Raw genomic sequence first — 119,000 nt, forward strand, 5'->3', positions numbered from 1 at the left:
CTGCTGGAGTTGGACGCTTGGATAAAGGTTTGCATGGGGGAAAGGAAGTTTGGGGGAGAACAATGATCCATTGACAATGGGGGCAGAGAGGAAGGGGAGGCCACAGCATATGGTCTGCTACAGAACCAGGGATGAGACTAGGGAATTGGATTTAGAGGAGAAGAAAGGAAGGTGAAGATCTGTAGTTAGCTTACCTGCTTCTCTGGCTGGAATGGCCTTCGGGTTCCCAGGGTTTCTTAGGGTTACTATGGCTCTGAAGAGACACCATGACCAAGGCAACTCTTATAAAGAAAACATTTCATTGGATGCAGCATTCAAGCAGGTGCCAGAATAGTAGCGGAGAGCTACATTCTTATCCATAGGAAGAGAAAGGGAGACTCTGGGCTTGGCATGGGCTTTTGAAACCTCAAAGCCCACCCCAGTGACATTTTTCCTCCAATAAGCCACAACTATTAATCCTTTCAAATAGTGCCACTCCCTGATGACTAAGTTTTCAATATATGAGACTATAGGGGCCATTTTTATTCAAACTACAACACAAAGAATGTCACTGTCTTTTCAAAATGAGGCATGAAGTCCAAGGTTTCCATCCTTAGGTTTATAGGTTTAGTATCTTAAAAAATATTCCCCAAAATATTTAAATGTAAAATACTATGTAAGGGTATCTCTTTAGATACCTTCTTTTAAGTTTTATTGTTCACATGACCTCTGAGTAACCAAATCATGGCCAAAGGAGGTCAAAGAGCCTCACACCTGTCTTCTTTGCCTAAAGCTCAGTGAGAGGTTATCTGTTGCCAGTTCCATGTCTCATGATTAGAGGACTTTCTCACAAAGATCAGTGAATGGGTGACCAGACAGTGCTGTGTGCAGATTCCAAGATTCTAAGAGTGGGACAGGCAGGAGGCACCGCCTCCTAGAGGCACCAACTCTTAGAATCTTCTGTCTTTAAGGATGGTGAAGAGATAATAGTAGTCAAGAGATAGGGTCAGTTTCCATTTACTTCTGGTCCTACTCATGCCACATGTAGATCCATTCCTCACTCATGAGAATATATTTTCTCTTCTTCCTGTTCAGAAATTATCTTAGTTTACCAAGTAGGTACAAGCTGGTATGCTTCTACCTGGTATCCTCTTTGATTAATGCATTATTAATATCCTCTTAACATGTGCATGGCTGAAAAGTCTTAGTGTTAACTACACTTGAACTTCATTCACATTTCAGGTTTCCAATTTTTCTGTTCTGAGATCTGGTCTAGAACCACATGGCTTCACTTGCCAGCTCCTTGGTCACCTCTGCTCTGTGGCTTCTTGTGGTCCTTGTTTCATATGACTTTCACAGAGATGGGAGTTTGCAGAATTGTCCTCATTATGCACTTGTCATAGTTTTATTTTGATTAGGTTGGAGTGACTAAGTTGTTTAGTTGGTTTTGCTTTTGAGACAGTTTCCCTGTTTGGGTGAATAGATTATTTAGTTGGTTTTGCTTTTAAGACAATCTCACTGTTTGGTTCAGTTTCATTTCAGAGTCTCCCTGGCTTTAAACTGGCCATCTTCCTGTCTCAGCCTCTCTAGAACTAGATTAGATACACCACCATGCCTGGCTGGGATGGTGTTTAGATAGAATTCCTTCAGGGTCAGGTACCATCCTTGGCATGTATCAGAGGTCACAGGATACCAGTGAGACATTACCAACGACATGGGCTTTCAGCATTGGTTGAGGTCATGTTTGTCATGTTTCTTCACCTTAAAGTTACTATGTTGTTCTTTCCAGTGTCTGAAAGAATCCAGAGCCTACACTTGAGATTACAGCTGCTAAGGAAGAAGCGTTACAACTTCATTTCCCAAAGATCATCTCCATAAATCATTATTCTACAAGGAATGCATATTCCTTTATCTTGTTCATTTATGCATGCATGCATGCATGCATGTATGTGTCATGCATGCATGTATGTGTCATGCATGTGTATCACATGGATGTATACACATTGCACAAGCACATATGTTCTTTTTGCCTGGTATGTATGTATGTATGTATGTATGTATGTATGGACACAACCACTTAATCATTGGTTCATGTCAGTGAGAACTCAGGGGTATCTTTCTGCACTGATTTTCATTTTCTTCCTTCTTGTGATTCTTTTTGATGGGATGTAATCCATCCTATGTCAGATTTGCCATTCCAAGATGCTCAGTGCAATGGTTTACATTATAGTCACAAAGCTGTGACCTCATCACCCTCTAACTCCAAGACATATCCATTGTCCAGAAAGAAGCTTTAGAAGTACTAGAAACCACTTCTAGTTCCTTGCCACACCCCTTGCCTACTTTCTCTCCCAGTGACATTGCGTATTCTATACGTTTCATATACGTGGAATCATTGATACATGACTAACGTGACTGACTTCTTTCACTTAGTGTAATTGTAGGCTTCATCCATGCTGTGGCATGTATCAGTACACTGTTCTCTTTATGACTGAATAGTACCCCATCATAATGGACATACCACACTTTGTGTCCATTCATCCCAAAATGTTTGCATCACTTTATATCCTGGCAATGCCTAAGGCTCTGATTTCTGCATGTCCTCGCCAGTACCTCTTATTTTTTGTTTTGTTTTTAAAATAATGTTCATCCTATTAAGTATGAAGTGGTATCTATGGTTTTGACTTTCATTTCTCTAACAACTAATGGTATAATGGTATTGTGACTTCTCTATGTGGTTCCTGGGCATTGTATGATCTTTGGGGTAATGTTTTTTCAAATCTTTAGAGTTTATCCAAAAAGGAAAAAGGAAACAGTCTTGCTATATAGCCCTAGATGGACTGGGGCTCACTGGATAGAACAGTCTTGCTTCAATCTCCTGGGTGCTGGGATTGCAGGCAGGAGCCACCATCATCAGCTCCTCACTTCTCCTTAAACTGGGCTATCTGTCTTTGTGCTTCTGGCCTGAAGACTTTGTTAAATGTACTAGACACTAGGTCTTTAGCAGATATATGATGTGCATTTGTGATTTTCTTCTGTTCTATGGAGCTTGCTACTTTTTGACGGCATCCTAAGAGGTTGTACATTTTCATGAAGTCTGAATTTATTAATTGTTTTACCACTTGTTCTGGTGTGATATTTAAGAACCTAAGAAATGATTACAGAGGCCAACCAAGATCATAGAGGCTTATGCCAATGAGTCCTTGTGAATGTTTTTAAGTTTTGCTTTTGCTTAGGTCTCTGACTCATCTTGAATTGATTTGTGTGTATTATGAGTAAGGTCTACATACTTGCTCTTTTACACACAGATACCAAGTTGTCCTAGCATTGTCTGAAAACCTTTTCCCATTGAGCAGTGTTAGCATCCATGTTGAAAATAAGTTAAATCACAGAGTGAGTCTATTTCTGTTCATTTGTTTGTTTTGAGACAGAGTCTTACTATGTAGGCCTTGCTAGTCTCCAGTTCAAAAAGATCTGCTTGCTTCTGCCTTTCTATGATTAAAAGCATGGGCTACCACACCTGGCTGTGGATTTATTTTTGGACTTGAGTCCCCTTGCACTGGTCTCTAGATGTGCCCTTCAGACCTGGCTACTTATTGTATTCTTGGGGCTTTAATCCAGCTCTGTGCTATATAGATTTACTTAAATGGTTTCAGATTTGGCCCTTTGGGACACTTTTCTGTTGACTCCTAGGTCTTTGATATGTTCCTATGTTAATTATGTCCTGCTGCTAGGACAAAATATCTGAGCAAACCAACATAAAGGAGGGAAGATTTACTCTGACTCATGGTTTCAGTGGTTCCCATGTGTGGTCAACTGGCCCGACTGTCTCTGGATCATGGCAAGGCAAAATAGCATAGTTGTGTGAGTATGTGAGAGAGGAGACTGTCCCTCAGGGTGTCTAGGAATCAGGCAGAGGATAAGGGTGGAGGGACAATCTATGCCATTCAAAATTACACACACAGAGAGATCTTCCTCCTCTAATTAGGCCTCCCTTCCTAACAGTGTGAACTGGTCAACAGATTAATCCATCAGTGGCTTAGTGACCCATTGCTTCTCAGAAGTTTGGAACGAAGCCTTCAGCACATGAGTCTTTGGGGGTTACTTGAAACACAAACCACAACACCCCCAAACTCTTGATATTTTTAAATAGGAATTTGGATTGCACCCAGGATCTGACACTTGATAGATAAGATCAACACTCCACAGCTGAGCTATATCTCCAACCCTCTTTATGCTTTTTATTTTGAGACAGAATCTCACTAAATTGCTCAGACTGGCCATAAATTCACTATAGTCCTGGAAATCCTTGGACTTGATCCTCCTGCTGTAGCTTCCCAATAGCTGGGATGCCATGCCTGCACCCCTATATCCAGCCCTCTTGATTTCTGGTTCTACAAGATGAGGGAGCCTGTCTGGTGACTCTGGTCAGCTTCCAGTCATCTTCATAGATCCTTGGTGTCTTTCATTGGAGAATGATACCTTCAAGCCAAGCTCTAGAGCTGGGAGTATTGTCACATGTCTATAACTACAGCATTTAGGAGAGGAAGCAGAAGGGTGAAAAGTTCAAGGCCATCTTGGGTTACATACCATGACCCTACATCTCTCTCTGTCTCTCTGTCTCTGTCTCTGTCTCTGTCTCTCTCATACACACACACACAGACACACACACACACAATCCAGGTAACAAGGGAACAGGGGAGTCATTGCTTTTCAACTCTCAGCAGAGAGAGCTAGATATAATGCTGCATGTAGCAGCCCACACTGACACAGATATCTCTAGTGGAATTAGTGGACTCCCTATCTATGTGCATCCGTAAGTTTGTACATACACATTTGCATGAGTCTCTGTTTTAAATATGTGTGACATGTCTTCAAACGGGTGTTGCCAGCTCTAATCTGCCATTACAACAATCACTCAAGTGTCACTTATTTAGAAACTGGTTCTCATGTACTGCTGGATTTCCTCAAATTCACTGTACTGCCTTGAACTCCTGATCTTTCTGCCTCCACTTCCCTAGTACTGGGATTACATATGTGTGTCCCCACACAAGGAGAGGACCCAGAACTTTATGTATGGTAGGCAAGTATAGTCTCCCCCAACACATACTGGTCTCTCATCATCTACCAGCCATGCACATATTTTTCAGCCATAATACAGTTTTCAGAATTGTTCATTCATACCTTTCACTTCCAACTAAATTTTTATTTTTATTCGTTCTTTAAGAATGTCACACAGTGTCTTTTGATTGTATTCACTCTCTCTCCCACAACTCTTGCCAGATCCACCCTCACTTCCCTACCCACCCAACTTTGTATCTTTTTGTTGTTGTTGTTGTTTAGTCCTTTAAAACCAATCTGTGCTGCCCAAATAGCCTTGAAGATGAAGTCTTCCACTGGAGTGTGGTCAACTTAACAAGGGTTACACTTAGGGTTAACAATCTCTCCTGAGAGCTATGAATTGCCTAAAGTGCTACAGCTAGGAGTGGAATTCTGTGCATAACTCCCTCTCCGTGCTGGGAACTGGTGTAGACTTGGGCTTGAACATGTTTTGTGCATGTTGTCACAACAGCTGTGAGTTCATATGTACAGTTGCCCCACTGTGTCCAGAAGATAAGGATTCTTTGTAGTATAGTCATCTACTGCTTCTGGCTTTACATTCTGTCTGCTCCTTCTTGCACAGTGACTCCTGAGCCTTGGAAGGAGGGATAGTGTATATTTCCTTTAGAGTTGAGTATACTATCCCGAATGAACTAAATCTCATCTGATTTTTAGTTTTTTCAGATTTATTTTTAGTTATGTTCAGGGAGTGTCTATCTGCATATGGGTTCCCAAGGGGGCCAGAGGTGTCAGGGCCATTGGAGCTTGAGTGACAGATGGTCATGAGCCACCTGATGTGTATGACAATATTAAACCTGGTCCTCTGCAGGAGCGACCAGTGCTCCTAACCACTTAGCCATCGCTCCAACTCTGATTTTAAATTTTAACTTCTCTCTCTCTCTCTCTCTCTCTCTCTCTCTCTCTCTCTCTCTTTCTGTGTGTGTGTGTGTGTATGTGTGTGTGAGTGAGTATGTGCGTATTCTGTGTGTGTATATTCTCTCTCTGTGTGTGTATTCTCTCTGTGTGTGTATTTTCTCTGTGTATGTATCCTCCCTCCCCCACCTCTCTCTCTCTCTCTCTCTCTCTCTCTCTCTCTCTCTCTCTCTCTCTCTCTGTGTGTGTGTGTGTGTGTGTGTGTGTGTGTGTGTGTGTGTTAGAGGTCAGAAGACTACTTTCCGGAGTCACTTTTCTTCCACTGTGGGATCTAGTGATTAAACTCAAATCATCTGGCCTTCATCAGCAATCAGTTTTTGACCCACCACTGGCCCCATTTTAAATAATTGTTTTCAATAGATTCCATTGTACAGAATTTTTAATTTGTTTTTATGTAGTTTGTCAGTCTTTTCCTTTAAGTCCTTGAGTTTCATATCTTGCTACAAAGGCTCCCCCAACCCCCAACACTAAACCCAATTCTGGGATGATTTTAGCCTTACTTTATATTTAGATACTCAATCTAGTGGGATTTTTTTTTTGAGCCATAGAAAATGCAGGTATATATTGCTTTTGTTCTGTGTTGGTTATCTAAGATCCTAGATACCAACTACTAGTAGTCTTTTTCTTGTTGGGGTGCCTATAGGCTGTTTCCTGGCCCTGTATTCTAGAAGTCTGTTTGCCTCTGAGCCAGTGTGAGAACCTGTTAATTTGCTGAGGTATTCAGGAGAGAGTCTCCAGCTGTGACCCCTCTTAAGTTCCTCTCAACCCTCCTTGTGAGGTTAGCTTCACAGAGGTACAACACAGTTCATTGTGAAAATGAACTTGAGAGGTGCCTGGGGGTTTCAATGGGGATTGCATTGAATTTATTCACTTTGCTAGGCACTGACGCTGAGCCCAGTGAGTCCCTCTTCAGCTCTTCCTTTATAGCATCTGTAAGTTGCATGTTTTGTTCTCATAGCAAGTCTTGTATTATTCATGAATTTGCCTTGCTCCTGGGAATTCACACGGAGATTCACAGTATTCACGAAGAGTGTGTTACTGCTAGCCTTTAAGAGAAATACTGAATATGGTTGTATCATATCTAAACAAATTGATTACTGCCCTTTTAGACCTGGAATGATTTCAAGTGGTTCCTACAATATCTCACTGGTCCTTGTGGTCTGTCAAAAATGCCCATTCCTGATTTCTTTCTCAATCAAAGAGCTAAGTGTTGGTAGGTGGACAAAAAAGACAAATCATTTTAAAGAGGAAAAACCTTCAGAAAAGTAGAGTCATTTCAGATTACTAGACAAAATTGGGAATAAAAACCTAAATAACCACAGACTTGAGGAAATGCCAGTAAATTAAAATATAAATAATGTGAAGGTTGTTTTACAAAATTTATAGAAATAAATCTGAAACCTAAGGAAAATAACATATCTACCAAAATTGAATGTATGTACATATATAGAGGAAGATATATACATGCTGCAAATGGAACCAGGAAGATAGAGGGAAACCCCAAAACCAGTCAGAATGGAAAGAGGAAGATAGCTGCTCCAGTCCTATAGCCAAGAGTTAAAGATTATTTTTGTATTTCTGAATGTTTTCCCTAACTTACTTGACAAGATCCACTAGAGCACATTGCAGTAATAGAATAGTAGTCAGGACTGCACTTCCTGGGCTGTAGTCACAGCATTTCTAGCCCCGTTAATGATGGGCTTTCCTAGAGTTTATCAAGGGGTTTTCTTTTGCTCCTAGCCCATCGTGAGCTAGTACCCAATGTTTACACTGAATGCTAGCAATGTTGTGTCAGCCTTTCACCAGAATCTCCACTGTGAAAATATCCACCTGCAGTAGTGTGCCTTTGCTGAAACACCTTTAGTTCACTTAGGGCTTTGCCCTGCTTGGTCAAGGCGCTGTTATCTTAGTGAATTTCTGGGTGTTATTTGGTACTATTAAATAGGATTTTGTATAAATATTAAAAGGTAAGATATATCTGTACCCTCCTCCTCCTCTTCTTTTGAGACAAGGTCTCAGTTTTTGGCCCTGGCTGGCCTGGAATGTGACATGTAGACCAGGCTGGACTCACAGAGATCCATCTGCCTCTACCTCCAGGATAGTGGGGTAAAAGGCGTGCACCATCACACAAAGCACTCTGTGCTTCAGCAACAGAATTCTGTATATGTTCATGTATGTGCTTCTGTGTATGCATGTATGTATTTCTGTGTGTGCATGTATGTGTTTCTGTGTGTGTACATATGTGCTTCTGTGTGTTCAGGAAGTTGTTGTTGTTCTTTTAGAAATCTTACCCTTTGCTTCAGCATACCAAGAATTATCTATTTCTTGACAGAATGTGTGAAGCTAACTTCTCTTTGTGAGGGCTGATGGGGAGGACCTGTGATTCCTGCAAGATGAGGGGAGGGAGGAGAAGCAGTTGGAGTGGGATGATGTAACCTAGGCAAACAGAAGACAAAAAAGAACTAAGTGTATGCTGTCTCTAAACAAACTCTTACACAGTGTGAAGATGCCTGAGGATCCATGGCAATAGGGACGGGGACAAAGGTTACATTCCAGCAGCAGCATGTGAAGACTAGGACATAGGGCAGAGGTAGAGTGCTCTTCTACCGTGCCTAAGGCCCTGGCTCAGTTCTGAGCACCACGAGAATAAACATGGAAGTTTGTTGATTAACTAAATATCTAGAAGGCAGGAAAATGATAAAGTAATGTTGATTTCAAAGAAGCATTAATTTTGGACCTGTAGAAGATGTTTGGCTTGGTGAAGGCTGGCCTGGTGACATGGGCCTGTAATTCCAGTTACTTGAGAGGCTGAAGCCAGAGAATCAGGTCTTTAAGGCTTGTCTAGGCTAAAGAGCAAGAGGGGGTGGGACAGAATGTGGTCACATTGCTGAGACCACCCTGTCCAATGATCTGTCCCTGTTGTACAAATAGAAATGCCCAAAGCCCAGAAACAGTAGTTCCCATCAGTTGTTGTCACTGCCCCCCTCTTCCTACACATCCTGTCCTTTGTGAGATGTCAGTCCAGGCCTGGGGAGATGCTCAGCTGGTAAAGTGCTTGCTTTGCAAGCATGAGAACCCAAGTTTGATCTCCAGACTCACGTAAAAAGGCAAAGGGCTATGGTAGCAGATGCTTGTAACACCAGTGTTGGGGCAGCAAAGACAGACAGATTCCCAGCATACTTGGCAATTTCCAGGCCAATGAGAGACCCTGTCTCAAAAAACAACATGGGTTGTACCTGAGTAGGAATGACACCTGAGATTGTCCTCTGGCTTGCACATCACAAATGAACACACATGTAAACCCCATTATCACACACACATACATACAAGCTGTGGGTCCAAAGTTCATCGACATTATAGGAAGTCTTTTCAGGCTAACGGACACAGGCTTGCTTAAAGACTGAAGGAAAACCCTATTGAGAAATAGAATAAAGTTACTTAAATAGAAGTGAGTGGGGTCCTGGAGCACCCAAGAGACAGAAAAACACGTGTCATGACCATACTGGGACATCAGAGGGGTGCCATTTATGTACCTGAAGTCTTTTGAGCCCATCAGTAGACCAGAACAACAAATGGCATGGCTTCACAGTGCCTTCCTCTTCAACCCACAATGTTCCTCTCTTCTCTCATCCTTCCCCTCCCCAGTAGTTCATCCATGCTTTAGTCACTAAGGTAGGTCACCGCATGAATGGGGAAGATAAAATTGCCAGGCTGGTCTGTGCAGAATGTTCTAGAATACCAGGAGCAACTGGGATAGCCACATTGGATTTGTAAAGTGAGAGTTTAGCAATAGGTGAAGGAAGGAAATTTAAAATGAAAAGATAGTAAAGGGCTGTGAAGCGAGGCTTTCAAAGCAGTAGCAAATGACGGTGTGAAGGTTTAGATCATGCCACTCCTACCACACTGAGCAGATGAAAAGTCAAAGCCACACAGGTCTCAGAATAGAAAACCCTTGCCCAAACCTGGGAAATGTGGGCTAGGAGCTACCTCTCAAGAGTCATCCGGCATAGTAAAACCTAATTTGGAGATGTGCACCTCCTAGAGTCCCATGAGCTCACTCTGGATTAAATGCCCAGAGAAAATGCCATTTACTATCCACTGCAGTGGCAAGCACCAGAGGACTCTGGGTGTCAGTTTCCAGGGTGCAATGTGACAGGTGTATACTTTGAAATAGTGTGTGTCATAATCACAAGTAGTCAACTAGACATACATAGAGAAACATGAATAGAAAGATCTCAAAAACACTGTTTAAGACACTTGGGAGGCAAGGGTAAGGGCAAGCTGATCTCTGTGAGATAGAGGCCAGCCTGGTCTACATAGTTCTAGGGCAGCTAGGTCTGCATCATGAGACAAAACAAAAAAACAAAAACAACAACAACAAAAAAACCCTACCACCACCAACACAACCCACTATTTAATTTGAATGATCAAAACTGAATCAAAGATACTTGTGGTACCAGATCACCATGACAGTCAGAAAGATAAGCAGCACTGTTTTCAGGTTCAAATCCAGCATTAGGATGTCACCAACAAATGGAGCCTGTCTGCAGGGAAGCTTCGGAAGAGGAGTAAGGCTGGCAACTGAAGGAGACAAAGAGGAAGTGTCCTGCTGAAATACCTATGTACAAAGGAGCATAAAAACCTATTCCCATGTGAGGTCCCAACAGGACATGCTGAGTGTAGTTCAGGGCATTCTTCCTCTCCTACTGAAGAGGCTGCATGAGAGGGTGGCAGGGCCCAGAACAAGGACCAGGGGACAGGTTGGAAGACACCAGTCTAGAAGAGTAATCCTGTTCCTGAGATCAGCATGGAGCTCCCATGGCTTCTAAACAGGAAAGAACAATGTTTCAAAAGCTCTCTGGTGGCCTAGGGGCTCCTGGAAGACTGGGATGACCAGGTATTTAAGAGCCTGCAGTAAAATGACAGTCAAAGATACAGAAGATAAAACAGTCAGAGATACTGTGGGTGTGCCCAAGAGTGGACACCCTCTAAAACCAGTGCCAGAACCCACAGAAATTCACTTCCTATTGGAAATGAAGAAGTTAGAGACATTTGCCATTTTGATGAACTCAGGGGCTATGAAGGCTTCCAACAACACAGAAGCCCCAATGAGGTAGTGCTTCCCCCACCCACCCACCCAGCACCATCCCTCCTCCAGACTTGGCTACCCTGGCACCGACACCTAGGACTCTGGTTCTAATCCTGACTCTTCCCTTGGCTCCAGAGGTGACCTTGGCCAGGTTATACCTACTCTCTGGGCCTTTATGCTTTCTTCTTCCCATTCCGGTGTGCACTTTCTTTGGCTCCATGTTACTGTATTTCCTTTGTAATGGCCCCCCAAGAAGGAAATCTTGACCCCCTCCTCAAACCCCCAGGTGTCTTCAAAGTCCTGACATCCTCCTTAATCTTCCAGCTCTGTGACCCCACCCTGGAGAGGAGGAGCCACAAATTGGGATAGTAATGGCCCTGCTGATTGCATTAAGGGGTCCTAATGCAATATGTTCTCGTGGGGACCATCCATCAGATGAGAGGCCCTCCCCAAGTCCCTGCCACCCAAGTCACATTAGTGAGTCAGCCCATTTATCACTACAACACACCTCCATGGAGACTGGCCCAGACGGATGAGGGGCCAAATCAGATTTATGAGGAGGAATCCTGGGGAAAAAATCAGCCCCATCCATCTCTCAGACACCAAAGAGGTAGCCCTGGTCCCCACTCCCTCCAGTGCTCCATAGAGGGTCAGGGCAATGGAGCTAATAGGGAAGCCAGCCACAATGCCTTTGTTTCCTGAAGGCCCAGAGTGGCCTAGCACAACCCAGGAAGTGGCCTCTCTCCCAGTTCTGTTCTGAAGCAAAGCTCCTGCCAGGACCAGCAAACAGGCAGTGCTACTCAGATTCTGGGGACCCCAAGAGCATGCACTGAACAGAGTTCTCGAGTTTGGTGAACTACAGCAAGCAGAAGGTAGGAATTAGAGGCAGTGAGCCCCACTCAGGAATGAGACCAGGCTTGGGCCACATTTCCATGAAAGAGGTCTTGCTCTGGCCTTCTGACTGGGCGAAGGTTGTGCAGAGGGCTCATTGTAACTTATGCTGGGCAGCCAGGCCACTCCTGCAAACAGGAGGCCTTGAGAAAGTAAAGAATGGGGTGGGTTGTGGAGGCTGATCACTCCCCCTCAGGCACTAAGATTCGCAGCCCTTGAAGCTTGCTTGATTTGAAAGACACTACTTAAGAAAATCATGCACAATTATGATATACTAGGAATGCTTTTGGGGCCATGGAACAATCCTGTTCAGGCAAGGGTCCCCAAAGCTTCAGGCTCATCACCCTGAGCCACATGGTTTTCACTAATTATCATTAAAAAACAAAAACAAAAAACAAAAAACACACTACAGCCAATTGCCTCAGGAGGCAAGGCTTACCTTCCCTATTTTACAAGAAAATAAAAGTAGGTGCTGCAGCACACATCTGTCATCCCAGCACTTGGAACCTGAGGCAGAAGGGTGAGGAATGGAAGGTCATCTTAAAGTGCATAATAAGTGTGAGGTTAGCCTGGACTACATGAGCCCTTATCTCAAAAAAAAAAAAAAAAAAGGAAGGAAGGAAGGAAGGAAGGAAGAAAGGAAGGAAGGAAGGAAAGAGAGGGGGAAGGAAGAAAGAAATAAAGGAAAAGAAAGTGACTTGTCTAGGACTATGCAGCTTGTGAGAGATGCTGATGGGACCAGATCCATAGGCTCATCTTGCTGACCTGGGCCCCACTGCCAGGAAAGAGCTGCGGGACCATGAAGTTCAGCCCCTGAACCAGGGGTATCTGTGAGCAGCTGCAGGGAAACTTCTGAGCACAAGGTACCCAATAGAGAAGCAGGAGAGACTCACCCAGGGGTCCAGCTGTCTTCCCCATGGTTGACACCTGCCCTGAGACAATCAATGCCTTGTCTCTCTCACAGGCCTTACCCAGCCTGGGGCCAGGATGTCAGTAGTCAGCACCATTGTGTAGAAGCCTTGCTGAAGAATCACCTCTCATTTCCTTTTCCTTATGGGGGCTCCTGCCCTCCTCTTCCTGGGCCTCTAGTCTCTAAATGGTGAAAAGAGTTTCTACATGGTAGAACCTTTGCAACACAGAGCTGAGGACCAATGATGGGACTCTTTCAATGCCATATCCTCCTCCACATAGGGACCAACCACTCATTGTCTGGCTTTCTTCATCCCCAGCCTCACGTAGGGCTTACATGTGACCTCCTCATGTATTCAGTTTGCAGATTGGTCCTTCTTTCTACCTACCAGATCCTCATGCTCCTGCCTCCTTCCACAACGCTGTTACCCCATTCCTGAGCACTAGGGTAAGAGTGTGCGTCCCAGGCCACGCAGCCTGCACAAAACAACCCGGCCCTAAAGAAAGTTGTGCAGCCTGGACCCAGTCAGCTGGGGCTGAACAAGATCCACACCCACATCTTCCTAAAGTGTGTGTGTGTGTGTGTGTGTGCCACAAACAAACTCCCCAGTGAAACAGCAGTCTGTGGGGCAGGAAGCTGAGTCCAAGTGTGCCTCCCACACCACTCCCATCTGTCTCTGTGTGTGTGTGTGTGTGTGTGTGTGTGTGTGTGTGTGTGTGTGTGTGTGATGTGAAAATGCATTTTCAGGATCCCTGGGTTAGAAAGGGGCTGTGACTGCTAACTCTAGAGTCCCTGGGGAACATAGAGATTCTATTTGCTAAGGGAAAAAGACAAAGTGGTCATCTCAAGCAAGGTTAATTACAGTATGTTTGAGGCAAAGCCAGCCTCTTCTCTCTCTAAAACCTTTAATGTGGGTATTCTGTGAGACTCTAGCCTAAGCTACTTGCTCTCTCTGCTCAGGCTCGTTTTTCCAGTGTCTCCCATTAGCAATCAAGTGCACATGAGTTCCCCATCTGTCTTCTCCACACCCCAGACCTCCACAGCCCTCAGACAGCACCTCTGGAATAGCCTGAAGCCACTGAGAACCTAACCTTGTCTCAAACCAAACTCATGACCTTGCTCTCAAGTATCACCATTAGTTCCCTAGCTCAGGACATCTCATTGTCACCAGGCACCCAGCCTTCCAACCAGGACTGGGCAATCTGCCCCACAGTTCCCAGATGTGTTCACAGAGACAGCCCTTCTGGAGTCTGTGTCTGCTCTTCTGTCCTCTCCATGACTGGTTCTCAGGTTGTATGTTCTGGATTCAAGGCCCATCTTCTGGTCCAGGGACCCAGGTTTCGGTCCCAGTGTGCAGCTAGTGCCACTTTGACCAGCTGCTGAGTTACCCTGGGTCCTCTCGGTTAGCTGGAGTTGACAATGTCTGGCTCCAGGCTACCGTGAGAGTCGATGCAAGCATTCATGGCACACAGGCAAGCATTTTGTTGTGTGTTCTGGGATTAAGTTATTGTTATCATGGTTACTACTGTTGTCTCCTCTCATCCATTCTCTGCCCCATCAAATCACCCATAGATCAAGCAGACTGTCTACATTTGCTCAGGTTGGTAAAAGACAGAGTGAGTTTTGAGCCTAGGTCTAAATGTCTCTTCGGTTCTTGTTCTTGGACAAGCTACCTGCATGTTTGTAAACATGAAGAATGAATGCACATAGAACAGCAGGAAAGTGAAGAAGGAATGAAGCCAACAGAGTGAGCATTTGGGGCGGGGAGGCTGAGACAGGGTTTGGCTGTCCTGGCACTAGCTCTATAGACCAGGTTGGCCTAAAACTCATAGAGATCTGTCTGCCTCTGCCTCCTGAGTGCTCAGATTACAGGAGTGTGCCACCACCACCTGGCAGGAGTGAGAAATTAATGAGCATGTCCAAGAGGCCCCAGATGCCTGCAGAGAAAGGGTGTTGTTTGGCAATGTTACAGGAAGTAGGGGGTGAGTTGAGTAGGAGAAGATGTCGGTGGAGATAAGGTGGTAGAAAGGTTGGAGTCCTCCCAAGAGCTTTTTGGGGCCTGCTGAGTGGGGCCTCGGAGGAATCACAGGCATTATTAAAATGGTCCCGGTGCAGCAAGAGTAGCCGTAATGGGGAGATTTACTAAGTATGGTTCCTCGTATCTTTGGCCACCACACCAGCATCTGGCAAGGATTACGGAAAGTTGCAGCCTTGGGGACTCAAGTGAGCTTGGAGCTGGGGTGGAAGAGCTTGGGCTATCACAGGGTCTGGGATTCTGCTTTTCCATGTCCTTCTGAGAAGCAGAATTTTCAGGAACAGAGGCCAGAGGCAGGAGGAAGTAACCTGTGACATTTTTAACATGAGGAATCTGCCAACTAGATCTGCAGCTTAGCTGGGGGCAAGGGTACTAATCAGTGAGTTAGCTTGGAACAGCTTTGGAACAACACCCAGCAGCCTAGGGAAAGCAGGGGGTTTTGCTTCTCTTTCTATTGCTTTTCTCCTAGACTGTTGGTGTCTAGTTGCTACTCTGTCCTCTGTCCCTAGTGAGAAGCAGTTCAGTGCTCCTATGTACCCTCCTTCTGCCACAAACCAACCCTGCCAGTCCATCCTGGTAAAAGATGGAACCTGCATTAGCAAGGAGAACCCATCCCATCTCTGTCCCCATTGTGTCTCTAAAGAGAAGCTGAAAATTTCACTCCAGCTTGTTTGATTCAGTCCATGCCCAAGTGAACAGTGCTCTATTTACAAATCAACACACTAGTATTTCTGGGACCCCTGGGATTTCCGAAGCTCCAAAGGAGAGTGGAGGAAGCCGTTTGTAACACCAAGCAATGTGCAGGCAGGCTCATGTCATGCTCTGTCTGGCCCTTTTTCTGTTGGTGTTTTACCTTCTACAAAAGCTATGGGTTCCCTGTCACCCTTCCTTTTTTTCTCCTTGGATCCTGATTGTCCTTCAGTCCTTTGTCACTAAGTGTAACTTGATAAACTGAGCAGAAACACACTGCTGTCCCCATCCTTTCAAAAACCTGCTGCCAGAGAAAGAGCACAAGGGAAAGAGATCTGATGTCTTTGAGTGGACGTTTAAGCAGGAGTGCGTGTGCGCACGCGCGTGCGCACACACACATACACACACACACACACACACACACACACACACACACACACAAAAGAGTGGGGGGGGGGCTCATGCATACCAGGACATAGAGTTCCCTGGGGTGGGAGGAAGTGGAATCCCAGACTTTTGTGCATGGGCCCTGGCCCTGAAGTCCTGGGATGGATGCCCTCCCAGCTCCCAGCGACTCCCCTCATTGTAGGCCCTTCTTGCAGCCGCCCAGTGGGCGGTGCCAGGGCAGGTTTCAGGCTATAAAGGGCTCTTGCCTCCCTGGGTCTGAGGAAGCGCCATCGCTGCGACAGTGTCCCTGCCAGCCACAGTCAGCCTGGAGCACTGTCCATAGCCCATCGCCATCGGCAGGCTCTTCTTTTGGACACAGCTATCAGCTGTGCTCCTTGAACCTTCTTTCGGCAAGCCCATTTTCAGATTGCTTTGGACTGGACTGGGTGTGGGGCAGAAGGAGTTCTGGATTTGGGGGCTTTGATGGAAGAGGGTGGGAAGATTTCCACTTCCCTAACGTAATTCCTTCTGGCCAAAGTGTCTGGAGCTGAGGCCTCCCCAGGTGAGTGAGGAGTGTAGTGGGACTTTGCTGCCCACCAGGGAAAAGAGAAAGTTCTTTCCCAGAGGGCTATAGATGGGTGGGTGAGGGGCTCCTTCTAGCCGAGCCTGTCTGTGGAGTTGGAAGTGAGTAGTCAGGCCTCTTCCAGGTTGAACCTTTTGCACTCATAGTCTTTCTTTCTTTCTTTCTTTCTTTCTTTCTTTCTTTCTTTCTTTCTTTTTTAATCAAGAAATTAGCTGAAGGTACCTGAGTGTGGGTGCAGGGTGGGGGCAAGTGTCCGAAAGGGACAGCGAAGACAGGCCAGAGGGGTAAATCAGCAGAAAGGGAATGCACCCTCAGGCTAGCAGTGATCAGCTGGATGGCACCTCTATAGAGTCTCGGAACTGGTGGGCTTCAGGCGGGTGGTAGCTTTGAAGGGGTCATAGAGTTCTCTGTATAGCCAGACAGCCCGAAGCCATACTGGGGAATGGAACACTTAGTTCTTTAGGCTCTCGGGAGGGAGACAGTCTGTAGTACTGGGGGTAATTTTTATAGTAGCTTGGACAGCAGGGGTCCAGCCCCTCCCTCAAGAGCAAGGGCACACTCATGGAGTGTCCTCTACTCTGTCCTTGAGTTTCTGGGCACCAGAGGGCTACCACTGGCCTTGCGGCCCTATTCTCAGGGAGGGCACAGAGAGGCAGGAAGGTGGGCAAAGGCTCAGAGAGGAACAATGGGGCAAAAGCAGGAGTCCAGGGCAGCAGAGGAGTCACTTCTTATCCGCAGGGGTTGTAGTTCCCACCTAAGCTTTGCAAAGGGTCCGGGCAGGACCTGCTTTTGGAGGCGTTTACAGGCAAGGGACCAGGGCCCTTTTAAGCAGGGTGCCGAGGGACATTAGAACAGGAACAGAGCCAGCCCAAGACTCTGGGTTGGAGAAAGGGGAGCTGTGAGATGAGCTTTCCAAGGGCTCCTTGGGACTAGTGGGACTACAGGGAGAACTCTGGGGTGGAATTACCACTTTTATCCTTCTAGCTAAACTGTCCCCAGACAGCTGGGAGACACTAGGCAAACCCAGTTGGTCTTTAAGTGCCCAGGCATGCCTCCCATCCACCTTTGCCTGGTGTCTTTTGTTCCCATTTTTACTCATCTCTGGTTAGAGAAATGAGAAGTTTTGGGGTGAAGAAATTGAATCATCAGACAGAAAAAATCAGGGCCTAAATTATGCAAATTGCATAAAAATGGAGGATTTCCTCTATCCAATAGAGAGTGTCCCAACTCGGGTATGTTCCTCAGTGGGAGAGGAAATAGAACAAATCAGTGGGCAGTTTTCTCATCAAACAAAGATACAGATCCCTCTAAAACCAGGGTTGCCTTGCAGTGCTGTGTATAATGTGTGTAAGTGAGCTGTTGGATAATCAGGAATGTAACCAGAGAAGGGTGTGGAATGTGGTGCTTTCTTCACTACTTTGTGTGTGTGAAGCTGGGGCCACACAACCATCCTGGTAGCTCTGTGTCCTAAGGAGTAGGTCTTGAGATAGGTCTGTGCCTGTACAGGGTTTTCTTGAGTCCTAGAGGAGCTTGCCTTGTGCCTTCTCTTCAGACTCCAATGGTTCCTGAGGCCTACCCTTCATATTCTCTCAGGTCCATCTACCAAGCCTTGCAAATGTCACCGAGGCAAAACTTCCCTTGACCCAGTATCTCCTGACTGAGCTCCTAGTCTGCTCTGGCTGATTGCAAAGTGCCTGGAGTGTTCTGGGGACACTCCCTGAATCTAGGCTTCCCTGCACTGCAGGTAAGAGTTGGAGGCCCTAGATGTACCTGGGCTGTGGAAAGGGTTTTCTGAGTGTCACTGAAATTAGCAGCACTGGACTGCATGGGGAGGGTTACTCATCTGGGGACAAGCAGCTCATTTCAAGTTCCAGATGACAGAAGTATTCTGACAAGAGCCCTGACCTGCCCCTATGGGTTGAGTCCTAACTTAGGGACAGTCCGGAAGGCAATAGCTATACTCTGTGGCCTAAGGTGGATCTGGAAATGCTTGTCTGTTCAGAGACTCAGCCTGTGGTCAAAGACAGTATCAGTGACCAGGATTCAGGGTTAATATGCCTCAAAGGTTTGTTTTAGGACAGGCTTGCATGCACTTCAGCAGTCCACCCAAGGCATTAACAGATTGCCTGTCCTGTGAGTGTGGCCAGCAAAGGTGGCTCTTGATCTGATCCACCTGCAGCACCTCCAAGAAGCCTTGTATATTACTGCTTGTATTTCTGCTTCTCTCCTCCTCAGTGCTCACTGGGACTGAGTGAGACACTTCCCATTAGGAACTGCAGCTGTTGCTGTGGGGCTGTGTGTCCCTATGGACATTCTCCAGGACTTCACTTGGCAGCTCAGCAGCAAGGAGTTAGAATTCCCTCCGTGTTCCCTCCCCACTTCACACTTGAATGGGAAGAAAGGCCAGGCAGAGAGGAGCGAAAGGGTCCCCAAAGCCAAAGAGTGGGAGAACATGCTGGAAAGAGTGGACTTTTGACCCCAGAGTAGGCAAGTCCTATGGTTTTGGTTTGGTGGCTTTTTCCCTAAAGTCATTTTGCCTGTCTCATCAGGCAAAATGGAAGGCAATACTTCTGGGAGCCTGGCAATATTCTTAGGGTACCTCAAGACAGCAGGGCCCCCCAAACTACTTCCCCAACCAAACTCTGCCAAGCAACCCTATAAAGTAAAATGTCTCCTAGGTGGACACAGCTCTTTATTTCTGGGGCCACAGTAGTCCTGACAGAACTAACCTAATGTCCAAGTTCCCACTGTTCTGTGGGGATGGGCAGTCTAAGGGTTCTTAATCTGAACCTTAAACAGCTTTCAAATTTGCTGTTTGGAGCTGGTGTTCAGCTAGGAAAAGATAGGGAAGGGAAGCTGGGATAGTGTCCCCTGCAGATGTAGTACTACAACTATCCACCAGGTGGGGTTCCAGGGCAGAGAGTGAGCGTGAGCTGACCTCGCGCTTGCAGCCTAAGCCGGCTGGAAGAGCTCTGCAAGTCCGTCCGTCCCCGCTCTCCTAGCAGCACACAGGCACGCATCTCGCGCATTTTCTACTAGTGAACTCAAAAGCAGATCCAGTACTGTTGATGCAGGGGACGATTCACAGTGTAGGGTGGGTTAATTTCCTTTGCAAGTCCAGCACCCTAAACCACAGTTGGGGTGTCTAGAATGAATTTTTATTATTATTTGCTCCGGGAGTGTAGGAGTGGAACGAGAGGACAAGAGGACTGGGGAAAAACCGGAGGCACGGGAAAGGGAGAGTCACGCACTGCTCAGGCAGATGTCGGGTGTGTTGTGCACAGCTCCGTCCCAGGCGCTGAGGAGAGGCCATATAACAGGCAGATCCATGGATACCCAGACACGTATGGAGACCCACTTCTCTCCACCACGGTCGGGTCGACGCTAGGCGGGAGCACATGCAGGTGCAGCCTGGAGCCACAATCACACCTCACACAGGCACACGCTCTGGGTTCTCTGTGGCCGGCTCTGAGGAGGTGGCCACACTCACAGACATGTTTATTATTCAAACATTCAAACATGCAGGCCTCCTAGTTGCAGGGGCCACCGCATTTGTCTCAGGCACTGGACAATTTCTGGGACCAGTATTACAGTTAGTTAAGGGAATGCAGGCTGCTGACTTGTAACTACATACGGTGTGTGCGTGTGTGTGTGTGTGTGTGTGTGTGTGTGTGTGTGTGTGTGTGTGGGTGGGTGGGTGGGTGGTGTGGTGGTGGTGGGTGTGGCGGCGGCGGCGGGGTGGTGGCTGCGGTGGTCCTCGGAGGTGTCGGAGAGGAGTTCAGCGTCAGTAGCCCGGGACAAACACAGCGACTGGTGACCCTCCCGCCTTGGAGGGTAAGAAACAAGTGGACCTTGACAACTGAGGTTTGGAGATTAGGAATGAGGACCCTGCTGGAGACAGTTGCAAGGGAATGACACAAACGTGGTACTTGCTGTCTGCAGGGGTTCCCGCGGAATCCGCGGGATGGGGTACCAATAGAGACTTCTGAAAACCCCCAGTCGAGGGGGGCAGTCTGACAAGGACCTTCTACAACGGGACTGCTGGAAGCTGGAGGACGGGTTCGAGAACCTAGGAGGGAGAAAAAGCGGGAGCGAAGTAGTTTAGTAGCCAAATGGGCACCAAGACAGTGCGCACCGCGCGCGCTCGTGTGTCGTGTGTGTGTGTGTGTGTGTGTGTGTGTGTGTGTGTGTGTGTGTGTGTGTGTGTGTGTGTGTGTGTGTGGTATGTGGTGTATATGTGTATGGTGTGTGTGTGCGAGCGCGAGCGCGATTGTGTGTGCACGCGCTCTGGGGCGTGTGTCTCATCTCATCTGTCTGTAGGTGCTGGACTCGGCGAGACGCGGGCGAGAAGGAAAAGAAGGCGCGAGGTGAACTGAGTTTGATCCGGAGGCGCCTACAAGTGGGTCCCCGGCGGGCCGCGGGCGGGGCGGCTGGGCGGGAGGCCGGCGGGAGCTCACACGCTCGGCAGCCGGCCGGCCTCTCACCACGCCTCCCGCTTTGTGAGCGCGCCCAGGGGGGGTGCTGGCTGTGTGCCCACGGCGCGCCTCCCGCCTCTATATAAACACACGCATCGCCTTGCCTTGGATCAAATCAGATTGAGAGACGCTTTTCAAACCACCATCCCTGAAGTCCTGCCTTCTGCTTTCCCCCTCTTTTATCCTCTTTTGCCGTTCTTTCTTTCTTTTTTTCCCCCCTCCTCTCTTTTCTTTCCCCCAACAGCAACTCCAGAGCCGAGAGACTGCGTCCCGGGACAGACTGCCTTTTCTTAATTGATAGATAGCCGGGCTCGGGTTTTCCACCTCCTCCCCCAACCCCACCCCGCCTCACCCCTCCTCCCGCCGCCGCCGCCCCAGAGCCCGCCCGGGGCTCTGTCGCCGGCTGCGTCCCTTCCCGGCTGCGGCCCGCCGACTCCGCACTCGCGCTCAGGCCAACGCGCCCGCCTCGCACGCCTCTGGGTGCCCTCTGGGTGCCGCGGCCGCTCCAGCCTCTGCACTCGCCTCATCTGGGGAGCCTTTTCCCAAGCCCCCAAAGTTTCTGGGTTCGTTGGAATTTTGGATTCCTATTTTTTTTCCTTTTTATGCACCTAGGAATTTTGAAGGGATACTTTTGATAAATTGATCGCAATTTCCGCTAGCTCTCGGTTCCCCTTATTTTTGCCCACCTCGCTTTGAGCAGGGAAGGAGCTTCCGAGAGGCTCCTGGTGGATAAAGTTTTTCAAAGTTTTTCTAGTGTGATGGTTGGGGGGGAGAGCAAGCTCACCAACTTGACTGAGCTCCACCTCACCTCCCCAGAGCAGCCCTAAGCCCGCATAAAGGGACAAACAAACAAACAAACAAACAAAGTTACACCTAGAGTCGCCTTGTATCTTCTCTCTTCTTCCAGGAAATCTTTTTCCTCCCTCTCTTCGACCACCTCTCAGCCTTTCTCTCGGCCCTATCTCCTGGTTTTCGCCGAGGGGTGCCAGGACCCCCGGCTGCAGCCTCCCCTCCCCCGTCACTCTGGTCCGGCCCTCCCCTCCCCCTTCGCGGCCCGCACAGCCAATCCCCCGAGCGGCCGCCAACATGCTCTTTGAGGGCTTGGAGCTGGTGTCGGCGCTGGCCACCCTCGCCGCGTGCCTGGTGTCCGTGACGCTGTTGTTGGCGGTGTCGCAGCAGCTGTGGCAGCTACGTTGGGCTGCTACCCGCGACAAGAGCTGCAAGCTGCCCATCCCCAAGGGCTCCATGGGATTCCCGCTCATCGGAGAGACCGGCCACTGGTTGCTACAGGTAAGCGCACTCGACCAGCTGCTCCTAGAGTCCGCTAGCCACGGGTACCCGGCCAGGGGGCGCCGGTAGCTCGGACACTCGGAGGGACGCGCCGGTTCCCGCCCCGCCCCTTCTCTGCCTCAATCGGCGCCGCCTGGGTTTCCCCAGCTCGCCTGCAGCTCGGCTCGGAGTCCTCCTGCTCCCGGTGAAGGTGGGGAGTAGGGGTGGTGTGAGCAGAGAGGGATCCCAAATGTGACGCGCCTGGGTTTTGGGCGCCCAAGGAGGGGTGCTCGAATAGGTCTGCGGAGCAAGTCTGGAGGGGCGTTGCTTAGCTTTCGCCTCTGTCTCTGAGCCCCAGTCTGTGTTAGCGCCCTGGGTATTTATCTAGACGCTGAGAGGTAAAGGAGGAGAGGGCCGGTGGCAGCTTGGAATGGTAAGACCTGGGCAGCATCCTGCAGTGTATCCGGCTCAGGTAATTGGGCTGGTATAAGATGCTACTCACATACAACTCTGTGTGTGTGTGTGTGTGTGTGTGTGTGTGTGTGTGTGTGTGTGTGTGTGTGTGTACGCTCGCGTCTGTGTCTGTGTGTTGTGGTGGGAGGGAGAGGGAAAAAAAGGTAACCTAAGGGAAAATTCGAGGCAAGAGAGCTGAGAGCTCTCAGCTTTCGGGGAAAAGGGTCTGTTTGCTTATTGGGTGGGGACAGTATAGCAGAGGGAAACTGGGAGAGGTATGTAAGAAATCCAGAGTGTGCCTATGCAACTGGACGCCTCACAACTCCACTCTGACGACAATTGGGGCCAGGCTTGTTGAGGACCAGACCCAGGTAAGTAGCAGGCCGATTAACCTGGAGTTAACCTCGTCCAGTGCTAGACAATCGCTTTTGCAATTTGATACACCCCAGGTTTTTTGGAGGGGGGTGCACCTCTGGGGTAACAGCGGGAGGTGAGTTTGTCAGGCGGGTGATCAGAGACTTTAGAGGCAGCTGGAATATCCCTAAACAGACAACCCCAACTCCTCAAAAAGAGAAATGAAAGATGAGCGCACGCCAGCGGACCTATCGGTTTAGACGTGCGAAAGCTTGGCTTGAAATTAATAGACGCGTGCAGTCAGCGCGCGTGAACACACACACACACACACACACACACACACACACACACACACACACACACGCACACACACACACCACCGCGCCCAGTCGGGGGGCCGAGGTACAGGAGAGGGACCCGTATGGAGGGTTTTGAGACATTCCTTTCCTGGGATCACTCCATGCCTCACAGTCGGACCATCTCTTTGGGGGTGGGGTGCTTGTCCAATCGGGTGGGGTTCACTTCAACCAATGGGAGATCCTTAGAGACAAAATCTCTTTTGCCTGTTTATTGTCTCCACATTTTAAGGGTTAACTGTAGCGGTGGTCCAGGCTTTAGCCGAGAATTTAGAAAATAAAATAACTCAAGTGGGCAACGGTTCCCGCCTGTTTAAGGCAAAGCCTCCTCCTCATCGTTCCCATCCTGTTTCCTGATCTGCCCCTCCCCCATGTCCCTTGTCCTTTTTCTCAATCCCACAAGGGCCCTTGCGGGTGTGGTGCAGCCAGCACAGAAGTTAGAGAGGCACCCTTCGCCAGGGTATCCGCGCCCCTGGGGGTCAGATCCCCGGGGAGGAGGGAACCGGCTTGCTTAAGGGGTTAAAGTGAACCCTCCGAATCCGGTGTTTTTTTCTGAGTAATTTATCAGATTTTACGGGGGACCTCCAAGGGCTCTCGGTTTCCACTAAGCACCATCTAAACAGAGCCCAGGGCTAAAAATACATTTTTGTATAAATTGGACTCGCGGCCCGAACGGCCGCCCCTATGAAAGTCCTCTTTGTGAAGGCCGTGGAAACGGCGGACAAATAACTCTTTATTAAAGCCACAAAAAACGCACTTTAATTATAGTTAGGCAGATCAGAGGCGGGGGTGAGGGGCGAGGCGGCGGCGACCTCGGAAAATTCACAACCCAACTTTTGTGTCGAAAGAAAAGAAAAACAGAGGCAAAGACGGGAGAGGAGAGACGGAGTGAGACCGACCGAGGGAGACTGCGCGGCAGACGAGGACAGGAACCCCGCTCTGCGCCCCCCTCTGCCGCACCCCACCTCCGCCCGACTTCTCTTAAAGGAGCCGGCGCCGTCTAAAACGGCGTCTGGAAGGGGGCGTCCCCGACTCAGCTCCTCCAGGTGGCGCGGGGGATCCCGCCTCGCTCCCTGTCGCGCGCCGGGCTCGGCGGCATGTGGAAAAGCCATTAGGAATCTGGGTTCTGTAGTCACTTTTCGCATCTGGGGCGTGTTCACTTCTAACTGGAGTATACTTTCCCTGGGAGAAAGCAAAGTGTGTGTGTGTGTGGGGGGGTGTCAACCTGGGAAAGGGGAGCTTTCTATCTCTCGGTGGAGGGAGCCGAAGTGTTCCTGGGGGGACCACGACGCAAGGCGGGAGCCGGGTCCGCAGTTCTGCAGTCCGGCGGGAGAGACTGGACAGGTGGCTTTCTGCCCCTTTGCACTCGGTGCACCCTGGCTGGAGAAGGGTTAAGGCGGGTTGGGTGGCGAATGCGATGAAGGTTTCCGGCACCACAGGCCTCTAGCTGTGGAGTGCAGGATCTTGGGGCCCCAAGATCCGGTTACCTGCGCGGATCACCGCGCCCCATCCCACTGCCGCTCAGAAGCACCTTCCTGATGCTCCAGTTCCAAATTTCAGGGCGGTGACGAAAGTCCGTCCCAGTTATTCCCAGGACAAATGCTTCAGGAGAGTCGTGGCTCTGGGCCCAAGACTCCACCCTGCGGAGCCCAAGAAGGGCCACACCGGAGCAGAGAGGAAACTCCAACCCCCATCTCTGGGGACAGCCTCCGGGCACGCACAGCTCGCCGCTATAAATAATCTTTGGCCTGCGGCCACCCCGCGGGGTCTCGCCAGCCCGTGGCCTGGAGCCTGGAAATATTTATTCCGAGAGGCTCCGCGGCGCAGGGGTGGGGGATCAGGCTCCAGCTTCAGGCCCAGCCGTCGGGGCTAGCCCCCCCCCCCCAAAGTCATTACTAAAAGCATCTTTCTGTGGGTGCCCCTGCATCTTCGTCCTCCCGCATTATTTATTACCCTCCAGGCCCCAGTTCCCAGTCCTAATGCACGCCGTGAAAAATAAAACCCGTAAGAGAGAGAGAGAGAGAGAGAGAGAGAGAGAGAGAGAGAGAGAGAGAGAGAGAGAGAGAGAGAGAGAGAGAGAGTGTGTGTGTGTGTGTGTGTGTGTTAGATGTTGGGGGATGACAGGAACCGGATGGCCGGTGCCTAGGGTGGGGCTGGATGCAAGGTCCTCTGTGAGCCCTGAGAGGCTTCTGGTGTATTCCCGCAGGGTTCCGGCTTCCAGTCGTCGCGCCGGGAGAAGTACGGCAATGTTTTCAAGACACACTTGCTGGGGCGGCCGCTAATCCGCGTGACCGGTGCGGAGAACGTGCGCAAGATCCTCCTGGGAGAACACCAGCTAGTGAGCACCGAATGGCCACGGAGCGCACGCGTGCTGCTGGGCCCCAACACGGTGGCCAATTCCATTGGCGACATCCACCGCAACAAGCGCAAGGTAAGAGCTCAGACCCTTGCCTTAGGACTATCTTCCACTGGCAAGGAGCACAGAAATCTGAGCTCCTCTGCCTAGAAGTTTCCTGCTCGAATCCGGACTAGGATCGGGCCTCCTCTTGATGCACCCATGCTGGCCCACTGAGCGGTGGGTACCACTAGGGTCAATGGAGCCTGGTCTGGACAAAGCTTGTACATGTGGGGTCTGCCGTGATAGATGTGGTTGCTCAGTACACCACTCTAATGGAAAAGGAAGGGGGCGGGCCGGGCGGTTCCAGCCCCCCCCCCACTCCCCAAACCCCCTTTTCTCAAAGTTTCCCCCAAAGACCGATCGTGCCAAAACCAAACCTGGCCTAGCACCCACAGGTTGAATGTAAGGCGTCTCTATCGTGTGTTGCGGGGCTAGAGAATCGGTTAGGTGGGCTTTGGGCCCCTGCCCTGGCAGGCACGCAGACCGGTAGTGGGGAGGACAAGGGGTGGGAGCGCAGACTAGGTGCGCTGAATTTCAAAGCGCACCCAGCTTCCAGAAAGAGGAAGAGAAAGTGGGTGTTTATCCGGTGGATTTCCCGAGCTAGAGCAGAGACTCGCAGCAGGCGAGCCAGCGCGCATGCAGCACGCCTCCCCGCCCCCTCCAGCTGCGCCGCCGCCACCGCTGGGCTGGGAGCGCGGGCGGCACGTGCTGTTTGAACTGCAGTAACCCGAAGGCTGAGCTTGCCGGCGGGCGGGCAGGCGGGCGGGCGGGGCGCCGGCCTTGGGCTGGAAGCCGCCAGAAGGGAGGCTGCAAGGCTCCTTCACTCTGTTTTTTCCATTGGGTCAGAGGATTCACTCAGGTTTGGAAGCTAAAAAGAAGAAAAGGGGGCCTCTTGCCTCGGGGAGGAGCTGTGCAACAAGGGATGGGAAAGAGTGGGGACCGCGGGGATCATGCTCTTACCAGCAGCCCTTCGGTTAGGTGGTCTGGGGAGCAGTGGGGCAATCATTGATGCAGCCTCTGGGTTTTGATGTTCTCTGAACCATCCTGTAAGGGTCGTTCTCCTTGGCAGGCACAAGGGAAAACAAAAAAATCAAAGGAAGATGTGCAGGTTTCTCAAGAATTCTACAGAAGGGCTTCTGAAGGCCTGACTGGATGCTGGAAGCAGTTAACACAGTTTGCTGGCAAATGGGGGAGGGGCTGGGGCAGCGGTTTCCCCCTTTAAACTCCATCACTGCTTCTTTGCTAGCTCCTTTGTGAAGAGCTAATAGAAAGAGAGCTGAGACCTTTGGGTACCCAGCTCCATGCTACTGTTTCCTCACTTTCCTTCAGAGGCTCGATGCAGAGGGATCTCAGATTTAGACTGAGATTTGAATCCCCAAAGTCTTCACTTAGCCTGCAGCACTACCAGGACCTGCTTGCTGGGGCTGCAGGAATCTGGGGTAGGGACAAGGTGCTGAGAGGAAGAAAGAAGGCTTGACCAGAACCATAGTGTGAGGCCCAGGGGAGCACACGGGCCTCTGAGTTTGGCTACTGCCTGGGAAGCTCACCCTCTCACCCTCCTCCTGGGTTGCCCTCTGGCTTCCAGGAGCCAAGTGGGAAAGAGACCTGGGTGGGAAAGGCCAAGGTTTGAGTCCACATTGTCCACCTGCAGGCAAGGGGACAGGAAGAGAGAATTCTGATGTGCTGGGACTCTGCAGTCCCCCTCTCCTGAGTTCCAGGCCTTGTTGCTCTTGGGGTTAGAGAAGGTCAGAGGCCAGAACACAGCCAGGCTCCAGAAACAAAACCCAGAAGAGATTTCTGATATGTGTGCTTGCTTTGTAGTGGTCACATGGGTAGGATTCTTTTCCAGTCACCTTAAAGAGTGATCCGTGATGCTGTTTATGGAGTTTCATAGGTACTAAGAAGCAGGGAGCTTGATCCTTGACCCCAGGAGGTAGAACTTGATAGGAAGGACAAGACTTGAATACTCAGGGGCCATGTTCCTGAATGCCCATGTTTCCCTGAAGAGATAGGTCAGTTTTGAAAATATAAAAGCCTGGTAGGCACCTTACGGCCAGGGAGAGGGTAATGCAGCTCCAGTTACAGTGAGGGCCATGCCCCAGCCTGGTTAGGATGATGGTGCAGGAAGTGGGGCCCAGGTGTGCTGGGGCATGGCGGGCTGAGAACTAGAAGAGTCACTGTTTCCATTAAGGTGGGTGACTACTGCTTCTCTGGGAGGCCTAACCAGATGTGTGGGGAGAGGGCTCCTCACAGGCATTGCTGCATGCACTCCACATGTTGGCCCTGGCTGCCCTGGTGGTCTAGGACTAGCAGGGGTGGGGCTGCCTGGAGGCCTCCAGAGTATCCCCTAGTCTGATTTGCATCACCTGTGGAAGTCAGGCCCCAGGCTCCCTCCCTGTCTCTTCCTTTGGAACTCCTCCCAACCTGGGGCAGAGGGTCCTATCTGACAGATTGTACAGAGTGGCTGGCTTACTGCCCAGGAAGGATGGGTGGAGTCTTGTTGAGGAGGTAAGGACAAGAAGTTAGAAGAGACAAAAAGAAGGTAGTACATCTGGGAGCCTCAGCGCTCCAGCCCCACTTTCTCTGTGCCTTTGTAGATGGAGCCAGCCGGGCCTCAGAACTGAGAGACTTCCGTGTGCTAAACAGGGGACCTTAACCCTAACCCTAACCCTAACCCTACAGTCAGAAAGATCCAAGTGTAGTTTCCTGCCCAGTAGGTGGACAGAGCCCAAAGTGGTCCGTGATAGTAGAATCATGGGGGAGGCCAGCCCCACCCCACTAGGCCCTGGATGTCTTTGTCTCATTTCACAGGCTATAGCCATAGACATGCCCACATGGATCCAGGTGTGGCTCAGGGCAGAAGCTCCAAGCTGATTCAGGGTTCATGGGTAGGTAGGGAGCATAGCTAGGCAGCCCAGCTCTAGGGGAACACAGCATTTGTCCTGCTAGATGAAGTCCTTCATCCAGAAATTAAGGTAGCTCCAGCAAGTAGGCCCAGGGACTGTGGAGGAGGCAGTGGCAGGAGTGGATCTCTTTGAAGGTCAGTGGGGGAGGAAGCCCAGGCCAGCTGCCAGAGTGTCTGGGTACCGGTGCCTCCCCCTGCTTGCCCTTGCTACAGGGAAGCAGGCCGGATGAGTGTGGGGCCTTCCGCTTCCTGTATTCCTTCCTTTCTGTGGCCTTCTCCTGATGTCTCCTTGCAGTCCCACCGATTGGCCCCTCACCCTGCTACCTTTGGAAAGCAAATGTGACCTTGGTGGGGAGAGGGGAGGCTTGGCTGGAGTCTTTTCTGGCCCTGAGCCCTGATGTCAGTCATTGTAGTCATCTTGGGCTCCCTAGGCCCAAAAGATTGATGTGAGGCAGGACTCGAGGATCCTACCACAGGGTATAGACAGTTACTCTATTCTCTGACCTTGAGAAGTCCTTCATTCATGACTCTCAGCTTTCCAAGGGGGTTTTGGGGGCTGGAAGATGGTAAGCAACTGGGCAGCCAGGAGACCCCTACTCTTCTGAATCTTTGGTTGGGAGTCTGGAAGCCTTTAGGTAGGAGGGTACACACATGGGGAGGGAGACATGTGCAGGTAGGGAAGGGGGGATGCTTGGTCAATCCTGTGTGGCCAGAAGGGATGGGTGAGGATAGCCCTAGGTGAAATGGAAGCCAGGTGGCATTGCAGGCAGCTGGGGAATGATACCCTCTTTGGTCCCCCTCCTTACTGGAGTATAAAGTACACACCTTGGCGTCACCCCTATAGAGACCGCTGCCCGCCTTCTGTTATTCTTTCCACTCCACAGGCTGAGGCTCCGGTGGTGGCTTAGCTGGGTGGCCTGCCTGGCCCCCACCCCTCCTGGGCAGCAGCTTCCATTCCTCCTCAGCTGAATCACTGGCTGGGCAGTGGGCTCCCTCTAAGGCCCTGCCCACCACTGTGGCTGCCCACCAATTTGCCCATCCACTCTCCACTGCTGGCTGATCAGGCGGGGGTACTGCTCCTGTGAGGCTGTGGGATTTTACAAGGTGACTTCTCATCCTAGAGAAACCAGATTAGAGGCAAGAGGAAGTCTGGCTGAGAAAGAAGACGTCTGTAAGAACAATTAGGGGGGATTTAGGCTTTGACAAGCTCAGGTGAACATTCTAGGCTCCATACAATCAGGTTCTATCCACAGGGAGACAGGCAGACACTGGAGGTAAATATGGTACAGAGGAGAAAGGGCCAGGGAGTGTTCTCCAGGGACATTTAGAATAGCGGTCCTCCTCCCTGCAAGTCTTCTTGTGATTCTATGGGTATGCTGAGGTGGGTGTTCTGGGGTCTCTTAGGACCCTCTTCCTTGCCCCTGCATCACAGCAGCCATCCCTTGCAAAGCCCATACCTGTTGTTTGATCTGCAGAGCTCTGTTGGGGCCTGGCTGGTTCCCATGGACCTTTGCATGGCATTCTTGGCTTCATTCTGGGAATTCCCAGGGAAGACCCCATGAAAGACAAAACAACCTGGCCACTGTGTTGCCTGTGGTCAGGGCCAGTGCTCCTGGGCCAGAACCATCTTCATACGGAGCCGCTCCCAGGCACCACCTCCTGTGCCCCAGGCCTGACCCCAGTGGCCAGCAGCCTCAGATCCAACAAACTGATGGGGCCCAGGCCTCTCCCTGCCCTGGCAGGCACCTCCGCCTAACCTCCGTGGTGGCTGGTGGTTTCTGGGCTGCCTGGCTTTGGGAAGTGCCTGCCTTGTTAGCCCTGGGCACAGACTCAGAGATGTGGACTTGGCATCCTCCCAGAGCCTGGGAGGCCCCTGTGTCTCTAGAGCAGCTGAACCAGAGACAGGGCCATGGACTTGGTGACTCTGAGCAAAGGCTACTGCTTGAATGCTTGCTACCAGCCTTTGCTTGGTTCTCATGCCTGTGCTTTCCCCACCTTTCGTAAGGGAGCAGGGGGAGAACCTCCAAGGAGAAATGGGGAGCATCTGGGTGGGAATGGGCTTTGAAACAACTAAATGGACTCTTCGTAAAGCCGATGGGAAACAAGACCCACAGGAGCAGCAAGCCAAGAGACAAGGGCCTGGTCTTTTACTCCTCTTCTCAGAGCTCTAGGGAGAGAGTGGCCATGGTTCCTGGGCCTTTCTCAGGACCCCTTCCCTCTTGGGGACAAGTTTGGACCCTCTGCCATAGAGTTCCTTACTCAGCTCCCGATCCTCCATGTCTTTCTGGTTGTCTCTGCCCTCCTGGGCCCCTCAGGCCAGAGGAGTGATTCAGTTAGCTGTCACTAGATGGCGCAGGGAATGTAACCTAAGGGGCACAAGGGGCTTGTTCATGATCCCAGTGGGCCCTCTCAGGACACTTTTCTATAAGCCATTGGGGTAGCCTGTGCCAGCTTCCCAGGGCCTTGGTGTGGTGTGAGCATGGGGTGTCAGGCTCTCTCCACAGAGCTTGAGTGTCATGGGGCTGTGCTGCTGGGAAGGGTTTCTTCTTGGGAAAGAAGAAATAGGTGCTAAGATGCTGTATGTCTTGAAAATACCCCAGCACATGCCATCTTTGGGCCCAGATCTCCCCTAGACCATTTCCTACTCTATCCCATTTCCAGTTTGCTGGTTCTTAGCCAGTGTGGCCTCACTGTCCCCTCCTACCCTATAGCCAGTTTCTTCAGTGTTCTCTCACAGTAAGTTTCCTGGTGAACCCCTAGGGCTCTGTTCCCTGTAGAGCCCTCTGTTGATCAGTAGTCATTGATTGGACTCCTGAGGGTGCGGGCCCACTTTTCCACTCCCCTTTAAGACTCCTTGACCAAAGGCTGAACCTGCTTCTAAGAACACCAGGACAAGGGCACACAGACACCCAATACAATCTTCCTCCACAACCCTCAACCAGAAGTAGCAGCTGAAGGCCCCTGCCAGGAAATTCCCCAGAATCCCCTAAACTGGGCAAGGTGTAGTGACCTAGAAGACCTCCTGTCACCCTTGTTCCTCTAGGCTGTTCCTTGGCAGTGGAACCGGCCTGGGCAGTATGGTCCTCTGCCCCTCACTGGCCTCCCTCCCCTCCCTCTGCCCACTGGGAATTGGGGAATGAAAGTGCTATTGTGCAAAGTGACTGGGCCACTGAAGGGCCAGCACTGTTATTTCTGCAAACCAGCCCTCCCATTAGCCATGCAGGGCACAAGCCAGGAAAATGTTACCTTTTCCTCCATGAGCTGACTGCAGGGGAAATTCTCACATTTACAGTTTGTGCAGTGGTTGTGTTTGGGGGGGGGGCAGAAGGGAGGGCAGTGTGCTTGTGTGGTTTCGCACACAGGGGCGGTGGGCTTCCTCCCCTTCACGCTCCCTCTTTTCCAAGCTCTAGGGGTACCTCCTGCTCTGGACTTGTATCTAGGGAAATAAGTAGACCCACAGTCTGTGAGTAAATAAACAGACACCCTCCCTCTCTTAGCCAGAGGGTAGCTGTGTGAAAACATGCTCATGGGGGGTTGGAGGCAGGGCACTTCCCAACCAATCATGAGGATGGGTGCAAGGCCAGGAGATGGGAACCAGGACCATTGATGGTCCTGGTAGATGCTAGAATTAAAGGGTCTTCTGCCTTTGCAACCTCCTGGGATAGAACGCTATTGCCTTTAGGCCTGGCCACACAATAGATGTTTGGATGGTACAGCCTCTGACAATTTGAGTCCCCAGAAAGTCCTGCCTCCTATCTAGCTATAGGTTCTCTATCCTGCCTGCCAGTGGAGCAGAGAAGAGCCGTATACTGATTTCCTATGTGTACTGTGACCAGACACTTGTGTCCCTCCTCTCCTGACTGGGATAGTCCCTTGACAGAAGTGAAGAGTTTTGTGTGGCCCCATCCTAACCCCTGTGGTGCCCCAAGGCTTAGAGAGCCTCCCACTCTCTCACAGACACAGACAGTAAAGTGAAGGCTGAGTACAGGGGACTGTTCAAGGGAGCTGGGTTGTTGGAGCCACCCCCAGGGAGCTGAGTAGGAGGGGTGTAGACAGCATTTCACCTGGCTGCAGGTTCCTTACCACCTGACTCCCCCTTCAGGTTTTCTCCAAGATCTTCAGCCATGAGGCGCTAGAGAGCTACCTGCCCAAGATCCAGCTGGTGATCCAGGACACACTTCGGGCCTGGAGCAGCCAGCCTGAGGCCATCAATGTGTATCAGGAGGCCCAGCGACTTACCTTCCGAATGGCTGTGCGTGTGCTGCTGGGCTTCAGCATTCCTGAGGAGGACCTGGGCCACCTCTTTGAGGTGTACCAGCAGTTTGTAGAGAATGTCTTCTCTCTTCCCGTGGACCTTCCCTTCAGTGGCTACCGAAGGGTGAGTACCCACTGCCTGCGAAGATAGAGCGCGGGACTGCCTTTACAAGGGGAATGAACTGCTGGACAGGTGCTTGGGGGGAAGCACAGGGCTTGGGAACAGACAGATGAGAGCAGAGGTGGCAACAGGATGGGCCTGGAGCCTTTCCTACATTCCAGAGGCTTAGAAAGAGCCCTACCTTCAAGAGGAGCTGATGGTTCATTCTCCCCTAGGGCATTCAAGCTCGGCAGATCCTTCAAAAGGGCCTTGAGAAGGCTATCCGAGAGAAGCTGCAGTGTACCCAGGGCAAGGACTACTCAGATGCCCTGGACATTCTCATTGAGAGCAGCAAGGAACATGGCAAGGAGATGACCATGCAGGAGCTGAAGGTAGGTGGACATTCCACGCCCACTGTGGAACTCCCTTTCTCACTTCCCTCATCCAGAGCCAGAGATGGCCTGGCTGCCTTCGCTTCAATCAGCTTTCTGAGCAGCAGTGGCAGTGGCTGCCTCGGGCCCCACGGTGCTGAGGCAAAAGCAGGGCGGCATTTATGCTCTTGCTCTGAAGGATGCCTGGGGCTGTTCTGGGCTTGGGGTTGTGTGTACCATATCCTGGGGTGGCCAGGCCCCATAAGCTCTGTCCCTACACATATCCATCTCTATTGTTATTAAGATGATTTTGAACAATGACCCTTAGACTACCAGCTGTCAGAGGCCTGTTGACACCTCCCACTGAGCCTATCCCTGTGATATTCTCTCAGTTCACTCCATGATCCTGAGAAAACACAAGCTCAGAGCCATGTACTGGAGGCCAGCTCCAGACTCCAGGAAACTTTGATTGTGTATGGACGCCTTCCTCTTATAGCTTCTCTGGTCATGCTCTACCCCACAGTCTGAACACAGCTGGGCCTCATTCCCTTGGTCGTGCAGTAGGCCCTGTCTGGGAGGCTCTTCCATTTGAGAGGGCTTGTTCACCACCCTACCTGCACCCACGTTCTGCACCCAGGTATCTGCAGATTTCCCCAGGAAGCTGGGGAGAAGCTGCTGTAACCTCATTAGCAAATACCCAAGCATTGGGATGAGAGGACCTCTGGGTTTCACCGCAGTCCCCTCTTAGGTCCTCCTGGATGCTGCATTATGCTGCTTCTATTATGCATGCCTGCCCATCTGACCACCTAAAAGGCATCCCTCTTCTGATGATGGAGAAAGAAACTGGGGGCATGGATACCTAGTTACCTATCACACACACACACACACACACACACACACACACACACACACACACACACTGCAGAGCCTCTGCAACATGTCCTTTCTCTTCTATGAGCTTATTGCATTGAGCAGGTCCACTGGTGCTGGCCATGAGTCCAGCACCAAGCAAGAAGTGACCTTAAGCTCTGGAGTCAGCAGGCCTGTGCTTCTGCCCTGAGCATAGCAGTGTGTTTCCACTAGGCTGGGGGTCAGGCTGTGACCTCCATGAGCCTTTTAAGAGGGAAGCTCAGAGCAGAAGTGCTGGCGGCTGACAGGAGGTAGGTCCCGGTGCACATGGGCTCTGGGAAAAGCTAGCTTCTTAGGTCCACCTTATGTGGCTGCTGCAAATAACCCAAAATGCCTGTCTCTCTGCTGCTGTAGGATGGTACCCTGGAACTGATCTTCGCAGCCTATGCCACCACAGCCAGTGCCAGCACATCTTTGATTATGCAGCTGCTGAAACACCCTGCAGTGCTGGAGAAGCTGAGGGAGGAACTTCGGGCCCAGGGCCTGCTGCATGGTGGTGGCTGTCCTTGTGAGGGTACCTTGCGCCTGGACACACTTAGCAGCCTGAAATACCTGGACTGCGTTATCAAGGAAGTCATGAGGCTCTTCACACCTATCTCTGGTGGCTACCGTACTGTGCTGCAGACCTTCGAACTGGATGTGAGGCTGGGCTCCAGTGCTGGTGGTAGTGGGTGGCTGGGGCTTTGGCTAAACACTGGGAAAAGATGGCCATCTTGGGGTCTTCAGTATGGTAGTGGGGAGCGGGAGGCAGAAAACAGTGCCTGATTCTAGTAGCTTTCAGTCTTGTGGGAGAGACTTACACCAAATGTAGAGCTGAATGAAGCCAACCTGTGTGTCACATGGGATAATGCTTGTGACCCTTATGGAGACTTGAACTAGAGTGCTGGGGAGTGTCTTTGGTCAGGAACAATCTTTGAACATCTGAGGATGAGGACAGGTAAGTGGGCCTCTTCTGACTCTGACCACCCTACTCCCTGCTCCATCTCCCTCCAGGGTTTCCAGATCCCTAAAGGTTGGAGTGTCATGTATAGCATCCGAGACACCCACGACACAGCACCCGTGTTCAAGGATGTGAACGTGTTTGACCCTGACCGCTTCAGCCAGGCTCGCAGTGAGGATAAGGATGGCCGCTTCCATTACCTCCCATTTGGCGGTGGCGTGCGGACCTGTCTGGGCAAGCACCTGGCCAAGCTGTTCCTGAAGGTGCTGGCGGTGGAGCTGGCCAGCACCAGCCGCTTCGAGCTGGCCACCCGGACCTTCCCTCGCATCACACTAGTCCCTGTCTTGCACCCTGTGGATGGCCTCAGTGTCAAGTTCTTTGGTTTGGACTCCAATCAGAATGAGATTTTGCCTGAGACAGAGGCCATGCTGAGTGCTACAGTGTAGCCTCATTCTGGTCTCAGCCCAGCCCAGTGGAGGGGTGGGGGACAGAGACAGAAACCTGTGGGGTGGGGAGGGACTGGATCGGAGGCCAGCAGCCCCCCTATGTAGTCCTCTAGCCTCTTCTCCAGCAACCCCTCCCCAAATACAAAAGGGCCCTGCCCTCTCCTGACTCCCCTTCTCTTGGATCTCCACTGCCCCCTAGCTTCTCCAGGGCCAGGGCCAGGACAGGGCTCTGTGTGCCCATGACAGTGTTAGTGCCAGTTGGCTGAGCTGCAGAATGTGGTAATTACCTTCTGAACGCTCCCTCCCCTCACCCCCTTGTCTTTTTGTTCGTGGTTTGATGGTGGTGAAGGCAGGAGGGAAGAAAAGAGGGAGCATGCTTTGGCACCCTGCACCCCGCCCCCACCTCCTGCCACTGCTCAAATGGTGTCCAGAACAGCGTCTTGGGGATTCTCATCTAAGCCAACCTGGGCAGGGCAGGAACTGCCACCACCCTTGAGGGTGCCCTGTACCAGCCTAACCAGTTTGGACATTGGAAATTACCTATTGCTGCTATTTGTTCTCTCTTCTGACCTTGGGGTACAGGAGCCTATAGGCTTAATCCCCAGCATCTTCCTTGGTGGCCCTGGGCAGGCATACTGGCACTCCTCCCCCATGGCTATAGCTGGACTCCCAGCTGCCCACCCCTGCCCCCTAGCCCATATTTATTCACTGACCTTGGCTACACTGAGGTCTGGAGCACAAGTCCCCACACACCTGCCAGCTTCTGTCCTAGCTATCCTTTTCAGGGCTTACATGAGGCAAGAAGACAGGTCTCTGGTCTAACCCAGCTCCCTGGTGAGGGTTAACAGCCCTCTTCAGCTCCAGGCAAATGTTCAGTTTCACCTCCTTGGAGTCAGACACCCAGCATCTCTGCCAGGTGTTTTTATCATCTCCTCCCATCTGTCAAAGCCCTGGGCTTGTGCATCTGGGGCCCACCACTTCCTGTTCGCTCACTGCCTGCCCCAGTGCCAGCCACTCCCCTAGTGAGGATGTGTAAGGATACCGTTCTTCTGAAGGGACTTCTTGCGTTCCCTTCCTTAACCCTCACTCTCTGCCCCTTTGCTCTTGGGAGAGTTCCCCACCCTACCCCCATCCTGCACCCACCCCCACCCCCAGCCACTGTCTGCTAAGCCCAGCTCAGGGTGTGGGGTAGAGAAGAAAGCAGAGAGGCAAGGTAGAGAGAGCCCTCCCTCTGAGATGCCTCAGGCCCTGTGGGGTCGGGAGACACTGAGAGGGAGGGGGAGGCTGCAGCTAGAAAGCTGTGGAGAAGGAGAGGAGGAAGGGGAAAGGACAGATATAAGTGAGATTTGTCAGAAAGTTGTTCAGGTACAGAAGGGCCAGCGGGGCAGGCTGGGTGGAAGAGGAGGGGCTCCTGCCTCTGGCATTTTGAGGGCTGACCACTTGGGACCCCTCCTGGGAAGGGTGTGGGGCTCTGGCGAGTCCGTAGGAGGCAATTTTGTCTGTTTTCAGATTCCCGTTTGCCTTTGTTTTCCCTCCATTGCTTTTTCATGTTAGGGAGGCGATGGATCCTCTTCACAAAAACACAGAATGACAGCCCACATCAACCTGACCCTAGATGGTCACTGTCTTGGAAGTTCAGCCACACAGGAGGGTGTCCTCTGTAAGCTGGTCTCCTGCATTTTCCTGACAGAACCAAAATAAAAGCATTAGAATAGGTTTTAGCAGCAAAATGAATGTGAAATTAAAAATAAGTGTATTCCTGGATTCCCTTTCCCAGTTCTGAAACAGACCAAGCCATGTAAAGTTTCTTCAAGGCTTACGGAATAGGTGCATGCTGCCCCACAACCTTCAGTGTCTGCAAGGTTCATTTCCTGCACGCTAACACTCCTTGCCTGCAACCATCTGTTTCAGACTGAAGATGTGGCATGTAGTGACTCTGGCCTTGGTGAGGGGCAGGAGGCCTGGAGGGCCCAACAGGCTTCAGGGCCTTCCCTTATGAGGGGCCAGCCCTGGAGCTGTGGAGAAGGAAAAGCTGAAGGGGATCCCTTTGAGGGTGGGAGAAAGAAAAGACTATCTGCCTGGATGGGTCTCAAAGGTAACAGGCAAAGGGGCCTAGCCCAGGCGCCTGTGGGGTGACAGCTTTCTCACCTCTGTAGATGTGTCTGCTCTGTGTTCGTGTGTTTCATTGTGGTAGCATTAATGGGTGATGTACTCTCACATTCCTAACTATTGTAACTTGACAGTAAAAAAATTAAACCCCACAAAACTCCCTGACACGGGCTTGCAGATTGAAGCACTTTCAAAGTTAGGCGCTGGCGTGTGCGTTCTGGGCAACCATTTCTTGATCCTGCCCAGATTTCTTTTATTTTATACACAAAACTTTTTTTTTCATAAATGTTATAATTTTGTGTCTGTCTTTATAAACTATTATAAGTACTATTTTTGTTATAATTCAAAATAGATATTTAGTATAAAGTTTTTGCTGTTAAATATTTGTTATTTAGTAAAATATGAATTGTTCTTTATTGTAAACATGGTTCAAAATATTAATATGTTTTTATCACAGTTGTTTTTAATATTGAGAAAGCACTTGTGTGTTTTGTTTTGGTATGAGCTGGTGCCGTGTGTGTGTTTTGGCTGTCGTGTGGTTTTGATGTGTATATAATATTCCATGTTGCATATCACAACAACGAATGTCATGCGTTTTGTGAAATACTCAATGTGGCTCTTTTATTGGCTTCCATAATAAACTGTGGGGACTCACCCTGTGTCTGTTGGCTGTCTGGTCTCTTGCCCTTCAGACTTATTAGAAGGCTCCCGGGGTTATCCATACCTCATCAGCAATGCCCAAACCAACCTGGCAGGAAGTTCTAGAATGTGTTGTGGAGTTCTTCCCCACATTCCCTCACACAGAAAAGGCTGTGGCAAGGTCCAGGGCCTGATGGTGGAACTGGCACCTCGGACAAGGTATGCACTAGAACCAATGACCCAAGGCCTATCCATCAGTTTGAACAAAGATGGCTGAAATCCACAGCCATGGCAGGTACAGGAGTGGGGTCCCTGTTTGACTTCAGCCTCTTGCCTGGGCAGGTGATTTTCCAAATCTGTTTCATGGCTATCATGGGATCAAGTACATCCACAACCACGTATGCTTGGAAAATGCAGTGAACAAAATTAACCGGGTTCCTGTACTGCAAATCTTAAGCCCCAGGATGGTCATAGGGATCAGCATGCCATGGGACTACAGTGGTCTGGGAGCCACTTTGATAGCTGAAATATTCCATTTTCGAAGCTATTCCACAGCAGGACTGTTCCAGAGACCTTCGAGGCTGGGGGCACTGGGGAAAGGCACAGCCCACCCACAGGGCTGCAACAAGCAGTGTCCACGGGGGTTCTAAGGACTAGGGATGTGGTGAGGGATACTAGGAGCCAGGAAGTTCTATTAGTGTCACACCTGGTCTTCTTCTCATATCCTGGGGTGGCCACTGCCAGGCTGGCCTGACAAAAATCACTGTGCAGTCATCTTAGTTCTTTCTAATAGTCTGACAAAGGCTCTGCCCAGGCCCAGGCATGCAGGGCCTAATTTGTCTAGATCATAAAGACAGGCCACCTAGGCAACTGATAGTGACACTAGGGCAAGATAGTCTCAGACCCTGATCACCTATTCTTCTGTGTGGTGAGTGCAGTAGCCACACTTCCCATCCCTGAGTTTGCTCATCCACAACCTTCCACCTTCATCAGTGTGAAAAGGGCAGGGGAACCCTTTTTTCCATAAAAGCAGAATCCTGCAGTGTTGGTGACCCTCCAAAGACCACAGGGGAATGAAGAGAAGGTGGTAGAGGGGTGGGTGCCCTGCTCAATGGACACTGCTCCCTGCAATTGCCTTCCACAGACCCAGGCTCAGCTGCAGTAGCAGCAGTGCAGGAATCTGGCATCTCAGGAAACTTGCCAGGAGGCAGCAGTTTGTCAGGGTATAAAGTCTATCCATCCTGGTGACAGCAAAGGGAATGGAAGGACACCCCAAGGGTACTTTTGGCCCGACCACCCTGCCTTGGGCTGGCAAAGAGGCAGGTGGGGAGCCGGTCCCCTCATCACCTCAGTCCCTGTTTTTTCCACATGGTACTGGGGGCAGGGTGGGAGACAGTGACGCTAGCTGCACCCACCCCCCCTAGCTTTTCCTAGGCAGCTACCACCTGGGATCCCTAGGCCTGGAAGGAGAACACAGGCACTGGACAGCAAACAGGGAAACTGTTGCTCTGGACCGGGTCACCAGTTTGGAGAGAACCTGGAGGGTGCACATCAGCCTTAGCCCAGCACTTTTCCCAAACTGCCCTGGCCTTGGCTGGGCCTGGCTGCCCAGGGCCTCAGGGGCAGCAGAGTGAAGTGAGCAAGGGAGGTGAGAAACAGCCAGTATGCTCAGTTTGATAAGTCTTGAAAAGAGGGAGAGAGTGGAAGAGAGGAAGGGAGGGAGGGAGGGAGGGAGGGAGGGAAAGGGCAGGGGAGGGGTGGAGGAGGAGGTGGAGAGAGAGCAAGTACAGGCTTCATTCCTCCCTTCTTCCTCTCTTCCTCCCTTCTCCCCCTTCTCCACCCCAACACTTAAATCCAGCAGGTCAGGGACCTTACTTCCCTTTATATTGCTGAGAACAGCTCCTCATCACCAGAGTGGCTTCCATCTCTGGTCCCTTTCACACCTGGGGTAGGAGGGTGTTGCACAGGTGTGCACTCTGGGAGACCAGGACACTTCCCAGGTTTCTTGGGATTCTCTTTGAAACTGTGGAGCAGTGCTATAAGCAACTCCCAGTGCTGCTGTGAGAGCAGGGTGGAGGATCTCAAGAAGGCTGAACCATGGAGACTATAGGTAAACAAGAGGTACATGTACACACATACGTTTATTATTTATATGTACATGTAGAGTATTTTTGGTAGTACTGGGGAATTGAAGCTTTAACACACACACACACACACACACACACAGAGAGAGAGAGAGAGAGAGAGAGAGAGAGAGAGAGAGAGATTGATTTCAAATTCATTTAATTTGCATTTTGTGAGTATACACCTGGAAGTCAGAAGACAATTTGCAAGACTCAATTATTTCCTTTCACCACGTGAGTCCTACAGATGGAATTCAGGTCATGAGTCTTGGTGGCAAGTATTTTTACCTACTGAGCCATCTCTCTGACCTCCATATGTGTGAAATGAAGTATATTTCTAAGGATTCACCCAGGGTGTGTACAACTGTGTGAAGAGCAAGGCCACTGTTCCCACGCAAGGGCCCCCATGGTGACGTCACCTCTTTTAGATTCCGACAATGCTTTGTGGCTATTGTCTTTGTTTACTTATAAATTACAACAAGGTCCATGCTTGAAGAAGCTGGAACAAATACCACACCCCAGGCCTACATTTGTCTTTGTACGTGTGACCATAGGCTGGTTGCATCACAAACGCAGGCACGCATACACACAGCATGAATGAACACACACACACACACACACACACACACACACACACACACACACACACACACATGAACACAGCTTTAAAAAGAAGGGTCAAGAAGTGATTTAGCCTGAAGTTGTCTCTAGGAGGACCCCTACTCTGTCTGAGAGACCTGTGCTGTGGTTGGCAGACAGCTTTGAGAGTTCAACAGCTTTCACAGTCCTCAGGCATTTCTGGCCATCTCCAAAACCTGGTTGGCATCAGACTCAGGGGTGCATAGAGCTCCTGTCCCAAGAGCAGTACCCCTGGGAGAGCCAGTATTGTGGCAGAGGCAGAGCTGAGTGACAGTGAATGTTGGAGGTTGAGTCTCATCCACACAGCCTTTGTAGAAAAGGGGGTGTCAACTTGGGTTCTAGGGTAGCTTTGGGAGGCCTTGTTTTGTGCATATTCCTGCCTGAAAGGGTGAGTTCTGGGCGTCCACAGGTCCTTAAGGGGTTCCTGAGGAGATTTAGCAGAGTTCTAGGTTTGGGTCAAACAGCAGAATAGTGAGAGATAGTGTGCACACGTGTGTGTAGGCGCACATGTATGCAGTTACATGTGCATGCAGAGACCAGAGGTCATCCTCATGTATAGCTCCTTGGGAACCATCCACCTCATTTTTTTTTTTTTATTTTTTAAGAGAATGTCTCACTATCTATCGCTGGCTGACCTGGAACTTGCTATGTATACAGGGCTGGCCTTGAACTCACAGAGACTAGTCTACCTCTGCTTTCAAAGTGCTGCGATTAAAGACCTTTATGCCCTACTCACTTCTTTGTTTTTTAGACATTTTATTTTTACTTATGTGTATATGTGTGTGTTGTACATGTGTGTGCAAGCACCAATGGAGGCCAGAAAAGATCACCAGACCCCATGAAGCTGAAGTTATGGACAGTTGTGAGCCTCTTGATGGGAGTGCTGGGAACCAAACTTAAGTCCTCTGCAAGAGCAGCAAGCCTTCTTAGAGGCTGAGCCACTTCTCTAGTGGGACATTGTTTTTTGACGTGTCTCTTACTGGCCTGGAACTCCCCCAAAAGGCAGGGCTGGCTGGTCATCAAGTATCAAGAATCTTCCTGTCTCTGTCTTTCCAGCTCTGAGAATATAAGCCTTTTAAAAATTTGGACTCTGAGGATTTAACTTCAGGTCCTCAGCCTGCTATCAGCATTAGCCCCCTACTCCTTGGGATCGGTTTTTATTCTTCATTTTCCTGTGTTCTTGGCTCTAATGTCCCTTTTTGTAGATGGCTCTGAGTGCCAGGTCACATGTTGGACGCCAAAATGTAAATGGAGTTCTTAATTGGTCTAGAGAATAAAAAGCCAGAGTCAGATAGAGGGAAATGCTGAGAGATCAGAGAGAAGGAGCAAGCCACAGGCCACCTTACCTCCTTAGTGTCTCAGCAGACAAGAGAGTGATTTCCTGTTCCTCCCTGTTTATATCCTGCTTCTGCCCAACTACTTCACTTCCTGTCTGTCCATACAGACCTCCAGACCTCTATGGTTAGCTGGTGGCAAGCTCCAGTCTCTGAACCCCCAGAGACAAGCTTTATTTGTACAAGCAAGATATTACCACATGCCCAGGATCATCTGGAAGGTAAGATTCCTTCGCTGTAGACTCTCTTGGGGGTATTATCTGGGATTAGGAAGAGTGAGGAGGTCTCCCCTGGCTTGGAGACCATATAGACTGGCAGTGGACTGGCTTCAGGTGGGCCTGAGGCATTGGCATATTCTCCGGGTTTGGGAGGAAGCCACTGGGCATGGCCTTCCCTTGATCATCCTGAGGAATGGGCAGCAGAGAAATGCCTCAGAGACAGGGCTCTGAGATGGTTGATGGCAGTGGGGTGGTGGGGGGGGGTAATCTGTGTCAGCATTCTCCACTGTGGCTTTTTGGTGGCCCCTGGGCATGGGGTGATCTTGCCTCTTGCAGTGCCTTAGCATGGCAAGCAAGGAGCCATGCCTGGGAGGCTGGGAGGTGCCATGTGAGTGCAGAGAAAAGTCAGGGCATGTGTGGGCTGCAACCAAAGGACTAAGCATAAGGTGTGTCCTGAGGGGCCGATGGCAGCATGAATATAGGGTGGGGAGGCCTGACAAAAGACCTGGGGGTCAGGGCTGGCTCTGTGCTGGCTTTGAACAGTGCTTAGAAATGATGGCACCAGGGTGTGGGAAGGCTGGGGCCCAGGAAGTGATCTCTATGGCTCTTGGTGCCACTCCCATGGTTGAGGGCCCCACCTCTGAGGGACAGGGTGATGCCTACCTTGGAGGTGGAGGCTCAGCATCTGCTTTTCAGTCTTCTGGCCCCAGGCCTCACTAAGGCCACAGCTCCCAGACTGGCATGTTAGTTCCTTAGCCTGAAAGTGTGTGCTGTTTATTAATAGAAAACGTCACTGCATGACCAATGGTGGTACTGAGCTGGGTTCTGGGAAAATTCCTCTTTGAACCACTACAGACCAGAGTGTGGATTTATCTTCCTAAGGAGTTGAAGAGGGTGGGGTGCATAGCTGCATGGGTAGGGGAGGGTCTCGTGTACATCCAGGCAACTGCAAGGGACTGAATTCTCTCTATAACTGCACAGGTCTTGCACATACTGGCAACAGGAAGAAGCTTGCTGTAGAATGGGTTGGCGCTAAAGACCAGGTAGCTCCAGAAGGGGGTGATTTTGGGAGAGGGGTGTCCCAGCAGGAGGTGCTTCTAGGAGAGGGGTGCCCCAGGAGGGAGCTCCAACAGACCCCTGGCGTGTTGTGACAGGGAAAGGCACGGGTTAGCCAAACCAGTCACCCATAGTGAGTCAGGCTTCTGGCAGACAGCCCCTAGCCCAGGGCGTCTGTGACTCAGCTACTGACTGACAGGCTGTGGACCCACAGTGAAAGTGCTGGGAAAGGGTGGCACTGAGGGTGGCCCGCCCTGGGTGCCCCAATAGTTCAATGCACCTCCTTATTTCTTCCCATCCTCCATCATGCCCCACTAACCTCCCAACATCCCATGGGTGGGAGATCTGTGCCAAGGATCAAGGATTTCCTGTCACTCAGCTAGACCCAGGCTACAGCTCAGAGGGACCCTAAGAGCTCAACAGGGGCAGTCCCAGCTCAATACCTCCATGTCTTCCTCTCCCTTTCCAAGTATATTCCCTTTCTCTGGACCACAGGGCAGAAAATAGTACTCACTAACCAATCACAAAGCCTAGTCCCTTTCCACAACCTATCAGAATCTTCCTATTGTCAAGGGAGGGAGAATTGGACACTACGTGGAAAGGCTGTGACTTAAAGAGTATAGGAGATCCTTTAAAAGGGAGATGGTGGTAGAATAGGGTTCTCCATAAGAGAGGATCTAGGGCAGTCATTCCCCCACCCTGGGAAAGCATCTTGCTCCTCCTTTGGAGCAGATAAATCACATGGCCAGGGAGTGCTCTGGGCACACAGGGATCCTCCAGAGATGGTGCTGCTGGAATAACATGGAAGAACTCAGAAGGACCAGGAATCAGTGTGGGAGGAAGACCAAGGGCTATGGGAAAGCCTGATGTGGAAGGTGACTGTCTTCTTTAGCAGACTGCCCTTCTCCATCCAGGAGCCATTACCCTGGTCTCCTGGGCACTGGACTAGTTTTAGGTGAGAACTGGAGGAGGACGCCCAGGAGGGATTCACTTTTAGAAAAGTCAGTCTTTAGTTCCCATTCCCTTGTCTTGGTTCAGCCACAAACTGTCCACCTTGCACTAGCTGTCACATAAACATCCCACCCAGGGTGAGATGGAGTCAGACTGGGACAAAGCAGACTGTCTTCCTTATCTGGGAAAAACAGTACATCTTCTGGAGCTAACAGAGCTGTGGCTAGGCTAGAATATTCTCAAACTCTTGAAACTGAGTAGTCAGCATCCAGGGAGAGTCCAGTGGTGACCCTAACTTGATTCCAAGGCCTCACTTGAGGAGAGCACACCTTCCAGAATGTTTTCTAGGCTCCTGTACCCACGGCTCACTACGGATTCCTGCTTCCCTCTATACTAGTGCTAGCCTTATCTGTCTGTGACTTTCCACAGCAGAACAATGAAGTGTCCCCTGTCCTATAGTTGGCCATGGCTCCTGCTGGGCCTCAGCCTGTGGCCAGATTCCACATCTGTAAGACCACAGCTCCTGGAGACATACCTGCCCCCACCCCAATTATCTATTGAGCCAGGTGCTATCTCTGGGTGACCTTCCACACCTGACCTCTGGATAGTGTTCTTTGGTTCTCAAGTTGCTCCCCTCCAATATATGCCTTTTGCTGTGTGGACTCCGTTGTCGACAGGGACAACCCCCCCCCCCATCTTGTAACCCTCCTCTGGAATCCTCACATTCTGAATGTAAAGACTAGAGAGAGTGGGTGTGAACTGTGTTGCTTCACACTGTCCACTTAACAGTTACTCAGATGGAGCAACTGAGTCCAGGGGAGTAATGGTGACGCCCGAGGGAGCCAGGTTCCACATTAGTAGGTAAAAAAGTCTGAGAGAGGGTGTGACTACACAAAGGATATCAAGCCTTTTCTCTGAGTTTTCCTAAGTGTTCAACAGTAGCCCCGAGGACTGGGCACATCTTTAGCCAGTTCATCGATGAACTGGATGGACTCAATGAAAGAGGAAACTTTGGAGTCTTCACACTTCTGGCTGGTTGGTGTAGGTGCCAAGCAGGGACTGAAGTGGCTGAAATGGACCATCAGCAATGGGGGGCACTGTCGGGATTCCAGGGAACTCTTGTGCTTTGACAGCTCCCTGCTTGCATGTCATTCAGATACCCCATTCCTGTAGGGGAAGCTGTAGCCACGCCTTCTTAGGGGCTGGCTACAGGAGTACCTGAGGGCTTGTGAGTGCGTGGTCAGAGTGAGTAGGGGGACTGCGTTTTCGGTTTCGGTTTCTTTTTGCTTCTTGCTGTACAGACTACCCCCGGCTGGCTGGTTCGCTCTGTAAGTAAGGCTTTTCCCTATTAAATACCCTTATATTTCTACCTGACTCCGTATTGGTAATTACCTACAATACATTCCCACAGGAAAGACTTTCCACTCTGTGACAAGGCACTCAGAAGCAGGCTTTGTAAGCCATAAGAGCCTTTGCTCACCTGGACACTTTGCTCACCGCCCGTGGGTGGGTGATGGAAGCCATGGGAGCCCCTTCTCTCCCTCCCTCTCCAAGGAATAGGAAATCTGAAGCTTTGCTGTCTCTTTCAGAACCTGTGAAAGTGTCCGTGGCAGGAGTGGAAGCAGGGAAAGTGATAATTACTCAAATGGTGAGTTTGCCTGAGAAGACACTGTCTGTGTTCACTTTGACCCCAGTACTTGGTGAGCTAAACAATAGCAAACACTGGCTTCTGCTAATTAGTGGGTCAGGAATTTGGGGACCACTAGTAGGGTAGCTCTGGCCTGGGAGTCCTTTTGGGGCCAAGGTCTTCCAATCGGCTGCTGGGGCTGGCTGTTACCAGGAGGCTGGAGGGACCAAGAAGGCCTCCCATGCGGTCCTGCCAAAAGGCTTGATGTTGGCAGGAGAACTTACTCCTTTCTTCAAGAGGGGCCTCCTCCAGGGAGCGGGATTAGCTACAGGGCATCCTGAGAACTCAACGATAACTTTCTTTTTTTATATTTATTTTTTTATTAGTTCAAATTAGAAACAAGCTTGCTTCACATGTCAATCCCCTCTCCCTCCCCTCCCCCAACCACCCCTACCCCATCCTCCTTCCACTCCCCAGGGAGGGTAGGGCCCTCCATGGGGGCTCTCCAAAGTCCACCACATCATCCTGGGCCCTCCCCCATGTGTCCTGACCGAAAGTATCCCTTCAGGTGGGATGGGCTCTCAAAGTCCCTTCTTACAGCAGGGAAAATTACTGATCCACTACCAGGGGGCCCATAGAGTGCAGAGGCCTCCTCATTGGTATCCACGTTCAGGGGTCTGGACAAAGATAACTTTCTAAGTGAGAATTTAGGAGCCAGGTCCTAGCCTCAGGAAAGGTCATCACTCTGCATCCAGGGGTGTCATTGGTTCACCAGAGCATGGCCACACAACAAGGACACCAGAGGGACACACTTCAGAGGATGGCAACAACAGAGTGAATATAAGGAATGGAACAGATCCCTCCCCCTGCCACGGACACACCAAAAGAGAGTAACTAGAGAAGGAAATGAAAGAAAACACTATGGTTCCTAAATTAGAAAAGTTGTTTTTAATGTGAAAGTCCACTATTAGCAAATTTTAAAAGGCAAGATGTGTACGTACAACAGGATAACGAATGAGTAGGAAACCAAGTTTGAGGCTTTCCAAGGAAAATGAAAAGTGGGAGAACCTGAGCAGTGGGTTTGTACAGCAGGGAGACGTAGAGAATGAGGAAAAGGAGGGAAAGAATCGGGCACCCTGTGTCTGTCGATATGCACTGATTGAGAGTGGGTGCCACTCAGCATGGAACCTTCACTCAGCTTGTGTGAGGCCATGGGTTCAATCCCCAGCACTGCAAAGATGAAGAAAAATGGCAAGGGGGAAGAAAGAAGAGGAAGGAGAGGAAGGATAGGTAGAAGAGGAGGAAGAGGAATAGGACACAGAGGAGGGCTCAACCAAGAAACCATGCACTTATTGAGCTCATTATAAGTCAAATACCAATGGAGTTTTTAAATATTTTAATTTAAAGTTTCTACTTGAAACTGCATTTAAATACTTTTATAGGGGTTAGAGAGATGACTCTGCACTTTGGAGTTCAGACTGATCTTGCAGAGGACCCAAATTCATGTCTAGCAGCTCACAGCCTCCTCTAACTCTAGCTCCAGGAGATCGGATACCTCTGGCCTCTTAGGACACCTGCACTCAGGTGTACACATGCATACACATCCACATAATTTAAAATGAGATAAATATTTAATAACCCACTATTCTCTCCCCCTCACTCCCTCTCTTGTTTTTGAGACAGGATGGCCTGGAATTTGCTACGTACATCAGGCTGGCCTTAAACTCAGAAATTTGCCTGCCTCTGAGAGACCTGAGGGTTGGGATTAAAGGTGTATACCACCATGTCTGGCTATTATTTTCTACTTCTATAATCAAAACATAAAATAAAAACAAACAAGAAGAAAGCACAGAAAAGTTTCTCTGATGTGAAGAAAAGGAAAAACTGTCAGAGTCAAAGCGCTAAAATCGATGCGAGGACTCTGGAACACTTAAACTAAAAACTTTCTTGCTCAAGTTTGAAGGAACTCGTTTTCAGTTGGAGAGGAAGAGCTTCCCCACAGAGACTCCCGGGTTCACCAGGGCTCCACTTTACACAATCATATACTTCACCATGAATCAACACAGGTCAGATTTGGGTAATCAACAAGATCCTAAAGAATTCTGTACATAGTTATAGCATCGCTCATATATAGGTCAAGAAAGAGACATTCTTAGACATGTAAGGACTTACATAAACTCCTGAAAAATAATGGTCTCAAAGAGCCGCTAGTGAGCTGAGAAGTGAGTCAAACTGAGAGCCCAGGGACGGTAGAGGTAGGACAAAGGACAGAGGTGTGAGTAACTGGGCGGGGGTGGGGGTGGGGGTGGGAGTGAGGCAGTTGTCTAAATCACACGCAGACATCAAAAGTAATTCTTCAAGGAAAAGAGGTGCAGATTCCAGGCTTGTGAGTATTCTGAGAAACTGTAAGAAGTAGATGAGCCCTGAGCGCCTCAGCCCATGTCCTTGCTGTAAGTTTAAATACATATGTACTATTTTATGTGCCTCTGTGTGCATTGTAAGCCCCAGAAATGCTCCTAATCTGTGAGCCATCACTTCTTGGACTGTGTAAGAGACTATTGGCTTTTGATATTGTGCCTCCTTCCACAGCCACAAACCTTACAAACCTTTGCAGGGGAGCTGAGGAGAAACAACTGACTGAAAATCAGTAAAGGTAAGCAAGCAAATGTAAAGCGTGGAATGTTCTAGAAAACACCACCAAGCTCGTCAGTTTCATAACAAACACAAACAGAAAGTGTTGTGGACAGGTGGAAAATGTTCAGATGCAGCAAACAAACAAAGAAACAACAACAACAACAAAAAAACCCAGCTAAGACAAAAGAAGAGTGTTATTTTCATTCTTAAAACATTAATCTGTAATAAAGACACATCCTAAACTATCATTTAAAAAATAAACCAGACAGCAAAAACTGTCATAAACAGAAGAAACTCAGAAACCAATCATCTTAGCGGAAATTTGAACGTGTGGCTCTCTGTATTTGAAGACAAAGGTAGCTAAAAAGTGGAATGATGTGAGGATAGCAGCAAAGGGTGAGCGTGGAGAGGTCATGGCTCTGTCTGAACAGGGTGGAGTGGGCCCGAAGCCCGCAGGATGTCTTTACTCTGTCACTAGAGAGAAGACACTTCTGCGGTGCAACCTCCACCCTCACCACAGGGCCTTCACATCTGCTCCCTCAGCTTACAGCTGCCTGCCCTCCATCCTCACCCCTTGTTTCTCTGGCTCTCCTGCACTGAAATTTCCTGCTTAAAAGTCACTTCCCAAAGAGCCTTCCCTGCCTCCCTGGGCTGGGGCTTTCTCTGCTGGCTCCTGCCTCTGCCAGCCACCTCCTCCCCTTACCTTTCTCTACTTTTTACATATACAAGCATTAGCTGCAACTTGATGGCAAGTCACTAGAGAGCATTTGCTGTGCTCACTTCTCCCCCATGCACCCTTTGCCAAGTTTCTCATCACAAGAAAGGCACTCAGGAAAGCAGGAAAGCAGGTGACCCATGAACTGACACGTCACCTGTGAGCCACTTAAATGTTTTTCTGTGTGGCTCTCCTGCAGTTCTTGGCTTGGGGCAGGGACCAGTTCTGACCACAGAGGACATTTGGAGATGTCTGGACACACTGGGTTGCTGTGACAGCATAGGAGAAGCTGGAGGAAGTATCTGCCACAGGGCAGCCCAAGGACAAAAAGCCATCTTCTGCACATTTCTAGAACTGAGGCAAGTCCAGCAGATGCTAGGGAGTTTAGAGATGGCAGGAAACAAGGTTGTAAAAGCCCAAGTCTCAAGTGTTCACTGGGTGTGTGGGGTTTGTGAGAAGGAGCAGCCACAGGTTCTCCGGCGAGGAAATGCCCCATGTAATCTTTCCTGGGGACCAGACGCTGTTCCACAAATATCAGACCCATATAGCAGATCTTTAAAAAAAAAAACACTTATTTATTTACAGCGTGTATGTGTGTACTTGTGTCATGGTGTTCCTGTGGAAGCCAGAGGACAGTTTGCAGGCTGGGGATTGAACTTGGGTCCTCAGGCTTGGCTGAAGCCACCTTTTGAATCATCACTGACCCCTACTGTGAATGTTTTTTTTTAACCTCTCTGAATCAGCTGAGAATTTCTTATTTAAAATGTGTCTATGCAAAGAGCAAACTGGATTATTAAAGCTGCTAAACAGACTTATGCTAAAGGCATGCTGGGATATTTTGTTAATCTTAACAAAGAAACAATTCATTCCCTCTAAAAGATTCCTTTTCAGGTTACTATCATAATCAGGTTACAAGCTACATTTTTTCTTTTTTTTAAAATTGAAAATATTATTTTTCATACAATATATTCCCATTATAGTTTCCCTTCCTCCAGCTCCTCCCCCACCTCCCCACCAACCCAAATCCACACCCTCTCTTTCTCTCTCATTAAAACACAAATAGGAATCTAAAAATAAGAATAAAATAAGATAAAATGAAAACAAACGGAAAAGGACAAAATGAACATAAAAAAAAGAGCCAAAGAAAAAGCATAAGAAATACCTATGGATGGACACACCTATTTGCATGCACAGAAAATCCAAAAAAAGTGAATCAGAAACTGTAACATCCAAGCAGAAGATATGTAAGGTAAAAAAAATTGTGGGGCAAAAAAACAAAACAAAACAAAAATCCCTTCCAAAACACCACTAAGTTTGTTTTGTGTTGAGCATCTGTTTCTGGGCATGGGGTTTGTCCTTAAGACTGGTTTGTATACATACCCAGTGAGATTCTACTGGAGAAAGTGAATGTTTCCTTTGCCAGCAGTTATCCACTGGAGTCAGCTTCTGGATTAGGGATGGGGCTTGTGTCTCTTTCCCCTCTCAGCACTGAGACCCCATCCACTTAGACCTGTACAGGCCCTGTGCATGCGGCCACAGCTTCTGGGAGTTCAAACTCTGAACTCCAGGTGACTAAGGATCCCCATAACACAAACAGGTGGTCCAATGCAGGGGGCACTATGGGAGAGGCTCACACAGGAGGGGGCAGCAGCTGCATGGGAAGTTGCTATACCTTCTATCTAATTTTTCTGAAGACTCTACAACCCCTCTTTTAAAAACAAGCAACTTTTTTTTTTCTGTAGTCAGCCAAAACACAGCCATTTTGCTCTTCGGTGCTCACAGTGTGGTCCTCTTATCCATGGCTTAAGCCCCTCCTGGGATCTGAGCAGAGACTCCACCCCACACCAGAGCTGATGGAGAAGGGCCAAGTCCAAGGACCTCCAAAAATACGTTAGGTCTGAGGATGTCAGTTCTCACTTTCAAGGGTTCTTTGCAATTATCTAGTGACCAAGCAAACAGGAATAAGGGGCTTTGGGGCTGGGCACCACTGTTTCATAAAGCTCCTTGGGTTATTTCTGTTGCATACAGTGTAGGATGGCACATGGTGAACAGACAGAGTTAGTGAACATAAAGAAGGGGATGCTGGCTCCAACCGGCTACGCAAGTGCTAGGTACTCGCTCAGCAGAGAGACGGACTGGGGAGGAAGACAGTCTGAGTGGGGACACTCTTATGAAAGCCAGTGACTCAGATTCCCACTCATGTCTCCCCTGAGGGAAGCACACCTGAGCTCAAGGTTCAGGAGGACTTGTGTCTGACATCTGTGGGGCAGAGGCTGTGGCTTTTGGGTTTCTGTGCCAGGCAGAGAGAGACAGCTTCCAATGAGGCAGGCGTGGATTCACTGGCTTCTTGTGTGCCAGAATGACAGCCATGAGCTGATTTGGAGATGCCAATATACTTCCACGAGGACATTTGAAGGGACGGGGCAGGGGTGGGGGAGGGGGGTTGCAACTGGTGACAGCCAGACAATGCAGAAGAGAGTTGTGGAAGAAGTTGTAGCCCCTCCTGCTTCAAGGCAGGTGCTGCTGCAGCCTGACATTCTCCACAGATCCTCACCAGGCCATGAACTCGCATTTGTGTTGAGAAGATCAAAGCCCTCTGAGGCCAGAACCTCAGGTGACCTGTCCTCTCTACTCCACTGTGCCCCAACCTTGGTGTTGGTGGTAGTTTTACAAGTCACCATTACTGGGCAGAAAGAGGTAGATAAATGGCAACCCTTGCCTAGCTGTCCCCTATGCACCACCCTCATGCGAAGCGCCCACTGTGCAAAACCCCATAAAGATAAAGAAGAAAATAAAAACCACCTTTGAAGCTTCAGTCATCACAAGGACTCTGAGAGGGAATTGCTGAATGCTGTTATTTAGGACTAATTACGTACAAGTGAGAAAGAAAGGAAAAGCCCGTTTCAGCTTTCAGCCCAACAGTGATACCTGTCACCACACCAAACTTAGGTAGTGAGTGCTTCCACTTGAGTATGAGAAAACTGTTCCAACTCAGTCCCCAGCACAGCGCTATAACCTGTGGTCTGGGTGTGTCCAATTAGTGGGGTTAGTGCCTTGCACTAGGGTCGAGGAATCAATCTTGTAGTCCTTTGCCCTTCTTCAGAGCAGACAAGGCTCTTGAGAGCCCACAGCTGCTAGTCTCTTGATCTTGGATCTCCCAGTCTTCTGAGCTGAGGGAAGTAACCCATGGTCTATAAAATATCTCACCTGAGGTAATTTGTTTTGAGACAGTGCAGAAGGCAAAGCAGTTTCTGATGACACCCCTGGAATCCTCCCCGTTGAGGTGAGAAAGACCCGGAACTTCCTGAGGTGTGGGGTCTCCCAGAGAGCTCATTCCCTCGGTCCTTTCAAGTGGTCTGCTTCTCGGATAACAGTGTGTGTTCATCTACATTTCTCATGGTGACAAGATCCCTAGCAAGCTCCTTAGGGGAAAAGGTGGACTTTGGCTCACAATCTGAGATCTGAGGGAAGGCACAAGCAGCTTGTAGTGGCCGGGGTACAGGGCTGGGACCTTGTATGCTTTGTCAGACCAGGAATCGAGAGCAGGGAATTCTGGCTTTCCTCTTTCTCACTCTTTATTAAGTCCTGGATCTCAGGCCATGAGATGGTGCTAGACAGTGAGATGGTGCCACCCACATTCACGGTGGTCTTCCCTACTCCGTTAAATCTCTCCATCAGCTTCCTCACTGACATGCCCAGAGGTGTGTCTCCCAGGTGATTCCAAATCCAGTGGACAAAGAAGATATACCATCCTAGAGGGAGTCAGGAAGGAAGGGGAACGGAGGGGAGGAGAGAAGAGAGGAAGGAGAGAAGACAACAGGTGAGGAAACAAAGAGGCACAAGGCTGGTTCCCAAGAGTGGCAGACTGGGTCCTGGGTTGGGATGTGCTGCTCCAAGAGTTGAGAAGGAAACAGCCTGTTGTCTCACACGGAAGCATGAGCACACACACAGGTACATGCATGCACACGCTCACACACTTTCAGCTCTGGGGCCATCTGAGAAAGCAAATTCTCCACAGTCATTGCTGAGGACACACTCAGAAAGTGTGCTTGCACAAGGTCACAGAGATGTCATCAGAGACCTCTGGGATGTCACATGGGATGGTGTACCTTTTCTAGCCAGAACTTAAGAAAATGGGAAATTCAAAAGCACATGGGAAGTTAGATTCCTTCACTAAGTGACTTCCATGTCTAAGAGGAACTGTATACCTCACTGACTCGGTGACAGCTGTCTAGAACAGAATGATAAGTAGTGAGGGCAACAAGAAAAATAAATGAGCCAAACACTTTTTTTTTTCCAGAGAGAAAGAGAGAGAGAGAAGTAAACAGCCACAACCACCCAAGGAAATGAGAGAAAGCAGATGATGAAACTAATGGGTTAGAAAATAGAACATGAATTGATGAATAAAAGCAGGGTCTGATTCTTTAGGAGGACCAATGAATTTCAGGAACCATCAGCAAGCCCAATCAAGGGGGAGAAAAAAATATGAGCATGTAAAATGAGAAATGGGAGCGAGTAAAATAAAAAAAACACAGAAATAGCTTTCATCTCCCTGCTAATAAACCAGAGAATCCCAATGTTTTTCTCTAGGAAATATAAATTGAAGAAGTGGCCATGTGGCGGGGTAGACTAATAATCTGGGGGAAGGCAGAAAAGGTGGTGAGAAAAATTAACCCTGCACCGTGTCTGCGTAGTTTCAAGGCTGGAGGGATGGACAGCTAACTCTGTACTGTGTAGATGGGGTGAGGCCGTGGGTAAAGAGGGGCAGCTCTGATCAGCACCTTCCTGAGCTGGCAGTGCCCAGTGCCAACGCCAGCCAGATGGGCAGGAGAAACACAGGCCGACGACAGAAAGATTGGAAAAGTCTTTTCCAGATGACTGGAAAACTGACTCAACCCATGTTTCAACTGCAATGCCCCAAACGTAGGCAGCAGGGCTGAGTCTAGCCAGGCAATGTTGAATTCAGAGGCCTCGCTTACAGTGAACAACTATATTTTGGATCAACATGTCACATCAGCTCTGTTACCGAGGGACCTTAGAGTCTGAAAAATGTCTGAGTTTATTATTTATTTATGTATTTATGTATTTATTTATTTATTGTGTGTGTGTTGTGTATACATGTGAGTATGTGTGTGTGTTGTGTGTACATGTGAGTGTGTGTATGTGATTGTGTATGTGCTGTCTGTGTGTATTTTGTGTGTGTTGTGTGTGTTGTGTGTGTGTTGTCTCTGTGTGTGTTGTGTGTGTATGTGTGTGTGTTGTCTGTATGTGTGTTGTCTGTTTGTATGCAAGTGTGTATGTTGTCTGTGTGTAAGTGTGTGTGTTGTCTGTGCATATGAGTGTGTCGGTGCACGCTTCTGTGAGGTGGGCATCCAGTGTCATCCTTGACCATGCTCCAGCTTCCTGCTGTTGAGGCAGGGTCTCCTGAGAGTTTTTGTCTAGGCTGGCAGCCAGCAAGCCCCTCCAATCTTCCTGTCTCCACCCACTTTGGTGCTGAGCCATGTCTCCAGTCCAGAAAGTCTGTGATTAAACCCTGACCACTTTCACTTCCCTGCTGTGGACCACTGACTATCCTCTCTATTTTAAAATGTGGAAAGGGAGGCAGAGGAAAGAACTTAGTGGGTAAAGTGCTTGTCATGCAAGCGTGTGGACCTGAGCTTGAGTTCCCAGCATCCACATAATAAACAAACAAACATATACACTCAAACAAAACAAAATGAAAAATAAACAAAACCCAGGCATGGAGGTGTGTGCCTATAACCCCAGTAGTGGGAGGCAGAGACAGGAGGTTCTCTGGGACTGACTGATTGGCTGGTCAGCTTAGCCAATCAATGAGCTCTGGATTCAGTGAGAGACACTGTCTCAAAAACCAAGGTGGAGAGTAATAGAGGAAGACACCCACTGTTGGCCTCTGGCTTCCATAATTGTGGGCAGACATACACACAGATACCATCACCCCATCACACACACTCAGACACACACACACACACCCTCCCACCCCCCACAAGTCTCTCTCTCTCTCTCTCTCTTGTACACACACACACACACACACACACACACACACACACACACACACACTAGATAAATTGACACAAAGATCCATGGACAAACACAGGCACAGACCTATGAGATATAGCCAGATACCACTCAGACGCATAAACTTATACATTTGGAAAATGTCTCAGGGTTAGGGACTCATGAAGACTAAATAAAATGATAATAATATTAATAATAATAATAATAATAATAATAATAATAATAATAATAAACAAAAACCTCTTGACACAAAACTAGTCACAAAATCAGACTTGGTGGGTCAGCATTTTAGGAAGTTCTTTGGTGTGGCTAGGTGTCTTTGTAAACAGAAGGCATGAAGAATGCTCATTCCACATCCCAGAGAGCAAGGACCCTTTCCAGTCAGAGAAGAAGCAGCCGAAGGCCCAGACAAAGGTGCCCCTGCTCTGCTCTGCAATCTTAGAAAAGCAATTAAAGAAGAAGATAAAATAAGGGCCATAAATATTCCCAAGGGGAAAATATTATTGCCCTCATTTTCAGAGGATACGGTTTTTTAATTTGAGCATCTGAAAGAGAAAATCAACTGAAAATGTCACGGAGCTAACAAATGAGAAGCTGAGGCATATGGCCATAAAACCTAACACCTTTGACAACGAGCATACTGCAGGAATATATTGCAGTCACCACAAAAACAGAATTTATGGGAATAAACTTAACAAGAGATATGTGAGATTTATGTAAAGAAAAAGAAAAGACTTTGCAGAACTCCAAACAAAACTTACAGATGAGAAGCAAACATGTTTCAGACTGGGGGGCGGGGTGGCTCGGGGATGGGGTGCCTGCCGCACGAGCATGGCAACCTGCATTCAGATCCCTGGCATCGATGTAAAAGTCAGGACAGAATATGCCTATCTGTAATTTTGGCATTGGGCTTGGGGGGGTGGTGGACATAGATGAAGGCTGGCTGGCTGGGTGGCCAGTGGAATCAAAATGGTGAGTTCCAGGCACAATGACAGACCCTGTCTAAAAAAATAGAAGAAGACACCCGAGGTTGACCTTTGATTTATACCCACCCACACCTCCACATCCTCCCACACCCCTGTGTGGGGGGAGAAAGAGACAGAGAGAGACCGAGGGAGGGACAGAGGGACAGACTCCAAGCTTTCATTTTCAGGAAGAATCGATTACATACAATTCTAATCATCTGTGTTAGATAAAATTCTTATCAATTCTGAGTGAGATTTTTTGCTAAGAATATCTTGACTTCAGCTGTGTGATTTTTTGAATAAGAGCAAAGTGGTGAGGCTTGTTCTACAGGCAGCAAACACAATTAAAGACCCCCCCCAACACACACACAATGAAAACAGACTTATGGGGCAGAAAGTCCCAGAAGGCAGGACTCCCTGATACAAATGTGTGTGAGATTGATTATTGATTACAGGGGTAGGCCAGATGCTTGGGGGAATGACTAACCAATACATATTGCCTAGGGACTGGTGAGATGGTTCAGCAGGTAAAGGTGCTTGCAGCCAAGCTTAACAACCTGAATTTGATCCCAGGACTCAAACGGTGGAAGAGAGAACTGACTTCAGTAAGGCATCCTCTTGCAGGAGTGCAACCTAACGTGTAAATCATGACATAAAAGAGATTTCAGTCATTCACTGGCAGGATTTGGAGTGGCCTTGGAAGAGAGTTCTTTGAGGGATTGTCTAGACCAGATTGACATGTGGGCGTGCCTTCCAGTGGTGAACAAATGAGAGGGTGAGTCCAGCACCAGCATCTGTTGCTCCTTGCTTCTTGTCTGTGGCTGCAACTTCCCTTTAAGAGCAGGCTGTCCCAGGGAACTGGGAGACTGAATAAGCTAGCTCTCCACTAAGTGGCCTTTGTCAGAGTTTTTAACCACAGTGGCAGGGAAAGGAACTGGGGAACACGCCAGTGCTTGGCTGTTGCATCATCTCTCTAACCTAAGTGGCGCTTTTCATGAAGCAGCATAGAAGGATTCCCTTCTTGCTGCATTTCTTCAGATGCTCCTGCAGAGGCTCTCCCATCACTCATGGTGGCTTTTTGTTCGTTTGTTTTGTTAAGATAGGGCTTCACTCTGTTGCTCAGGGTAGCCTCGGACTCACTGTGTAGCCCAGGATGGCTTTGAACTTCTAATTCTCCTGCCTGTCTCCCCAGTGCTAGAATTACAGGTGTGTGCCATCACATCCAGTTTATGAGATTCTGAGGACTGAACCCAGGACTTTGTGCAAGCCTGGGCAAGCTTCTTAGCTAATGATCCCCAGTTCCCTATCCCTTTCTGGAAATCCCACCATTCACCTATAGTCCACTTTGACAGTTTTCAATCTCTCTCTCTCTCTCTCTCTCTCTCTCTCTCTCTCTCTCTCTCTCTCTCTCTCTCTTTCCTTCTCCTTCTTTTTGACAAGGTCCCCCTCTGTAGCTCTGGCTGACCTGGAACTTGCCATGTAGACCAGGCTGACCCAGTACTCACAGAAATTCACTGATCTACCTTCCGAGTCCTGGATTAAAGGGATGCACCATGATGCTCAGCTAATTCCGTCAAATTTGCATTTTTTCTTTTTGCCTACATATGTGTGTGTTAAGTGTAAGGGTGGGATTGGATGCACACATGTGTCTCTAGTGCATGTGTGTGGAAGCCACAGGTGTCTTTCCTCAGATACTGGATTTCTTTTTGAAAGTTCCTTTCACTGGCCTGGAACTTACCAAGAAGCCTAGGCTAGCCGGCCAGGGAGCATCAAAGTTTTGTATCCAGAATAATCAAAGAGCTATAACCCAATAATAAGATAAATATCCCAGTCTTAAAAAGGAGCAATGTAGCTGGGCAATGGTGGCACAGGCCTCTAATCCCAACACTTGGGAGGCAGAGGCAGGTGGATTCCAGTGAATTTGAGGCCACCCTGCTCTACAAAATGAATTCCAAGACCGCTGGGACTGTTTCACAGAGAAACAAAAAACGAACAAACAAAAAGAGCAATGTAGGTGCTGCAGAGACAGCTCAGCTCCTAAGAACACCCACTGCTCCTGCAAAGGAGGGACTAAATTCAGCTCTGATGCTCACCACCCACAACAGGTAGCTCACAACCACTTGCAGCTCCAGCCCAGGGGATCCAACACCATCTTCTGGTCTCCGTGGGCACTGCACACATATGTTCATACACATCAATATAAGTAAATCTTAAAACACGAGCAACATATTTGAAGAGATAATTCTCCCCAAGTAACCTACTACTGTTGAATAAAACAGGCATGGATGCTTACATCACCATTTCTCAGTAAAGTGCAAATTACAATCGTGCTCACTGGGCCGAGAATGTTAAACATCGCTGACGACAAGCTCAAAAGCCGACAGGTTGTTTGGGAACATAAGACAAGACACTCATTGTGTAAAGCAGTATGGCTCACTTCTAACCTAGAGTCCAGCAAGCCCCTCCCAGTGTTTACCCAAGAGGAAAACAGTGTCTGTATGCAGGTGCTTACAAGTGGCTTTTCATAGCCACTTTTTTCCTAAATGGCCCAAACTAGAAATAACCCAGATGCCCAGCAACCAACAAGTGGGCCGAGAAAGCGAGGACACTCTGGGCTGTTAAGCTACAGCAAAGTGTGAGACACAGGTGCATCTAGGAAAGCCTGGAGCTTTGTGAAGGAGCCTTAGACAGAGCAGGCAGGCCCTTTGCAATCCCTTTGACATCCCTTTACAATGACAAAAGAGTCAGGGGCTGCTTGGGTGGGGGCCACCAGAGAAGACTGGAGCAGAAAACCACAAGGGGATGTTTTAGGGATGTGGAAATGTCTTTTGTCTTCAAGGTGGATGTGGACTGATGGTTGTATAGTGTCACATAGTTTTCTCAAACTACATTCAAAATAAATGATTTTTAATGTGTCTAAATTAAACCCACAGTAAATCTGATTTCTCAAATGAAGAGGGAAATGTAAAAACAGGAAGAACACTGAAGTCTGAGAGGACTACAGGGAAGATAGCGTGCTCAATCTCAGAGCTAACGATGGGAAGGAATTGTAGCACCCAAGTGGCCCTGACCAGGATCATAAGACTTTTGCAGAGAAAGAAATTCTAGAGCATTGCTTCAGTTGACACAGTCAGCATCCCTGGTCACTATCCCGGTATCTCCATAAATCTTTTTAAAAAATGATCATAGTTGTGTGAACATGTGTATGTATGTGTGGTTGGAGAACAACTTGAAGGAGTTGTTTTTTTCCTTTCAGGGTGCGGGTTCTGGGGATTGAATTCAGGTTGTCAGACTTGGCAGCAAATGCCTTATCCAGTGATCCACCTCACTGTCCCCCTGAATCTTGAGAGAGATTCTGCCTTGAGGCAAACTTTCCCCACTGAAAGATGAATAAGAAACGGAGGGAACCACCACAAAACTATTTCAACAGAGAAAGAAGACGTAGCCTCATGAGTAACACCAATGACAAGTGGATGTCAGTGAAAGAAACACTTTAGGAGATAGACATTTCAGAAAATATCTGTCCATCACCTCAAAGGAATGCATGAAAACACGAACTCCTTACAGTGAAGAGGAAGAACTCAGAGAATAGATGGGAGAGATTAACCAGGATGGTGGTGCGGGCCTGTAATCCAGCACTTGGGAAGTGGAGACAGGAGAATCAGAAGTTCAAGGGCAGCCTCAGTTATAAAGCAAGTTGGAGGCCAGGCTGCGAAAATAGAGAAATGTGTTGGGAAGATACAAGTCCTATTGATAGGGAAACAGATTTTTGCAAGTAGAGTTAGATGTATAGCAGCCGCCAGGGGGAAAATCTGATAAGATGATAAGTAAGCCAATGCCCAAAAGAGATAAAAAGAGGCTGGCATAGTGCTGGGGAAACAGCTCAGACAGTAGAGTGCTTGCCTTGCAAGTACAAGAACCAGAGTTCTATCCCAAGTGAAAAAGCCAGGTGTGGAGGCACAAGCCTGTAATCCTGGTCCTGGGAGGCAGAGGCATGCAGATCCCCGGGGGCTCACTGGCTGCAACCTATCCTACTTGGTCAGGCTAATGAGAGACACTGTCTCCAAAAAACAAAGTGGATAGAACCCGAGGAACAACACCCAAGGTTAACGTTTAGGTTCTTCACATGCAGACACATACATGCATGTGTACCCTGCCCCTCCAGCATACACACACCATCATGCATACATGGGATGTGCACACATGAAGTCCAGCATAAACCTAATTGTTATTTCAACAGCAGACAGCATAAATGAATAGAAAAAATTTAAAGTGGAACTGCTCAACTAGGGGAGCCTGGAAGGACACAGTTGTCTGACAGATCAAGCTGGGAGGTCATTAAATAGAAAGACTCATGGGGCCAGCCAACCAGAAAACAAGCCAGTCATAAATTAAATATTGGTCTCTCAGAAGTTGAAAGTAAGTTCCTATTGCTGAAGACACCATGCCCTTCAGACACAGAACTCAGAGGATCCAAGTTGGATCTGACCTGAAAGCTTCCTCCCTAAGGACTAGCTTTCATAGTATCCAAGGATGATATACAAGAGGGAGGGAAGCAGTCAGTAGTCCTGCCTCTCTGTGATGCCTATGAACCACAACACTACCATCATGGTAAAATATCCCTAAGGGTGCAATAGTGGCACTCACATCTTGACAGTAACCAACAACTATATATAATTGGACTTAGAGTCCACTCAACAGGAGGGAAATCATGCCTGATGCTGGAAACCTAGCCAACTATCTGGGGCTAATTATGTTGTGGATCTTAGAGGAGAATCTACTAGTGCCATTTTATTAGGCCAGAGCAATTCCTAAATAAATTCTAAACACTTACACCCACAGAGAAGTGTAGCTTTGTCCATGACACCATGACCATACTGCTATCTAAACGAGGCCTCTGAGGAAGCACAACACCAACAGACACTCTAACATGGTGGTCAGGGGGAAACCTCAGGGATCCCATCCTTAGACAAAGAACTACAGACAACGAAGGAGTGCTGAGAGCAGGAGAATTAGTGCCTCCTCAGGATGAGTCCCTTAACTGGTTACCCAATACCCAGTGGCCAGCCCGGAACATGTATACAAACAAGCCACACTAAACAGACTCAACAGGTTGTGTTTACACATTTTCTTGTTTATATATCTAGAAGTATCAATAACAACTAAAGAAAAAGAAGTCATCAACTTGAGATTTTTCAAGGGGCAGGACAAGGGAGGGGCTGGAGAGAAGAAAGGAAAGGGAAAACTATATAATTATATTTTTGTTAAAAATAAATTAAACAAAAAAAGAATAAAGCAAGCAAACAGTATCTATCAGCTAGCTCAGGCAGGTTCCCAGCAACACTCAATTGCAAGTTCTGTAGAGTGCTGAGAGACACGTTACCCAACAAGTTTTCTCTCGGCCAAGTTGTCACTCAAGTGCAAAGGCAGTAGTCACTCACAAACACGGAAATATGCCGAGACTATTGCACTCATAAATCCTTCTGGAAAAACTACCTGATAATGGAATCTAGTCAATCCAGAAATGACGCTAAATAAAGAACTCTGGAATGGAGATGCCAGCACACTCAAGAGTTAGTGATGAGCATGACTGAATTTACATATGGAACCATTACCTTGATGGTATAATGTCCATGCTGGAAAGGCATTGCTTGTTCCTGCAGCCCACACCAGTATAAGCTCACTGCTATGCTGGACTAGTTCACATTTTCTTAATGATGTGCACTGATTCTTTGTATAGAAAATATCTTTGCTATATATGATACTGGTTTCTTTGCTATATATACTTTGGAAAACCAGACTCTGTCTGTGTGACAGGCTGAGGAGCCTTCTGGAAGAGGTTATGTTGTAAGATTGGAGAGTACCATGTGTGGTCTGACTGTCTGAGAGAGGTTAAAGGAATCTAACACAGGGTGTCATTTTTTTCTAAAGCTTAAATACAACTTTTGGTCATGTTTCAAGAACTCAGATCTTGTCTTTGAGAAAGAAAGTGCTGTATGGAGGTAAACTCAAATTATTGTTTTACTAAAACTCTGAGTAATATTTAATGTGTGCACACACATGTGTAGTATAGTGCATGCATGTGCATGTGTGTATTTGGAGCCAGAAGTGTACATTGGGAGTTTCAACTATCTCCTCCTATCTTAGTTTTTGAGACAGGGTCTTTAGCTGAACCCGGAGCTCACCAATTGGCTAGGCTGGTGGCAAAGCAAGCTCTAGGTTTCCAGCAGCGTCCATCCACACCATCCTGTGCTAGGATTATAGAACACTCATGACTTCGTTTACATGGCTGTTAAGAAAACAAACTAAGGTCCTCATTCTTGTGTGCCAAGCACGTTATCCACTGAGGCATCTCCCCCACCCCAAACTCTGAACAATATCTCTACCAGAGCAACGGTCACTGACACCATGTCCCAAAGACTAGCACAGGGCAGAGGGAGGTTCTCTTTGCTTCATGGCCCTGGACTGTGTTGGCTTTGTCTTGAGCAATCCTGGCTGTCGTGACTATGTCCACTGGGAAATGTCCCACACAGGAACCACATCTCCGGTTCTACCTATGACACATCTAGCAGAGGGTGAGGTGGTGTTGGCTTCTATCAATACCACTGGTAGCAGGGAGTCAAGGGTGGAAAGTCCAACTGTGAGACAAGGTCAGGACAGCTCCACCTAGAAGTCTTCCAGCATCACTCATGACTGGACTCCCCCCCACACACCTTATTTAGTTTCCATGGTAACTTCTTCTTCCGACATATGGAAAGAATTAGGTTTGCAAGATAGTGCCTTCTAGTTTCTAGGTTGACACACAGAGAGGTAAGGAGAAAAACCATCAAACGTGGAACACAATCCTTCACCTTCACTCAAATTAAAACTATCTAGGTCACATATCCAAGTCTGGCCAGTATCTATGGACAAGAATGGCATTGACAACATTAGCTGAACCAGTTGCACTAAAGTAGGGGTAATTCCGCACCCAGGGGGCATTTAGCAATGTCTGAAACATTCTGTCATAATGTAGGCATGTATGTGATGAGCATCTAGTTGCTAAGGGCCAGCAATCTACTAAACATTCCATACAGAACAGCCCCATATCATTCCAACTAGCCTCAAAGCCAACAGTGTTGAGTTTAAGAATGGCTTATACCAATTAGGATTCACTTTAGAGTCAAGATGGGGTGGGGGTAAGGGCCATTTAGATTGCTTGGCTGGCACACAGTGGGTGGGGAAGAAATGGATGCTGGGAAGGTGATATTGTGCCCCCAATAAGTGCTCAGCAGACCACCAGGTGGCAATGGGAATATTGTGTGGATGTAGGTAGCAGATACACTTTGGAGACTCCTAGACACACTTGTAGTGGAGATTGCATGACATGGACCAGAGAAATCCAGGTTTTTAACATCACCAGAGTGACGGACCCTATTTGTTCCTAGAGCCTGATGAGGCCTTGGCCAATCCATCACAATTGTAAAGATTTGGGAATTAGGCCTGGTGGTTTGGAGTACCATTGTCTGCTAAGAAGTCAAAGATTTTTTTGGGTGTGTGGATGGGGGCTGACTCCTGGTACAGGGTGCGGTGCTGCAGAGATAAGTATCCTCAAGCTCAGGGCTTCAGGCCTGGCTGGTGATGGAGCCTGCCTTCTGGAAGTGATGGGATTTCACAAAGGAGAGACAGCACCAGATTCGAATTTTATAAACTTACTGCTGTGTGGAAGAGTAGGGCGGGCAGGAGGAGGTAAGAAAACTCCATAGGGCCTGGTGCGACAAGACAAAATCTCAGGAGAAACTAGAGGGAATCAGTCTGGGCGCCACTAAGGAGGAGATAGTTACAAGACTTGGAGATGGGTTGAATGAGAAAATGAAGAAAGGCATGGTGTATGTGCCCCCCCCCCACCCCCAGTTTGGCTTCATGGTTGGATGCCGGGCAGCTGACCCAGGACAGAGGTGGTGGGAAAGGTGACAAAGGGAGAAGAAATTGGTCTGTTCTGGGCTCAAGGGTTTGAGTTAGTCTGAACCTACGGTAAGGAACAAGAAAGGGTCTCCCTGAGAGAACAGAAAGCTGCCCTCTTAGGACAGGCAGGAGGAGGTGCCTGAAGAAGAGCTGTGAGGGAAACAGAAGAGATGGGAGCTAACAGAGCAGTGGGGAAGAAGCCCAGTGTGAAACAGCAGGTCTGAAGCACGCACGGGCTGAATGATCACTTAGAGGTTGCTGGCAACCTTAACAGTCTTCCCGTAATAGACAGGGTCTGCTTGCAAGCACTGGGGACAGGGTGAATCTGGAGGAAGAGGCGGTAAGTGGGCTCCCCTGTGGAGATGTAGCCTAGGAAGAGGACAAGGAGGAGATGAGGCAGAGGGAAGCGAGAACGGACCGATCAGAGATTTAGAGGGAACTGATGGTGACTTCCATTAACTAAAACCCCAATTCTCAGAAAAGCTGGTGACTACATTAACAACAGACTTCTAAGAATTGAAATGAGGAGTGTTCATGTAAGTGTGGGGAGTGAATGCTTTGGAACATACATTTTTTTTTTTTTTGGCTTTGATTGAGCAATGCTGAAAATTTCTTCTTATAAAAGGAACACAAAACAGCTTTAAACTCAAGTAATTACAGCAGAATACAGCTATTTCACACTGTATCAAATTCTTACTGATAATTAAATGCCTATTAATCAATGGCAAATGATTTCTATAATGTCCTTAACCCTAATTGGTTAAGTTCTTTTTGTTCATTGGAACTCAAGACATATAAGAGAGAGAGAGAGAGAGAGAGAGAGAGAGAGAGAGAGAGAGAGAGAGAGAGAGAGAGAGAGGAGAGAAGCTCAGTGGCCAGGGAGAATGAGATTTCTGCTTCATGGTTATGGCCCTTCCAGGACATTTACAGATTTGCTTCCAAAGATCCAGGCACATATCTGATTTCCAGCACATTGCAGAGAGAAGGACAACTAAGATCTAGGGGTGAGCAAGCCCTTCAAAGCTGAATTTACTCCCGTTTCTCACACTCCAGGATCCCTCTCTGGCCCTTTGAGTGTAATAATTTTCCCGGATCTTATCGTTACTAGTTTCAGAAAACACAACAGTGCTACATTGAGAAACTGCAGTCCATGTAGTCATTTCCTCACAGACGCTGAGGCGTTCAGACTTGACCTTACAAAATACGGGAGGAATTGGCTTTGTCTTGCCACCCCCCAGGAGTCTTCCTTTACTGCAAAGGGACTCCACCCACTGCCTGGGGCTGAAGCTAACCTTTCCAGGGGTGAATGAGGCATAGCCAAGGCAGAGGTGTAGTTCCTACTATGCTCTTTCCATGACTCAAGAGGGACTCCATGATGGCCCTAGGGTTCTTTATGCCTCTTCTGACACCAGTTGGGGAGTCTCACAGGTACTACCTGGCAAGCTTGAGGAGATCTGAGCAGCTCTATAATGCCAAGTCTTTGTGAAACTTAGGGGAGGAATGGTCTGGATTTAAAAGCTGGAGAGAAGGGCTGGGGAGATGGCTCAGAGAGAAAGGTGCTCACTGGACAAACATGAGGACCCGAGCTCCCAAAACGCATGTTAAAAAGCCAGGCATTGTAACTAGAGTGTACTTGTAATCCCAGGGCTCCAGTGATAGAGACAAGGGGACCCCTGGGGCTCAGTGGCCAGTCAGTCTTGTTGAAATGGTGAACACCATGTAAGTATGAAAGATCATCTTGAAAACCAAGGTAGACTGAGTCCTGAAGAAGGACATCTGAAGTTGACGTCTGGCCTCCACACAAAAGCACACACGTATGCATGCACCACACACGTGCATATACATGTGCACACATGTACAAACAAAAAAGATATTTGAAAACTGGAGTGAAGAGCTGGTGAGATGTCATAGAGGGTAAAGGTACTTGCCTCCAAGCTTGACAAAGTTGGAGTCCCAGGATCCACATGGAGGAAGAAAAGCCAGCTCCTGAATGCTGTCCTCTGACCTCCCCATGTGCACCATCATGTATGTACACACACACACACACACACACACACATATGCCCACATATACACACAATAAATAAACATATTAAAAAATTAAGAGATTGAATCTTTAGCAGTAGCAACAACAAGGCTGGCAAGATGACTCAGAATACATTTGGTAGAGGAAGAGAACCGAGCCCCCCGAAGTTGCTCTCCTACCTCCATACATGTGCTATGCATGTACCTGTTCATGCACACACAGAGATGCACACAATAAACAAACAGAAAGTCCTGGAAAGAATCTGGATTGTGATGGAAGGTATGGAACCCACAGAATCTTAGACTGTGAGAGTAAAATAGTGTGAGAAGCTGTAAAACGGAAAATGTTCACCACTAGGAACAGACCCAAGGACTGCCTTCATGTTCATTCCTATCGGGCTACACAGTAGGAGGTAGGAGGGAAGGGCAGAGTGTGTGCCCATCTCTGGAGTCACACCGATGAGGTCCGTGGAGACCCGGGAGCTGGAATGGCCTGGCTATTATGTGACCTTCCTTCCTCCCCAAAGCGGAGGCTGGGTGCCAGTCTATTTATAGGACGTTTGTATCAGGGATAAATCACAGATAGGGAGGAGCTAGGTCTGTGATGGATATAAAGGTAATGTTTGAAGCTTTTCTGGGATCCAACAGCTCCAGAGACAAGGGCTTCCCTCAAGCCCAGACTAATTAGTGTGCCTTGTCTGGCTCCTTGGCTGGCCTGATGGAATGCTCACCCACCAATGTGTTCTTTTCTCACGGGGTGTCCCCGGCCTGGCCCTGCTGGGAAAGAATCCTGTGATTTGCCATCTTTCTGCTGGCTGGATTGCATGTCACTGCTCATGGTAACAGCTGGTGGTGCTCTCAGTGCACAGCTGCTCCACCACCTACAAGTCCCCAAGGTCCTGTCTCCATAGCCTGGGTGCTAGAGTGCTAGTCTATGGGGGCTCTAATCTTGGCCCCTGATCCTTTGGTTGCATTTGGTTAGCAGAACTTAAGGAGCACAAACATGCCTGATTTGTAACCAGGAGGACAGAGCTCCTTGACTATATGGAGCCTCCCTGGGTATCTGAGGTCAGTCTATATCACCTTCATCTCCCGTAGGCCTCCATTTCCGACGTTACCTAAGCATACTTTGTTCATCCCCAGCTCTCCAGGGTGAATGGCTGCACCCAAAGGGAGTTGGATGGAAAGATCCAGGTCAGATGGAAAGAGATTTCTTCAGAATGTCTTGGCCCAGTTAATGACTGTGGTAGCTATGGAGACAAAGGCTTAGATGATATATGTTTATCAAATTGGGGTAATGACCCAGGACTGAGAAGAGTTAGTGATTAACAAGGTCAAAGGTCAAAGCTACCTGGTTAGACTAGAAAGATGGGGCCAAATTACATCGGATGACTCTTGAGGTGGACAACTTCCCTCCACCCAATTGCATCCTACCACACTGCATTTGTATGAGAGAAGCCTTTACACTAAGGAGGCACAGAGCCGGGAAATGTCTTCTATTCCACTGCCTGGGGGGAGTGCGGTACTGAGACAGTCTGGAGCACTCCACAGAAAGCCCAGGAAATCAAAGTGAGGCTGAGCCAGGCACCTGATATCACTGGGGCTGAGTTAAATAGGCCCTGGGTTCTCAGGCCTGCTCTTTGCAGTTGAGAATGACCCTGCACAGTGCTGATCCAGCCTCACGAGGGACAGTGAAACATTAGAGACTCAGCCAGCCATGCTTTTATCTGCATACACAATGCCTGCACCACAGTCTCAATGGCCATGCATTCTGGATTGGATAAATCTGTTTCAAGCTGGTTTTATCTATGCTTCACAGAGAAAGGAGGAGATTCAGGTCCTGATCATGTCTGAGTATACACAAGTGAGATAACTGGTGTGTAGCATCCCTCTAGGTTGGGTCTTTCTTAGCTGGATGTGCTGTAACTGACAGCTCAGGGCATCCTGACCCATGGAGCAGGTTGCTGCTGTGGCCTGGGAGGAAGATGTACATGCCTTGAAGTGAGATGGTCCCAGAACAGGAGGAGGACACAGACAGCTAAGGCAGGGGCTGATTTGGTCTTGGTGCCCCTGGCCCTAGAAGTATGGGCAGAAAGCAGTCAAGGGTAGCGACTGAGTGGTAGGGCTAAGGGGTGATAAGGAAAGAGAAGGTCTCTGAAAGGAGTTGAGTGTGCTTTGGATCATGTTGAGGGCTTGCTCAGTGGTGTCACGTCCTGGCAGTCTGTGAGCTCTTGGAAGCTCTTGTGTGGGGAACAGACTAGAGTCTGAGGACTGGGAACTGCTCATATTAACCGGAAGCTATGGTCAGGCAGTTAGCTGGATGACCCAGGCCTTGTGGAAATGGAGAATGTCTAACTGGGGGCTCCGGGAAGCAGCCAACTTCCTAGAAGTGCCCAGAAGGTTGAGGGCACAGAGGAGGCTCGAGGCAGAGGGGTACAGGGATGCAATGTGGGAGAGCTCTGATGGGTTTGATGGACCTAGAGTGATCAGGGGAGTGGCCACTATTTGGTCCCTGGTAGCTTCTGAGCAGATGGATGGAGGAGTAGGCAGGGCACTGGAGAAGCCTGATGTGGAGGCTCATGGAGGACCGTCTTCTATAATGTCGGAGAGGAAGTCAACAGGCTCTAGGTGGGAGGAAGAACTAGAGGAGAGAACACCCTACCCAGGACATCCGAGCATGTGGCAGTCCTGGCAAAGGAATCAGGAGCAGTGAAGGAGCAAGGAGAGGGAATCACTGGCCAGCTGAGCTGTGTGGGGCAACTGGGGTGACAGAAAGGAGCAGGGGCTGTGGTGTCTGGTCTGTGCTCAGGGAGGGGAATGCAGAACTGAAGGTCTGCCAGTGGCTTGGCTGGACATGGCCAAGGCCTTCACTCTTCCCCACCCAAACCCTTCTTTCCTCACTCTTCTCAATGCCTCCAGCAATATGAGTTCCACGGGGTTTTGGGAACCAGCTCGCCAAGGGTATTCTCAAGAGTCAAGACCTCTGGAAATGGAGCCTCAGCGGTTCTCAGAAAGCAGCTTCTGGGCTGGGGAGATGGTTCAGTGGGTAAACTTTCTGTGTAAGCATGAAGACCTATTTTGGATCCTCAGAACCCATGGAAAAGTCTGGTACAGTGGTGAACACCTGTAACCTCATGGCTGGGGGTTGGAGGGGGGCAGATACAGGAGGCTCCTGGGGACTTGATGGTCAGTCAAACTAAAATGATAGACTTCAGGTTCCAGCTGTCTCAAAAGTCATAAGGTGGAGAGAAGCAGAGGAGAAATACTCAGATATCAACGTCTGGTCTTCACACATGGATGGAGTCATGCACCTATTCACATACACACACAAAACGGGCATGCATGTACCACCACCATCACACACACACACACACACACACACACACACACACACACACACACACACAGAGAGAGAGAGAGAGAGAGAGAGAGAGAGAGAGACAGAGACAGAGAGAGACAGAGAGAGACAGAGAGAGACTGAGACTGAGACTGAGACTGAGACTGAGACTGAGACTGAGACTGAGACTGAGACTGAGAATGCTCAGTTGATAGAGTGCTTTTTATGAAGCCTGGTGCCTGGAGTTTGATCCCAGGACCCAAGTTAAGCTGGGAGGAGAGAATAGTCTCCGTGAAGCTATCCTCTGACTTCCACATGCATGCCATGGCACATCCTCTTTCTAAAACGCAACAGTGTAAATATCTTTCTGGTGTCCTTTCCAGGTGTGGGGAGCTGAGGGTCCTCACACACCCTCCAACTTCCTAAGGGGCCACACACTGGTGACCCAGTCCTGCCTCCCCACTCTTGGGTTTCATGTCAACCCTCGCTATTGATGGATAGTTCTCACTGCTCACTCTGACCTTGGCATTTCTGGAGCAGATGAGGATGGCTACCTTCTCAACCCCCACCCCCAACCCCATGTCCAAACATGGCCATTTGGCAGAAACACACTTAAAAGACAGGAGGTGCGAGTGTGTGAGCAACCTCCCAGTGTTTTCTGGAGTTCTGGGGACAGGATCTTTGCCAGAAGGTGTCTAGAAAGACTCAGTAAGGTACAACATCCTCTCTGGTCCTGGCTTCTGTCCTTGCAGCCTGAGATGGCTCTGGATCCCAAACCTCTACGGGAGACCTGGCTTTGCAACAAGGTGATTCCCCATAGTCTTGGCTACTCCAATCTTACAGGTATCTGCTTGAGAGATAATCGTGGGTGAGCAGGATGGCTCACACAGCTCTGGGATTACTGGCCTCTGCTACCTCTCATTTGGCCTCCTCCAGGAAGAGGAGACAGCGTTCATCATGAGGACAATAACAAAGGCTAGTACTTGACTGCCCAGGTAGGCTCCTGGGTTCAAATCCTAGTTCTCTGTGTACCAGCAGAGAAACTGTGGGCACACTTTTTAAATATTTAAATTTCCACTTTTGTTTGCACCCCTTCTGATGGTGCATGCTACCAAAAGAGTTTAAATGAGTTGATTAGAAGTCTCCATACTGTTCCAGTGTAGTGTTTGAGCCCTTGTTCCTTCTGGCAGACAGCCCCTGGCTCCTGTCTACTCAGATCATCCTCCATCCCGGGTCTGTGTGGGGAGCAGGCAGACAGGAGACAGTACACCCCTGGACTCCCTGCCTCCAGGCAGGGAAGGCGGAATGTGCGTGTGTTGGAGCAGAGTTGATCCGTGAAGCAGACCCTGGAATGCACTGGCTCATCGGCTCAATCCCAGATGGAAATACATGAACAGGCTTTATAAACAAAGGCAACGTGTTAAAAAGAGAACAAACCAGTGAGCCGGCCTGAACTGGAACCAGAGCTCTGGATTTTCTGATGATTTTCTTTCAATCTAAACAGAGCCTTTCCCTCCTCACTCCAGAGCCCAGACTCTCCTCCAGACCTGGATGCTGGTGGCTGCCTCCGCCACCCTCTCCTGCAGCTCTGCCACGTGCCGGCAACCTGCAGCTGTGCAGAATTCTTTCAGCTGCTAGAAACTTCTTTTGAGATGCCAGCTGACTGATTGTGAGTTGTGAAGGAGAACATGCCCTTGGCCATTGAGAAAGTCAGAGTTTAGTAGGCCCATTTCCCCCTGGATTCAGGGCATGTGACTTTGTGTGTGAGAGTTGAGGCACACAATGGGAAGACCCCTGAGAACTCCAGCTAACTGACAGGGTACATGTGTGCAGCTTCTATGTGAGGCCCAGCATCCCTACACTTCTCCCCTTGCCTCTCCCCCCAGTCTTGGGCAGAAATCATCTCAGAAGGGCAGGTGGAATCTCACCTTTGGACCCAACTCCAGCCCTCTGAGGTCCCCATTTCTAGTGTTCCGAGTCTTTGTTCTTCTCTCTTCCCCTCTGACTGGTCAGACAAGCATGACTGGGGCTCCCTTAGCCTCACCTCCACCTTCTCAGCACGTGTTCCTCTGAGACCCCCTCTCTTCATGGGCCTGACCCAGCTGAAGTGGACCCCTCCCAGGCATCAATTCTCTTGACCAACAGAGCCCAACAATCAGTGGGAAAGCAAAGTTAGGCAGCCCTGGGTCTGTCTCGGCAGGGTTTGGGATGGCACATATGCCCTTCTCTCCCTCTGTGCCTCCCCAGCTATCTTCATATCTCCAGCTCTAGGCTGAGCAGCTCCCAGCCTGTGTTTGTCCCTATACCCTTCTCCTCTGCCAATGACAAAAATGACTCTTTGGCAAGAGGCAGCCCTTCACAGTCCTCCCAGCTTTACCCCAGCTTCTTGCTTCTGTATATCTTACAAGCCTTCTGCATTTAGTCACTGCTGTGATCAAAGACATGATAAAAGCAACTTCAGGCAGGCAGGCAGGCAGGCAGGCTTTATTTCACTTCATGACTGGAGGCTCAGCCCATTATAGAGGGGAAGTCATGGCAGTCTGAGCCCGAGGTGGCTGACCACCTTGTGTCTGTAATCAAGAAACAGTTGAAAGCTAATGCTCAGCTCACTTGCTCCTTTGCAATTTGTCCAGGACCCCGGCCCATGGAGCGGTACTGCCCACATTGAGAATGGTCTTCTCTCCTCAGGTGACCTATCTAAAAATCCCTCACAGATAATTTTAAGTTTTGTCAAATTGACAATATTAACTATCACATTCTCCAAGTCCCATGGAACCTTCTGGTCAACATCCACCGTCCCCATCACAGGCTGTTCAAGTGTGGGTCTCAGCCACTCAGAAAGGCATAGCACAGGAATTCTCTAGGCCTATGCCCGCAGACTCTCTGAAAATGGGAAGTTAGCAGTTAGCAGTGAAGCAGCTGCTTGGATCGTGGATTCTGGAAGTGCTGACTTTGGGAACCTTGAGCTATATGAAGATAACTGGTGGCAGCTGTCTCTCCTGTCCCACCCCTGCAAAGCTCAGTGGTCACAAAGGAAGCCAGCTGCCTTCTTTCCCAGGCCATCCCCAGGCCATCGAACCATGAGATGGCCTACTTGCAGGTGTGGGGCACCGAACTCCTCAGCAATCCAGCGGCTTTCCTTCAGATGAAGTCTTCAGGCAGCAAGCAGCAGATGGGAGGTCTGGGTGGAATTTGTCTCTGAGGGAGCCTCACCCTGAGGCAACAGCATGTCCCCTACTTCCCAGGGGTTCATGTGAGAATTAGTTGTCTTCTGGAAAGAGGCACTTATGTGACTCCTGGGTGAAAGACCAACTGCTCATCAATTTCTGAGGCAGCAGTGACCATGGCTGTTGTCCTCCAAGACAGCATTGTTTCCCATGAAGCTGTATTTTTGCACACCCACACTCCACACTGTGGACATGTTGAGGGAAAGCTGTCAGTCATAGGCAGGGAGAAGATTGATGGTGGAAGAGTGCCTGGTTGAGCTTCTGGCCTTGATGTCTTGGCACCATGTTCAAAACCCAGAAGCCCAAACCCTGGAGGCTACCATTCCACAGCCCTTCTGCCTTGAGACCCATCTGGCTGTAACCCTGATGTAATCACTCCTTGGGGCCAGAACTAGTGTGATTACTGTGGTTACTAGCAGCCTGGTGAGTAGCAGAACAATGCATGACTCAGCCCTCTATGCTTCTGTTGTGGGTTCTAATTTTAGGCCATTGTTCCATTCCTCTCTGATTTTCCCAGAATCCTAAGGGGTGTTGAGGCCAGCTGGCCAAGATAGAGACCAAGAAAGGCTGAGGAGAGGCAGAGGAGAGAGACAGGATACAGCCACTTGCTCTAGGGTATAGAGTAGGAGTAGGGGCATAGACAGACCTTGGAGGCTTTGAAAAAAGCGGGCCTTTTCTAACCAGGATCTTTCTTCTGGCCTTCAAAACAACCCGAGGACTGAGAATTTGGTGCTATGATGCTCAAATTCCCTCTGATGATTCAAGTCTGTCATCTGAGCTACAGGAGATGATCTGAGAGCCCAAAGATGTGAGTCACTTGGACTTTCAGGGGAGTGAAAAGCAAGCCTCGGGGAAGCAAGAAGACCCCTGAGCCCTAAAGTGTATGTGCACCCCCTGCCTGTCAGTCCTAAGCTAAGGGAGTGAGGGATGAAAAACTGCTTTCAGGTCCTAAGATCATCCACATTTTTTTTCTAAGTGCTCTGCAACTGTCTAATTCCATGCATGGTCCAAACATGAGAGTGGCCATTAGAGGAGGCTCATTAAGCTAGAATCAATCCAGGGTTCTTCCTTCTCAGATTCCTTTTGTAATTCTTATTGGTTAGGGCTGATGAAGAGAGGGCTCAATGTGGAATCCTGCTGCCTGGGTCTCAGAACTCACATGATTCTAGAAGTTTCTGCACAGTCCACCTTTTTCTAGTGGAGAACATGGTATATGAGTTGTAGGTCCTATACACACACACACACACACACACACACACACACACACACACACACACACCACAGAACACACATGCATAGAGCTGGGCCAAGTTCCCTCCTTGCCTTGTGAATAACACTTACATAGCCATGGCCCTGCCGGAAACCAGCTTGAACTTCCTTAGGAGCCACCAATCTTCTCTTGGCTTCCCCTGCTCCCTTCCTTCCCTGAGTTGGTTAGTTAGGGAAGAACAGAAAGAACAGAGTCAAGTAGAAATCCAACAGCCTCAGCTCACCAACTCCACCCCTAGATGGTTGAATCACGTTGTCTGGTTTCTGGTTTTCTTTAAGCCTTGGTTTTCCTGGAAGTCTGAATTTCCTTTCCTCTGGCTACAGAGGGCAGAAGAGCTCTGAAAGGCCCTGACTGCCACTCTTGGCCCTTGGATGGGTTTTCCTACAAATGAAAACATCACATTTCCTTGTCTGGCTCAAGCAGAGAGGCACAGAGAACTGGGCACCCCAGAACCACACAAGGGCTCTTGGGGCCCATGTCCTTTTGCTTCTTCCTGGTTCTCTCCTGCGATGGTTAGTCTCAGTCATCAACTCAATGAGACTCTCTGGGTGCACCTCAGGGGAATTATTCTGATTAGGTTGAGGTGGAAAAATCCACTCACCATGGGCAGCACCATTCCCTAGGCTGGAATCAGGATTGTATAATAGGGGAAAGTGAGCTGAGTCCAAGGAGATATTGCTCTTCTTCTTGATTGTATACAATGTGGCCAGGTGCTTCCAGCTTCTGCAGGCTTGACTTTCCCACCGTGACAGACTGACTGTACTTCAGACTGTGAGCAGTAACAAATCCCTCTCTAAGCGGCTTTTGTCAACTTGTTTTTCTCTCAGCAACAGAAAGGTAACTGTACTGGATAGTTTTGTGTCAACTTGACACAAAGTCATCCAAGAAGAAGAAACCTCAATTAAGAAAATGCCTGTCTGTAGGCAGGCCAGTAAGGCATTTTCTTAATTAATGATTGATGGGGAAGAGCTTAGCCCATTGCAGTTGGTGTCATGCCTGGACTGGTGGTCTTGGGTTCTATAAGAAAGCAGGCTGAGAAAGTCATGAGGAGCAAGCCAGTAAGCAGCACTCCTCCATGGCCTCTGCATCAGCTCCTGCCTCCAGGTTCCTGCTCTGCTTGAGTTCCTGTCCTGACTTCCTTTGATGATGAATAGTGATATGGAAGTACAAGCCAACTAAACTCTTTCTTCTCCAAGTTGCTTTGGGTCATGGTGTTTCATCACAGCAATAGAAGCCTAAGACATCTTCCTTGAGTTTAGGGACTCTGCTAAACAGCAAGCCTTCTTCATCTTTTTGGGTCAACTTTAGGGTTCCTTTTATTTACTTCAGCTCCTCATATTCTTTACCATCTATCATCTTCTCCCACACAAATAAGAAACATTATGTCTCTCATGAAAATATAGTCCCTGTCATGTCAACACAAATGCTCTGGCCCAAGTGATCAGGCTCAGTTCTTTATTAAAGAGTAAAACATTGCCCCCAAACTCCAGAGACTTAAAAAGGCACTGTTTTATTATACCTCACATTTTATGGGTCAGTACTTGATAGGACTCAGGTTGACAATTCCACTCCTGTGGTACCCACTGAAGTTATTCAGTAGACACATCTCATGAAGGCTGTTGGGGAGAGCTTGGAGTGGCTACACTCATCAGGTGCTCCCGGATGACTTCATCAGAGCAGATGTTCCCTGGGTACAGGCTGGGTTCTGCTCTGTCAGCCAGAGTACTTCCAGGGGGCTGTCCCAGAGTGGGAGTCTTAGGGCAGGTGTCTGGTCCTCAGTCTGAGAGGACTCATCCTACATACAAGAGGCAGGATTTGATTCCATTTTGATGGAAGACTATTAAAGCCTTTCAGTTATTTTCTCAACCATCCTGTCATTCAGGATTTGATCTAAAGATCAATCTTTTGATTATGAACTACTGACTTCTAGGCCCTCAATGGGCTTTGACTCTCCCAGAAAGATGGAATTCTCTCAGGGAGGGAGGGGAGAAAGGACATGACTGTACTGTAGTCTACAGGAGAGGCCCCAGGAACTGGAATTGATCAAGCATCAGGCTGACATGTCATCCATGAACTGTTTTCTAGGCTTCAGGTATAGTCACACTTTGAAATACCAGCTCAGGAACTGTGTGCAGGAGTTAGCTTTAGCTAACTTTAGCTTTAGCTTTAGACACATCCTGGACTCACCTGAGAAGGGAGGCTCAATAGAAGGGTTGTTTGGATCAGAAGACCCTTGGACATGTCTGTTCCTCTTGATTATTAATTGAGGTAGGGGACACCAGACCACTGTGGTGGCATCATCCCCTGGATGGGTGGTTTGGGACTGTATAAGAAAACAAGCTAAGCCAGGCGATGGTGGTGTGCGCCTTTAATCCCAGTACTTGGGAGGCAGAGGCAGGCAGATCTCTGTGAGTTTGAGGCCAGACTGGTCTGCAAGAGCTAGTTCCAGGACAGCCTCCAAAGCCACAGAGAAACCCTGTCTGGAAAACAAACAAACAAACAAGCAAAAAAGAAAGCAAGCTAAGTGTCATTCTACTACCCGCCTATCAAACAGCATCCACCATGGTTCCTGTTGTGCTTCCTTGGCTGTGGGTGAGTTCTGTGCTTAGAGGCAGTGCTGTGTGGAATAGCAAACAGGTCTGCCTTTGAACTCCTGCCTTAACATCCCCCAGTGATGGACTGTAACCTGTGAGCTGAAATAAACCCTTTTCTTCCTGATGATGCTTTTGGCCATGATGTTTGTCACAGCAATGTAATGAAGCTAGAATGAGGAACTTTTTCCAGTTTAGGGAATAGAAGGCACTCGGGTACTGAGAGGTGATGTACAGGAGTGCAGAGTTGGAGTGGGACAGAGAACACAGTCTTCCTGGAACGGACTTGAAACCATAGCTTAGTAGCCTCAGGCTTGCACGGGGCTGACATAACTAATGTCAGTAATCAGCATTGCTCAAACATATTAATAACACTGATAACCAGAAATACTCAAATATATTAAAATTCACACTGATAATCAATAAAACCCATTTCATTCTCTTCAGCATCCTTCTTCATATGTTGACAACCCTTTGCTGTCTGCCCCTTTTGAAGAGTGGAATGTTGAAAATATGCTTGGAAATCAGACTGTGTGGATGAAGTTTGTTGACTGTAGGTGACATCTGAGGGCCACATGGCTGGGCTGATTTCTTAGATGCCAGTCACTGTCGGTATCAATGTCTTTTCTTTGGATGGTGAGTTAGCAAAGGAGGTACCCACAGTCTCCAATTTCAGCATAAAACCTGCTGTAAGAGTGTGGAGCTGGGTAGGGAGGGCATTCTCCATTTTACCAGATACCCTTCTCTGTAGTGTGGAACCTGTCTGTCATGCTCACAGCATTTCAGCTTCCTATTATTCAGAGGGGGATCTGATGCTTTCTCCTGGCTTCCACAGGCATCAGACATGCTACCAAGATCTCTGCTCTGGATATTCATGGAGGCAGGCCAGTAACAGCTCAGCCAGCTTGAGTATCAGCCTCCAAGGACCCTCAAGTATGGTGGCCTCTTTCATTTGAAGGGATGTGGAGGGTGCAGAGGCTTGGATCTTGTTGAGCAGTGGTGCGAGTCCAACAGTTTGAAATTCTGTTATGAGACTGGCCAGGTAGACTTTCCTTGGGGAAGGAAGACCGGGGAAGAGTGGCATCAGGCTGATAGCACTGTCCCAAAGAGAATACTCAATGTGAAAGAAGGGAGGTGGCATGTCAGTGGACAGGTCATGCTTGCTGCCACAGCTGCCCAGATACCATTGGACCCAAGTGGAAATTATCTTCCTACGTGGACTTCTAGAAGGCAAGCTCATCCAAAATATGGTTGTATTTTACAGTCATGGTGTGTGTGTGTGTGTGTGTGTGTGTGTGTGTGTGTGTGTGTGTGTATGTGTAAGCCACAATGTATGAGTAGACTCAGGCACATCCTGTAGGAGTCCATTTTCTTCTTCTACCACATGGGTTCGGGGGATCAAACTCAGGTTCCTTTACTCTCTGAGGAATCTCATTGGCCCAAGAACCACTGATATTATGGGAGGCATAGCAAGGCCATCTTCCTTGTGAAATAAGTAGACAGGTTATCTCATGTAGTGGTTTGAATGAGAATGGCTCCCATAGGCTCATATATATATATATATATATATATATATATATATATTATATATATATGGGTTCCTAGTTAGTTGAACTGTTTGGAAGGTATTAGGGGGTGTGGCCTTGTTAGAGGAGTTATGTCACTGGAGGTGGGCTTTGAGGTTTCAAAAACCTATGACAAGCCCAGTCTCTCTCTCTCTCTCTCTCTCTCTCTCTCTCTCTCTCTCTCTGCCTGCCTGCTGTCTACAGATCTCGGCTACTGTCCCAGCACCCTTGTCTGCCTGCATGCCACCATGCTCCCTGCCATGATAATAATAGACTAACCCTCTGAAACTGTAAGCAAGTCCCAAGTTTATTCTTTCTTTTAAAAGCTGCCTTGGTCATAGCGTCTCCTCACAGCAATAGAACACTAAGTAAGACATCTTGGGATTTATGAAAATTCCTCTTTGAGGGCTAGTCTGACAGAACTGGGATGATAATGTGGAGTTGGGTTACAGGCATAGGGGAAAAAGGAGAACCTCCATGCCATAAGGATTCTAGAATGTGAGACAGGCAGAGAAGATGGGAGAGAGGTGCTGTGGCCTACACTCTGAGGGGTTATCGTAGATGTCACCATTTCATGGAGGTAAGAGGTCCAATGGCTCAGTCTTAAGGAACAGCTGTCATGGCAACATAATTCTCTCCATGGATCCCATGGTACTCATCTAAGCCATCCTCTGGTCAACTGGGAAAAAGGTAACAGGAGCAAGTACCAGACACGTCTGCTTTCTCCAGGACTATTCGAAGGGGAGCCAACACACAAACAATTGTTGACAGGCTCTGTTATCAATCTTAGTCCAGGGCTGAAATGCAAAACTGCTGTGTGCGCAAGGCGAAGCCACCAGACGCATGAGTCAATTCGCCTGCTTTAAACCAGGGCTCAGGAACAAGAAAATGTACTTCACTTAACCCAGTTCAGACAAAGAAATATTCCACAATCCTAGTGAGATAAGGAGGGCTCATCCAAAGCTAGACTTCAGTGGAAATGAATCTACCTTTGGAACTTGGGATGTGAATGGGCTTCTCTGCTAGCAGGACCCACACTAAGTTTTTTTCACATGGGTGCCATGGATTCAAACTCAGGACCTCATGATTTTGAAGTGCTCTTATCCAATGAACCATCTTCCCAGCTCCAAGAATCAAACTCTTTAGAGAATTAACAAAAGCAAAATATAATTAACAACAACAACAACAGTAACAAATTTAAATAATAACCTGGACCCAAACCTTGGTTACTGCAATGGAATCCTTCAGATCAGGCTATGTCAGGAAGAGGACAGTAACAGGGAGCAGTAGCAGCAGACTGGAGTCTGGGAAGCCTAACAAAAGCCAGGGTCTATCGTTTGTGCCTCTACTGAGCTGGCACCAGCCGCCCAGGCAACGGGACTAAAGTTCTGTGACGCATCAGGAGTCACAAAGGGAGTTGAGGTCCTTGCCACCAGCCGCTACTCCAGTAAAGTCAGCCAGAAGATGTTCAGCACTTGGTACCTGGTACTGCACTGACCTTTGGTGTAAATACAGGGCTACTCCTTCCTCATTGTCCTTTAGACCCCACATCAATGTCCCATGGGATCACTCAGTGAAATTTGGTTTTCTCAACGTATCTGAGTGGTCACAGTACAAAGTCATCATAATAATTCAATAAGAAAGAATAAAAGCAAAATGCATCCAGTAGTTAAATCGTAAATTTACAGAGAACAACAAAATAAACTTAATGAAAGTAAAAGGGAAGAGCTAATACAGACCAAAGCAAAACTTAATAAATTAGGAAATGAAGACTCAATAGGCTTATTAAGCAAAGTCAAGTGCTTATTTGTATAAAGTAAGAAATCCTGTGGCTGCTTATAAAACAAAAGGGCTCTCACAAATTACTGAAAATAAGAAACAGCACATATTCCTAGAAAGAGTAATTTTTAAAATGAAGACAGCAATAAATGATTGGAAATTGAAATAGATAAATGCTAGTTCTAAAACCATAATAAACTTAATAATCAGGTAGATATTTCAATACATGCTCACTCAAAGTCAAAAGTCACCCTGAAATCAATACCACTATCATGATGAGGAAGCTATACAATGTTCATGAATCAGACGACTCAATATTAAGATCTTAAATGTCCCCCCAAATGATCTAAAGTAACTCAAATCAGGGCTGGAGAGATGGCTGGAAGATTAAGAGCATATGCTGTCATTGCAGAGGATCTCAGATCAGTTGCCACCCAGGGGGTCCAATACCCTTTTCTGCCCCAAAGGCATTGCACTCATGTGCCCACACCCACAGAGATACATATACATGCCTATAATTATTTTTTCTTAAAATAAGCTAGGTGTGGTATGCACACCTTTAATCCCAGCACTCGGGAGGCAGATCTCTGAGTTGAAGGCCACCCTTAACTCAGAGTGAGTTCCAGGACAGCCAGAGCTATACAGAGAAACCCTGTCTTGAAATCTCCTTCAACAAAAAGATTTTTTTCTGTCTTAAAATAACTAGAAATCTCAGCTGGGTATTTGGGAGGGCATGAAGAAGAGATAGTAGAAACTGACTAGTGAATTTTAAAATTTTTATGGGGAAAAAAACCCAAACAATGACAATATCCAAAGCAATCTTTTAAAAACACATTAATGCCAGGGGACTGGGTGATTTGGTTTTATGGCTGAAAAAATAGTAAGAATTGAGCCTGTGTGGGATGGCGTGGAAAAAAGAAATGTGTTGATCAATGGAATGAGCGCTGCCAGATGACTTCTCACAAAGGCACCAAGGACATGATACTCTCAGCACTAGGTAGGACCATGGGATGTCTTTAAGCAAAAACATCAAGCCTTTATTCCTAACTCAAACAATAAAGAATTAGCATGGACCCAAACATAGACTCACATGTAAGTGACATTATCCTAAAGCTTCTAAAAGAGAATACAAAATATTTGAGACATTGCATCAGGAAGGCTTCTTAGGTCACAAAAAAGCAAAAGTATAAAAAGAAAATTGGAATCAAGCAAAATGAAACATCTTGCTATTTGGAAAACATTTTAAGGAACTCAAAAGACAAGCTATAGCAGATGTCCTGCTAGGCCACATAAGGGATTCTTTCCTAACAAGGCAAAGACTGTGGAAATAGATACATTGTTTGAATAAACACAGCCCAAATTATACTATTTGTGAAGAGGGGTGTGCACGGTTGCTCAAATAATCAGAAATCAGGAACATGCAAATTAAAACCACAATGAGATATTACTATATGAATACTAGAACAGCTAAAATTAAGAAGTGTAGCCAGTGGGAGCAAGAACATGGACAGAGCGCAGCCCCCACTCTGAGCATGGGCATGTACCAGACAATGTCAGAGTCATTTTGGAAAAATCAAGTTTCTCATAATTTTTTTTTTATGGTTTCCATTCTGTCCCTAAGTGACAAATTATTCATACTAAGACAAATACACAGTATGTCCACATATAACATGTATTCAGACAGTTTTGTTTGTAACAGTCCTGGATTCATTTCCCAATGCCATTATATATTAATATGACCAAAACTTGGTGGCTTTATTCTCTCACAATTTAGGAGATCAGAAGTCCAACCCCCTTCTGTGGCTGAAACGAAGGTGTTGGTGTGATGAGTCTGTGTGGACACTCTAGGTAGCAGCTTAGTACTTCTCTTCCAGCCTCCAGTGCTGCCAGCATCCTAATGGAGTGTGGCTGCATCACTTCATCTCTTTTGGACTCCTCTCTGCTGTGTCTTCAGGCCTCCTTTTTCTCTATGTGTCAACTCCTCCCTGTCTTCCTCTTTCTTACAAGGGTAAATGAGGTTGCACATAGTGCCCGACCCGTAGTCCAGGGTACCCTACCCCTCATCTCAAGGTCTGTGGCTTAACCCACTCTGTGAAATTTTTCTGTAGTAACATTTACAGGTTGTGGGGATTAGTATCAATATTTTTGGAGGAGTGATTTTGTTTTTGAGCTGATCTTTTGCAAGAGCAACAAGTGCTCTTAACGGCTGAGCCATCTCTCCAGCACCAAGAATATGTTCTTAATTTATTTAATGAAATTGATTTAGTGCCACATAAAATTTTGACAAAATAGTATAAAAAAGGAAACAAACAAACAAACAAAAGGTACTCATGAGTGGGCCATGGGACTATTCCAGAAAGTAAAGGGAGGTTTGGGAAACTAAGAGAAAGAGTAGAGAGCTGAGAATAGAGTTCAGAAATATATCAGTTGCCTAGCATATGTGAGATACTGGGTTCAAGTTCCAACACCACACTGGAAAAAAATAAGGAAAGTGAGGGAGGAGGAAAGAAGGGAGAAAGAAGGAAAGAGGAAGGGAGAAAGGCAAAGATGGATGTGGGGAAGATGGGAAGAAGAAAGAGAAAGGGAAAAAGGAAGAAAGCTGAGCACCATCATATACACTGGTTTTCTAGGTACTTAGGAGGATGAGGCAGGAGGATTACCTGAGCCCAAGAGTTTGAAACCTGCCGGAGGAACAAAGTAGATCTGTTTTTTTTGTTTGTTTGTTTTGTTTTTGTTTTTGTTTTTGTTTTTGTTTTTGAGCAATGAAAAACAAAATGGAGGGAAGGCATGTCAACAAGTGGTACCCAAACACAAAGACTTCCTGTGTGTGATGGGTTGTGAACTTGAAATATCTGAGAAGATGCAAGCTCCCTTGAGGAATTGTCTCCATCGGATTGGCCCTAATGACCTGTATTTGCATATTGGTTCTGAGCAACCAGGTACTGAGGTAGTTGTCTCTGAGACTGGGTTCCAGCCCCAACACCACATGAAGAAGGACGAGGAGGACGAGGAGGATGAGGAGGAGGAGGAGGAGGAGGAGGAGGAGGTGGAGGAGGTGGAGGAGGAGGAGGAGGAGGTGGAGGAGGAGGAGGAGGAGGAGGAGGAGGAGGAGGAGGAGGAGGAGGAGGAGGAGGTGGAGGAGGAGGAGGAGGAGGAGGAGGGGGGAGGGGGAAGAGGAGGAGGAGGAAAGTGAAGGGGGAATGGAAGAGAGGAGAAATGACTTTCAATTCCTTTTTAAAATTTTTTAAGTCATTTTTTATTTGAATTAGAAACAAGATTGTTTTACATGACAATCCCAGTTCCGTTCTCCCTCCCTTCCTCCCCTACCACCCCCAACTAAAACCCTACCTATCACATACCCTTTCTTCTATTCTTCCCTGGACTCAACCTTTCTGCTCCCTCATGACGTCTGCATCCTTCCTCTTCTTCCCTTCTCATTGTTGTGGCTCCTTCCCCTCCCCCTTCCCGTGTTCTCAATTTGCTCAGGGGATCATGACACTTTTCCCTTCTCTAGGGGACCATGTATGTCTCTCTTAGGGTCCTCCTTGTTTCCTAGCTTCTCTGGTAGTGTGGATTGCAGGCTGGTAATCCTTTACTCTATGTCTAAAATCCACATATGTGTGAGTACATATCATGTTTGTCTTTTTGTGATTGGGTTACCTCACTCAGAATGGTTTCTTCTAGTTCCATCCATTTTCCTGCAAATTTCAAGATTCCATCGTTTTTTTCTGCTGAGTAGTACTCCACTGAGTAAACGTACCACATTTTCTCTATCCATTCTTCAGTTAAGGAACATCTAGGCTGCTTCCAGTTTCTGTCTATTACAAATAGTGCTGCTATGAACATGGTTGAACAGATGTCCTTGTTGTATGATTGTGCTTCTTTTGGGTATATGCCTAAGAGTGGAATGGCTGGATCTGTGGTAGACTGATTCCCATTTTCTTGAGGTGTCACCATGCTGAGTTCCAAAGTGGCTGTACAAGTTGGCACTCCCCCACCAGCAGTGGAGAAGTGTTCCCCTTTTCCCACATCCTCTCCAGCATAAACTGTCATTGGTGTTTTAGATTTTGGCCATTCTGACAGGAAGATGGTATCTCAGAGTTGTTTTGATTTGCATTTCCCTGGTGGCTAAGGATGTTGAACACTTTCTTATGTGTCTTTCAGCCATTTTTGATTCCTCTATTGAGAATTGTCTATTTAGTTCTGTATCCCACTTTTTAATTGGATTGTTTGGTGTTTTGGAGACTAGCTTCTTGAGTTCTTTGTATATTTTGGAGATCAGCCCTCTGTCAAATGTGGGGTTGGTGAATATCTTTTCCCAGTCTGTGGGCTGCCGTTTTGTCTTGTGGACTGTGTCCTTTGCTTCTCAGTTTCAGGAGGTCCCATTTATCAATTGTTGATCTCAGTGTCTGTGCTATTGGTGTAATGTTCAGAAAGTGGTCTCCTGTACCAATTAATTCACGGGTACTTCCCACTTTGTCTTCTAATAGGTTCAGTGTGGCTGGGTTTATGTTGAGGTCTTTGATCCATTTTGACTTAATTTTGTGCATGGAGATAGGCTTGGATCTATCTGTAGTCTTCTACTTGTCCGCATCCAATTATGCCAGCACCATTGTTGAAGATGTTCTCTATAACTCCCCTTGTCTTGGTTTCCCACACAGGGTCCTAGGAAGCTTGGAGCATCTGCCTGAGCCTCTCAGCCAGTCATGTGAAGTCTTAAGTGTCTATGTAAGTGATCCAGTATAAAATGTTTCAGCCCCCAAATCTTGTCCTACACAAGACCCATGGCAATATGGGACTGAGACAAGCCCCACTATGCCCTAGCTAACCCACAGAGCGTGACAATAACAAAAGGCATTTAAACCACTATGCTAAGGCTTAGAAAGTCCAAACTAGGACAATTGTTTATAAGGACTCAGCATAAGGTAAAGATGACATTTTCCATCAGCAAGGGAAGGGCAGGGTCTCTAATGAATGCTGTTTCCATAGTTGGCTTCTTTTTAATACAAATTGTAGTTGGGGACCAGCAGGATGACTCCACACATAAAGGTGCTTGTGTCAAGCCTGGTGATTTGAGCTCACTTTCTAGGACCCACATGGTAGAAGCAAAGATTCAACTCTTGAAAGTTGTCTTCTAATCTCAACACAAACAGTATGGCATGTGCACACACCCCCATAACTAAATAAATGTCAAAACATTCAAATATAAATTCATACTGTCAAATTATAATAAAAAGTAAAAGGCTAGAGGGAGCAACATGGAAGTGTTTTTGCAGCAAGAATGTGGGATCTAATATTCTGTATATAAGGAGCTCTTAAAATCAATAAGGGAATGAACAGCTTAATTATAAACATTGGCAAATTCACAGCAGGCAGCCCATGGAATGACAAGAAACACAAATCCAGCCCTACAAATATATTCAAATTATTGGAAATAAGTGCAAAATGAGAGCTCTTCCACAGAACAGACTGGCAAAGGTTAAAAGGAAGGGCATTGTCTCGAGCTTGGGCACTTTCCTAACTTGATTTGAACATAAATTTGTGAAGTCTTCCCTAGGGCTTGTCATCTGTCTCCATTAAGTCTTGAGATTATGTAAGTTCTCTCTGACTTAGTATTTCTGCTTCTAGGATGGAAAGTTTTCTACAAAGAACTGGAGAGCTCTGAGTAGGATGATGGGTGGACACATAGCTTTCTTCTGTCCCCTTCCCAGGCCTTACTAGGCTGACATCAAGTTAAAAGAGAAGTGTCAATGAGCAAGGAGATGACAAGGGAATAGAGTTGTCAGTGGAGCCTCAGAAGTTGGAAATGCATGAGCAGAGAAAATAAAAATTGGACACATGTGCCCAGTTTTATTTTTTCAAATCTCAGTCCACTACAGTAAAAGATGATTTCAAAAGGCATGAGCTCACCTCACTCCAGCACTGCACACTGGAGGTAGAGGCAGGGAGGTTGCAAGCTCAAGACCTTCCTGGCTACACAGTGAGACCTTGAGTGGATTCACAAGGGGAGAGATGAGAGGAGACAGGAAAAGATGCTGTGTGCTTCCAGGTGGAAGAGATGGTGGCAGATCTCAGGAGTTTGGGAACTCACATGAATCCTTGAGGCCCCAAATCTAGGGACCCCGGGTATCTGGAAGCAGATGAGGGAAGGAATGTATATGGTAAATGCAGGTGAGCTTGGGAGAAAGTTGTTTACAATATGGTTTTGTACAGTTTAGAGAATTTTTGGTTTTGAATGAGTGAGTTTATGAAATATATAGCAAGTCGAAGTAAAAGAGCAAATAGCAAGAGATAGATGTTAGATTGACAGACAGATAGAGCAAAATATGATTGAATAGGGTGCTCAACAAGTCCAGAGAAATGGCTGGAGAGGACAGGCCAGATAGTCAGCTGTGCCCCCCTCCCCCGCCCCCCCCACACACATAGGGACAGCCCCTGCAGAGCAGTCTTCCTTCTGGTGAGATTTCCAAGTAAAAGAACAAACAACCACAGCAAGGTGACACCATCAAATTTGGGGGTGGGGTTATACATACTCAGCAGACCCGCGTGGGGAACTTGAAGCAGTCACCTGGAGTTTGAATTGAGCTTTTCCTCCACAGCTGAGCTCCCAGCTTTCCTTTCCCGTGGTGGGAGATTTTACATCATGGGCTGAACAGTGGTGACCTTGGTTGGAAATGGTTTGGCTTTTAGCTGGTCCCAAAGACATGCTGTTTTTACTCTTTGTCTGTTCTTCTGTTCTGTTCTGTCACAGAGCTAGAGAGGCCAGCTCATCCACAGACAGACAAATGTGCTTGGGTCTGAAACGTGGCAGGACCATTTCCAGAGCCAACTTTTCAGAGACCCCAAGCAGTACATGGAGTCTTAGTAATGTATGTGCATTACAGACAGATGGGCTCAGGACTCTAGGTCTCTTCCTCACACCTGTGCTTCTGAGTGCCTGCCTCTCTCCTACCCTGCAGGTGATTGCAGGTGTAAAGATGGCTGTGGGCACTTCCTGGTTTATACCCATGTCCTTGCCAGGTTCAGCCAGCCCTCTGCCCTGCAATCTCCCTCTTCTGTGATAACATTTAGAATTTCCCCAAGCAGCCCAGGATAACCCCTTCACTTCAGAATCCCAAGTTTAGTGTTAACTGCAAAAACATCTTTACTAAATAAATGTAAATGTATAGGTTCCATGGACTGGGATATAGGTATCTTTCCAAGGGACATTTTCAGGCTTCCGCATGTACTAAATAAAATGTATCAAATTTAGGATATTTAAAAATATTATTGTTTTAGATTTATTTTTGTGTGTTTGTGTGTGTGTGTGTGTGTGTGTGTGTGTGTGTGTGTGTGTGTGTGTGCTTGCTCTTATGTGCTTGCGTATGCAGTGCCCTTGGAGACCAGAAGAGGTCGTTGGATCCCCCGAGCTAGAGTTCGCTGGTGTTGGTGAGCCACTGGATGTGGAGTCTGGGAACCTAATCTGGGTCCTCTGAAGTGCTAAGCCGTCTCTTGAGGGCTCTCATTGCTCCTTTAAATGGAGTTTTGTGGTTGATTTTCTATCTTCTGTCAGTAATAAGATGGTCATTTTGGCCTTGGATCACATTTTTGAGTTCTCTTTGCTTTTCCACTTTCAGTTTTCTGTTGTTCTTGAGTTGATCTCCATTTAACCCAGTAGGTTTTTGTTGTACTTTTGAATGCCTAAAGTTTGTGACTAAGTGTACCTGAGTGTGCTGACGGGGAAAGCCAGAGTTTGTGTTGATAAAGACAACGCAAGGGCACACACTTTTAATCCCCGAACTCAGGAGGCAGAGGCAGGTGGATCTCAGTGAGTTAGAGGACAGCCAGGTCTGCATAGTGAGTCTCAGGCCACAGTCTACACAATGAGACCTTTTTTTTTCTTTCATTCATATATGTACAAGAACGCATATGTGTACACAAAGATGGAAGCCACTGAGTGTTCATCAACAGATAATTGTGTAAACAAAACCAGAAGTATACATGCAAAAATATTATAGTGCCTTAAAAATTAAAAGGATTGTGACACGTTAACATGAGGATGGTTTTTGAATTACCCATCCCAAAAGTATTTACCCAAAAGGATAAATACTGTACAATTCCATTTTTATGAAGTACCCACAAGAGGCAAACTTAGAGACAAGAGGGATGTTTGTGGCTGGAGACCAGGAGCAGGAAGAGATGCACAGCTACTTTCTGATGTGTTCAGAGTTTCATTTTGAGAAGATAAACGTTTTTCCAAGTTGAACACTGATGGCGAACATAAAGCAATGTGCCCATGCTCAAACCTGGGGTAGTAAACATGGTGCATCTAATGTTGTGTACATTTTACTACAGTAAAAAAAATATTGTGGTTTAAGCTTAGCATGAGGGCACATGCTTATAATCCCAGCATTTGGAAACTGAGTCACGGGGCGGGGAATTGTTGCAAGTTTGAAAACAACCTGGGCTACATGGTAAGTTCAACCTTGTGCTGCATAGGGAAACTTTATTTCAAAAATCCATGTCTCTAGTTTTCCCTGGCTTTGATGCCAGTGACAGTCCTGGTTCTTTTGCCCTGGGAAGGGAAGACTTCAGACAACACACAGTGGCAGCTCAAAAGGGGAGGAGTTGAGTCAGAATGAGCATGTCGGTTATCTTTAAGGGGCTGGCCACTGGGACTTTGACCATGTGCCAATGAGTATATGGGCAACACAAATTGGACTTGGTGTTTTGATTGTATTTTTTGTGGCAGGGTGCAAGGGTTGGAGGGTGAACCCGGGAGGAATAGGAAGCAAATTCAATGAGGGTGCATTGTACTAAATTCCCAAATAATTAATAAAAATATTATGTTGGGGGGATAAAGAGTGAGCATGAGACAAGAACACACTGTTCAGAAGAGGGAGTACGCTAAGTTGCAACAGTCTCTATGGATGCGCTCTCTCTCTCTCTCTCTCTGTCTCTCTCTGTCTCTCTCTTCCTCCCTCCCTCCCTCCCTCTCTCTCCTATCCCTCCCTGCACTTTCCCCAGGGTGGCACTTCTAGGAAAGTCACATGATTTTTCTCAGAAATTAGTCTAAGATGCAAGACTATGTATAGGGTTGAAGTATCCCAAAGCTGAAGAGTTCACTTAGGGAGAGGACAAAAGCCCTTTTGCAATGCTTCCCTGGAGAGGAAGTCTTGAAGTTGCTTTAGTCTGATTTAGCAAGCATGGACCACTATCAACTGTTGTCCCTCACCACTGAGCTGGCCCATCTGGACTCAACCATTGTCGCTGCCTTCATATCTTGACCAACAGCCAACTTCCACCATTATTTTTCTACAGCCTGTTCCAGGGCCTTGGGCTAGCCCACCCTTTGTTCTTTATGTTCTATCTTGGGTGCCTGTCTGTCAGTCCCTCTTGGAACTGACCTCTTGCCTAACAACCAGAAGATATTGGCTCTAGTACGGTGGTTCTCAACCTGGGGACCACGACCCCTTTGAGGTTGAATGTCACTTTCATAGTGGTTGTCTAAGATCATCAGAAAGCATAGATATTTGCATTACAATTTATATAACAGTAGCAAAACTACAATTATAAAGAATTTTATGGTTGGGCATCACCACAACATGAGGAACTGTAGTAACAGGCCGCAGCATTAGAAGGTTGAAAAACACTGGTCTAGTGTAACACATATTCTATGCCCAACTCACTGTAGACCACTGAAATCATATTCTGGGCTAACAATATTTTAGTTTTAGGTTCCATAGCTGATGCCATTTAAAAGCAGCACAGAAAATATCTGGCCTAGGCTAGAATCTGAATGACGGAAGGATACTTCAGTGAACAGACATTTGCTCATGACTCCCTAGGAAGAGCTCACAAAGCACCACATTCAACAAAAGCAACAGGAGTTCACAAGATGCCGAAGGAGCCTGGGAACAGACACACTGAAGCTGACAAGCAGATGGTAGCAGCAGATATACAGCTGTGTGCGGCGGTCCACAGGGACATCCTCATAAAAAGAGGTGCCTTGAGATTTCGGTTTCCTCAGAGGGGTCTGTGGTTCTTCCATGAATTTGGGCAAGAATTAGTAACTGTATTGACAATGGTAGGCAAATAATACACGAGAGGCATCCACAGCAGGAGAGACCAGAAGCTTCTGGGAGAGAAGCTGGTCCCATCATGCTCTCTGGCTCACATCTGGCAACACTGATTCAACTCTGTTAGAAGATTGGGGGAGGGGCAATATTTGGACAGTGTAACTACACCCCTATCCATCTGCTGTAGCAGGAAGTAAAAAAATTTAAATCTGATCCATCTAGAAAACAGAACCTGCACAAATTGTTGAGATGTACATAGCTAATTACCAGAAAGGTCACCTTAAAGATTGCAAGTGTTCTGGAAGGGGAGAAATGAAGAAGCAGTGAATTTTCACCAGATTTTTGTGATTGTTGTTGTCTTTAAGATACAGCATCACTGTGCAGTCCTGACTGGCCTGGAACTCACTATGTAGACCAGTTTGGCAATGAACTCAGAGATGTGCCTGCCTCTGCCTCCTGAGTGCTGGGGTTAAAGATTGCCACAAGCAGCCATCGCTAGAATTGTATGTATCCATCACTAGGTAGAGTATGTTACATCACTGATGCAGCCCCTCTGCAAACGAGAGCTACAGTTTTGGAAGAACATAGAAAGCAGACTCTCCTTTCCCAGGAGCTGAGGTGGGGCTTTGTTTAGCTTGAGCTTGTGCACATTGTCTCAACTACTGTGGGTTCACCTGCACAGCTACAAGATGTGTCTGGACTGTATTTGAGGGTTTTTTGTTGTTGTTGTTTTTTGTTTTTTAAGAAGACGCCATTTGAGGAAGTTAGGGGTGTGTCAACGTGGGAGGATTGGGGAGAAGAGAAGGACACAATCAAAACACATTGTATGTAATCCTCAAGACACTAGCAAAAATGAGGGGAGGGAAAGCCCTAAAAGTGAAAGAAAAACCCACCAGATAATCCCTGTACAGTTAGCTATTGTCACTTTTGTTTATTGAAGTACTCAATTTCCTTTATGAATTCTAAAACCATAGGTTTGAAAAGCTAGATAAAATACACCCACAGACTTGATTCTGATAGTTGTCAAGCAATAAAAGATATTTTTAATGTTCAAAAGAAAAAGAAGACCATGGAAGAAGGCTCTAGATGCCTCAGGTGGATTCATAATTCACATCATGGCAGGTGTTCTGGGGAAGGGCAGAACCTTCTAGAAGAACAGGAGGCAATGCTTAGTCTAGGTGGGTAAGGCCGGACTCACTGGGGCGGGTGGCTGAAGTAGGAATCCTAGTGTTGTGATAACAGAGTAACTGCTATTGGGTGATATATAAAGAGACAAGGCTTGTTGGACTACGTGCCATGGCATCACTACACTTCTGTGACAGATTGAATGTTTGCTTAAGGAAGGGCCAAGGGGCAAGGTGGTCTCACTTCTAATACTACAGCCTGTTGTTGTGATAACTGACCCAGTCACAGGAGGCATGACACACTTCCATGAGGTAACATTAGACTACTTCCAACTTACAGCTTCCAAGTCCCACATACCTTCATCTTTCAGAGGTACCACACTTGGGCACCACCTCCGCCAGCATGTGAGTTTTGGGAGGATTGGTCATATCCAAATCATACCAAAGGACTGCAGGATTGGCAAGACTCCAGAGTCATGGAAAAATGGGAAGACCCAACTGGCAAGGAAAGAGAGGGCATGGTGGTGAGACTCCAGCTACCTGGGAAGGGGTTCGGGACTGTGCTAGAGAAACACAGGCATTTCCAGGCGGCGCAACCAAGTCCAACAATCTCAGTGCCATCCCAGGGAGTCTGCCAGCTGTGGAATTATTCTAGAAAATATCTTCATGATCTTTCCTCAGACCTTCTCAGTTTGGCAGCTAGCCAGTTGCCAAGGTTAGGCTCAGTGTAGCTGGAGTAGTTGGGATTAGGGATGAGTCTGAAGACAGGTTTAGCAGTGAGTCTGAAGCCAGTGTTAAGTTTAGTGTGAAGCCACGCTTGAGGTTCATTCTGTCATTGGGGTTCAGGTTTGTCAGCACACACTGGTTTCTTATTAGATCCCATTTTTTTCTTACTTACATGCACGAAGTAGATCAAAGTTTAACCAGCTGGTCTTTTCTCTGCCGTTTTTCACCTGTCTTTCTTGGTCTCTTCCAGCTGGATGTCCTCCTCTCTCTGATCCCCCACCCACGCATATATAGAAGTCTTTCTCTTCATCTAGCTCCTCACTCCATTCTCATATTTTGATGGGGATTGGAGGGAGGCCTCACTATTACCCCGGGCTAGCCTTCAATTCGCCATCCTGCCTCTGCCTCCTGGATGGTCTCACCCTATTCTTATTAGCCGAACCCTCAGGCAATGGGGATCTGTCTTGGGCTATGAGGAAGGGGTCATATCATGAGAGGAGGCAGTAGTGAGGCTGCCATCAGTTGCAAGAGGCAGCAGGGATCCCTGTCCCCTTGGCCATCCCCACAACCAGTGGCCAGTGCTTTCTCCTTTATCCATGCCAGGACTGTAGCCTTACTCAGCACCCTGGAATCCTGGCCCACACAATACCTGGGCACTTTCGAGGCAGGTAAGTGAAACTTTAATCCCAGTGTTCCTTTGGTTCCTGATCCCCCCAGCCACCATGGTCTCAGCTGGGCCACTCCCTTGCCATGTCCCCAGCAAGCCACTAAAGGACTTAGCCCAACTCAGACAGCTAGGTGTTGGGTGGAGGGAGTATGACAGGAGGGACCACAGAGCCAATAATGTATCCTTATCACTGCCACTTTCCTGGGTGCACACCTTCCTGGCAGTAGGTCTTGGGCTGCCTTCCAGTTTGGCTGTCCTCCTCCTAGCCTTCATTCATGCCTTGACACGCAGGAGTTTCAGGAGTTCTCCACAGATGCAGAGCCCAGCCTGGTTCTAAGGCAACCCAGGGAGGGAGGAACCACATTCCCTCCTTCAGTTGGCTTCCCTCTTCTCCCTCTCCCTTCCCTCTTCCTTCTCTTCCCCTCCCCTCTCCTCCTCTCCCTCTCCCTTCCCTCTCCTCCCTTCTTTTCCCCTCCCCTCTCCTCCTCTCCCTCTCCCTTCCCTTCCCCCTCTTTTCTCCTTCTGTCTTCCTCTTTATCCTCATCTTTCTTTCTCATCCTCTCTTCCTCCTACATCCCCCATCTCCCTCCCTTCTTCCTCATCTTCTTCCTCCTTCTAGCTTCTTGCCCTTTGTCTCCCCTTATCTCCTCTTCCTCTTGTATCTTCTTTCTTATCTTCCTCTCCCACCTGCTCCTCCTCTCTTGCTCATCTTCCTCTCACTTTCCCCTTCCTCTCCCTCCTCGCCTTCCCTCACCTCTCTCTCTCTCTCTCTCTCTCTCTCTCTCTCTCTCTCTCTCTCTCTCCCCTTTGGTTTGACCACCCTCCCTGTCTATTCGGCCTCCCATCCTCATCTTCCCTCTACCCATTTACCATCATATGGTACCATCTCCATCTTCAGGTTCACTGCTTCTGTATCTTCCATTGCTTGCTCGCAGACCATCCCCCACCATCATCCCAGAGCAGATTTCCTTCTGAACTCTTTCACAACAGAGACCCGCCACAGATATCCACCGATGATGATGACAATTTGAGAGAATGGCCCTTCCTTGGTGTCTCTCACCCAATTATCTCCCTGTAGGAAATCTCATCACTGAATCACTCCTTGGAGCTCCAGCAACTTAAAAACCACTGCACATTCTATGTGCTCTAACTAAGCAGGGACCCACAGAATGTTAGGTGCTGGGAATGTATGAGTAAGACACATACCTGTCCTCTGAGAGTTCACAGTAGGGGGGAGGTGGGCCCAGAACCCAGAGCTGAAAAGACTGAGTACCAGTTTACTGTAACAGATCAAGGTAAGTAATACCAGAGAATGACTGAGGGTGCAGCCCCCACTCAGCTGTCCGAGACAAAGTCACAAAACTCACCGTGTAGCCGAGAATGACTTTGAACTTCTGATCCGACATTTCCTAAGTGCTAGAATTACAGGTGAGGTGTGTACCTCCATACCTGTGTTGTGCTGCACTGGGGAGGCAACCCAGAACTCTGTGGGAGGCAAGCGCTCTACCAGCTCAGCTCCAGCCCTGGTCTGCTCTCTTGAAGATGAGGAGTTTGTGATAGAAGAAGCAACTGGTAAGGACTTCTGGGCTCTCTAGATGAACTGTGTGATGGTGAGGAATAGGGTGTCCATCTCAGGAAAGACAGCTTCAAAGAGGGGACTCCAGAGCCCCAAGCAATCAGCTTATGGAGGCCTAAGTGATGACACTTAAACACAAAGGAGGAAAAGGTGAGAGACTGCTCAGGCCCAGATAGTAGACTTGGACTTGAACTCTTGGCAGTTAGAGAGCCATAGCAATTTCTCCCGCATGGAATGATTGGGCTGCAAAGTGATTTACCAAAAAGTAAGTCACTACAGTGTACTGCCAGCTTCACTCTCTGAGGACTCTGTAGACGGGCATTGTCTACACCACAGATTCCAGCCCCATTGAAGACCTAATGCATCTGAGTACCATGGATGCTTGTAGGGTGAGGTTCTTGTGTACATGCCCAGGGAACCAGGGAAAACAGGACTCGAGGTAGTCACATAACCTTGTGCTCAATCCTCCAGTAGCTCCTCGTGCCTTGTGACATATTGGAATCTTCTCCATGGTCTGTGCCCTGAGTGGTTGCATCTTGTGTCCCTTATCATCTGTTCTCCAGGGGAGGGGACAGTTCTTGGAAGCTTCCATCCTTGGAGCTTGAACAGGGGCTTCCCTGGGGAGGCCTTCCAGGCTTGGGACAGGGAGGCTTGGTCTTGTCTCTGGGTCACAATCGGAAGCCTTGACTGCTGGGCAGGCACCCGAGGGTGGGGCACTTGGCAAATTGGAGCCTATAAAGCACTTAGCAGCATGAAGGATGACAGGGATAAGGAATGTAGCACTAATCCCATCTCTTGAGTCAGAGGAGGAGCTGGGGAGGGGACAGTCCCTAGGCACTCTAGGACCAACCAGTCCATCACCTGCACAGGACCCATCTCATCTCCAAAAGATCTGCCTTGTCTGAGCCTGTACCCCAGGGGTTCTAGAGTTCCCCCCTTTCAAGGTAACTCCACTAGGGGGTGACTGGCTTCTTCTACTTTTCTGGACATATGGAGACAGCAGCAGGAATGAGGAGACCTCTGCCTTCAGAAGCATCTGGAAGGTCTGCAGTCAGTTCTTGGAGATGTAGCTCGGCGGTAAAGCCTCTGCTTAGCAGGCACCAGACTCTGGGTTTAGTCACTAGCTCTGCAGATGGAAATGTTATTTCTTCTTCCATCTGGACACGCATGGTGATGAGCAACCAAGGGACAGCCTCAAAGCAGCTTGGGCTCATCAGATCACAGAGTCACCATGCAGTGTGAGTCTAGTGCCGTGGATCTGGGAATCGGACCTTCCATGCTTCCTTTATCTACGGTGGCAGTTTGTGCTGCCCCTCAGGCTGGCAAGTGATAAAATGACCAGCTATGAGCAAACTTTCCCTAGCCCTCAGGTCCCACTGGACAGTAATAATGAGGCCAGGAGAGGAAGTGGCAGTCATAAGCCTCCCTACACTGGCTCTCAGGGGTCTTCACTAACATTTTTGATGTCAGTGGTGACCTGGAGCTTCAGAGTTAGGCAGCAGCTGGTAGAAGTAGAGTTTGTCCCTTCCATGACCCCTATAGTCACAGCAGTCAATTGTGGAGGTGAAAAACCTGCTTTTTATTATCCAATCCCAAGCTCTAACTCTATTTTATAGATTCATTCTTGCCTAAGATTTACCAGGTAAATTGAGGGAAAATATTCCGTGGTTTCTTTGGTGCTTGGCTGAGAGCCACCTACCACTTCTGAGAGTTTGGGGAATCTCAGTGGAGAACACACTCCCAGCAGGAGCAACCACAGTCCTCTGGGTCAGTAGCACCTGCTGCCTACCTGGGTGTGGCCCTGCTGACCCTCTGCAGCTGTGACCCAGGTGCCAGTGAAAGCTGCTTCACTGCTCGTGCCTCCTTTATGTCAGCTAAAGTGTTGTGCTGATTTTTCTACTATGTTACACTTGAATTAGGTTGCAGGATAAGCAAAGATGATGACTCTAAATGTTAGCAAAAGAGGTTGGATCTGAGAGGGTCAGCAGCCCGGGCCTACTCTGAGATCTATAGCCAGAAGCCAGGAGAAGGGAGGCTCCACCATCATTGAGAAGTGGGCCAGAGGAAAAGGGCCAGCAGTGCCCACTGTCATACGTCCTCAGAGCATGCCTAGCAAGTGGTAGAATTAGTTCCATGGACATCTCCTCTGAGTGCCTGGGACAATGATATTCGGGACAAAATTGGGAGTACCCAGCAACAAGAAACTGTAGGTCCAGTGCAATGCCCTGGTGTCCACACACTTCCGCTGTGCCTACCACCCCCGGGAATCTGTGTCTTGTAGGCTGCCCTCAGGTCCACAGTTATCACACAGATTCTACCACATTCTGGGAGCATCCTATCACTGCTGCTGTTCTCACCCATCCTCTTAGGAAGCCAGAAAAGCCTGTAGAGTACCTCTTGCAGAGCAAGCTGCCTTGCTGAAGGCCCTGGACCTTCAGCAATGTAGACAATGGCATCAAAAACCAAGGATGAAGAACAGCAGCAGTGAGGCTGTGGGGAGAGGTGTTTGCCAAGGCCGATGATCTGAGTTCCACCCCTGAGACCCACTTGGAAGAAGGCCAGAATCAATTCCAGCCATTGTCCTCTCACCCCCCTGCCCTGTGTGCCCATACACAAACAAAATAAACAAATACAATAACAATTTTAAAAAAAAAGTAGTGATTCTGCCAAAGCTGCCTGGGGGTGACCCTGCAATGACATTGTAGCACTTTGTTCTTTGATCCACAGAAGGAAGTGGGAGATGGGGACACATGGCACTTTGTGACCTCCTTGAATGGGGTGGGATTACGTTGATCTCTTTCTTACGACCAATGGTGGCAAGAATGAGGCAAGCCACCTAGGTTTTAAGGACCAGAGCTGTGCCTTAGTTTCCTTACCTGCAAGGCAGAGAGTAACATCATTGGATTAAAAGAAACACTTTGGGTTGGGGCTGTCGTTCAGCGGGTAGGGTGTCTGCCTCGACTTTTTGAAGATCCAGGTATGAGCCCAATACCAAATAAAACAGGCATGGCTATACACACCTATAACCCCAACACTTAGGAGGGTCAGAAGTTTAAGGCCACCCTCTACTACATAGCAAGTTCAAGGACAGGCTGGGATACATGAGACTCTGTCTCTAAAACTATAAAGAAAAAAGGAATGAAGAAAAGGGGAAGAATTTGCCTAGTAAGTCAGTAAGTCTGTCCACTAACTGATTCATCACTGCTGTTCTGTGAGGTATGGGCCTGGCAGCATTGTGGTGGGGTACCCCATCTTCTGAAACCCAGTAGCTACAGTCCTGGAGATTCTGACTCATAGATCTTCTGGGGGAGGTGCAGCGGAACCTCTGCTCCCCTCCCAGGCCTGGGGTGGCTGGGCCCACGGAATGACCTCAGCTAGGAAGAATGAGGGCTGGGCACAGACTTCTGCCTACCCCTGGAGCCTTTCAGCCCCACCTTGTACCAGATCCCTAGCAGGTGACCTACAGGCAGCCATATTTCAGGGGTCACTTCAAGGGTCACCCTAATGACTCACTACAGACTCTTCATCTAGGCCTAGGGCATGGAACCTCCCAGTGCCTCCTTCATGCAGCCCACTGCTTAGAGGCTGAGCACCAGACAAACCACTAATCCTGACCTCTAGCTGAGAACTCAAACCAGGCTTTAACTGACTTGTAGACCCTGACCTTTGACTAACCTTTGACCCTGGCTATGGACTGACTAGCTCAGACAGAGTCACAGTGGCAAAGCCTTAGTAGCAGATAGACCCATGTCACAGAGGTAGATGTTTTCTGGGCTGTGTGCCCCATTGTACATGCACTTGTCCGCTCCCTTCAGTGAGGGGCCTGCCTGTCTTGCTACTGACCATGGTCTGAGGAGATGACAGTAGACTCTGTTGGTCTTCTCCCACTGGTTACTTCCCACTGATGACCATGGTGGAGCCTCCTTTCTCCTGTCCCTCCTGGCTGCAGCTCACAGAACTCCATTTTTCTTGCTCTGATTCTTGGGGTCTGGGATTTAGTTATGTGCCACCAGGCTCAGCACAGGCCAGGTATTTTAAGAACACATTATGCCCATCAGTCTGGTGCATTTGTCCAAGCAGGGTTCGTGTTTGTCACTGGCATGGAGTCTCCAATGAGTGTGCAATCACAGCTTGAGCGCTGGGTTTTTGCGCGCTTGGATCCAAAGCCAAGCTTCACAAGCTTCACTTTACTATGTGCCAGCCAGTCCCAACCTCTCTGGAGCTCAGTTTCCTCTCCTGTATATAGGGATCATGACATGACTTACATAGCTGTGAGGATTACGTGGAATAAACCTCAGGGGGCTTGTGTCAGGGGTTGTGGGTAGTCTGCACTTTTTCTTAATGGGCTTTCTCCCTGCAGGCTGACTCGTTGAAGCTGAAGTCTTCTCTACAGAACAGGGTTTCTTCCTGGAAGAACCTGTGAGGACTCTACTGCCCACCACTGTTTCTCACAGTTTCTGGACCTCTGGGCCCAGAGCCCAAACCTCTCCATAATTCTGCACCATCAGAAGCCTCGCCTCCCATCCTTACTGCACTGTGTGACCCAGCCCTCCCCTGTCGAGGAAGCTTCTAGGGTTGGCATCTCCCCAGACCTGGCTTTCTGGGGCTAGGTCACAAAGCCACTGCTGATGCTCTACTTGATGGCCTCGCTGTGATCCCTGGTTGCTGCTGTTCCTGAGACAATGAGGATCTAGGCGGGCCTGTCCCTCCTACGGGGACCTGGGGCATGGGTGGGGGGGGGATGAGTCCCCTGGTGCAGTCACATGCCAGGGACCTTCTCAGCAGCACTCATGACCCAAGCAGGCACTAGATTGCCCTCAGAAGGGTTTGGCTTCCTTTCTTCTTTTCAATGAATTAAATCAATTAAGTCATTTGGAATTACTCCTGCTGCCACTTGAGGCTTTCTCCTTGGTGAGGCCTGACTCATTAGGGCAAAAGGGCAGGTGCCAAAGTCAGCCATGACATCCTGTGTCAGAGCACTTCCTGTGGGCGGCCTGGGGGTCCTGCCCCTGGACCAGTACATAGGGCAGGAGAAGATCAAATGTAGGCCAGAGCTAGGTCCAGGCTGGCCTCAGGTAGAGACTCAGAGAATTGGGGTGTGGCTTATCATGGAATTCCCTCGACCGAAAGAAGGGCTCAGGCTCTCCAGAGGACAGGGCACCTGTGTTTCCCATCAGCTTCATTTATGTTGTGTGGTGAACCACTTTGTTGTTCTTTTTGGAAGCAGATAGAGTAGACCACATCAACTAGTAGGGCACAGGGATTCTCAGACCCTGTCTCTGTCACATCAACCAGTGGAGTACAGGGATGCTCAGATCCTGCCTGCATCTGTCACATTAACTAGTAGGGCACAGGGATGCTCACAGACCCTGTGTCTGTCGCATCATTTAGGGGAAACAGGGATGTTCACAGATCCTGCATCCTTAGCTCTTAGGCTGCAGAGTGGGAAACAGCTGCCCTTTTAGTGTCAAAGACAGTGAATGGGTCCTCCTAGCTGTCTCAGCCTCTGGTGAGGTGAGCCTCAGCTCACCTCAAGCTTTCTGTGGAGGGTTACAAGCTGTCTGAGATGCCGGTTCCAGCGTCACTTCTTTCCAAAAATGGGACCCTAGGCAGATTTTCTTAACCCTGTGGGCTTTTCTTTATCTGTGTCTTCAGTGTGTGTGGTGAAGGCCTGGGTTTGGCTCTCACAGGACTTCAAGGCGCCCTGAACAAAGAGAAGTTTTAATACCTTTATTTTATGATTATTGTGATATGTGTGTATGTATGTGGTTGTATATGTGTGCTATGGTACACATGTGTGTGAAGGCAGATAACAACTTTTTGGAGTCAGTTCTCTTCTTCTACTATGGGTCCTAGAGATGAAACTCAAGTTCTCAAGCCTGGGCAGCAATCACCTTTATCTACTGAGCCATCTCACTGGCTCAAAGATAGATTTAATGATTTCTCTGGTTTGGGTTCATTTGCATATCCCTTCTGCTGGCTGGAGCATGGTGCACACACTGGGAAGGTTTGTTCAGACTCTAGTCCTGGGAAGATGGCAGACTCCCAGTTCTCAGAAGATGAATCCACATATGACACAAATGTTTGGGCTCATTTCTGCCCCAAAGCCCTGTGCCCTCTGGCTTCCCTTGTGGTCCTCTGCAGCAGAGCCAGCTTGAGCTCCTTTGAAGCAGGAGCCTGCTTCTCACTCAGCCTGGGTGCACCTCTTCACACCCTGAGCAGGAAGACCTAGGGAGCAGCTTCCTAGGGCCATCTTCTGACCTGGAAATGAGCTCCACAGAGCCTGACCAGGTCACCTGCCTCCTGGTGGCTGTACAGGTGATGTCACAGTAATAGCCAGTACTTACTGAGTGTAATCATGCCATGCCACATACAGCTCAGTTAGTCTATTAGCTAACTTCACAAATAAAGAGACTGAGGCAGGAAAAAAAAAACCACAGTTAGGGAATGTCAGGTCAACAAGGTTAAGATAATTAAGATGACAATTATAATCCTTCCTTCTTCCCTCCCTCTCTTTATTTCTTCCTTCTCTCCTCTTTCCCTTACATCCCACTATCCCTTTCTCGTTTCTTCTTCTTCCCTCTCTTCCTTCATCTTCCTTTCCTTTCCTTTCCTTTCCTTTCCTTTCCTTTCCTTTCCTTTCCTTTCCTTTCCTTTCCTTCCCTTTCCTTTCTCCTTCCTTTCCCTCCATTCCTTCCTTCCTTTTTCCTTCCACCCTCTTTCTTTCGCATTCCTTCAACCCCCTCTAGCCTTCTTCCCTCTCTCCCTCTTCTCTTACTTCCCCTTCATCCCCCTCCATTTTTTCTCCTTCATCTATCTGCTATGTGCATACCTTGGGTCAGGGGTCAAGGATTCATGTAGAGTGGTCATTACAGATCCAAAGCGATGCCCACCTTGAACTCTCAGTCCAAAGGAGAGGGAAAGGCTTCAAACGGTAAACATAACAGATAAGACAAGCAAAATTTAAGGTATATTAGAAGTTCATAGGTGTTATGGGGAAAAGATGAAAGAAAGACTGTGGACTCTCTCTCTCTCTCTCTCTCTCTCTCTCTCTCTCTGTGTGTGTGTGTGTGTGTGTGTGTGTGTGTGTGTGTGTGTCAGAGGAGGGAGGGTGAGAGGGAGGGAGAGGGAGAGAAGGTAGGGAGAGAGAGAGACAGAGAGAGAGAGAGAGAGAGAGAGAGAGAGAGAGAGAAGCCAGGGAAGCCTTGTTTCAGCCTGTATTCATTAATTTGATCTCACTGAGATGATGCTACCTGGCAAACCACTTAAGCGGGGCTTGATTTTAGCTCACTGGTTTCAGAGGGCTTCAGTCCACTGTGGTGGAGCAAGCATAGGGGTGGGAGTGTGTGGTGAGATTGTTCACATCACAGCAGACCAGGAACCAGGGGTTGGGTACCACTTTCAAAGTGACCTACTTACTCCTGTCTGATAGGCCCTATTCCCTAAAGGCTCCACAGCCTCCCCAAATAGCTCCACCAGTCAGGGAACAAGCACGTGAAACATGAGCTTGCAGACACATTTCAGATTCCATTCATAGCACCGGCAGATGGAGCAGAGGGAAGAAGCACATGCATGTACAGGAGGAAGACCTGCACAGGTCCTGGGAGAGGAGCATGATGGGAAGGGGAGCAGTAGGGAGTTGGGGGGCATTACTCCTCAGAGCTGGCTTGGGGGAGCACATCTGCCTGGTAGGCTGGAGTTCACAACATTTGACCAAGCTGCGCAGACAGGTTTGGTGTGAGGAGGGAGAGGTCCAGGCAGAGTATCTTCTCTGGGGTCTCACTGACAGCAGAGAAGGATGGGACCTTCGTGGACAGTGACAGATGGAGCCTCATAGCTAGAAAGGCAGGGCAGGGCTCCCACCTTCCGATGCTCCACAGGTTCTCCAGTGGCTGTTCCATGTCCCATGTCCATTGGTTCCCCAGAATGACAGGAAGGGATCCTAGCCACCTTCAGCAGAGAGAATGGAGGCCCATGTGACTGCCTGGCCTCCCTGCAGGACTGCACGACAAGATAGTACTGAGAAGGTGTCTGGACAGGCCTGGAATGTGGGAGTGTGATTACAAGTGTGATTACACTGGCTGGCCAGGGGCACATTTCGGCAGAGTTGCCCTCTCGCCCTCTCACCCAGTGATCACTGGGGACAGCGCATACTCTTCTTGCTGGGAGAGGCCTGGACTCTGGGGTGGGGGCCCAATACTCAGTCCTGCCTCCCTGATTCATCCCAGCTCTCCTGGAGGTCTGAGTCACTTTCTTTCCAGGTGAGATCTGCCAACCAGGACAAATCCTCAGGGTTGCAGAGACGTGGGGATGGGGTGGGGGAAGCAAACAGCAGTGAGGAAAACTCCTGTGGGGGTTGGTTTTGGCAGAAGTGAGGGAGGCAGGAGCATGCACCTGCCTCAAATTCCTGTCTTAGCATGGAATGTACTCACCGTCTCTTTCCATGGGCCAGTACTTCCCAAGGACATCTCCACTTAGCAGGAGTCAGTATTTTACTGACTTTTCAAATAGTCTTATTTTTCAGATGGGTAAACCGAGGCTCAAAGGGCTGGGGTGAGGGGTGAAGCCTGGTTTAAAAGTACTCACCTAGGAAACAGGGGAGCTGGGTACAGGCCCAGTCTTCACCAAGGGCTTGTCCATACACAGGCAATCATGGCAGTCCCCAGGCTACTTTCCAACATTGCTCTAGCTAGGAAAGCCATGGCCTTGGGGAAACATGTTGATTGCCCTTGAACTCTGATGGGTGAAGGATACATGGAGAGACAGGCTGGTCAGTGGGTGCGGCAGGGTCTGGAGCACGACTGTGGTAGGTCTTGGGTGGTCTGGAGTTAGCCTTAGGTTCAGGAAAGCAATTCGAAGAGGTAGAGGAAGTTCCAGGCAGGGAAATCCCCAGAGGAACAGAATGAACTATGTCCTCAGGGGCCAGGGACATAGGGTGGGGAGGACTTTGGGATTGCAGAAGTTTTTGAATTCCTATGAAATGTTCTGGGTCACTCTAGTGAAGGACCTAAGGTTGCTGCCTCTTCCCCAGGAAGCCTTTCTTCATTAACTCCTCCAGTTCCTCAACCCCAGCTGACTTTCCTCCAGAACCTCAGAAGGAAGGTTCTGGATGTCCTTGGCCCTGCCTGTTGTCTTAGAAAGCAAGGAATGGGCTGCTCTCAGGGTGTCTATACCTCTGATTGAGACTTTGGGGGTGTCAGGAAGTTCAGAGGTACTTCCAAGAGTGGTCATCCCCACGGGCAAGTGGACCCTTTCTTATTTGGGGATCACATGTGGGGATCTGTTCTCCAAAGAGCAATAGGGTGTGCTGTGCTGTAGAATTGCAGACTACATGATTTTTCCTAGTGGACTTGTGTGTATCATCTTGAAGGAGTATGGCTGCACCCATTACCAAGAATGGCAGGGTTAAGGGCTTTATAAGTAGGGGCTCAGAGAAGAGGGGCTGATCTAGAACCTTGTAGGAAGACACAGAGGCTCTCTGAGCCACTTTACCCCTAGTGTCCCCACACCAGGTCTAACTTGAGCTGCCAGTGGGATTTGTCCTAAGCTTCCTTATATACAGAGGGAGGGAAGTTCCCCTTTGTAGGAAGAATGTGATTTTAAGGAAAGCCAACCTGGCACCTGTGAGGTTGTAATACTGTCTCGAAGTCTATTCATAGTCCCATCCGTGACTGACAAGATGCAGATGAGTTCTGGCTTCCTGCCATGGACAGTGCCTGGGTGTGGGGACTTAAAAGGGAGGCACCAACCCATTTGCTTGCATATTTCTGCAACAAGCATGCACGTATGGCATAAAACAGTTACTTGCTACTCCTGCAGTCAACCCAAATCCTGCCACCCAAAACAGGACACACAGCATTGCTTAGTGCAATTGCTTATCAGATAAAGTTTTATTCATTTTATTTCTTTTTGGCTTTTTGGTTTTGAGACAGGTCTCATATAGCCCAGAGTAGCTTTGAATTCTCTATGTAGCTGAGGCAGACTCTGAACTCTTGAACCCCTTGCCTTTCCTTCCCAAGTACTGGGATTATAGGTGTGCACATCACACCTAGCTTGTTTTCTAGACAGACTCTCGCTATATATCTCAGGTTGGCCTCAAACTCAAAGAAATCCTCCTGAATGCTGGGATTGCAGGTATGTGCTGCTATACATGGCTATGAAACGTAAAGTCTTGATATTGACTCTTAGAAACAAGTGCAGTTTTAGAAAAACAACGTCTAGGGGCTTGAGAAGCACAGTCATCGAGTGGCCACAAACCAGAACAAAATTATTAAAAACATATTTTGTAGGCAGTGGCAAGACCTAAGTTATAGAAAAAAAGGAGAGATGGTGAATTATAGACAAGTTAAGGGACATGAGCATATGCTATAGTCACTGCAAAGTATCTGGTTCCTTACTATGAACATTAAAAAGCATGCTGTCTTGATAACTGAAAACCTGTTTCCATTTTTACTAACTAACAGTTTAATAGAACCAATTTTGATAGATTATTTGGATGACTGAATCATCTTTCTGTTGGCTGAGCCACTGCACTGACCTTTCTCTGATGAGCTTGGCTTTGGGGACAGTGGTGTTGAGAAGGGGGACACCATAAACTTTCAGTTTGGGACTCAGATACACTCAGGTTTCTCGACAATGGGTTAAAGGGCATTCGTGTCATTTCCCATATAGGGATAAACCTTTTCATACTTCAGATGTTCACCCAACTAAAGTGGTATGAAAACAACTGCTTTCAGTCAGGGCCAACACCGAAGGTGTTTAGTAGACATTTGTGATTTGCTGTTTCTGTGTATAACCTGAAGGAAATTGGGATTGGGAAAACACAGTCATTTCTTTCCCAGTCTGTTCACAGACCCTCCACATTTTATCATCAGGCTCCCTGGTCAGGGGACCTCAGGCATGTCACGGAATCCCAGCTGCCAGGCACGTGCTGGAGTAGGAGACTCTGGAACTGACCTCCTCAACTTCCTTGGTGCTCACATCTTGTCTGCACCTGGGCCCTGCCTCTTGGCTCTGGTGGCCGCTACTTTGTCTTTCACACTGTCTGCTTCTGCCACTTCCTTGCCTCCTGTGAGCCAGGCCCTCTCTCTTTGGAGGCCTCCCACTAGCTCTGCACACAGTGACCAGAGGGACACTAAAGGACAGTTTATCATGGCACACTCTACTTGAAATCTTTCCATGGCTTCCCAGTGCCCTCAGAAAAACAGGCAGACATTAGCCACAAGAGCCTGTCCTAGCTACCCTCATTTTCCATCAGGCTCTCTAGATCACTACCACCATGAGATTCCTGGCTTGTGTCTGTGTGTTCCTCTGCTAGAATGCCACCTCCAGAATCCACATCCTGTGAGCTCTTACTTTTTCCAGAGACCCTCCTCAGTGGAGGAGTCCCAGTTCCATACGTGCTGCTTTTGTCCCTAATTCTGGGGAGGCCAGGAAGAGGCAATGCTATAGAGAAGAGGTGTGTGTGTGTGTGTGTGTGTGTGTGTGTGTGTGTGTGTGTGTGTGTGTGTATGAACGTGTGCACATGTGTGCATGCACATGGGTGTGATGTCTGAACATCTTGCCTCTGGGAAAACCAACAGACATGAGAGAGAACTCTGGGTGGAGGCTGGTCCTCATATCAGGAGCTGTGGAAGTCTTTGGGGAGAGGTGATGTTGGGGCCTGACTCACGGCCTGTGGGTTTAGGGGGCAGGTTGCCCTCCTTAGGTGGGTTCTTATGGCACGATGAGCCACTGCCTTCTTAATGCTACTTTTCTCTGGTGACTGTGTCTTCTAAGCTGATACCAGTCAAGAGTCTAGTGAGCACTCGGCGGATGCTGTATCAAGGTATGAACACTCTCCATTCCCTACTCCAAGAACACTCCTCCAGCGTCCATGTCGGCTCTCCTCTACACCTGCCTTTGCTTCCCTAGCTCTTGACTTTGGTCTATTCGTGCTCAGCTAGGGTGAGTGGCTTCTTGCCCACTTGCCCACTATCTGGCTTCGTTGTTTTGCAGGAGGGTTGACAGTGACTCAGAAACTACGGAGCTGGGCAGGGCTCCGTGGGAGTTCGCCGCGGCTAAGTAGGTTCTCAATAAACATGTGCCAAACTGAACATCAGCCAAGATTGGAGGCAGAAGGATGGAAAAGGATGACCTGGTTGGAAGATAGTGGTCCCTGGGAGAAGAGAACAGACAGGCCAGATGTCTGAAGTCAAGGTTCACTTTCCAGTCAGGTGGCTCTGGGAGGCACTGTGTCTGGGACGTTCCAACCCCGTGATATGGGCTGGGTGCTCTAGATAGGATCCTGGCACTCCCCCGTGGCCTGCCCCCACCTGCTTCTCGGGGCGGGGGCAGCAGGTGGGGCCCACTTATCACCAACCAGGCTGGCGGGTGGAGCCAGCTAGGCTCTGGGGAGATGACAATCACACTGCTGACACTCCTCAGTGGAAAATCACCACATTGTGTGGTCCCTTCCTGGGAACAGGAACGGAGAGGTCAGGGCCAGAGTGCCACCATGAAGCCCTGCAGCCAGGGAAAGGCATTCGAGACCCCTCCAATGGGGGCAGGTGGGTGGACCTTCTCCTTGCCACGCCCACATGGATAGGCTTAGGTTGAGTCAGCCTGAGCTGAGGTTCAGGGTTGTCGTGGAGCAAGAGCAGCTTCCTACTGGGCCTTCGACATTTCTAACCACTTCCTTTAAAAATCAAATTGATTTTTATTTTAACTGCTACTTCCAAACACAAAAATTGTTTGTACTTACGGGGTACTATGGGATGTCTCAATGCCTGTGGCTATTGTTCATCGACTACATACATGTGGTTAAACATACAAATTTCCTCAGACACTGATGTTTCTTTATGGCGAAAACATCCCAGACCCTTTCTTTGGGATTTGGAAAACACACAGGACATAACTGCTTTCCACTGTCACCCTGCTATGCAGTCCCCAGAGCTTCTTATCCCACACTTCCCAGCCTGAGCAAAACACCATTTAAGTCCCACCTTCTGTGAGATCAACTGTATTGGTTTCCACATGTGACCAAGAGCCCACGGTCGTGAAATCGTGACTGCTGGCTTAACACACATCATGATCTCTATGTCCCCATATTATCACAGGTGGCAGGCTCTTCTACAACTCGACAGTACTCCATTTCATGTGAACTACATTTTCCTCATTGGTTGATGACACTGGCAACTGATAGGCCGTTTTTTTGTTTTTTTGTTTTGTTTTGTTTTGTTTTTTCTATTGGGAACACTGTAGCAATAATCATAGGGGTTTCTAGTTACTTTTATTCAGGACTAGAAGTCCTACATCTGCTCAGGCATATGTTCTTCTGAGTTCTGTTGGACTCTTGGTGTGAATATAACCACTTTTTTGGAAGGGTCAGCTTGGGCACAAAGGACACTTTGGGGACCCTGACTTCTGGCCTCCTCATGGGCCAGGTAAGCAAGTGCTAACTGCTTTGTTTAAACATAGGCTTCTGCATTCTATGGACACACACAGCAGCATGCTCTGTGTGGGCTTGCACACGATGTCCACAAATGAAGATCACATCCATCTCAGAGTCCCAGTGCTCCCTACTCCCCAGCCACAGAGCCCCATGAGCCCTGGACACCTTCATTATCAGGATTAGCTTCCTATGTCTCGGTGAGGGAGAAATGCCATCCATCCACCTTTCTTCCTGTTTCTTCAGTGTGCTTAAGAACCACACTGAGTGTGGCAGTGGTGGGGACACACGCCTTTAATCTCAGCACTTGGGAGGCAGAGGCAGGCAGATCTCTGTGAGTTCGAAGCCAGCCTGATCTACAGTGAGTTCCAGTACAGATTTCAAAGCTACACAGAGAAACCCTGTCTCGGAAAACCAAAAAAAGAAAAGAGAAGAGAAGAAAAGAAAGAAGCACACTAAGGCAAGTTGGAGGACACAGGCTTGCACACCTAGTTGGAGAAGCTGAGGCAGGAGGATCACAATCTTTAGGTCACTGAGACCTTGCTTTAACAAACAAAACAAACTCACACTTGTGATGAAAGTGTAGGGTTTTACTTCTCTTTCTTTGTAAACATTCTTTTCAACCCTTGCATAACCACTGACATACGGGTGGAGCATAATTTATTAAACTGATCCCCTATTATTGAAGATAGAAGTTGTATTTGTTTTTCACAACACTAAGCAGAAACTTTTATCCACTTATCTGATGATTTCCCAGAAGTTGCCATGCTGGGTTGAAGGGAAAAGCTTTTTAAAAGAAGTCTTGGATTCCCATCATCAAGCTCACTATAACATTAGCTTATATGCAGCTTATTTTCTTGTCCTATTGCTGGACCTGGGTACTATAATTAAAAACTATTTACTAATTCCACCCTTTTGATTTATTCTGTCCATGACAAACACCTTTTGTCTGCTTGCCATCTACAGTTGCACCCATTCTATGTTATAATATTCATCTACTTTGGTCCTAGGATTTTTTTCTTTTACATTAATTTTTTCATGAGTCATGGTCTAAGGCTGACTTGGAACTCACTGTATAGCTCAAACTAGGCTTGGTGATCCTCCTTCCTCAGGCTCCAAGTGCTGGGATTACAGATGTGAGCCACCACACACCTAGCTTGATGTTGGCTTGTATTAAGGGCATGAACTCTCCTTTTACTGTCTGTGCTTTAAGTATTGTTTCCATGTATCTTATTTGATTTTACATTCTGTTTTTATCGAGACAGAGGGAAGACAAATTTTAAACAACTGACATTTTTATTTTCCTAATGGCTTTACTCTCTTTTCGTTTATGAAAATTCTTCCTTGGACCAGTTGTTAATTGGCACTTGTTTTCTTCCTTCCGTGTGTCTGTCTGTCTGCCTGGCTGGCTTCGTTTGGCATCTGGCTTTGCTATCACCTTGGAGATAAGAGAGGACATTATTCCTGCCTTCAAGGAGCGTGTAGGGAACAGAGCAGAGTTTGCAGAGTGACAATTGTCTGTCCCTGTGCATTGTGTGCCACAGATAAGATCTGCAGTAAAGATGGAAGCATAGTGGAAGGAGGCAAGGTGGTGAAGACGTGCCTTGTGGAGCGCTGGAGGCCACACTGGGCAGAGATTGATTCATTCATCAGCTATGTGCAGAGGCTTAGCATGTGGTAGACGCTGCTTTAGGAAAAGCACACCCTTTCAACCTCATAATAACTTAGCAAATTATTATTACCCTCATTTTACGGATCAGAAAGCAAAGCACACAGAGTATAAATAAGTCCTCTGTGTGGCAAAGGTGAGCCTTTTGTCAGGTCTGGCTGTATTGTGGAGGAAATACTAATGTTCTCAGCTCCAGGATCTGAACACTGTAAGGAAGAGTTCCAGGTGTTTCCAGCCACTTGCCTTCGAGACAGGATGGGTCAACCCTGCCCTCTACATAGTTCACCCTCAAGCAATTGAATTATTTCCCCCTAAAATTTCCTAATGTTTTAAGTAAGTGTATGGTTTTATGTTCAACCACATTATTCACAACTCAGCACTTGTTTGTGGCTCAGGGTTTTGGGGGAGCCCGGATCTGTCACACCTAGTAGACCAGTAGTTGGAAAATTTTCCCTATTTAGGGCTAAATAGGGGACATTTTAGACTCTCAAGGCCAAAGAAGGAACACTCATGAAACTGCGGGGAATTATTTGAAAAGAGAGAAAACATACTTCTATAAGCATCTCAATTATAGAATTTAAATAATAATAGTGACAGAAAATAATTTTAGAAAAATTATCTCAGTCAAAGACTAGGATTTTCCAGAAGTCATGGTATTTAGTTTAATTAAAGTTTTAAGAAAGGGTCTGGGCTAGTCAAACTGATTGCAAGGTTGCCTGTCTAAAGCAGTCACCTGGTTGAGTGTTGAGTAGCAGATGTTGGGTGGGACTTGGCCTATCGTCCTCCTGTGACCTGCGACTTTGGTTAGCCCTGTGTGGCATGAACTTTATCAAAGAATGGCATCTTTGAAGTGCCATGTCATAGAGAGCAGAAGAGACCAGCAGTGGCTGTCCATGTCTGGCAAGAGGCAAAGGAGTATTCAGCCCAGAGTCTGTAGGGGAAGGATGCATATGCCAGATATCTTGTTGCTGTTCTATTGAGTTAGGATCTCGTGCAGCCCAGGCTGGCCTCAAATTCACTGAATAGCAGAGGATGATGACCTTGAACTCCTGTTCCTCCTGCTTCTACCTCCTAAGTGCTGGATTATAGGCTAGTGTTACCACCCATGCTTTATTTGGTGCTGGGGATGTCTAACTGAGGACTTTGTTCCAGATTTGCTGAGGTGGGTGATTTAGGTGTGTGTGGAAGGTGTGTGTTCACCTTTTCCTTAGCTCCATGAGACTAGTCAGAACCTCCCGTGAGGGGTCCTGTTTCTATGAGGCACCAGGAAGACCATGGCCACAACTAGTTTCTTTTTTTAGTCTGTTTTTTTTTTAATTTAAATTCAAAACAGTCTTGCCGGGCAGTGGTGGCCCATGTCTTTAATCTCAGCACTCAGGAGGCTGAGGCAGACGGATCTCTGTGAATTCTAGGCCAGCCTGGGCTTCAAATAGAGTTCCAGGACAGTCTCCAAACCTACAGAAAACCCCTGTCTTGAAAACAAAAACCAACCAACCAAACAAACAAACAAAAAACATTCTTATTTTACATACCAATCCCAGTTCCCTTTCACTCCCATCATCCTATGCTTCCATCAATCCCCCATTCCACCCCCATTCCCTCCCCAGGGAGGGTGAGGCTTTACATGGAGGGTCATCAAAGCCTGTCGAACCATATATCTAGGCTGAGAGAGTATACCTCTCTAGGGAATGGGCTCCCAAAGTCCATGCACTAGGGATACATACTGGTTCCACTGCCAGAAGTCCCGTAGACTGCCCTGGTCTCTGTCTTGACCCCTTTGCTCATCACTCTTCCCTCTTTACAACTGGATTCCAGGAATTCAGCTCAGTGTTTAGCTGTGGATCTCTACTTCTGCTTCCATCAGCTACTGGGTGGAGACTCTAGGATGGCACTTAAGGTAGTCATCAATCTCATTATAGAGGAAGGGGCCACAACTAGTTTCTATGTTGCCTGTCATGGTGACAGACATCCCAGCAGTGGGTGTCCTCCCTTGGGCTGGGAGGCACTCTCTCCTCTAGATCCCTTTCACAAACTTTTGGGACATCCTTATCTTCCCTTCTAAGATGAATGAGTGGGGAAAGAACACAAGGTGGGTGGTGTTTGAGAGCATAGCACCTGCATGGTCTCTTTTTCCGTGAAGATGGACCACACTCCCAACATTCCTGGCTTTCTCTTATTGATTCTGCCCAGGAAAGCAGAGGTCATCCCCTCCTCTGTCTCATGAGAGGGTGGAAGATGGACACTTGCCATGGCCAGCTCTGTAATGAAGTCTGTGGTAATGAAAAGAGGATCCAACAGGCCCCAAAGTTGTTCCTGATGTCAGTGGGCTCACATCCAGGCAGGTGGTTTAAGACATGCTCCTGTGAAATCCTCCCAGGTCAGCCCCAGCTGTGTCAGATGCAAATAAGCTTGAGGGACAAATGCAGAACACCTCTGCTGTGGATATGGTCACTTCTTCCGTCCCTAGGGCCAGAGGAGCTGAAGGGAACGTGGCTAGAGGGCAGTGGGAAAGTGGCCAGCATTGGGCAGAAGGAATGCCATTTCCTCTAATACGAAGACAGGTCCCTTTACCTATCCCAACAGTCTAGTCTTAGCATAAGCTTGACCTCAGTTGGAGCTCTTAACTCCCTGCCCCAGTGTGTGACTTTTCCTGGGGAGACATGAACAAACATGTATTCATCTCAGACAGAGCAAAGAAATGATTTCACCCAAATCTAGCTTAGTGACCCATTGGGAACTTAGAGAACTTACAGTATGAGTGACTCAAAGACAGCATCCCTGAAAAGCCCAACCCACCACAGGTGACAAGGCAGAGAAGCTGTTTCCCCACAGGACTTGTAGGCAGCCTGCTGGTGAGACAGGCTCCTGTCCTCAGCAGTTAGGGGCCTTATGAACTCTGTAAATTTCAGGAATCTTTAAAAACCTCTCCGTTTTTTGTTTTTGTTTGTTTGTTTGTTTTGTTTTGTTTTGTTTTGTTTATATTTCCTGGATCTTCTACATTTTTCTTCCTGAATCCTAAGGAGGATGCTTCCAGGAAGGTGTGTTTCAATTTGGAGGGAATAGGTACACAGCACTCAGGCTCAGTGGGCACAATGGTGGAGCAGCTTTGTGGGGTTCTGAGGCACCCCATTCCACAGCTTCAGTCTTCTTTCTGGAGGGGGGCATGAAACAGTGATGGAAGCTCCTGGATGGAGAACCAGATACAACCTTCTCTCCAGGCTTCTGCGCAGCCCAGCGACCAGGCAACTCCATCAGAGTTCACACTGGGTGCTGTACGTGCCCCCACTCTTCTCTGGTATGGGTGAGAGGGTTCTACAGGGCAGAGTGCAAACAGGCAGCAGCATATCTAACCCTGTGTTTCTGTGGCCTGCCTGCTGCACCGCCGTTCTTCTCTCCACTCTGAGTTTGCATTGAGGAAAAATTCAAATGCATTTCAAAGTAGAGAGAGTTGTCTTATGAAGCTCCATGTGGCAGTCTGGAAGCACACTCCATTTAACTCCAGGTGCCTCACCCCAGTTCTGCACTTTCAGGGTCCAGGCTGCACTGCCCAGTTTTCTCTTTTCCTCCTCTTCTCTTCCTCCTCCTCCTGTTTTTACATCGCCCATCACTCCTTCTCCCCTTCCTTTTTCTCCTTTTCACTCCTCTCACTCCTCCCCTTCCTCCTCCCTCCTTCTTCTCCTTTCCTTCTCATTTCTCCTCCTGTTTCTTCTCCTTCCTCCCCCTCCTCCTCTTCTTCCTTCTCATCTTTCTCTTTTCTCACGTCTGTTCCCTCCTTTTCTCTCCCCTCCCCTACTTTTTCCTCCCCCCTCCATCTCTTCCCTTTCTCCCCTCCCCTCTCAGACCCACTGTGTCACAGTGCTGCTGGCTCTTCCAGCCTTGCTGGTTCTTTCTTTACTTCTCGTCTCACAGGCATTTTCCCAAATAAAACCAAAGCCTTTTATCCCATCTTGGTGCCCGCTTCTTGGAGGGCTTAGACCAATGGATCCAGCAGACTCACCATCGGCAGCAGCAGTTAGGTATATTTTCAACACTTGTTTATTTTTGCCTCATGTTTTTTTTTCCTTTATCTACTGAAATGATTAAAAGCCAATTCCAGAAACGATGCCTTAGAGCCTTAAACATAGCACATGTTCATTATTCACAGAGCCTTCATTTGCATATTTTCTACTGTATAAACACATTCCCCGTCTGTGTCATTTATAAGTAAGCACAGAGTAGAGAGAAGTGTGAGGTTCGGGTCCAACATGGTGCCACCATGTTTTGCTGTTATGGCTCCGAGACACCCACAAATGCTTTTTGTGGTCTACTTAGCAGTGCTGTTTGCATTTTTTCTTGTGTGTGTGTGTGTGTGTGTGTGTGTGTGTGTGTGTGTGTGTGCCTTATGACTGTGATGGAATCTCTCATTGAGTGTGCCTTATGACTGTGATGGAATCTCTCATTGAACCGGAGGCCTGAAGGTTCAGATGTGCTGACCAGCCAGCAAGTTCCTGGGATCAGACTGTTTCCACCATCTAGTTCTGGGGTTACAGGCACAAGGAGACATGCTCAGCTTTTTATGTGGGTGCCAGGGATTCAAACTCAGGTCCTGATGTTGGTTGAGTAAGCACTCTTATCCTCTGACCCAACTCCTCAGCCCCTATTCTTGTGAGTTTTGTCACTCATTTGGGTGTTTAAAGTGTCCTTAAGCACAGGGTGTTCCTAAGCATGAGAGCTACAAAGCGCCTTACAGGTGTGTGTCGGATGCACCTCACGCATGTTTGAGTTGTGCCAGTGTTGTTCCTGAGTTCAAAATCAATGAATCAGACATATGTGTTACATAAGGTGTCCTTCAACAGACAAATGAAACAAGGTTATGTATGGGTCATCTGAGGAAGAGGCTCATGGGAACTTGGTCCAGTATTTCCCCAGGAACAACAACACAGTACTCAATAAGTTCGTATCTTGGTGAATTTCTTTGGCAGGACTATGATAAATAACAAGAATCCACTTCATGTCCTTGTCATGAGCACATACTTGCAGCACAGTGATGATGTCACACCCAGCAAATCAGCACCCATTCCCCAGAGTCATCTAATACTCAGTCTGTTAGAAAATGTCCCCCACTGTCTCAGAACTGTCTCATACAGTTGGTGTACTTGACCTGAAATGAAGTTAGACAAATTCATACCTGGTTATCATGTTTCTGAAGTGTTAGAGGGGAGATTGCATATCTTCCTTTACAACTGCAGAAACCTTATCAATAATCTGGCTAAAGCTCCAAGTATTGACTTTGTCCCTTTATCTCTTATATTTCTGTCCAAAGAATTTATCTCTAGGAGATTCTGTTATGGTCAAGGTTGGAATATAAAGGGCAAACTGAGGCAGAGCTGCTGATATTTGGGAAAGGAGTCCAGGTTCTCTGGGGAGGAGTGGCTAGGCTGGAGCTTAAATTCAGGTCAGAGCTGGCTGCCTTGGCAGGATGATGGATGGTTGAGAGCAAAGCCTCAGGATCTGGGATTTCTAGGTTTAAATCATTCTGTGGCCACCAATTACCTGTTGACCTTGAACAACTTATGTAATGTCTCTCTGTCTGTGTTTCCTCATTTGCAAAGTGAACATAACAACAATCTTCACACCGTGTGCTAGTGGAGGAATGCGCAATATGTAAGACTTGTTGTAAAGTTTCAATGAGTTAATGTGTTTCATGCATTTGGACCCATGCCTGGCACTTGGTAATTGCTATCTAAGTGTTTGCTATTGTTACTAGGTTAGGCTAGGGCTTGGGGCTGGGTTAGTTGCAAAGAAAGGGTAACTATAGTTCACGATTCTACTTATTAGTTGAAGTTCTACCTCCTAGTCACTTGGGTCTTTTTTGGGGAGGGCCTGTCTCCTTAGAATCACCTTCTCTTGCCCCCTTCTCAGAGAGGAGTGGTAAAGTGGGGTCCGTCTCTTTGTCCTTTGGGAATGCCTCCATTCTTCAACCAGTGTGGACTCAGAACTTGGCCTTTGTTCATAGGCCCTTGGGACTGTGGGAGTTTCTGATAGAACTACAGTCCTGAGTGGGGGTTTAGAGAGGGTATGCAGACATTGGTCTTTGTCCCTAAATCACTTCTGAGAATGACATTTTTCAAACCTAAGAGAGGATTCAAGTGTAGAGATTTGATTAATTACATGGAACTAGAAGAGGAGGGCCAATCCAGCTCCAACTCAGGAAAGTAAACACCATGTTAACCAGAGGAAAGTTAAGAGATATGAATGGTGTGTTCATTCACACGCTTGCCATCCTACCCTCCCACCTGTAGAAATATAGCTTTCTGCCAGCCACCCACCCACCCACCCATTTATCCATCCATCAATCTGCCACCTATCTATCTACCACCCACCTGTCTTTCATCTGTCTGTCCACCCATCTGCCACCTTGCCACCCATCTGTCATCTATCTCTCTGCCATCCATCCATCCATCCATCCATCCATCCATCCATCCATCCACAAATTTCATTTATTCACCTACCTGCCATCCATTCATTCACTATCTATATCTCTGTTGTCCATCTATGTATCCATCTTTCTACTACCTGTCTCTTGATCCTTCCATTTGCTATCTATTCATCTACCTGCCATCCATTCATTTATCCACCACCTGTCTCCCTGTCATCCATCCATCTACCCACTTGCCATCTATTTGACCATCAGTCTGTCCATCTGTTATCTAGTCATCTATCCATGTATCTACCTGCCATTCATCTATTCATCTAGCAATCATCACGACAAATCTTGAACACCTGCTCTGAGTCAGGAATGCCTTCCCTGCACTGAAGCAGCTCATTAGCTAGTGAAGGAAGTACATATTTAATTACTACACACTGTGCCAGGAGAGGAATGTACAGTATGTGATGAGATTTCGGCCGAGGGCGGAACCATCTATTACCGAAGCCAAGGAGGCCTCTCTTTTCCATCTTCGGAACTGACTCTTCCACCCTGATGGTAACCTGTGTCCTAGGGCTGGGACCAGTGCCAGGTCAATTTTTCCAGTATCCTGTTTGTGTATCACCAGACTCAATTTGAGCAGAGAACTTGTCCTTCTGGAAAGGAACACTAGAATAGCCAGGCATCCCTACCACGCTTGGCCAGGCGCTCTGATAAAATCTCTGGACAACAGACTATTTTCCTTACAAACATTCCCCCGTGGACACTAAGTGGCTTGGTACCCCTATCTGCTGGTTTGATTAAGGTACATTGACGTAGTATGTCTCTGCTTTGGAGTGCCCTCCCCTCCTCCAGACTTGACCTGGTAGACTTCAGGTGGAGACTCTGCTTATGGGTTACTACTCTGTTTCGAGTCTCCTCCCCCCACCTCTCTGCCTCTGACTGATGTCTCTCAGTAGCGGCTATTCCTCTTCCAAGATCAGACGAGATCGGGTGTGTTCAGGATGGTATGGCTGTAGACAGTGGCTATCCCACTTAGGTGTGGGAATGTAACTGAATGCAGGCTGCAAGGGTCAGAATGCACAAAGTGTGGTTCTCCTGAAGACCAAGTTGCTAGATGCCTTTGCTATTAGCCTAGGGCTCAGGACCCCAGCTCATTTGCTCCATTGGCCCAGGGCAAGAGCTGGCATCTCACTCTCATTGTTCCTCCCTAGCTCTGTCTGTAAAAGGCCTTTGGAGCCTCTTGGGCTGATCTGTTTGCCAGGAGAAGCTGGCCAGAGCCTGAGGTGGTTTCAGCACACTCTCCCTCCCTCTGTCTGGCTGACTAATATTGCCAGCCACCAGCCACAGGTGAGAGACCACAGCATCGCCCTTTGCAGCTGCCCCAGCCAGCAGCTATGCTTGTAGAGTACCCATGATGGTATCTTGGTGAATGGTGTGGGTGAGCTGTCTCCTAGGAGTGTCTGCTTGCTGCTTTCTCAGCCCGTACTTGGCCCCCACCCCAGTCCTGGCCTGGGCTTCATGAATATTTACAGAAACATAAGCCAAGCTTTCCTGCCCCCAACACTGTGAGAATGCCTGGCTGACTGATTCCTGAACCTGTGCATGCATGTACGCCTCTGTGTGTGTGTGTGTGTGTGTGTGTGTGTGTGTGTGTGTGTGTGTGTGTGTGTGTGTGTAAGAGAGAGAGAGAGAGAAAGAGAGAGAGAGAGAGAGAGAAGTCCACTTATGAACTAATCTTAAGGTTTCTCTGCCACAGTTCCCAAAGTATCTTTGGAGGGGAGACTCACAAAGAACCCCATCATGTACTCTGAGCTCTGGTTCCCTCATTTCTTTGTGTTTCCATGTGTTTGTGTGTGTGCTCATCAATTTGCATGTGTGTATGCATGTCTGAGGTTGACATTAGGTATCTTCCAATTTTTAAAGAGAGTTTCTTAATGACCTAGAGCTTACTAATTTAGCAAGACTGAAGGGCCAGTGAGCCCTGTCCCCATCTCCCTAGTGCTGGGATGACAGACGCATTACACCATGTTTGTACCATTTTATCCCACTTAGGTACTAGAAATTGAATTCAGGTCCCCATCCTTGGACAGCAAGCATTTGCCATCATCTGCCCAGGCCTCCCGATCCCTGATTTCTGACTATACTCTCCTACATCCTCTTCTGCTTCCATGAACTTTACATCTCCTAGTAGTTGTATAATCCAGCCTTTCTAAACTATAAAGAAGGGGAAATAACCCCATGAAGTGTCCTTCTGGTGTTAAGGAAGATTCCCCAAAGCAAACACGCCAGAGCCAGCAGCCCAGTTCCTTAACCCCTTCCATCTCCACTGCGACTTATCTTCCCTTAGTTTGTATTTCTCAGAGCCTAAGAGTCCTGAGCCACAGCCATGCAAGGAGAGTCTAAGAAGAGGGAACAAAACACAGGTAACAGAAGTGCTCCACCCTTCAGGATCTGGGGCTGATGGGAGAGATACATTCTCTGCCCCAGGGAGCTCCCAGCCTGTTTGCATCTGTGTTTGTGTGTCTGTGTGTGATGGAGAAGGCTGGATGTTGCCCAACCCAGGAAGGGCTGCCTGCATGTGTTCTCCAGGCTAGATGACGACTGGAAGGGCTTTCAGCAGGCAGGAGCAACCAACAGATTCATTAAGCTCCTGTTTACACATCTATTGTCCAAGCTAATAATTTGATTTAACCAAGCCGATTACCTTCATTAAAAACCATTAGTTCCCACAA

General features: G+C 48.1%; 1 protein-coding gene and 2 long non-coding RNA genes across 5 annotated transcripts; 2 read left to right on the forward strand and 1 right to left on the reverse strand.

Annotated features, from left to right (window-relative positions):
* Positions 1 to 21,405: 21,405 nt before the first annotated feature.
* LOC100756748 (cytochrome P450 26B1) lies at positions 21,406 to 38,261 on the forward strand. Its single transcript, XM_027428537.2, has 6 exons — positions 21,406 to 22,362; positions 25,711 to 25,935; positions 32,910 to 33,185; positions 33,398 to 33,553; positions 34,796 to 35,080; positions 35,435 to 38,261. The coding sequence occupies exons 1-6, from the start codon at positions 22,159 to 22,161 to the stop codon at positions 35,825 to 35,827; spliced, it is 1,539 nt and encodes a 512-aa protein (XP_027284338.1). The 5' UTR covers positions 21,406 to 22,158; the 3' UTR covers positions 35,828 to 38,261.
* Positions 38,262 to 42,752: 4,491 nt separating this feature from the next.
* Positions 42,753 to 99,469, forward strand: LOC107978153. 3 transcript variants are annotated; one of them, XR_003487510.2, is made up of 5 exons: positions 42,753 to 42,892; positions 46,486 to 46,544; positions 49,113 to 49,176; positions 85,272 to 85,338; positions 99,122 to 99,469. It is a non-coding gene; the product is annotated as an uncharacterized LOC107978153 (long non-coding RNA). The 3 variants fall into 3 exon arrangements; XR_003487511.2 differs by lacking the exon at positions 85,272 to 85,338 and having other exon boundaries at positions 42,754 to 42,892; XR_003487512.2 differs by lacking the exons at positions 85,272 to 85,338; positions 99,122 to 99,469 and adding an exon at positions 59,807 to 60,020 and having other exon boundaries at positions 42,754 to 42,892.
* LOC118239278 lies at positions 72,647 to 75,186 on the reverse strand. The gene is made up of 2 exons (XR_004771139.1): positions 74,747 to 75,186; positions 72,647 to 73,589 (listed from the first exon to the last, which is right to left on the reverse strand). It is a non-coding gene; the product is annotated as an uncharacterized LOC118239278 (long non-coding RNA).
* Positions 99,470 to 119,000: the final 19,531 nt, after the last annotated feature.

This window comes from Cricetulus griseus, chromosome 8, assembly GCF_003668045.3.
Source record: "Cricetulus griseus strain 17A/GY chromosome 8, alternate assembly CriGri-PICRH-1.0, whole genome shotgun sequence".
NCBI lineage: Eukaryota > Metazoa > Chordata > Mammalia > Rodentia > Cricetidae > Cricetulus > Cricetulus griseus.

Excerpts from the sequence above, each read along its gene's own strand:
- LOC100756748 (XM_027428537.2), top strand. The coding sequence starts at position 22,159 with ATGCTCTTTGAGGGCTTGGAGCTGGTGTCGGCGCTGGCCACCCTCGCC. Across the intron at positions 25,936-32,909 it reads TCCACCGCAACAAGCGCAAG|GTTTTCTCCAAGATCTTCAG; the intron begins GTAAGAGCTCAG and ends CTCCCCCTTCAG. Across the intron at positions 33,186-33,397 it reads CCTTCAGTGGCTACCGAAGG|GGCATTCAAGCTCGGCAGAT; the intron begins GTGAGTACCCAC and ends ATTCTCCCCTAG.